This window comes from Arvicola amphibius, chromosome 8, assembly GCF_903992535.2.
Source record: "Arvicola amphibius chromosome 8, mArvAmp1.2, whole genome shotgun sequence".
NCBI classification, from domain to species: domain Eukaryota; kingdom Metazoa; phylum Chordata; class Mammalia; order Rodentia; family Cricetidae; genus Arvicola; species Arvicola amphibius.
The window spans coordinates 79198613-79308352 of record NC_052054.1 but is presented as its reverse complement, the minus strand read 5'-3'; the positions used below and the strand labels follow the sequence as shown (position 1 = coordinate 79308352).

Genomic DNA, 109740 nt, shown 5'->3' with positions numbered 1-109740 from the left:
TAGGTACTGAAATTCCTTAATAAAAGTGGTAGGGTTACAGGTGTAAGACCCAAGTAAGTTAGCCACGTGAGAGAGCTCGGACAATGAGAACGGAACATGAACCTTTACTAGACCATCTACCCCAGCAACCTCCTGCAGCGGCAGGATGGCCGCAGGCTTAATTTGATCCTGATCAGGATCTGGCCTTGTGACCACCCGCGCGTGTGTAAGAGGAGGGGTGAATGAGGGTGCTAGACCGCGGGAATGCGGAGAACGCCGCGATACCCTAAAAGACCGAGGAGGCGGAGTTGGGCGGGCGGGGCGATGGGGAGGATGAAGCACCTGAAGTCCCACATGATCTTCGCTGAGACCTAGAACGGGACGTCTGCGCAAAGGGGGAGGGGAGGGGGAGGAGCTGGTGGAGCCGGATGAGGACCTGCTGGGAGGAGAGCGGGAAGAAGAATGTTTAGGTGGAGTTTTGTTACGTCTGGACCTGGAGGAAGCAAGGTTAGGTGAAGATTCTTTAGCTTCGGGAGGTCGTTCCTTAGACCTAAAGGAGACCCTGGGGGATTTAAGTAGAGTGTCGTCCGCCTGGGCGGAACGAAGGGAGGCTGTTCTCCTGGGCCTGGAAGGTGGGGGTTCATCCGCAGGGTCCATTGCGGGAGTGGCTGGTCTTGAATTAGCAGCAGGTGGCATAGCTAGAAACGTGGGCAGACGAACAACGAGAAAGGGCAGAAGAATCTATCTTGAGAGCTAGGTAAAAGAAAGCAGAGACGTATATTAGTTCTTTATATCTGCCTGTGCGATAGCAGTGATTGGCTAACTCCCGTAAAATATCAGGTTCACAGGTACCGTTAGGTGGCCATTTGCAATTACCCTCTAAGGAATATGTGGGCCATTTTTTTGAGCATAGACGTATTAACTTTGTTTGACGAACGCTTGGCATTAGAGTGTGGGGCTTGAGTGTTTCTAAGAGCTGCCCCAGTGGGGAGGCGGGGGGGGGGGATTGGCTTGGACTGCTTGGCTCCCATAGCTAGACCGTGAACACGCCCGCAAAGAAAAACCGTAGCACTTCAAACCTTAAAGAACCGTTTCTGGCAGGTGAAATGCATGCAGATGGAACGAACATTCAGGCGCGTGACCCAGCGTCCCGGTGCCACACGCGGAATGTTATGCTTGGCTGGCTGAACACTCAAGTCTACAAGAGGACCGTTCCTCAGACAGGAGGGGTACAGCAAGGCCAAGCCTCCGTCCTGGACGGGAGATCACACCGTAGTGATCACGTGGAGAGTCAGAAGCAGGGAAGGAAGAAAGGAAAAGAAAGCCGGGAGCCCCGGGCCCTGGGTGCGAGCGGAGTGAGAGGCTTTTTTTGCCGTCTCAATCACGGTCAGAGCTGGGAACGCAAGCCGGATTGAAGGCTGGAGAAGGGGACCAGAAAAGTCCCCCCACCCGACCCTAGAAACAACCAACAGGCCGTCGAGTGCTCAGTGACGACCAGTGGGTGGGCCAGGGTCGTTTGACCAGCTGGAAGGGAACTAACTCATGATTGAAGCCGGTGTTGGATGAAGAGCCGCGCACAGGCAGGTGTTGAGATGTGAAGCAAGTGGTTTAGTCCATAGGGCCTCCGGTCCTCAGATCTCAGGTCTCCAGTTCTTCAGCCCGTCCAGGTCCAGCACGGTCCGGGGGAACCAGGCTGATGCCAAGCCCGGAGCCCCAGTCCCGAAATCCGGGGGACACAGCCGTCGGGTTCGGCACCAATGCTGTTCTTCTTTTGGCATGGGGTGTATCGAGGAGCCGGAGGAAGGGAGACCCAGGACACGACCACATGCGTGGGAGGATTGTTTATTAAGGGAAGGGGGGTGCTCCACAGTGCGGGTCAAGGGAGGGAGGAAAAAAGGGAAGGGGATGGATTTAACACTGGTATATATAAGAATCTGCATAGGCGTGGTTGTCCGTTGTGGTGTTTCTGGGAAATGTAGTCTTCCAGTCCGGCGGGGTGAAACTGATCCTTCTGGGAGGTGTGGTCCTCATCCCATGAGAATCACACCAGTGAGTACTGAAAACTCGCCTGTGTTTAATTTTCAACTGCTTAAAATACCCTTGATCCGAAAAGGTAAGACAAAAGACTACATTAACATGATACAAGGAAATGAACATATCAATTGAAAGTTGTGGGCTACATTCACAGTTATTGCTAGAACAAAACAAGTTGCTTACACCCTGAACCAAAACATTCTGTAGGCAAACCCCTCCCTGGGTGTAATCCCAGATTATCTCCATAAAGGGAAATGGAATTTAATTGGATCCTTAGACGTTTGCTTGAGGTGGGAACAGATCTACTTCTCTATTCCTGGAGCAGGAAGTCTGGCAATTAGCCACACCTGTAGACAATCACCTTGAGAGAGCAGAACTCTCTGATCAGTGTCTAGGTGAGGACTTTGTTTGAGGTAGAGGTGGAAGCATAACCTTGAAGGAGCTGGAGGAAAGTTCCAACTCTTGACCTTTGGTCAACGTGGAAACAGACTCACATTTTTGGGCCTCCACATAATCCCAGCACTCCAAGACAGAGACAGGTGGATTTCTGTGAGTCTACAGAGTGAGTTCTAGGACAGCCAGGGCTGCACAGAGAAGCCCTGTCTCAAAAATCAAAACAAAAAAAGAGAGGTAGAAAGCTGCTGAGGAAGACACCTGATGTCAGTCATCTCCAGATATGCTTCCACTCACACATAACAAAAGAAAAAATAAAGATAGCTCCAAAACACATCTAGAAAAGCTTCATATCTTAAAGCCATGTTCTTACTAGGTCTAAGTGAAGTGTGTTGGAATTTATTATAAGGGCTGTAGAGATGGCTCAGAGGTTAAGGGCATTGCCTGCTCTTTCAAAGGTCCTGAGTTCAATTCCCAGCAACCACATGGTGGCTCACAACCATCTGTAGTGAGGTCTGGTGCCCTCTTCTGGCCTGCAGACATACACACAGATGGAATATTGTATACATAATAAATAAATATTTTTTAAAAAGAATTTATTACAAAACTTGCCTCCTCACGCATGAAATGAGGGCATGATCACTCCATGGTAGATATGAGGGAGAGAATAGTCAGAGGAATCTGTAAGAGTCCAGAGCAGGGAGAGAAAGTAGTAGACTAGACACTCATGGATTGGGGCATGAGAGGGACATGGGGAGAGAGCGAGAGAGGCAGAAAAGGGAGAAAGCAGAGAGGGCCAAGAGGGCCCATGATGGAAATGGTAGGGTTATATAGGTATGAGAAGCTGGGGGGAGGGGAGTCCTTGAGCTGGAGTTTAGGGTAGGGGCAGGGTGAGAAGAGCTGAGGGGCCAGGATGCCAGCATGAACTCGGTGACAGGTACTTGTGATGCTCAGCCTGGAGGCCAGAGTGTGCTTTGGTGTGCTAATGGGCACCACAGATAGCCATTTACCCCAGGTTTATTTTGAACCTGACATTTTAGCCTTTTTGTTAATAAGGACCAACACCATCTCTTCTGTAACTACTTCTTGCTGAAATTAGGGTGTTGTGGTGAGAGCCCAGGAAGGCTGGGATGCTGAGACGAGTGCAGGTTGGGGAACACGTGCCTCACTAGCGTCCAGGTTCTGTAGGACCACCTGCGGCTGGTAAAGTGCAGGCCACTTTGGAGCAGTCTGGGTGCAGGTTCTGAAGAACCCCCTGGTGCTGTCATGTTGCAGGTAGTTTGGGAACAGTTTGCTGTGTGAGTTGAGTGGAAATCTGTTGGGACTGATGTAAACTAGGGATAGAAGGTGAAGTTAAGGAGCTTAGGGGAAAACCTTTGTCTTGGGTGTATACTTGAAACATCCTGGCTCGTGGTTCTGGTGGTTGTAGGTAGGGGAGGAGTCCCAAGATGGAGGAAAAGGGAGCCCACCCTTAGCGGTAGGCTACATAGGAGCAAAATTTCAGCTGTTGATTGACAGTGCTTACCTGAAGTCCGTTCGACCTGTGAGAGGTGGATCCATCACAACTCCCTGATGCTTAGTAAACTTTTTAGGTTCACAAGAAATAAATGTTTTGTTGTGCCCAGATTATGACCCCCAGGGAGACCACCAGAGACCAGAGAAGCCCAGAGTGTAATAAGCAAGGTTTATTTAGCATAATACAAACTAGTTCGGAACCCACCTCTAACACCCCGTTGTGAGGTAGAGAGGAATTAAGAGTTCTTTTGTGGGGTTAGCTTATTTTAAAGGCAAGAGTTACAAGCAGCCCTTCTGGGCGGTCTGGGGTGGGGAGGTCTGGCATGGGTGCAAGGTCTTTGCTTTCTCTCCCAGCTTGTTCTTTGTTCTTAGAGCAAGGCCACCCTGTTTCTGAGTCAGGCCATCTTTATCAGTCTATACCAGGTGGCTGGGTGTAATTTCTCAGGTATTGGGGGGGAAGGGCACTATATTTCTGGGAACAAGTTAGTCTGGGTTTCTATTTTTAAAACATTCTGCTGGGAAATTTCTTCTCGTCCCTTTGAGAACCTTTGAGAACAAGGGGTGGGGCCTCACAGTTTTAGATCTATTAGTATTACCATTACTTGTAATCCTCACTGAAATACTGTAAATAGCTGGAGTAGACTCATGCTCTGCAACCCCAAGGGCTGGGGTGATGGGCTCATGCCACCACATCCAGCTTTTTCCTTTCCTTTTTTTCAGATTTATTTTGGGGTGTATGTATGTGTGTGTGCGCACATGTGAGGTCAGAGGACAATTTTGAGAAGTTGGTTCTTTCCTTCTACCTTGTAGGTTGTGTGGATAGAATTCAGGTTTTCAGGGTTGGTGGTAGATGACATGCTCCCTGCTCCCTTTCTTACTGTGTAGCTCTGGGTCATAGGGATTGACACTTAGGTCATCAGTAATGTCAAGGGCCTTTACTCAGTGAGCCACCTCATCAGGCTATCTAAGGAACTTTATTCAGTAGGAACCTCAGGGTTGGTGTCCTGGCTAGTTTTATGTCAACTTGACACAAAGCTAAAGACATATGAGAGGAGGGAAGCTCAATTAAGAAAATGCCTCCATAAGAGTGTGTAAAGTGCTATGCCCGTATTGCGGAGCCTGCACGACAGGAAGGGTAGCGCTACTGTTACGGTTCGTGAGTCTCCAGGCCAGGGGCTGGAGATTGAAACACGCAGACGCAGAGACAAAGAGATGAGGACACAGGTCATCCTTGATACAAGAATGCCAACTTTATTGAGCTCAGGGGATCCTTAACTGAGAGCCACACCCCAGCTCTCGGGCTTTTCCAGCTGCAGACCCATCAGAACCCACTCCCCCGTTCTCCCCATCCCCTCATTCCCCAATCCCTCCACTCCCTCACCCCCCTCCCCACTATCAAGGTCTCCTGCTCAGAGCAGCTGCAGCCTGCTCAGAGCAGAGGAAAACAAATTATTTTGCTCAGAGTAACTGCAAGCACAGGAAAAACAAGCTGCTCACGAGGGGCCACAGCCCCCAATAGCTCCCAACAAGAGCGGGCTGTAGGCAAGCCTGTAGGGCATTTTCTTAATTAGCAATTGATGAGGGAGAGCCCAGCCCATGGTGGGTGGTACTTTCCTTGGGCTGGTGGTCCCAAGTTCTATAAGAAAGCAGGCTGAGCAAGCCAGTAAGCAGTACCCCTTCCATGGCCTTCCCATCAGCTCCTGCCTTCAGGTTCCTTTCCAATTTGAGCTTCTGTCTTGGCTTCCCTCGATGAATTATGATTTGGAATATACAAGTCAATAAACCCTTTCCTTCCCAACTTGCTTTTGGTCAAGATGTTTCATTACAGCATATCATCTTAACTAAGACAGACCGCATGGGCTTGTGTGGCTTTGCTGGTCCCTCCAGTGGGCCATGTCTTTCACAACGTAGGAGAGGTTCTGAAGGATCTGAGATACTTTGATTGGCATTTAAGCTCAGTTCATAATGTGCCAAACAATCAAGAGGGGACAGAGGAGGACAGAAAGAAGCCTACCTCACTCATGCGAAAGCAAATGTGGTCGGATTCAGGTCCAGCCAGGCTTCCCAAGGAAGGGGTAGACATTATGGGACAGCAATGATCATTTCTGTGTCAGCCACTGAGGAGGGAGGAGCTTTGGGGAGCACGATGCAACCGCTGCGTCCCTAAAAGTGGCCAAGGTTGCCCACAGGTGCGGACATGCAGGGTGACGAGAGGCCCCACATTGAACTGAGGATTTAATGGTACTCTGTGACTGTGCGGGATATTTGGGCTAGGGTGGAGTCAGGAGCCGGGTGTGCCTTGGCTCTAGGTGGCCACCAGGAGCGAAGAGCACCAGCAGATGGCCATGACACTTGGTGTAGGTCAAGAGACTGTGCCATGACTGGGCATTTGCCCCTGTCCCCAAGGGTATGTTGTATCCACTTCTCTCCTTGGAGGGTGAGGTGTATGGAGACGCGGCAGCCATGGATGCTGGCCTGGAGCCTGTCAGACCTGGGGAGTCTCCACAGAGGCTTCCTTGCTCGGCTGAGACCCAGCGGTTGGAGCTGGGAGGTACCCAGTAGCCTAGTGTGCTCAATATGTTCTTTTGAGGAAACCACTGGCAGGAGTGATGGGTATTTTCATGCTCTAGTGGGCCTTGCAAACTTAAAAACAGATGGCTTTTTGTTGCGTTGAATCCCAAGACCAATTGGATGGTGGTGGGCCCTGGGAGATCCCGCCCGTTCTCTGTAAGATTTCGTTGTACAATATTAGGCTTATTACGTGTCCTAGTGAGGGTTTCTGTTGCTGAGCTGAAACACCAAGACCAACACCAAGTGGGGAAGGAAAATATTTATTTGGCTTACGTTTCCATATTTCTTTTCATCAATGAAGGAACTCAAGAAGGCCAGGAACACGGAGGCAGGAGCTGATGCAGAAGTCATGCAGGGGTGCTGCCTACTGGCTTTCTTCCCATGACTTACTTAGCCTGCTTTCTTAGAGAATGCAGGACTACCAGCCCAGTAATGGCACCACCCACCATGGGCTGGACCATTCCATTAATCACTAATTAAGAAAATACTCCACAAGTTTGCCAGTAGCCAAATCTGATGTGGGAGAGTCTTCTGTTTGAGTTGATTTCATTGGCTAATAAAGAAACTGCCTGGCCCATTTGATAGACCGCCCCTTAGGTGGGTGGAGTAGACAGAACAGGAAGAGGAAGTGAGGTAGAAGGATCAGTAAGATGCCATGCCTCTCCTAAGTTAGGCAGACTGCCATGCCTCTCCTCAGTGAGACAGATGCGATGAAGCTAGCCACCAGGTCAGACATGCTGAATATTTCCCGGTAAGACACTGCTCGTGGTGTTACATAGATTATTAGATATGGGTTAGTCAAGATGTGAGTAAGAGGCTGAAAATAATGGGCCAGGCAGTATTTAAAAGAATACAATTTGTGTGTTGTTATTTCGGGGTATAAGCTAGCCGTGCGGGAGCCGGGCGGCGGGAAGCCAGCCCGCAGCTCCACACTACAGAATGGCGCCCACGTGGATAACCGAATCTGCAGAAAGCTTGAGAAAGCTTGGGAAAGAATAGAGTAAAGCTCTATTTTTTGGGTCTGGCAAGCAAGCACTCTCATCTAAGAGAGGCTTCCTGACTCAGCTTCAGCTGCAAAACATTGCAGCTCTTTTAAGAGGTTCGGCTACGAAACACTTAAATGGTGTTGATGAAAATTAACTGCATGCTTTTCGGTTTTCAGCCGTAGCAGGAAAAAAGCTGTGTCGTTTTAAAATGCCAGCTTTCTGGGCTGTTCTGCCAGGGCAAACTCTGACTCTTTCAAGCAGGGGGTCCTGACTATGGAGCTTTTGAGTGTTGTTTAACACTGTTGCAGCTTGCTTGCTGGCAGGGACCTTGAACAGCCACAGAGTTGTGGTGATAAACATGTCTACAGCCGGTACCTCTGCCATGAGGCTGGAAAGCTAAGGAATGGGCTGGATCTAGCTGTCAAAGCCACGGCTTTAATCCTACCTATATTGCTTGGTAAATTAAAGACTCATGTGGTCAGAAAAAGAGAGACATACAGTAAAGAGAGATTCAAAGACAAAGAAAACCTCTAAATGGTTTGCAGTGAGTTAAAAATACATGCAGGCTAAAAGTTAAAGTTCTTACAGTTAAAAAAAAAGAGAAAGAAAGAAAGAAAAAGCAAGTAGTTTGTTGTGGTGGTATACACCTTTAATCCCAACACTTGGGAGGCAGAGGTAGATTGACCTCTGTGACTTCAAGGTGTGGCAGGACACACCTTTAATCCAAATGCCTGGGAGGCAGAGACGGAAAGATCTCTGTGAGTTCAAGGTGTTGTAGCACACACCTTTAATCCCAGCACTGGGGAGGCAGAGACAGACGGATTTCTGAGAGTTCAAGGACAGCCTGGTCTACAGAGTTATTCCAGGACAAAGATATACAGAGAACCTGTCTCAAAAAATAAAAGTAAAAATAAACGAAATAGAGGTTAAAATGAAGTCGTATAAGATGGAAAATACACAGAGAATCTTGATACTGTATACTATTATGCTCTCTTTGAATTGTTTGAATGCTGAGGAAGAAGCAATAGCTGCTAAAAGATATTTGTTTATAAATGCTGCTGAACTAATCCAAGATAGATATTTTAAAAATACCTTGACTTTAAAATTTGGATCTAAGGATATGATACTTTGGAAAAGAGATTCTTCTTTTGTTTTTACAAAAAATGAGACCATGTGGATTGCTTCTATCCCAATATGGTATGATAGACCCCTCCCTCCTGAAAGGTTGCTGTGAACACCTTCAGAAAATTACTTCACCCAACTGATGACTGAGATGAACCTGGCACACAGGTTACACCATGAAAGATCTGATTAACAGCGCCTCCATTCAGCATGAAGCAGTTTGGAGAGAAATAAGTGCGCCCATATTCCCAAATATTGTTTATAAGTGTTTTTTTACATTTAAAGGGGGATATGATATAGATATGAATAATTTACATTGATATGGATTTTGCTTTAGTGATTTAAATTTAAGGTCAATTTTGTTTTATGTATATGTATTTCTGATACTGATTAAGGTATTGTGATTGTGTAGTTCATTTTAAAAATGTAATGTATATAGGTTGTTAATGGATAGTCAATAATAGTAAAGCTTATAGTCATGTTAGTTAGATTTTCTAGATATATAGAGATATATTTTAGTTAGATAGGCATTCCTAATATCTTTCAGAGACTACAGAATATTCCACTTAAATGTTTTAATAACTTAGGGCTTTTCATGACAATGAGACTTGCCTGCTCCTGGCAGCACCATCTATTTCAAGAAGATGATGGGCATCAAAGAGGCTCCTTATGGAGTTTGATAGCCATTGGGCAAGAAACTGCTCTTGCTTGGACTGTTGCATAAACTGGACACAGAGAACCCACAGAGAGGACTGCTGAACTTGCCTAAATGTGAGATGATTCTTTGGGGTTCCTGACTCATGAAAGAGTCTGTGAGACATTCTGCAGGACACGGTAGATACTGACTGAACTGCCTTTGAAATTTCCTGCTTCATGGAAATGTCTCTGGATACTATGGGCCTGAAGGCTGAAGATGGATGCCCCAACAGTACAAAGGAACTTTGGGTGACTGTCCAGGCAGCGAGATGTCTCTATCATTTCTAGAGTTTTGTAAGTTGCTTATTTCTTATTTACTTAGGTAATATTATATCCTTCTGGAGTCTTTGATGGAGTTGAAGAATGGATAGATAAAGTTTTCCTTTGTTATGATAAAAGATAAAATGGATATAATATTGTAACTAATTCTTACTTGATAACTATTTTGTTATATGTAATTTTACTATGTTAAAGTTAAAGCCTTTCTTTTATTGTTTAAACAGAAAAAGGGGAAATGATGTGGGAGAGTCTTCTGTTTGAGTTGATTTCATTGGCTAATAAAGAAACTGCCTGGCCCATTTGATAGACCGCCCCTTAGGTGGGTGGAGTAGACAGAACAGGAAGAGGAAGTGAGGTAGAAGGATCAGTAAGATGCCATGCCTCTCCTAAGTTAGGCAGACTGCCATGCCTCTCCTCAGTGAGACAGATGCGATGAAGCTAGCCACCAGGTCAGACATGCTGAATATTTCCCGGTAAGACACTGCTCGTGGTGTTACATAGATTATTAGATATGGGTTAGTCAAGATGTGAGTAAGAGGCTGAAAATAATGGGCCAGGCAGTGTTTTAAATGAATACAGTTTCCGTGTAATTATTTTGGGTAAAGCTAGCCGGGTGGCGGGACACAGCCCCTGCCGTTCCATCTACACAAATCATACAGAGATATTTTCTCAGCTGAGGCTCCTTCCTTGTGTCAAATTGACAACTAACCAGAACATTGAGAATCTAGACAGCGGAGTCAGGTTAGGCTGCCTGTGGTACCATTTTGAAAAAGCATCTGAATGCTAATGGTTTGAGGATGGGAAGCCCATTTGTTCAGGGTGCAGGGACCAGCACAGTTGCTAACTCTCGGGAGCAGTATGGCCAAGTAGGACACCCATGATACCCGAGAAGCTTAGTGGGAAAATCCTTACAACAGCGCGTGCCAGTGAATGCATGCAGCTGCAGGTACCTGGGTAGGAGGTTGGAATCTCAGGGAACTGATATAGATTCCCTGGTACAGTGTTCCATGTGAGAGCTCACAGCCCACTCATCCCCAGAAGTCTTTAATAAGATCTACTTCTGCCCTAGGTCCTCCTGGAGACTGCGTTCTGGGTTCACGTAGAGTCTGGACACAGCAGAGCTAACATATGTTAGAAGATGACTCAGGCCACCAGCATATCTGTGACATATTTTAATACTTTACATGCTATCTAGAGTCATAGGCGTCTTCTTGAATTATGGCCGTGGTGGATGGATGTTGTGATGGGGCAGAGCTCAAGAGATTGTTCAACAGTTAAGAGCATTTATTGCTCCTACAGAGGACCAGAATTCTGTTCCCAACACCCACGTCAGGTAGCTCACGACTGCCTGTAACTTCAGCTCAAGGGATCTGATTGCCCTTCACAGATACCTGCACTTATGTGCAAATCCCCATGCAGACACATAATTAAAAATAAAGGACTTGGGAAGCAGAGGCAGGTGGATCTCTACGAGTTCAAGGGTAGCCTGGTCTATAGAATGAGTTCCAGGACAGCCAGGGCTACCCGGAGAAACCCTGTCTCAAAACAACTGAAAAATAAAGCTCGCCAGGTGTGGTACCACATGCCTCTAATCCCAGTACACAGGAGGCAAAAGTAAGTGGGTCTCTGAGTTCCAAACCAGCAAGAGTGACTTAGACCCTGTCTCAAAAAAACCCACAAATAAATTTAAAAAGTAAATATTTTTAAAAATCTACTTGCTCTTGTGATCTTGGCAGGTATGCTAGGTAGGGCCTGTGACTGTCAGTAGGGATGTCATTGTGGCCTCACCTGTGTGCACACTGCCACAGGCCTCCTGCAAGCATCTCCACGCAGGGACCAACAGGTCAGTCTACCATCAAAGGTTTCTTAGCTCTGTGCTACGCATGGCTAACCCAGAGAATTGACTGTGACAGGAGTGCTTGTTCTACAAGCAAAGACTTTGGAACTGGCTGCAAGACAACCTAGGCCAATGCTGCCTCCACCTGTCTTTTTTTTGGGGGGGGGGTATAGAATTTAGTAAGTGGGTTATGGAGGGGAAAGAGAAGGGGAAGGGGAGAAGAGAGCAGAAGGGGAGAGCCCTTACAAGCAGGGCAATGGTAACTGAAAGAAAAACTAGGCTAACACATAACTTCAAGGATTTCCCTTGAGGGCAAAGTCACTCTCAGAAGCCATAGGTTATTAAACAAAATCCCAGTGCCAGAGATTGGCTACCTCCATATAAGTTTTACCCAGAAAGGTTCTTGAGCTCCATCCCCCCAAATTAGAAGACAATTGGCACCATTTTTGTTTGTATAGCAGAAAGATTTGATAAGTCAGCATTGATGGGCAGAAAGATATGGTAAGTTGGTGTTGGTGGGCAGAAAGATTTCATAAGTCGGTGTTGGTGGGCAGAAAGATTTGATAAGTCAGTGTTGGTGGGCAGAAAGATTTGATGTCAGTGTTGGTGGGCAGAAAGATTTGATGTCGGTGTTGGTGGGCAGAAAGATTTGATGTCGGTGTTGGTGGGCAGGCAGAGCACAGCACAGCTACCAGCAGCTTGAAGAGCTGAGATCTCCACTCAGCTAAAGTGGAATCCTCAAGTAGGGTGCAAAAAAAAAAAATTCATGGGCCAACGAGATGGCTCAGGGAATAAAGGCATTTGCTGACAAACCTGGCCACCTGAGTTCAATCCCTGGGACCAAATGGTGGCGTGAGAGAACTGACTCCCACAGTTGTCCCCAGATCTCCATGTGCTCACATGCACATACAATACATAGTAAAAATGAATAAAATAAAAATTTCAAGATGAGCCAAAGGGAAGTGTCTTAGTCAGTGTTCTACTACCGGGCTATTACTGTACTACTCTATTACTATGAGCACAGATAATCTTACAAAGAAAACATTTAACTGGGGCTGGCTTACCGTTTCAGAGGTTTATCCATCATCATCATGGCAGGAAACATGGCGGCACGCAGGCAGACATGTGCTGGAGAAGCAGCTGAGAGTTCTACATCCAGATTTGCAGTCATCAGGAAATCAGTGAGACACTGGGGCTGGCTTGGGTTTTTGAAAACCTCAAAGCCCACCTCCAGGGACCCACTTCCTCCAACAAGTAGTGCCACCCCGTGGTGACCAAGCGCTTGAATCTATGAGCCTATGGGGAGGTATCCTATTCAAATCATCACAGGATAAGGTTAGTTTATTAAGTATCTAGACAGAGAATCACATAGGAAAGGGGCAGGAGAGTCCCAAGACGTGGGTGTAAGCTTCATGAGACATCACCCCAAGATGCTTTATAGTGGCTGCAAACATGATCATAAGGCTTTCGCAGTTTCATCCCCCAAGAAAGTGGAAACTTTAAGTTGAAAAATAAGTCCAATGTGTGAGCTGGTTTATTTATTTTCCTTTAATTGAAAATTTAAAAACAATTTTAAAAAGTTTTATGTGCATTGGTGTTTTGCCTGCACGTATGTCTGTGTGAGGGTGTCAGGTCCCCTAAAACTGCAGTTACAGACAGTTGTGAGTGCCATATGGGTGCTGGGAATTTAAACCCAGTCCTCTGGAAAAGCAGCAGTGCTCTTAACCACTAAGTCATCTCTCCAGACATTAAGAAAATTCCATACACCGGGTGATGGTGGTGCACGCCTTTAATCCCAGCACTTGGGAGGCAGAGGCAGGCGGATCTCTGTGAGTTTGAAGCCAGCCTGGTCTACAAGAGCGAGTGCCAGGACAGGCTCCAAAGCTATACAAAGAAACCCTGTCTCAAAAAACCAAAAAAAGAAAACAAACAAACAAAAACAACCCCCCAAACCAATTTCATACGTGTATGCAATATACTGCAGTCACTTCCACCCCTACTACCCCACTCATCCCACCCCCACATCTGTAGGCTTCTTCTTTCCCAGCTTGACTTCTACCTTCATGTCTCCATGTTGAAATCTGACTTTCTCAGTACTGCTTGTTGCAGGTACTCTCTTCTCTTCTTCAGAACTCAGGTCACTGTGGTTGTCTGTACTTTATTTGGATCCTCAGTTCTATTCTGTTGATCTGTGCCTGTTTTCAAACCAGCATCGTGCTCTTTTATCCCCATGGCTCTATCGTGAAGTCGGGTATGGCGATCCTCCGGCAGTGTTTCATTACTCAGGACTGCTTTTGCCTGTTGTCGATCTGTTTTGGTTTTTTGAGACGGTTTCTTTGGAACCTGTCCTGGAACTAGCTCTTGTAGACCAGGATGGCTTTGAACTCACGACATCCACCTGCCTTTGCCTCCTGAGTGCTGAGATTAAAGGTGTACATCACCACCACCTGGGTTATTGTTGATTTTTAAAAACCTTTTATATAATTTGTAGAATGTGTTTTTTTGTGCCTATGAAGAATGGTCTTGGAATTTTTAAAATTGGGGTTGTAAGACACACTGGATTATAAAAGCTGCTATATTAAACTAACCTATATATTTTAAAAATATCTTGACCTCAAAATGGAAAAAGGTATGTTTCTTTGGGAGAGAGGTTATGCTTTCATTTCCATTGGAAATGAGAAGATTCATTTCAGGTTAAAGATTATCATGTTTGATTGAGGAGGGTCCCCTGAAAATTCTGACTACAAATATAAGAAATAAACCTAGAAAAACTATAAAACATGTGATATATATTTTACCTACTCAAACATTAAAAACAAAATATCATTTTTGGCTAACTTGTGTACAGCACATAGTCTATACTTGTACTACTACAGATATGTATGTTATCTTTAAAAGCTTATGTATTTTCAGAGTAAGGGGACCAGACACCAATGAAAATAGATGGACCAGGTGATCCAGCATCTCAGAATGCCTCTGTTGCAGTGTCTTTAGAGTTTTGCATCCAGGAGAGCTTTAAGGCTACTGGCTGGGGTAATCTGGCCTCGCAGACTGCGACAGTCAAAACTTAACCATTATCCCAAGTTTTCTCAGGGTCCAAAGATACTAGCTCTCCCAAACAACAGGAAGTAGTCTAGAGAATGATGTTCACATTTCCAAAAGATAGATTATGGATATTTATTACCATTTAAGGGGGTTTTGTTACAAGTTGTTATTGGTAATGATCAGGAAAAAAAGCTGAACAAAGGAAATTAGATTCAATTATCTTGTTCTCAAAAGAAAAAGGGTGGATAGAAATGATAGAAGAAAAGGGTTGAATCTACTTTTAAACTAAAAAAGCAACTACTAGTTTTAAATATTTTACATTGGTATGGACTTTGTTTCATTGATAAAATTTAAAGTTATTTTTGCTATACTGTGTGAATGTTTCTACACATTGGGGTACTGTGTTTATGCAACTCTTTTAAAAATATAATGTATAATTAAGAAACACAGGTTAGTAGTTATCTACAATAATCAAACTTGTAGTCATATTAGGTATGTTTTCAAAGTTAAACAGACATATTTAGATAGATGGTATTCAAACACTTCAAAGACCTATATAACATGGCATTTAGTATGTTTAATAACCTAAGACTTTTTATGACAGTGAGACACATCTGCTCCTGATAGCATCAATTTGCTTCAAAAGAAGGTATCAGGCATTGAAGATCCTCCATATGGAGTTTGCTTTCTTTAGGGCAAAAGCTAGCCATTTGGACAAAGAAACTACCCTTGCCTTAATTGCTGACAGTTACTGGACCAACAGGACACAAAAGATTGTGATTGCCAAACTTTGCCAAGAGAAGGTAGGAAAGTCCTTAAAAATGTCCTGCTTCTCAAAATTGTTTGTCAGATATTCTAGGACTGAGCCCAAAGATGGATGCCTCAGTGTTGTAGAACTTTGGATGACTGTCCAGGCAGCCAGATGTCCCTGTTGTTAGGTAACATTTACCCTTATGGGGTCTTTGATGGAACAGAAGACTAGATAGTCAAAATTAAAGTTTTCCTTACTTATAATAAAAAGTACATTAGGTATAAAACTTTAGACTCACAAAGATAAATTAGAGTGTTTTCTCTAATTTTGCCAAATACAAATAGTCTGGATATTATAACTGTAATTCTTACTTGATCACTGCTTTTGTTGCATATAATTTTACTATATTAAAGTTAGAACCTTCCTTTTTAGTTATACTAAAAGGGAGAAATGTAGAATATACCTTTACATTGTAGGAATATCTGTCGCTGGGGTTGATTAATAAAGAACTTGACTGGCCAATAGTTGGACAGGGTAAGGTTAGGCAGGGGACTAGTCTAGCACACTGGGAAGAAGGGCAAAGTCAGAGGGTTGCCAGCCAGATATGGAGAGGAAACAGGAGGTGCAATGTGAAAGAGAAATAATGCCATGTAGAGAATGTAGATTGATAGAAATGGGTTAAGCTGTAAGACCTAGTTAGTAATAAGCCTGAGCTATCAATTGAATATAATTAATATCAAGTCTCTGAATGGCTATTCTGGGAGTAGCTGGTGTGACAGGGTGGAATGGAGGTCTAGAAGGGAAACTCTGCTTATAGGGTTTCATTGAATCTGTAGATTGCCTTTGTTAAGAATGGCCATTTTCATAAGACTAAATTCCCCAAACCCATAAGCAAGGGTGATCTTTCTATTTGCTAGTATTTTCCTCAGCTTCCTTTTTCAGTGTCTTAAAGCTTTCATTTTAGAAGTCTTTTATTTCCTTGGTTCCATTTATTCCCAGGCATTTCATATTATTATTGTGGTTATTGTGAATTGCTTTCAGCATGTTGTTTGTTATTGGTGTGTGGGAAGATTTCTGACTCTGGTTTCTCAGCTTTAAGAGTTTTGTGGTTGAGTCTCTAGGATCATATCATCTTCAAAAGGGGATACTTTCTTTTTTCCTATCTTTACTCCTTTTATTTTCTTCTCTTGTTGATTGCTCTAGCTAAGACTTCACTACTACACTGACTAGAAGTAGATGGAGTGATACCCTTGTCTTGTTCTTGCCTTAGTAGTATTTGAATTCTTCTCCATTTATTATAATGCCAGCTATAGGCCTGTCATACATAGTCCTTTTAAAGATTTATGTATTTCCTAAATGATTTTACATGTATGTCTGCTTGTCTGTATGTGCACCATATGCATGCCTGTACCCCTGAGAAGGCCAGAACTGAGAGCTGCCATATGTGGGTCGTGGAAACCAACCTCTGGGCCCACTGAAAGAGCAGTGCATGAGTACATGCTCTCAACTGCTGAGCCATCTCTCAACCCTCACAATTAAGGGATGTCTTACTTGCATGTGTATGTATGTGTATGGGAATTCCCGGTGTCCGAGGAGGTCAGAAAAGGACACAAGTCTCCCTGGAACTGTAGTTATAGGCAGTTGTGAGCTGCCCATGGATGCTGAGAAACTCTCAAGAGGAAGTGCTCTTAAAAACTGAGTCATCTAATCCATCTTTAGCCTTTCTTACAATAGGCTATGCCCTTCCATCCCTGGCCCCTCTAATACTTTTATAATGAAGGGATGTTGGATTTTATCAAAGGTCTTTTCTGCCATCTATTGAGATGCTTGATTCCTGCCTTTCATTGCTTGTGTGATAAATTACACTTATTGACATACACATATGCTCCATTCTTGTACTGCTGGAAGAGAACCAACTTTGTCATGCTCTTTGAAAATATGACCCTTGCAGAAACACACACACACACAAAAGAAGCCAAAAAAAATGGTCACAAATTTATTTCATTAAAGAACCAAGTAAATAAAAAAAAAGAAAATATGACCCTGAGTTCAGTCTGAATGTTGAAATTTTTTGCACCTATGTTCGAGAGATTGATCTGTCATTTTCTTCATTTTTAAATTGATTTTTATTGAGCTCTACATTTTTCTCTGCTCCCTTCCCTGCCTCTCCTCTCCCCCAAGGTCCCCATGCTCCCAATTTACTAAGGAGATCTTGTCTTTTTCTACTTTCTACTTCCCATGTAGATTAGATCTATATCAGTCTCTCTTAGTGTCCTCATTGTTGTCTAAGTTCTCTGGGATTGTGGTTTGTAGGCTGGTTTTCTTTGCTTTATGTTTAAAAAACCACCTATGAGTGAGTACATGTGATAATTGTCTTTCTGTGTCTGGGTTACCTCACTCAAAATAATGTTTTCTAGCTCCATCCATTTTCCTGCAAAATTCAAGATGTCATTATTTTTTTCTGCTGTGTAGTACTCCATTGTGTAAATGTACCACATTTTCCTTATCCATTCTTCGGTCGAGGGGCATTTAGGTTGTTTCCAGGTTCTGGCTATGACAAACAAAGCTGCTATCAACATAGTTGAGCACATGTCCTTGTGGCATGATTGAGCATATTTTGGCTATATACCCAAAAGTGGTATTACTGGGTCTTGAGGAAGGTTGTTTCCTAATTTTCTGAGAAATCGCCACACTGACATCCAGAGGGAGTTGTACCAGCTTGCATTACCACCAGCAATGCAGAAGTGTTCCCTTTTCCCCACAATCACTCCAGCATAAATTGTCATCAGTGTTTTTGATCTTGGCCATTCTTTCAGGTGTAAGATGGCATCTCAGAGTTGTTTTGATTTGCATTTCTCTGATTACTAAGGATGTTGAGCATTTCCTTAAGTGTCTTTCAGCCATTTTAGATTCCTCTGTTGAGAGTTCTCTGTTTAGGTCTGTTCTCCATTTTTTTTTTTTATTGGATTATGTGTTCTTTGGTGACCAATTTCTTGAGTTCTTTGTATATTTTAGAGATCAGCCCTATGTTTGATGCGGGGTTGGTAAAGATCTTTTCCCATTCTGTAGGCTGTCGTTTTGTCTTGTTGACCGTGTCCTTTGCTTTACAGAAGCTTTTCAGTTTCAGGAGGCCCCATTTATTAATTGTTGCTCTCAATGTCTGTGCTGCTGGGGTTATATTTAGGAAGTGGTCTCCAGTGCCAATGTGTTCAAGTGTATTTCCCACTTTCTCTTCTATAGTGTTCAGTGTGGCTGGCTTTATGTTGAGGTCTTTGATCCATATGGACTTGAGTTTTGTGCATGGTGATAGATATGGGTCTATTTTCATTCTTCTACATGTTGATATCCAGTTATGCCAGCACCACTTGTAAATATGCTTTCTTTTTTCCTTTTGATATTTTTTGCTTGTCAAAAATCAGGTGTTTGAAGATGTTTGGATTGATAGCTTCGATTCGGTTCCATTGGTCCTCCTGTCCTTATGCCAATACCAGGCTGTTTTCAGTACTGTAGCTCTGTTTGAAGTCAGGGATTGTGATGCCTCCAGAAGTTCTTTTATTGTATAGGATTGTTTTGGCTATCCTGGGTTTTTGGCTTTTCCATATGAAGTTGAGTACCGTTCTTTTGAGGTCTTTGAAGAATTTTGCTGGGATCTTGATGGGCATTGTCATTTTTTTTAATGGTGTCTTTATCTTGTTTTGCTATCAGGATAATATCAGCTTCATATAAATAATTTAGAAATGTTACTTTTCTGTTTTAAGAAATAATTGAGTAATATTGTTGGTGGTTTTTGAGATTTTGGCAGAATTCTCAACAAATTTTATCTGGTCCTTGACTTTTTTTTAAATATTTATTTATTATATATACAATATTCTGTCTGTGCGTGTGCCTGCAGGCCAGAAGAGGGCACCAGACCTCATTACAGATGGTTGTGAGCCACCATGTGGTTGCTGGGAATTGAACTCAGGACCTTTGGAAGAGCAAGCAATGCTCTTAACCTCTGAGCCATCTCTCCAGCCCCCCTTGACTTTTTTTTTAATACAGAGATTTAAATATCTGTGTTTTGTGTTTTCTTTCTTCTATGTCCATAATTAGAAGATTTGATGTTTTCATGGTGTACGGTGTACAATAACTCTATGTTCTGTTTTTTTAAAAAATTGATTTTTTATTCTATGGCTATGGCTGCTTTGCTTACATGTATGTATATGTACCATTTGTGTGCCTGGTGTCCGCAGAGGCCAGAACACGACATTGACTCCCTGGAACCGGAAGTATCTTGAGCTACCATGGGGTTCTAACAATTGAACCCAAGTCCTCTGGAAGAGCAGCCTGTGCTTTTAACCATCAACGCCAGCCCTCTCTCCAGCCCCTTTTCACTTTTAAAAATTAACTAACCTTTACTGAGTGACCCCATTCCTCTACCTTGTCTTCTATCCCTGATACTATTTCCCATGTGACCCACTCTATTGCTAAGGGTTTCCAGTGGACCTTTAATTTGGCTGAGTTTTTCATTTTCAGAATAATTTGTTTGGTTTTTCTTAATTCTATCCCTTTATTGAATTCTATTCTATCTCAGATAGATTTCTTATTTTCTTTTTTTTTTTCTCTTGTAGTACATTCATGTCTTCTCTGAGTTATTTAAGAGTAATTTAACTGCTGCGGTCTGCAGGAGTCATGCAGTGAGATTTCAGCTGGTAGAGCAGAAGGCTGATCGCCCAGAACAAATGCGTTCTGATGGATAAACCCAGTTCATAAGGCGCTGGCCCTACCACCTTTTGCATATCAGTTGATTCTTTCAGTAGATGTCTTGTGAAGCCATAAGCATTCACCCTTGAGGCAAGATTCAGCAGAGTATGGATTATTGGGCACAATTTTTTCCCATGTACTGGTATACTGGGCCATCCCAACCACTTCGTGGGACCTCCTGTGGGAAATTTAGTCACACAGTCAATAACCTTGGTCCCCACAGTCTAATCTCTGCTTCATTCCCTGAGATACATTAGAAGCCACCTTGCCATTTGGCAGGAGATGTAGTCAGGAAAGGAGCCTTTTGTATAGATCGCATTTGGGACCTTCAAAGATAAAGGGACGTCCAAGCTCAGAGAATTGCCTTTGTTTTGTGTGTATATAAACTGGAAACTTTACAGAATAAGAAGAGAACGGCAGGAGAAAAAGATGCTGATGCAGAGAAGTACATTGTGGAGAGTTCATTTCGCCCTCAGCTCTAAGTCCCATGCTTGCTGAGTCTTCCTCTGGACCCTGAGGGGACACTGAGGCTGGATCTCAGAGGTCCCTGATATATAACTATATTCAGTTTTATCTTTTCTTTTTCCTGGAAGTTCTTCCAAATCATTTTCATTGGGAGCCATCAGTATGGTTTTAGTAATTTTTTGGGAAGACATGTATATTTTCTTTTGTGTCTGCCATGGGACTTGCACATTTGGAGTTTATGTTTTGCTTTTCCTTTTTTTCTAGAAATTCAAGTTTTGTTTTTTTTTTTTTATCCAGCGGAGTGTACAATATTCAGGACAGGACTTAGTCAAGGGGCTGAGGGGCTGTTTTCCTTTGTGGGGCTGATGTTTAGGGCTAGAGACTGGCCCTAGTGTGCCTCCTGCCTGGTGTGTAGCTAATGCTGAGGTGTGCAACTCCCCGGCCTAGACACCATCCTCTGGACTACTCAGGCTTCCTCTCTGGACCTGCAACTTCCACTGCGATTTCTGCAACTCCCTGTATGCCTTTTGTTGGGAGCAGTGAGACCCCAGATCCTGAATTTCTTGGAATCCCCTGATCTGAGCGCCTACAGCTGTTCTGAGCACGAGACCTTCAGGAGTTCCTGATGGCAGGAGAGTGGTTTCTGGTGGGTTTGGCTGGGGCGTGGCTATCTCTATATAATCTGCCCCTGAAAACAACAAAGGGGACATTCTTGGGGAATTCAAGGATGACCCACGTCGTTGTCTTTCTGTCTGTCTGTGTTTGTGTATTTTAACCTCCTGCCCCTTGCCCGAATCTCGCGAACTGGGTGCCAGCCCACCGAACGCAGACACGGGGGCGCGGTGCACGGCACCTTTAGTCATAAATAGTCACTTTTTACTGGGACTCCACTGCTTTTGGCAGATGCAACCTAGATTCTTCAGCTGGCACATACCGGTGCAGCAGACATTTTCCTCTTCAAGTGATCAGTGTTTAGACTCTCATCCTTCATCAATGGAGCAGAATTAGTGCAGCACTTCCTGACTTACGCAGTAGTACCTCAGGCCCACGGTACCTCAGGCCTATATCTTTTATACTTTCTTCCTAAGTTAAGCGAAAAATCTTTATTAAATGCCTCAGTGCTTAAAATATATAGATGTTATCTGCTTCTGTTGTTCTCTCAGTGACTATAATACATAAAAATGGGAAAAAAGCAGACACAGCAAGAATCAGGTCTGTCCCTGTCAATCCCCACACTGTCCATTACGGCAGGACCTTCCTCAGAAGTCTGGAAGGCGCGCACCACCCACGTGTGTACATCTGGTTTACAGAAGTCTGGACGGCGCGCACCACCCACGTGTGTACATCTGGTTTACAGACCCAGTGCACTAGGTTATTCCCTCTGCAGGCCCAGGAAATAGAGCTCCATGAAGGAAAAGCGAGACTTCATCATATTTTTCTGAAATGATTTATTTTATATAATTCCAACCAAAACTAAACAAACAAAAATCCATGCTTAAAAAATACTAGGCCATCATTACACATGCTAATGAGCCTCTCAATTTTTAGGAAAGAAGATTTAAGGCCATAAAATACAGAAAACTACTTGGCATAAAAGATAATTCAGAAACAAAACCAGTAAAACAGCATACAGACAAAAGCTATTTAAAATATGGGCGAGAAAACTACACCTACAGGCACAATCCACCAGCTGCCGCTTCTGTGAAGGTATGATTGACACAGTAGATCCAATTTGGCCAGAAAGGTAACTGACATCTTTGGAGAGCGACATCATTTTGCTTGGGGCTGTGCTGTGCATCACAAGAAACCGAGATCTCTGGCCTCTGCCCACGAGACTCAAGCAGCAATCATCTTTAAAGTGACAAACAAAACGCCTGTGGACATTGGCAGGTAGATGTCTACTGGGAATTTGGCAGAAGTGGCTGAGAACCGCTGGCTCAAACGGATGCATTTCCATGCTGCAAAGGGTGCATGGAAACAGGCTCCCAAAGCCTGAAATATTGTCTGGCCCTTCATAAAACAACATTTGGTAACTATTATTTTAATATAAACAAGGGCAAATGACATACGCTAGACTAAGACAATAAACTGCTAATGTGGTAATATGATCTAGCCATGTTTCTACAAAAACAAAGCAAAACAAAAAAACCCCCCAAAAACCAACCCCAAAACAAAACAACAACAACAAAAAAAGCCAAACAAAAACCAAACCCAACTTCGGTTTTTTGTTTGTTTTTTCGAGACAGGGTTTCTCTGTAACTTTGGAGCCTCTCCTGGAACTAGCTCTTGTAGACCAGGCTGGCCTTGGACTCACAGAGATCCACCTGCCTCTGCCTCCTGAGTGCTGGGATTAAAGGCGTGCACCACCACTGCCTGGCCCAACTCCAGTTTTACAAAGGGAGACTGACAGCAATGTGCAAGTCACAGAAACAAAGCTCAAATGTCCAAAGGCACAGGAGACGCTCAGCCTTGCTGGCAGTTAAGAAGTGCAAATGGAAGGCACATTTTCAGTCCTGGTTTACACTGCTGGGAAACACACACATTTCTGTTGAGATAATGGCGAGCTTCCCACAAAAATAAGGCACCAAGTACATTTTAAATCTACTATGTTAAGGCAAGGATTCAAATAGCAGGAGTACACCTGCTTTACAGAAGCAGAAGCTCCAACATATGGCAATATCTGGGTCCTGAACTCATCGTTGATGGTAAAATAACCTCAACACTCGCTAGTGAGGAACGGGCTGTGTGAGTATGTGAAGCTAGTTAGATCTGTGCTGACTGGAAAGAGGTTTATAGTAGATTACCATGTGAGGAAAGGCGGCTGCACTCCTGTGTGCATGCACAATTCCATTCAATACCCTTCCCACCCAGACCCTGTGAGAAAAGTGTGGGTGTGTCCCAGCCGGAGTGAGTGAGCACGGAGCACAGCATCCACTGACAACAGTGTATGCAACGTTGCTTCACTAAAGAAGTTACTCAGTATATTCTTGCTTTCAGGTGCATCATGATACATACATTTGGGAGAGGACATTCAAGTCTTGAAAAAAGTATGTACACATGAGCAGAAAAGTAAAGAGCTATCCTTCTAACACTGAAATTAGTACTAATATCACCTTTTAAAATCCTGCTTTTATTAATTTAATTCTTATAAAATGTGTGCAAGTTCTATTTTTAGAATAGTTAAAATTTTAGATTTATTAAGTTAATATACCAGTGCAGATTAAAATTCCCATTTAAAAAATACTTGATGGGCTGGAGAGATGCTCAGCCAGTAAAGTGCTTGCTGTACAAGCATGAGGACCTGAGTTCATCTCCCAAAATCCACATAAAAAAGTCAGGTGATGTGGCACTTGCTTTTAACTCCAATGCTAAGGCTAGAGCCAAGTGGGTCCCTGGGGTTCACTAGTCAGTCCCAGCTCACGAGGACCTGTATCAAAAAATCAAAGGTGGACGGCAGGCACGCCCTACCTGGACTCTGCCTGCACTGTCTGCAGTAGTCTGTCTAACCCTTAGCAGCGAGCCGGAAGGAATCACTAGAGGGCGCTGTTCCCAAGTGGAGCCTGCAGGCAGGGAGGTAAATTCCCTTCACAGCACCTGCTCTAAGTTTCTCTTTGCTCATCAGTGCACCTACAAACATCTGAACAAAGCACCTCGTTCCTTTTCCCTGGGCTTCCGACAAGACTTGCTGTCTAGTCAGAATACCCTCTACTCTAAGTAAAACGGATTTGTAGATAGCTGTTGATTTTAGATGCTGTGCTTTTCCAAATTTGGTAAAAAGGTTTGCTCCTGCATAGCTGTGAGTGCCTTGTGTCCTGAAGAGGTAGAAGATTTTTAGCTGCCAGATGACTCAGGTGTAGAGGAATTAGTGTAGTTCCTTAAGCAGGTTCTCTTTGGCTCTCACTTCATTCAGGAAAACAATACTTTTCCAGGATATAAAAAGACACCATCAAATGCTGTACGTAAACAGCCTATATCTTACTAAGTCAAAGCTGAGTATACATTTCGATAATATGGCTAAAAGTTCTTTAAAAGTACTGCTTCTCTATATCAGATACACTATAAAAGCTGAAATTTTATATAAACATCCTACCTTACTGAAACTGAATATTTATATAAATATATTTTAAATGGTAATTTCTAAGAGGTACAATGTAAAGAGCTGAATTTTCAATGTATGCATTTCTTATTCTGCAGTTCATGGTTTCCTGAAGCCACGTCAATGACCTCACATTGCCTAGGACAGTCTCAGCTTCTGGCCCTTTGGACTGCAACACAAATCAGGCGCCTCCTGGCGCACAGATGTGCTCCCTGCAGGTGGGAAGACCATTTCCCTGTCTTCTTACTAAAGCCCACGTGCACTTCTGCTCAGATCCTCTCGCACACGTGAGACCAAGTGTGCAGGAGGAGGACCAGACTGTGCGTGGCTGTGGCTGGTGACACAGCAGAGGGAAGTGGTAATGCCGCAGATAGGCAAGGCCTACACTTTGCTCATCCAACCGGCCTTAGCTCAGAAACTTTCATCTTCAGCCCACACACAACTCTGTGTCATCAAAATAACGGGAAAAATAACGGGTCTGCGATCAAACTGTGAGCCTCCTGACTAGGAGAAGGGCAAACGATGAATGGAAGCTTTCAGCTTTTCTTTAAAAGGAACCTGATTCTGTAACAGTCTAGGAGACAATGCAAAATGTCCCTCCAACCACCAGGCATGTAAGGCTTTCCTTTTATAAGATTGTAATATAAAAGTTCACAAGTTTGAAAGTAACAAGAAAGCAGCTATCTTTGGTATACTTTTTCCTTGGAATATCCTTCAAGCTAGCCTCAAACTTGTAATCCTCCTGCCTTTAGCTTCCAGGTGCTTAGATTACAGGTATGCACCACAATGCCCTGATGCATTTGGTACACTTTAAAAACTAGTTAGATGCTAGTATGCAAGCTATACACATACTCACAGTATAACTAGATATATGATTCTAACATTGCTAATTTATAAAAGAATTTTAAAGTCAGTAAGTAATTTACCCTGCTCTAACTCTTGAGTTAAAGGTAAACATGGTCAAGTCCTTTTCTACACTTCCTCAGTTCAAGCTCATTTTATAGAGTAAATCTGCAAATATTTCATAGAATGTGAGTGGGATGAAGGGAGAATGTGCTGCACTTTGAACGTAAGTGTGACCTTAAGTACGAAAGATCACATCTGTAGTGATTATGAATTTTCTCTTCAGGGCGAACCACTAACTCCTCTGGTGTATTTACTACCTCCTCAGTGTTTCTCTGGTGTGAATTCCCTGGGCCTACTTGGCTCTGGGCCACTGAGAGGGCATTCCTACTTTCTTTATATCCATGGGAATTTCCAGTTTTCCATTAGCTAAAGCTCACAATAAATTCTGGAATAATTAAGTCACTTCCAATTTCTGTAATTGTGAGGTTTCTTACTGGTGACAAATGTCCAGTCATTTCTGGCCCTAACTGGGTCTGCGTATGAATTCTAGTGCAGATGAGGAAGCCTGCAATGCTGCTGTCCCACATCTGTTAGCCATTGTAGGGGCTCTAACTGTAGGACTTTTTGATGGCAGCGTTTCCTCATTCACTCCTCTGCCCTGTATGAATTCTCTGATGTTGGGTAAGGTGAGAGCCACGAATGAAGGCTTTCCCACACTGTTTACACTTATAGGGCTTCTCCCCAGTATGGATTTTCAGGTGTCGACTAAGTTCTGAGCCGCGGCCAAAGGTCTTCCCGCACTCCTTACACTCATAGGGCTTTTCACCACTGTGGCTTCTTTCATGATGTGTTAGTTCTGATCTTCGGATGAAAGCCTTCCCACACTCCTTACATTTGTGGGGTCTCTCACCAGTGTGGACTTTCTGATGTCTAAGGAGTTCTGTGGTACAAGTAAAGGACTTTCCACATTCCTTACATTTATAGGGTTTATCACCAGCATGGGCTCTCTGATGTCGGGCAAGCTCTGTGCCACGACGAAAGCCCTTGCCGCACTCCTTACATTTATAGGGCTTCTCACCAGTGTGAACACTCTGATGTCGAAGAAGGTGTGAATCAGAGATAAAGCCTTTCCCACACTCTTTACACTTGTGGGGCTTCTCCCCGGTGTGAACCATCTGATGTAGAGTGAGCTGTGAGGCACAACTATACACCTTGTCACAGTCCTTACACTCATAGCGTCTCGCCCCGGCGTGAGTCAGCTGATGAAGACTAAGCTGAGTGTCGTAACGGAAGGCCTTCCCGCATTCCTTACACATATGTGGCTTCTCACCAGTGTGGATTCGCTGGTGACGAAGGAGATGTGAGGGGCGGGTAAAGGCTTTCCCACATTCCTTACACTCAAAGCACTTCTCATCAGTGTGAACTCTCTGGTGAAGACTAAGCTGTGCGACAGATGGAAATGCCTTCCCACACTCCTTACACTTGTAGGGCTTCTCACCTATATGCAACTTTTGATGGTGACTGAGCTGTGAGGTAGAATGGAAACCTTTCCCGCATTCCTTACACTTATGAGGTTTCTCACTACTGTGAGTACTCTGAGGTCTCAAAATGTCAGAACCACAATTAAGGGCACTTTTCTTATTTTCATTGCTTTTTTTGCTTTCATGAAGTCTTTGGTGCATAGTCAAGTCTGACCTACAGCTAAAGACTTTCCCACACTGTGTACACTTAATGCCTTTTTCCTTATTGTGCATTTGCTCGTGTTCAATGAGACACGACCGGCACATGAATGTTTTCTTACATTTCTTACATTCATAGGGTTTTTCTCCAGAGTGAGCTTCTTTATGGGCTGTGCACTGGAAGGAACTAGGCCTCCTGACAGAGGTCACCACAGCTTGTTTCAAATGTCCCTCCTGATGGTCCTGTTGCATCTCCAGCTGGCCTGTGATCTCTCTGTTACCTCTAGTTCTGTTGTTTTCAAGGCTGGACTGTGTACGCTTTTTTGCCACCTTTTGTTGCAATAATTTTGTTGATATAATTCTGTAGCCATCCTTTGGAAGTAAGTTCTTGCCTTCTCTTCTAGACGCCCAATCTGTAAGATAATAAGAGAACGAAGGTTATTTTTACATGCCAGAAGGGAATATTGCAGGAAGTGAGAGCTAAGGCAATGAAAACATAAACCACTCACAACACGACACTGAACTCTGAAGAGGGAGAGGGACGGGCGAGACACAATGAAGAGCTCAGAAAGGAAGGTGAAGGCCGCTCTTCCCACTCTGGTGGGCATCCAAATCAGACAGGAAACTTACCCCAAACATGCTATCCAGGAACTGCCTAAGAAAACTGAGAGAGAAGATAAACAGGCACAGGCAGCAACAGCTCCCACCTCTAGCCTCGGATCACGAGCAGATGGCTCCGTTTCCTTCCTGGATCGCAGCCATCTTGTTCAGAACCATTATTGCTAACGAGTCACACCATGCCATCCATACAGCATGCTATCTATCCTACTAGTTCACCGCCATTCCCTCATGTCCACTGTGCACCGTGGTTTAAATATTGCTGTTAAAAATAGTGAGATCAGCCGGGCGGCGGTGGCGCACACTTTTAATTCCAGCATTAGCGAGGCAGAGGCAAGTGAATCTCTGTAAGAGGCCAGCCTAGACTACAAAGTTCTAGGAAACTGGAACTGTTACACAGTGAAACCCTGCCTCAAAAATAAATAAAATAAAATCCTCAAAAATAAATAAAATAAAATAGGGAGATCATAGCACCTTCTATCAGAACCAACTCCTCCACAAGGTGGCTGGAAAGACAGCTCAGAGGTTACACGTACTTGTTGCTCTTGCAAAGGGGCCCAGGTTTGATTTCTAGAATCTACCCCAGGTAGCTCACAACCACCTGTAACTTCAGCTTCAGAAGATTTAATGCTTCTTTTGGCTTCAACACTTGTATGTGCATACACACACACAAAATTAAAAATCAATCTATTCCTGGAGAGATGGCTCAACAGTTAAGTATATTTGCTGCTCTTGTAGGTGACTTGGGTTCAACTCACATGACCTACAAGGTGGCTCACAACCACGCATGATTCCAGATCCAGGCATCCTATTGTCTTTTCTGATCTACACAGGCACCAAGGAGATAAGTAGTGCACATGTATGTGTTCAGGCAAAGACACTCAGACACAAAATGAATAAATCTCCAAAGCATCTTAGTGGAGCTGGAGAGAAGATGTCAGCAGTTAGGAATACGTGCAGCTCTTACACAGGACCCGGGTTTGGTTCTCAGCACTGGAACTCCAGGGACTCTCGCTTACTGGACTCCACGGCCACTGTATGCACATGGTGCCCAGAGAGACAGCAGGCAGCATGCACACACAAACACACACACAGACATACGCACATAAGAACCTTTTGAAAACCTGCCCTCTAGTACCTGTTTCTGACCTTAGCTAACTGCCGGTGGATGCTCTTTACGTTGTACAGCACAGCCTTCCTTTGGAGTCTGCTGGCAGACCCCTTCCCTAAGGTGTCACTACAGCCTACGCGGCTGCCTTCCTGGGGCCTTATGACCTTTACAGCGCAGGGTGCTCACCATTCTTCTACATACTCAGGTTTTGTAAAGCACAGTTATTACATGTCATTTTGTATTTCCCTCATGCTTGTAAGGACAAATTCTTTAAAAAAAAAAAAGTTTTCAAAAGTCAGAAAAGGAAAGAACATGTCCCAGTTAGCTCTGAGGTCAGTATTACCCGCAGTTTTCTTTGGGTGTTCTGCTTTGATACAAGAATTCTAAAACCATTTAACGACAAGGCTACACATACTAGTGCAGACGTGAAAACAACCTACACATCCAGCAGTAAGTGGAGAAACAAAATGCAGTATGTCCAACTATCAATACTATCCTATATTGTTATCCAACAGCACACAAGAATGATGGACCCTGAACATGTAGTGTGATGTGAAGAAGCCGGCCATGGAAGTCAATCAGAGGCTGTGCATGCTGGGTGTGGACAGACTGCTACCAGGTTCGCCTGTGGTAAAATCTCTGATGGCTGTTGATGGACACCCAAGTTCACAAATGCTAAAGCCTTGGCCACCGCACACTTTAAATGGATGAGTCTACAGCCCACGAGTTGTACCTCAATGGAGCTGCTTTAAGAAGCCAAGAGAAAACTAGACCAAAAATGCAGATAAAATGGTTGTCACAGGGTTCTTCTCTGGGACAAGAAGGAAGTATGACAGGAATGTGGTGAGACAGAGGGGAGAGTACGGACTCAGAGCCTCACTGGGCTGGGGCAGCGCACGCCTTTAATCCCAGCACTCAGGAGGCAGAGGCAGGTGGATCTCTGAGTTCGAGGCCAGCCTGGTCTACAGAGCGAGTTCCAGGACAGCCAGGGCTATAGAGAAACCCTCTTTTGGGAAACAAACAAAAACAAAACCCAAGAAAATCCAAAGCCTTGTGCTAACAGTGGTTCTCAACCTATGGGTCATGACCCCTTTGGCAAACCTCTACTTCCAAAACTATTTACAAGTCTTAACAGAGCAAAATACAACATGAGGAACGGTATTTATTGAAGGGTCGCAGCATTAGGAAGGCTGAGCACCGCAGCTCCAGAACATCCTTTCTCCCCGGCCCTTACACTGTGGTTGCCAGGGAGCTTTCCCAGCAGCATCTGGAGTGCTGCCTCTCACAGGCTGCCTGGGTGACAACCTGCCAGGCCTCCCCAGGTCCAGTACCAGCACTCACCCGAATGCCATTCTTTTGTCTCGTTCCTCATCACCATCCAGGGCTCTTTCCCCTGCTCTAAAAGGGAGATCACACTCGGCTTAGTGTCAGCAATACCTGCCCAGAGACAAAAAGGGAAGCTTATGTTGTGCATGTCAGCATCCACGTCAGTTCAGGAGGCAGAGGAAAGAGGACTCTGTGAGTTCAAGGCCAGCCAGGGCCACATAGTGAGACTATAGTAAAATAAGTCCATGACTGTCAAGAGAGAAAAACAGGGTCTCAGACCTGAGAGGGGAAGTGGAGAGAGGCCTCCCTCCTACCCAGAAGCTACTATCTCCAACTGATAACCATCAGCAAGGGAGAAATTAAGTTTTCTCCAGAGGGTCCTCCTTGGGGATAGGCCTCACCCCTTAGGGCAGGACCAGGCTCAGCAGTAGCTGGAACATGAGCTTGATGGGACTGTTGGAAGCTCCTGTCTCAAAATGCTGGGTTTGGGGTTTTGTTTTCCTTTCTTTCTTTTTAACCTTACAGATCTTTTACTTGTATATTATTGTTATGGTTGTCTCTGTGTGCATCTTCGTCTCTGCATGTGCTACTTGTGCTTTTGCGGTTTCTTTATTTTCCTGTTTATCTAGGTTTGTTTATCCTGGTTTGTTTTCTTTTCTTTTTTTTTTTTTAAGATTTATTTATTTATATGTATACAATGTTCTGATTGCATGTGTGCCTACACTCCAAAAGGGGGCACCAGATCTCATTACAGATGGTTGTGAGCCACCATGTGGTTTCTGGGAATTGAACTCAGGACCTCTGGAAGGAAAGTCAGTGCTCCTAACCTCTGAGCCATCTCTCCAGCCCCTGGTTTGTTTTCTAATGAGAGAAAGGAAGGGTATGGATTTGGGTGGGTAGGGAAGTGGAAAAAAATCTGGGCAGATTTGGGGGAAAGGGAAAAACAACCCAAATAAGATGTATTTAAAATGGGCAAAGGTACTTGCTATACAAGTCTGGCAACCTAAATTCAATCCTCAGACCCCATGTAGAGACAGATGGGGAGAACTGATTCCAGAGAGTTGTTCTCTGACCCCACCCCAACAACAGTAACAGTAAGGAAAAGTAAGTTAGGGATCAAAGTGAGTGAATACTGGAGGGCTGGGGAAGAGAAGACGTCTCCCTCCTCTCTATGTGCGTGCGTGTGTGTGTGTGTGTGTGTGTGTGCGCGCGCGTGTGTATACGTGTGTGTAAGAAACATCATTAGTTTAGCTCAGTACTTGAAAAGTGTTCATTAAAAATTCAACAAAAATTTTTGATGAAGGTCTATACCCTCAGCACCTGTAAAACCTCAGGATTGTCATGAATTTCAGACCATTCTGGGCTGCATAGCAGACTTTGTCTCAAATAAATCAACAGGGGCTGGAGAGATGGCTCAGCCGTTAAAGAGCACTGGCTGCTCTTCCAGAGGACCTGAGTTCAGTTCTCAGCACCACACGGTGGCTCACAACCATTTGTAACTCAAATTCTAGGGGATTTGGTCTCCTGTGGTTACTGCGGGCACCAGGCATGCACAGGCATACCTGCAGGCAAAACACCCATACACATAATAAGATTAAAAAAAAAATCAATGCTCATCATAAAGAACTTGAAAATTCTGAAGGGCAATTCTGAATTTTGGTGAGTGAATGAACTTACCTAGTGAAATCAGGTTGCTGTAAGTCTCCAACATTACATCCTGGTACAAATTCCTGTGGGAAGGGTGCAAGCACTTCCATTCCTCTCGAGAGAAGTAAATGACCACATCTTTGAAATTCAAGCCCTGAAATCACACACAAACATGCCATTTGTGAAATCAAGATTAAAAACTTCAACAGAAAGGACAGCAGACATGACAATTCCCTGGAGAACCTGGCTAGACCCTTCCATATGCACAGGCCAGTGTGGGGACAAAGGTGCACACATGTGGTCTGAGCACGCCTGCTCCTTGGCACTTCAAGTAAAGCCCATGTAAGTGGTGTTTCTCAACTGAATGGAACTGAACATGCAGGTACACAGCATCTTCTCATCACTGCCTCCACTCTTCCTTCTCTGCAGACGCGTGTCTGTGTGTGTCTGCTCTGTCAAACATTTTAATATTTTAACTGCTTTTTCTAACTGGTTACTCTTCTAAACCTAACTGTAATCCTGTGCTACAGTGTAATGCAGTCTTCCACAGTGTAATACTCAAGTGTAATGCAGTCTTCTATAGTAAAGGAAAGGCTAAACCTGCTGATAGACTATTGGGGTCACCGCTCCAATCTGTCCTCATAGTAGAAGGAAATGTGCTTCCTACTGAGGACATCATTTTTAGAAGGCCTCACAAAAAACGAAAAACAACAATAAAACAAAAACAAAACAAAAACTTGCCTGGAAAGAGTTAAAAAAATAAAAGAAAGACACATCCATCACCACAGATGTGCAAACTACAACAGAGAGACACACACGATTAGGAGACAATAAAGCTACCACAACAGGCGCCTGACCCCAACTCCTGGAGAAAAGAAGCCAGACTCCCGAGATGGGAAATGTCTGAGAAAAACTTTAGAGTCCTATGTTAAAAACAACAACACAGGAAAAGGGGATCATTGTTGTTAGCTGTGTACCCACTGGTACCCAACGGGCACCCGTGGGAAGTGCCAAGTCACAGCTTGGTGTGGTGGTGCACACATTTAGTTCTAGCATTGGGGAAGCAAAGGCAGGAGGATCTTTCTGAATTTGAATCCTGGTCTGCAAAGTAAGTTCCAGGCCAGCCAAGGCTACACAGTAAAACCTTGTCTCACAGCAAACAAACCAATCCATGGGTTACACAGAGAAACCCGGGTAAACTCTACAGGTCACACAACAAAACCAAAGGTCATGAATCTGGGAAAGGGACATGTGCAGATGGAAGTGTTGTCTGGCACGGGAGGAAGATAGGAGAGGGTCTATTCCAGTATGAAATTGTCAAATGAACAACATCAAAAAAGAAAGAGGGGCTTGGAGAGATGGCTCAGCAGTTAAGATCATTGGCTGCTCTTCCGGAAGACAAAGATTCAATTCCCAGCACCCACATGGCGGTCCATTATCATCTGTGGTTCCAGTTTCTGGGGATCCACCACCCCCTTCCAGCTTCCAAGTATGTCAGGCACACATGTAGTGCAAAGGCATACATACAGGCAAAATGCCCACACACATAAAATAAAACAAATCTTGAAAAATATAAAAGAATGAAATTCACCATACAAATGTGATCTCGAGGACGGGAGGAGGGCTGTGACACGGTCACTGCAGATCGGGAGCATTCCAACAGGCAGCACTAATCGGAAAGGAGGAGGAGGAGGAGAAGAGAGGAAGAGGAAGAGGCGACGATGCCATGAAGGCATGAACAAGGAGGGACACAGGGTATTAGGAAGAAGTATGTGGGAAAGCTGGGGACACGCATGTCAGTGTACTTTGCAGGTGTGAAACTGTCAAAGGAATAAAGATACCGTTTACAAAGACTACCCCAACACAACTAATGACGCAGCCACAGCTGTCGCACAGGGCTATGACAAGGACTCAATAAGGTGACATCTGGGAAGAACCTCAAACTACGGTGACTCAGAGTAAGAATCTGAGCCAGTTGTTTCTGTCAGTACCATCCTGCACCAAAAACAGAAACACAGGGCAAATCATATGCAAAATAATCTGAAAATGCTAACAGCTGAGTGTCTTCTGGGGAAAAATGAACGGAAGAGGCCAGGCAGACCCCACTGCTGTTATAATTTCTAAGCAAGAAGGTCATTATGGTGACTCTACCAGGGACAACAGAGATTAGCATAAAATAACCTAAAATTCCCTGCAATGACCAGGTTCGCTGACAAGATCTTGTTCCATACTGATTAAAAGCCTGGGGAACAGAAATTCTAGGTAATAGTTTGTATAAAACAGATGCCTAGGCTGCTTGGGGAAACTCCACAAACACGGCTTCCTCTTCTCCACAGCACTGGGGACTCTAGAGAAGACCCCTGAAGTACAGTAGCATTTAGAACCAAGGAGCTTTCATGACAAAAGTGGCAATTGAGGCTTACCTTGGCCATGTCTTTAGATGCAAACGTGTTCTTTCCTCCTCTTCTGGCTTCTTAGAGAAAGAAAAAGGTGTGCAAGGGTTAAAAAACTGCTCAGACAGTTCACCCCTGTATCATCCCCACCTCCAGCACTCAACAGAGACCCACACCTCACCACCTTCTCCAGTCCTTACTTAGTAAAAAGGTGACCTCACGATCCAGATTGGACTCCACCTCAGGTTTTGTGTTTTTTTTTTTTTTTTTTTTTTAAAGAAAAAGCACCAGGCAGTGGTGGTGCACGCCTTTAATTCCAACACCTGGGAGGCAGAGGCAGGTGGATCTCTGAGTCTGAGGGCAGCCTGTTTTACAGTGAGTTCCAGGGCAGCCAGAGCTACACAGAGAAACCCTGTCACAAAAACCCAAAACTGGAGCCTCCAGTGTTAACTAGTCAAATCTCGGCCATCTCAGTAGGCACGGCTGGGCCTGCCTGGTCGGTACTTGGATGAGGGAGAACCTTACTCCACTGTCTTCAGTCCCAGCATCTTACATAAGCCCAAGTTTGGCTGTAAACAGTGGATGCACTGCTGTCCTTCATCCTGTAGCATCAACAGAATAGGGAAGTGGGAATCTGAAGGGTTCTAGCACTCCCACCACCCTCAAACCTAGAGCTAGCCTGAGCAGAACAGCGTTTCCGGCTCTAGAGACCTGAGTGGGGAGGCTCAAGGAGTGAGGAATGGGAGCTGTGGTCCTTGATGCTGGAACTCAAAAATACACCAGGAGCTACAAAGGCTTTCTACACAGCTGGGATTGGACGTAGAAGCCAGGCAGAGTTCAGTCTGTGCAGCAGGCACCTCTCTCTGCCCAGCTCCTACACACAGGAGCCCACTGTGCTCGCAGAAGGAAAAGACTGCATGCCCTGGGGCACTGCTGATGCTGGGCAGCACTGAGTGTCCCACATAAACGTCTACTAATGGTCCTAATGGTCATAGAGCAAGAAAAGCAAAATGCAGCAGTTGCACCCTCTGCTGACGAAGCTTAACATCGCACTCACATTTCATACCAAGGATTAGAGGCTAAATTTTCAATCCACAGGCAATAAACTGTAATTGTCAGTTTTCCCTCTGGCTACTCAGTACCTACAGGCCATCTGTCATAACCAACAACAGGAGGATAAGAGCATATTAAATCATATTAACCAGGCCTCAGAACAGCCATGTCTAATAAAGCGATCCACCTGACACATGGCGACTCCTTAGGACAACACTGCAGCTATGCAAATGAGAAGATGCACGATCCTAAGAGCTGGCTATAAATACTAACTGTCCAGACTATATTAACTACTTTTCAAGTTTAGTTACACTACACTCAACAGTCTTTTATCTGGAGAGTAAGTTATGGCTGGGCATGTGGCACACACCTTTAGTCCCAGCAGGCAGAGGCATGAGGATCTCTGTGAGTTAAAGGCCAGCCTGGTCTACATAGCGAGTGCCAGGACAACCCTCCCCACAGTTCTAAAACTAGCTTCTAAAAGTATGTACATAAAGTATTTTTTTAAAATTAAAAAACATAGGTAATATATAAACACAAAACAAGAGAGAACATGCAGAGTTCCCAGCAGCCATTATGTTATAATCGGACAGGAGTTATACCCTAATGCAACAATGTATCCTGTACCACTTTACTAATTATCTTGCACACTCTGGGGTTCTCAGGACATTAACGGGCTATCCATGTCCTTAAGTTTACAAGTAGAGTGACCTAAACCTTCATTTAAAATCTGACTCCTTGATCACTCCCGTTCATTTCCCCCACTAAGGAGCACACAGACAAGCCAGAGAGCCTCCTGAGCTCTACAGCCCTACTGCAGCAATCCAGTTTTAGGACTCAGAATCAGTCCCTCCAAATAGTAAATTAATCTGTGTTTCTGCTAATCCCTTTTCTTTTTAATCTCCCCAAACCTGAGTTCAAATCCCAGTACCAACATGGCAGATCTAAGAACTGATACCCTTACAGACACACATGCAGACAGAACATCAATGCACATAAAACTAAAAACAAAAAAGAAAGTACCATTTTGGGAGGTTGGAGAGATGGCTCAGCATTAAGAGCACTGGCTGCTCTTCTAGAGGATGCAGGCTTGGTCCCCAGCACCCACATGATAGCTCACAGTTTCCTATAATTCCAGTTCCAAGGGATCTAAGACCCTCTTCTGATCTCTGTGGTCTCCTGAACACAAGTGGTGCACATACATACACCCAGAAACGTACACATGTACACATACACACACAATAAATATATTATAAAAAGAACTTTTTTAAAAAAAAGTAGCACTCCATAGTTGGGTGTAACGCCAGTACCTGGGAGGCTGAGACAGAAGCTCAAGGCTAGCCTAGTTTATACAGTGTGACCCTGTCCCCCAAACTCAGAACAAAACAAACCAAAAGTTAGCATTGGCAAATATTCAGAAGCTAATATACCTGTGTGAGAGTAGGGCTTCTCCTGGGTAAAATGTACCATCGGGCCTGAACTCTTCAGAGCCCTCGCTGTGCGGCTGTCTGTCCTCTCTGAGCATTAGTGACTTTTTACTGTTTGCTTTTTATAGAGACAGGGTTTCTCTGGGTATAGCCCTGACTGTCTTAGAACTCACTCTTTAGACCAGGTTGGCCTCCACCTCCTGAGTGCTGGGATAAAGGTGTGTGCACTAATCACTGCAGGGCCTTCTGGAAGTTGGTGGACTTTTCTGAAAACCCCAGTGCTGGGTCAGAACCTACTGCCTTTCATCTGAGGTCTCTTATTTTCCCTTGGTTTATCTTTGTGACATTTTTTCACACACCAGGAAGTGAGTTAGAGGATTCAACTGGATCTGATTAATTTGTCAAAATTTCTTACTGGGTTCAAACTATACACATGTGGATAACTTCACACAGTTCCTACATTGCAGCTTTTTCTGCCTTGAAAACTGCTTTCCCTCTGTCAATCTTGTTATAAACAAAAACAAAACAAAACGACACCTCCACCCAAACAAACAACACCCTCCACTCTAGCTGGCATCCGCTCCAGCTTTCCCTGGTGTGGAGTATCAGCTTCCTCTCCTGGCTCTCCTCCTTGCTGAGATCAGTCCCAGCTTCTCAGGGAACACCAGTTTTTCTTTCTTTGGAGACCCTCTCAGTTTCCATCTCCTTGCCCAAGCTGGGTGGATGTGAGCACTTGCTGCGCAGCCAGTGCCTGCCTCTAAAAACATAGGCTTAGGAACCAGTCGTTGCTTCTCAGTGAGAAACCCACCATACCTCCACTTGCGGGCCCCCTGGCCAGACTAAGATTAAACAAGTACCACGTCTCAGTCCCTCTGAACCGCCCATCTACACTCATGCGGTCCCGTGACTACTGTCTCATCTGTCTGGATCTCTTGGTTGGCCTGCAATGGCTGACAGCAAGAATGAAGATTAAACACATCTATGTTCCATTTTTAGCTGGAAGGGGAAAGGGTGACTCACTGTCCATTACAATAACTTAAATGATTTTATGGTCTTGACTCTTGAGGGGAAAATGTTAGGTAGCTAGATATTAGCAGGCTTGGAGGCCATTGGGAAGGACCCCTTCTCCTCCAGGATTTCCCATGCTAGAGACTGTCCCGAGGTTCCCCTGATGAGGATGTCACCTTTGCCCAGCAGGAAAGAACTGCTAAATCTTAAGCGTGCTCTCCTTTCAGCTGGCTAATAAAAACCCTCAAGAATGTTTCCCAGGGCATGCCAGCGCCTGAAGGTCCTCTATTCACTTGTTTTTCTAGAGTCTTGCTCTTCTCCCCTCCCAGGCAATGCCCACCTCCAGGAATCAATAGACTGCCTGCCTAAAAACACTGACTACCATCAAACATGTGGCATAGAACCCCCCCCCCTTCCTCTATGACCTGTAAGAAGGGACAGCTATGGGGCTGGAGAGATGGCTCAGCAGTTAGGAGCACTAACTGCTCTTGCAGAGGACGCTGGTTCAATTCCCAGCACCCACACGGCAGTTCACAACTGTCTGTAACTCCAGTTTCAGGAGACCAGACACCCTCATACAGACATTCACACCAATGCACATAAAAAAAAAATTATTAAAAAAAGAAAAGAGGGGCTGGAGAGATGGCTCAAAGGTTAAGAGCATTGCCTGCTCTTCCAAAGGTTCTGAGTTCAATTCCCAGCAACCACATGGTGGCTCACAACCATCTGTAATGAGGTCTTTTGCCCTCTTCTGGAATGCAGGCATACACACAGACAGAATATTGTACATATAATAAATAAATAAATATTTAAAAAAAAAAGAAAAGAAGGGGAAGTGTAGGAGCCCACTCCTACGAAGTCAGCTACGGTTCCTGGGTCGGGGGTCGTCAAGGCTGAGGAAATGTCAGATGAAAGGAACAGAGACAGAAAATACAGGATAGAATCGGGAGGTCTGTTTGGTTATGCTGAAACAGCCAAAGAACCCAGAGTTTATTTCAGAACTTGCTTATATACAAAAGCAGAACAAAGCAAGGCACAGATGGTCAGTCAGCATCTAACACACAAGACCATTCCTGTCCTTGAGTGAGCAGCCTCCTCTCCAACATGTGCTTGCTGCTCGGAAGCAGCCTTACTTTTTTGATGTTTCTTGATGTTCCTGAGGTTTGTTGTCAACAGTATACTTTCTTCTAGATAGAGTGTTCTTTTCTCACGGACTAAATCAGAAGTCTCTCACAGACCTCAAGGTTACTGGAAAAGCAGAGTAGGCAGGCCTGAACTGAAATGACGTATAAATCAGAATAGGCTCCAGATGGAAACTGAGTCACAAGTGGATTCTCACAGAAAGCTACTCTGCTCCATGGGCTGAACTCTCCTCAAAGCCCATACCATGTTACTATCTGTCTGTTCCTCTATAACATTAATAAGTTTTAATAAATCTTATACCTAAGAAGAAAAGAGCAGGGCATTGTGAATCATGGGGGACACTTCTAAAACAGGGAACCAGTCACTGCACAGCCCTCTGCCAAGCTCTATAACAGAGACTATATTAGGAATACTTTGTAAAATGGCTTTCAGTTGCCCAAAGTTGTTAAATTTAGTTGGAACAGCAGCAGCTGCTACGTTCCACGGGCACAAGCATCCGTTACGCTCCAGAAGCAGCTGCCGGACTCACCGTGGGCTTGGCACTGACTCTGCCCAAAGCCCAGTGCAGCTGGCACTCATCTGTTGTTTGCTGATGCCGTCATCAGTCAAAATTACTCTGTGACTCGCATTTCCACAGCTGGCCAAACTAAGAAAAAGTGAAACTATTAATGTGGAATTAGTAGCACTGAAAATTAAGACTTTTCATAAACACATGTCTCACATTAATTACCCAGCCGATCTCACCTCAGTGTTCATCCGCCCGAGAGAAATGAAGATGCTTATCTATGCAGTGTGTGTACACACCCACGGAGACTTCCCTCTGAGGGCCCCCAAACTGGACGCTGCCCAACTCTTCACTGACAGGTGATGGGATAAGCTAGTTGTGGGACATTACTAATAAAAGAAGCTACGGAGACAGCAATGTGGCCCAGCACACGGTATCTGAGCAGAAGCCATCTGCCACGGACGGTGACGGCTCCACTCATCTGTCACTCCAAAGTGTAAAACTAATCCCTGCAGATGGAAGCTGGAACTGGTGACTTTAGATGGGAACGGGGTCTTCTGAGGAAAGGAGCAGAGGACACTGGGGAAATGGATTAAATATTCCACTTTCTCTTTTAGGAGAAGAGACAGGTCTTTGAATATGTATCAAGATACATACTTAAGAATTAATACTCTATATAAAATGTTTCCATTTAAAAAATTTTAGTGTTAGAAGAAATAAAGAATTTTCAGAGACCAGGGTTAGTAAAGAACTGCAAGAAGGAACAGTAGGCAAACATCCTGACATGCGGACTACTTCCATATAGAGCAGCCAACCCTCTGGCTTCTAGTCCAGTGTGCACAAACCTTGAAGTCGTCACTCCCCTATCAAGTCAATCCCTGTGTAAGCCAGGTTTTAATTCTAGCAGTGAGGAGGCAGCAGGATCTCTGTGAGTTCGAGGCCAGCCTGGTCCACAGAGTGAGTTCCAGGACAGCTTTACACAGAGAAACTGTTTTGGAAATCCAAAAACCAAACCAAACCAAACAAAAAACCTATCTAAAAAAACCAACATTTTCTCAGCCCCATTCGAACAGTGAGGTCCCGGGACAAACTACGCCCCCCCCCATTCCGAGACACGGGCTAAATGAGAGTCACAACTGATGGGAGCAGGGACCACAGCAGACAAGAGAGGGGGAGGAAAGTCCAAACCACAGCTGTTAGCACGCAACTCTGAGCGCTAAAGTCCCGGTCCCAGGGTAAATGCTCCCACACACTCTTAAGAGTTTCTTTTTTTGATAAGAATAAAGTGGGTTTCATTTAAAATATAGGGAGTGGTATCCATTTTGGTTAATAAAATCGGTCTCAAGGACTTTAATGCCATCACACAGACTGGCATGCCAAGGGCATTCTGAATGCTAAATACAAGAGCAAACCGACTGCTTAGTTTGGGAAGTTGAAACACTACACTGAGCAATTTCCCTCCCTTTCTTTACAAATCCCTTGGGCAGTTAAAGTTTCAGCATCTCAAGAGTACGGTTGAGGGGAATGGGGGAAAAATAAGCTGTGGCACACCAGCGACTAGGCTGACGTCAACTCCTTCCCACTCGCCCTGGCATCTCCCCAGACTGTGGTCACTACAGTCTTGAGCAAATGTGCCCAAGACTCAGAATGGAGACGCCTGGACAGAGAACAGACAGAATTTACCTGTGTCAGTTCTCAGTTCCAAAGTGGTACAAATAACTAAGGCCAAACATGGAGATAATGGAAAAGCCCATGAACCAAGGCTAGTAGAAAAGAGGCAGCGTGAGCTCATGACAGGGCAGTCCGTTTCCACTTCTCCACTACAGCCATCAGCAACAGCACTTGCCAGCCTTCCCCTGCAACAAACACATGTGTGCAGTCTTGTGTCCATCTGCTTCTCAGCAGGTCTTGTCTGCTGTCTAGCTAAGCAGCGCACGCAGGACAGAAATGGGTAGCACTGAGGAATAATACATTATATTTATTATAGATCTGTTCTCTCTTCCTGAGCCTCAACCCAAGCCTGTCTAACATTAGGAATGGCTGGTGTATCTGAAAGAAACAACTGAGGCGCAAACAAGGCATCTGGGAGCAGGCCTATTCCAGGTGGTGGGCTTAGGAGCTTCTGCTTGCTCTATAGAGGGCTCAGCTGTGCGTCTGACAGGAGGCGGGGAAAGCTACCTTCTGAAACACACCCAGAGCACTCTCTGTTCTTCACAAAGTCCACCCCAGGAGCTTTAAGCAAGAGCCTAACCTAGTGGGGTTTCATACAGCACTAACTGGCCTGAGGATGGAGGTTCACTGGAGTCACCCCGCTCTACCTACTGGGTAAAAACTGAGAAGCACTGGTGAAGTTCACAGTTCACTGGGCGACTGAGACTAGACACACAACAATTCCCCCCCAACAAGTTCTAGAAGGGGGAAACTCACGTAAAGAGGGAAAGTAACTTGAGAATGGAGGTGCTAGGACAAGATGCCCAGAGTCTACTAGGACTCGGGCAGCTTGACCTCTGCCTACACGGACCACACCGCCAGAGGTCTGCTTGCTTGAGTTACTTTTGCCAAGAAAGGTCCAGTATTCAACAACAAAAACAAATTGCAAAGCACAGTAAAAATAAAACTGGAGTTTGAAAACCTGATTCAGGTATAACAAGATCACTGTAGTTAAACAGACACATTTAAAACAGAGTAGCCAGAGAAACCCTGTCTCGAAAAACCAAACCCAAACCAAACCAAACCAGTAGCATGCTAAAGACTTAGTGGTGAAATTTACCAAAAAACAAAACAAAACACCCTAGGTTAGAAACACTGTGAAACAAAGAAATATGTATGGGCACAGACCTAAAACTCACGTTTACTGAGGAAATCCCTGAGCTTGAGTATGCTTCAATACAAACTTCTAAAACCAATAATAAAAAGGACTGAAAAACAAGGAAAAGACAATCTAACTACAGAAAAGGTGTAAAAGGCTTAAAATAGGAGACACGAAATCAATGATCATTAACTTTAAAAACAGCACAAGGCCCAGAAATAGTCACTGATCAATTCTACCAAACAAGGAAGAAACTACATCAATCCTGAGGGATTGTTTCCTAAAGGCAATTACAAGAAAACAACTAACCACAGACTAATATATCTCTGAACATTAACATAAAGATCCTGAACAACGGGGCTGGAGAGATAGCTCAGTGGTTAAGAGCACTGACTGCTCTTCCAGAGATCCCGGGATCAATTTCCAGCACTCACATGGAAGCTCACAACTGTCTAAAAATCCAGTTCCAGGGGATCTGACACCTTCACACCAATGCACATAAAATAAAGTTAAATAAATCATAAAAAATTTAAAAAATATCCTGAACAAAATATTAGCAAATCAAAGTCCAAGAGGACATAAGAAAAATTATATACCTCAACCATGATCTGTAAGATTGTTCAACACCTCCAAGTCTATTAATGTAATCCAGCATATCAATAGGCTAAAGTAGCAAATCACATAATCATATCAAGATAGCCAAAAAATCCAAAACAAAATTCTATAATGAACACAATTTGTGTGGAAACCCATGTGTGCACATGTAGAGGTGAGAGGTTGATTTTGAGTCTTTAACTGCTCACCACATGATCTTTGAATCACAGTCTGTCCTCCTGAACATGTGGCTCACTTCAGCTACCGTGGCAGACTCTGCTCCCCAAGAAGGAAGGACTGAGGCTACAGGTTATGTGCCACTTCCCATGGCTTTTCTATGTTGGGCTAGGAGTCTGAATTCATGCCTTCAGGCCTGCACATCAAACCCTTACCAACTGAATCATCTCCCATAAACACACACACACCATCATCATCATCATCATCATCATCATCATCATCATCATCATCATCATCAAACAAACAAACCCTCTCAAGAGAACAGCAAGATGGTTTAGTGGGTAAAGATACTTGCCACCAAGCCTAAGAACCTGAGTTCAAACCTGGGACCCACATAATAAAAGGAGAGAGCCACCTCCCACAAGTCATTTTTTGAGCTGCACACATAGTCCAATAAACAATGGCAGTAGAGGCCAGAGAGATAAAGGTGCTTGCTCAAGTCTGACAAGCTGTTCAAGCCCAGGGACCCAAATGATAAAAAGACTTCTACAAACTGTCTGCTGACCACACACACACCTACATACACACAACAAATAGAGAAATGCAAATGGCAATAGATTAGAACAAGCCTTTCATACATGAAGCTGCTCAGGTAATGAGTAACATCAGAAAAAGGCAATCTAGGCGGTTGGAGAGATGGCTGAGCAGTTAAGAGTACTTCCTGTTCTTCCAGAGGGCCAGAGCTCTGCCAATTCACAACTGCCTGTAACTCCAGCTCCAGGGGATCCAATGCCCTCTTCTGGTCTCCATGGGCACTGCACACACACAGCACACATTCACACACTGCACACACACACAGCACACATTCTCACACACTCACACATTCTCCCCCCCACAAATAAAAAATAAACCTTCAAAAAAGGGGAAGTATATTTTTAATTAACCCCTTATTTTCAGAGTTTGGAGTTGGTACACTAGTCAGCAGCAAAAGATGAGTATTGATTTCTTGCCTTGTATTTTTCCAAGGTCATTTGATTTGTACATATTTACACGTTGGGGGCGGGGAGCGGTGGTTTGGAGACAGGGTTTCTCTCTCTAGCTTTGGAGGCTGTCCTGGAATTCACTCTGCAGACCAGGCTGGCATTGAACTCAAAGAGATTCAACTGCCTCTGCCTCCTGAGTGCTGGGATTAAAGGCGTGCGCTGCTACTGCCTGGTCATATTTTCATATTTTATACATTTAGATACTTTAAGCTGACATTAATTTGCAGTTATTAATATTATCATCAAAGGCATCTTCTTTTGAGTCACTAAGAGTCTCTTCAAGGGCTCTTCTCATCTTTCGAAGTCTTTGGTAATTTTCTTGCTTCTTGACACTTGAAGCCTCAGATTTTCATGATGGATGCCTAGTTTAACTGCCCTGTTGGAGACTGCAGCTTAACACTGGAAGCTAATCCTATTTGGCTTTCTTTTCAAGTGGCTACTTTCTACCTTCTCCTCCTTTTGTATTAAGGAATGTAATGTCTTGAATTTTCTGGTGCAGATCTTAGATATTATGCCCAATTTGTCAGTTTATTAGTTGAGCATTTGAGTTATTTTATGTGGATCTCAGGAACAAAATTCATGTTATCCTGTTTGGCACAAAGGCCTTTCCTGGCTGAGCATCTCAAGTCTTTAAGAAATGCCCGAGCCGTGCATATTTAGGGGAACTCCAAAAGAGCCCAGGGAAATGAACAGCTAGATGACTAAAGAAGGGGAAAAAAATTTCTGCTACTGCCTCCTTCAGGAGAGACAGATTGGGTTTTAAATTTAGTCAAGTTCTGCTTTTGAGGATAAAAAACCTACACTCAGAAGAGTGTAACAAAATCTAGCATCTTTCTGTATCCCACTGCATACCACCTGTGTCCCCTCTCAACCTCCCCTGCACCTGTGGTCCCCTTATACTTTCCTGCTGTCTGTGGTTGCTCCATGTCATATCTCACCTGAGGATTTGGAGTTACGAACTGCGATGACAGAGAAAATGTGGCATTTGTCTTTCTGGATCTGGGTTACCTCACTCACTATAAACTTTTCCAAGTCCATGATTTAATTGTTCTTTACAGCTGGACAGCACAACAGTGTTTATGCATCACATGTTCATTATCCATTCATCTGGTGAAGGACATTATATTGTTGCTATTTCCTGGCTATAATGAGTGCAGTGGCTATGCACACTGCTGGAGGAGGGACAACGGACAAATAACACCAAGGCTGTTTGATAAAGGCTCAAGGAATAATACCACTTTATATTTACCTAAAATTATATTATATGCGATACATATGTGTGTGTGTAAAACATATATATATATATATATAAAGAAGTTATGCCACTTGGGCTGACAATGCTCCCCACAATGATAGACTAACAAGCTCCCCATTACTGGGCATGAGAAACCTTTTAAAGGATTGGTCAGGATAGTCCAAGTGACTCCCCAAACAACAGAGACTATCAGCATAGTCTATGTTGACTCTTGGGGTTGAGGGTTGGTCCCAAGTACTAAAGACCCTGCACACTTAAGACACAGGTCTTGGATAACTCAGATTGGATCTGACCTGAAAGCCTTCCTTTGGATCTAATTTCTATGTTTCCAAAAAATACTATGCAAGCTGCCAAGGAAAGGAAGCAATTAAACAGTCCTACCCAACTGTAACACCCATGAACCACGACAATGACTATCACAGGAAGATTTCTGTAAAGATGTAATAAACGGCACTCACATGGCAGTACCTGGACTTAAGGCATACTCAACAAGAGGGAAATCGTGACTGGTACTGGAAACCTAGCCAGCTTTCCAGGGTTAGTGAGGTCATGGACCTTAGAAAACATTAGAAATCTATGACCACCACTTTGCTGCATCAACATAATTCCCTGCTACATTATAAATCTTAACCTCAGTCCCACAGATAACTGTAGCTACCACCCCTCATTAAAGAAGCCTTTCTTTGCAGCAAATGGAGACCATCACAGAAAACCACAACTAGGCACAGTACAGGGATCAACTCACTATAGGGAACCCAGCTCCAAAGGTACACCTGTACTGCACTGCACTGCACTGCACTGCACTGTACTGCTCCTGCAGCTATTGCTCTGGGAGCACCAAGGAAGAGGGGATGCAGAGATTGTGAGAGTTAGAATATCAAGAAGTCAGCTGGGAAACAGCCTCTTCTAGAAATGGATACATAAACAAGACTAGAACAATGGCAGAATCAATGAATGTAACTAATGTGGAAGAGACCATTTTTGAAGGGTCCCACCCCTAGATGAAGAACTACAGGCAACTAACAACTGCTGGGAGAATTAGCTTCTCCCAGGGATAAACCACCTCTGTGGGTTGTCCAATCACTCCCAAACAATAAAAACAGACCCAACAGGTTGTACTTAATTATTTGTGCATATATATGATGTGCGCATTTACACTGTGTATGTAAAAAGGGCTATCAACTTGAGAGTGGGGGGGCGTGGGAGGATTGGAAGGAGGAACGGGAAGGCAGAAAATGGTATAATTCTACTTCAGTTAAAATATTTTTTTAAAAAAAATATTTTATTTATTTATTATGTATACAACATTCCTTCCATGTATGCTTGCATGCCAGAAGAGGGCACCAGATCTCATTAAAGATGGCTGTGAGCCACCATGTGGTTGCTGGGAATTGAACTCAGGACCTCTGGAAGAACAGTCAGTGCTCTTAACCTCTGAGCCATCTCTCCAGCCCCCAGTTAAAATATTTTTAAAAATATGAAAAACGTCTAGCATCTTGACAATGTATTAGTCACCATGTCCACTACACAAACAAAAGTACTAGACGTCAAGGATATAGTGGAAGAAAACAAGAAAATACATCAAAGAAAATGACTTTTTTAAAAATTGTTTTTTTACAATTTCCCTGTATAGCTCTGGCTGTCCTGGAATTCACTCTATAGAGCACACTGGCCTCGAACTCAGAGATCTGCCTGCCTCTGCCTCCTGAGTGCTTGGATTAAATGTGTGTGCCAAAAGCACCTGGTAAGAAAAAGACTCCAGGGCTGGAGAGATGGCTCAGAGGTTAAGAGCACTGCCTGCTCTTCCAAAGGTCCTGAGTTCAATTCCCAGCAACCACATGGTGGCTCACAACCATCTATACTGAGATCTGGCGCCCTCCTCTGCCATGCGGGCATACATCGAGGCAGAATGTTGTATATATAAATAAATAAATCTAAAAAAAAAAAAAGAAAAAGACTCCAAAGACAATATACTGAAATTATGAGAGGAATTTTTGAACTTGAGTGGGAAGATTTATCATTTTATCCATTTTTCCTGTATATTTTCATTATTATGCAGTCATGACCACGATCTCCAGACAATTCTCACCATTTGTTTTATCCACTAAACATCACTCCATTTCTCCCTGTTCCCATTTCTGGTAGCCTCTATGCCAACTTCTGAATTCTCGTATTAGCCTTTTGTGTTTAACGGCTTACTTCACTTAGCATAATGTTTTCAAAGAACCTTCACGTTACAGCATGTTCCAGGATTTCATTTCTTATTGTTAAATAATATTCCATTGTTATGTACAGACACTGATGGGCTCACGTCAAGAGGACCTCACCTTTTACCACTCAGATTTTCAATAAAGCTTCTGTGTGTCGCCATTAATTCTCTAATGAGATAAGCTAGAGAAAGATGACATGGCTAAGTGTCCCTTCCTCGAATAGAGACGACCTGTTGATTAATTCCCTTTTATTACTTTATCGAGAGGGTTCTGTTCTCTTTTCCTAGACTCACCCTTGCACTCCTGACCCTCCCATCTTCGCTAACCAACTTCTAGGATTGTAATTATGCACAACAGCCAGACTTTCAATTTCTAAAAGAAATGGCTTGAATTGTCAATTCTCCCCTTTAAGATCAGCTGACTGATGGTGTCTTTGGTACATCAATGTGGCAACTGGCTTCATTTATTGATTCTTATATGAAGAGCCATTTTTACATTTCTGAAGTATCATTTTATTATGGTGATTCTTTTAAACATATATTTAAATTGTTTTCTAGTGTTTTTAAATCAATATTTTAAATTAATTAATTTATCATATGGGTGGTGTCTTGCCTGGCTGTATGTCTGTGCACTGCACGTGAACAGTGCCCACAGAGGCAGAAGAGGATGCTAGAACCTCTAGGACTGAAGTTACAGCCGTGAACTGCCATGGGGGTGCCAGGAACTAAACCCAGGCCCTCTCAAGAACAGACAGTGTTCTTAACACGGAGACACCTCCCCAGCCGTCAGGAGTATTTATAAGGATGCACTAGTCTGTATTATTGTTTGCCTGGCTTTTCTGCCATGGTAATGCTGATTTCACAGGAGTTAAGTGTTTCTTCCCCTTTAGGTTTCTGGGAAAGGTTTGAGAAAGTGGTGTTCCTGTTCCTAACTACATGTTTTGAGTACCAAGTGTGCTAACTCTTCTCACTTCTCAAAGACTGGTGAATCTCAAACTTTAAAGGATGGGACCCTGCTTCTGCAGTGCCTTCTGTTAAGGTATGGGTTCTCTGGGTACAGCCTCAGAGGCCTTGTCCTCAGGAAACCAGGACAGGTTTCCTTCGGTGTCTAGCTCTCAGACAGTTTTAACATGTTTTTCCATCTTAATCACTTCACTATAGAATTCAAACTTTAAAAACACATTAAATACTATACTTGTATACATGGTTTCTGAAAAGAAACCTAATGCTTCTTAACCCTTCTTCTATGGAACAGTAACAATACAAAATGAAACCATAATAAGACATCACAGCAGGAGGGTCTGTGAAAAGCCCTCCCCACTGACTTCTTTCAAGGTTTGCTTCGTTTTTTGTTTTTTTGCAGTTTTAGTATGGTACACACGGGTAGTTTTCATATTTAATCTGCTTGGTGTTCCTTTGAACCTACTGGATCTGCGATTTTTATGATTATCATTATCGATTTTGAAAAGTCTCAGCCATTAGTTGTCAACGTATTTCTTTTCCTTCTGACACTCCAGTGACAATTACATCTTTTTAATTAATCTTCAGTTCAGTTACTATGAGTTGCATTTTAGCTTGAGAAATTTCAGCTGAAAATTTCAACTTCCTGCATCTTCCTTGGCTGTGTTCAGTACACATCAGAGGTGTCTTTCCTATTGTTTCCTCCTGAGCCTTTTGAATGTATCCATTTCTTTGCTTACATTACTTATCTGCTTGCATATTTGACTATGCTTTCCACAACACTCCTTAACATTTCAACCATACTTAAACTTCTTACTTATAAATTTGTGCCAAATTTGAGCCTGGTTTTATGCTTGTCTTCGTGTACTCAGTCTATTTTTCTTGCCTTTTTTGTTTTTTAACATGCCTTCCGATGTTAAAAAATACATACTGAAAGAATGTAGTGCAAACTAAAGTAACTATGCTTGACTATTTTAATGTTTGGCAGCTGGTTTGAGTTTCCTCTACATCTTGCGGGTCCTCTCATCTACTAAGATCTCTTAGTCTATCTCATAATTCTGCTCCCCCCAGACAGGGTTTTTCTGGGTAGTAGCCCTGGTTGTCTTGGAACTGACTCTGGAGACCAGGTTGACCTTGAATTCAGATATCTACCTGCCTCTGCCTCTCAAGGGCTGGCATTAAAGGTGTGCACCACCACTGCCCCGCTTCATAATTCTGTTTTGTATAGCAGCCCCACAGCTATGGTGCTTCAGTGTGCAGGAGAGGAAGCACTCTCTATAATTTTATTCAGTCTCACATTGCACTGCCATGAGTCCTAGCATGCAGCCTTCAGAAGCACAACTATCTCTTTTACTGTCTTTGGCAAGACAGGGTGTTTAGTGGACACATGCTCTTTTCTCCTATAGATAAAATTGAAAGTCTTCTGCATAGAGAGTAGAGCTTGGTTATAGACAACACTCCCCACGGTACTTCAAAAGGGCTGACATCTAAGTACACCCCACATGGTCACCAAGAAAGCACATGAGCTTTATGTTTTTCTCATCTTTCACATGAGCAGATCCTAGTGAATTCACTTCTACTGGTATATCTCTGGTCCTAACACCTAAGGCAGAGGAAGCGGGTGTGAATTTACAGAGGACAGATCATTTGCTCCCTGGTAAACAATCACAATCAGTGAAATCCCCCCTTAGATCCCATATTCAGTTTATAATCAGGCACTTAACCTTATTGATCGAGTTTAGTCAGTCTTACTGGGGGAGGGGAGGCCCAAAGAGGACCCTAAGAAAGTCCTTCCAATCTGCAGTTGAAAAATAACTGTTTACTTCAAATCCATGTAAAATGGAAGAGGTAGCAGAGGCTTGTATTTCATACACCTTACACAACTGTATACAGCGTATGAAATACAGACCCAATGTAAAAAAGAAAAACACAAGGATAGAAAAATGGGAGAAAAAAAAGAATAGTCAAAAAAACAACAAACAAAAGAAAAAAACCCAAACAAAAACAAATGCATTACAACTGAGAATATTTACATAGGGTTCTTATGTTGTCAATGTGTAAATTTGAAAATTATTTTTTTTTATTTTTTTTATTTTTTTTTGGTTTTTCGAGACAGGGTTTCTCTGCGGCTTTAGAGCCTGACCTGGAGCTAGCTCTTGTAGACCAGGCTGGTCTCGAACTCAGAGATCTGCCTGCCTCTGCCTCCCAAGTGCTGGGATTAAAGGCGTGCGCCACCACCGCCCGGCTGAAAATTATTTTTACATCTATAAATATTAAGTATGCTCACAAAACTTGACTTAGCATGAAGCCTATCAAAGAACAAAATATATAGAATGACAATAATTCTTTATTAATACTTTAGTAAAACATTGTTCCCATTAAAATTAATCCCTGCTATTTATGACAAGCTACTGTCCTTCATTCAAAGTACCATAACAGTACAAACTGTTATAGTTATGTTTAATAATTTTTATCCAAAAGAGATTTTTACTTATGTGACGTCAACTTCAAACAAACTAGTGTTCAAATATAAAATCTAAAGACCCCTTTGACCAACACCCTTAATTCTTGTTTTTAAAAAAATGCATTAGTGGTTTTTTGCTCATCAAATAATACTGTAAAGATGACAAAAATTTTAAAAATTATCTTAAAGATTGTCTCATATGTTAGGAGAATGAGGAACTTTTAGAGAACATTGTTCAGAATTTGGGGTCTTCACTGCTTTCAACCAAAACTAGATAAGCCTGTAAGTCAATGGTTTTGAAAGGATTTAAATGGGTTGCAGGTTAAGACTGAACAAATAAATTGTGTATAGCCACCTAAGAGAAAAAGACTTCTCATTTCAAAATATATTAACAATGAAATTAATGTTTATGTTAACCATATGCAAAAATCACAGAGTTAGAAGACCAATATCACAAAGCAAATTCCCTAGAACATCTTATTATTTCTGTAAGATGCTAAAGACATTAGTTATTAGTTAAAAGCCTAGCAAATCCTTTGTGGAATAATGAGAGACTGAGAGAGGGGTATGTACTAGATGATGATACCCTAAAATAGTAAATAAAACACGTTTTCAGCTGGGCATAGCAGCAATGCCTATGAGCTCAATACTTTGGGAGGCTGAGGGAGAAGGACCAGAGCTCAATGCCAGTGCTGAGCTGCATGTGAGAACCAAGGGTGAGGGCGCAGTGAAAAGGAGCAGCGTTTCAACTCCTAGTAAACACACATACATACAAAAGCATCACAAAGAAATAAAAAACAACATTGTTTATTACACTAACTTCAGATTTTCAAACTTAGGATAATTTGGATTAAGGATGTGGCTCAGTTAAAACCCTGGGTTTAAGAATCAGCAATTCATAAGCAAGGCAGGGTGGTGCATATTCTCAGCCACTTGGGAGGTGTCAAGGAAGGAGGATCACAAGTTCAAACTGATCCTTAGCTACAAAGCAAGTTGAAGACAGACTGGGAAACATGAGACCTGGTCGCAAATGAATAAGTAAATAACTTATGGTAAAGATTTCCTTAACCTAAGACATCACTGCCTCAAAGATGAACTTAATAAAGGATTGGATGGATATATACGGCTCAGGGGCGAGCAGCTGTCCAAATAAACAATCACTTTGTCAAAGGAAATAACAATCGTACATCTATTAATGTTGAGTTTATATTTCCAATGCCACAATAAAAACTTACTTGGATTTAATACGTCACTGGTTGAAAGATGAATCCAAATACCAAAGATGTTAAATGTGAAACAAAATATCAACGAATAAAACACTAACTTCAAATTTTTAGTATATAGTACCATTCTAAGGATTGTGTGGGTATGTGTATTTGTGTGTATTCAGTGTGTGCACATCTGTATTGAGGTCAGAGAGGTTACAGGACACCTTAGGTGTTACTCCTCAGGAGCCATTCATTTTGGGGAAGCAGGGGCAAAGGATTTCTAACTGGCTTAGAATTTGCCATATAGGCTAGGCTAAATGGCTAGCAGGGCTCAGGGATCTGACTGTCTCTCCCCAAGACTGGAATTACAATTGTGAACCACTAAGCCTTATCTTTTTTGGGGGTGGAGAGAGGGGGGAAGAGGGATCAAACTCAGGTACTCATGTTTGGAAGAGATGGGCTTTACCAACTAATTTGTTCCCTCAAGACAAAGTTCATTTTTTTTTTTTTCCCACAAGACGCGGCGTGGATATACACACGCGCGCGCAAGGTCAGCACAAGCAGCACACGACACACAGACGCGGGATTCGAACTCGCGGACACGCGCCCTACACACTGAGCCACCGCGCGGCTCACAAAGTTCGTTTTTTGAGTCAGGGTCTCACTATGGAGGCAGAATGATTTCAAAATCTTAATCCCTCTGTGTTGGCTCTGGGATGTTGGGAGGCATATGGAAATATTTCAGATAAAATGGTTCAGCATCTGAAAGGACATGTGAATCCTATATTTATAGATTTTTTTTTTTTTTAACGGGCACAAGTTTCTCTTAGCAAGTTGATATGAGAATAACTAGGAAACACCACCATCACCTGGGAGGAAAAAAGGAATCACTGCATGTCATGGCTTCTTTGCTTAAAGGGAGTCTCTACTCAGGTGTCTTGCATGAATTGTTCTATTTTGATATTATTAAAAAAAAAGACAAGTCATTTTACTACCATGTGTCACTAACTTTTAAGATTTATTTTGTGTTCTACTAGTCTCTTTAAAGACAAAAAAGGCCCCTTCCCAAGAACACCCTCCCCACACTCAGTCCCAATGTCTTGTGATAGACAAAACAAAAAAGGTCTTAGCATGAATCTTTCTAACCAATTTTAAATAACTATATACATACATACATACATACATACATACATACATATATAAAAATTTCATTAAAACCAGTTTCTAGTCAATAAGTTTCAAGAACCCAGTTCTATTCTTTGAAATGGTTTCACTGAGCTGCCATGGATACAATAAACAGTGTTGCACAGCCTCTTATTCTTCCCTCCCCACTGTCTTAGGTAACTACCTCCCTCTGCACACCATTCCACCCTTGGGACAGGGTGTATTTTATTCATCCATTAGCCCACTGCTGGGCATCCAGGTTTTTAATTCATATGTATGTATTTCCTTTTCATTATTTACAAGTTTCTAGAGCCTCTGATAGAAATGAAAATAATCTGAACTAGAACTGTATCTTTTTACTTTTTCAAAACTGACTCTTTTGACTTCGAGTTATAGATAAATAGTCTGCGGTTTTTTCTTTTCTTTTCAAGATAGTCTTATGTAGTTCAGGCTTACCTCAGTTTGCTTTGAAATCAAAGCTGGCCTTGAACTCCTCATCCTCCTGCCTCTGCCTCCCAAGCACTAGGATACATGCACCATCATATTCATCAGCCTCCAATGGTTTCAAGGTCAAATTCTTTGGAAGTGTTTATATTGCAGTAATGTTCATACTTTAATTTTCTCCAATAGTCAAACATTCCAGAAACAAATGACTAGATTGTTCTTTCTCTGCCAACTCATAATTTCATGTATGACAAACACCAAGTTCACATATTTCCACAGCTCTGTATCTGAGCACTCTATAGCCTGTTCACCCACCTAATTATGTTCCTATACTATACCTTTTAAGTGGCTATAAATTTACCATACATTATAAACAATGCTAGTCTAAGTACTATTAGGATTATACTTTTGTTTTGAGATAGGATCTCACTATATACACAAGCTGACCTCAAACTCTAGATTCCCGTGACTCGATCTTCACGGTATAAAGATTACAATAAGTATGTTTATACTATTCTTTTTCTAAAATCGTCTCAGCAATTCATGGACTTTTATTTATTTATTGAAACACAGTCTATGTAGACCAGGCTGCCTCAATCTTGTGGCAATCTTCCTGTCATCCAAATGCTGGAATTATAGACAAGCATCACTATGCCTGGTTTACACTTTTATTTCATGTGAATTTTAGTATCATCTTGTAAATATTATAGAAAAATATTATGAGATTATTTGGAACTGTATTATCTACAGATTCTTAGAATTGAAAATTTTATGATGCTGTATTTATCTATATACATATTTCTCTGCATTTGCTCATAAACTCCAAAGTTTTATTATTTTTCCAAAGAGATCTTGGTTTTGCACTTACATCAGATATTTCAAGTAAATAAGGCACTGCATAGATAAGGCATTGCCTCATTTAGTACACTGAGTGTTTCTTGCCTGTATGACCTATCTTATGAATGGAAAGGGATGCTCTCTGAGAAAAGGCCTTCCCACATGCATTACATTCAAAGGGCTTCTCACCTGTGTGACTTCTCATATGTATAGTAAGTAATGAACATCGAGCAAAGGCTTTTCCACACTTATCACATTCATAAGGTTTCTCCCCTGTGTGACTTCTCACATGAAGAGTAAGGGATGAGGCTCGAGAAAAGGCCTTACTGCACTCATTACATTTAAATGGTTTCTCTCCAGTATGGATTTTTTCATGTTCAAGGAGATTTTGTCTCTGACTAAAGGCTTTTCCACACTGACTACAAAGATAAGGTTTCTCTCCAGTATGAATTTTCTCATGCTCAGTAAGATTGGATTTCTGGCTAAAGGCTTTCCCACATATAGTACATGCATAGGGTTTTTCACCAGTATGAATTCGCTGATGTCTAATGAGGTTTGACATCTGAATAAAAGCTTTCCCACACTCATTACATTCATAAGGTTTCTCTCCAGTATGAATTTTCTGATGTGTAATAAGATTCTCTTTTCGGCTGAAGGTTTTCCCACACTCATTACACCCGTAGGGCTTCTCAGCAATATGATTTCGCATATGTACAGTAAGGGAAGAACTTTGTGAGAAGGCCTTTCCACACTCATTACATACAAAAGGCTTCTCACCTGTGTGGCTTCTCATATGTGTAATAAATACTGAGCACTGAGAGAAAGCTTTTCCGCATTTATTACATTTATAGGGCTTTTCCCCTGTGTGACTTCTCATGTGCAGAGTAACAGATGACATTCGAGAGAAAGCTCTACCACACTCATTACATGCATAAGGTTTCTCCCCAGTGTGAATTTTCTCATGTTCAATAAGATTTTGCTTCTGGCTGAAGGATTTCCCACATTCCTTACATTCATAGGGCTTTTCTCCAGTGTGAATCCTCTCGTGTTCAAGGAGATTTGACTTCTGACTGAAAGTTTTCCAACAATCCTTACAAGCGTAAGGTTTCTCCCCAGTGTGAATTCTTTGGTGTCTAATGAGGTTAGACATCTGAATGAAAGCTTTTCCACATTCTTTACACATATATGGCTTTTCCCCAGAATGGATTTTCTGATGCGTAATGAGATTTTCCTTCCTGCTAAAGGACTTTCCACACTCTTTACATCCATAAAGTTTTTCTCCAGCATGATTTCTCTCATGTCTGAGGAGGTCAAGTTTATGAGTGAAGTCTTGTCCACACTGATTACATTTAAAGGGAGCTATGGCACAGGGTGAGCAATGATAAAATGGAGCCCCATACTTACTACATTCAAAGTCATTGTCTCTTACACAAACCTTATTATAACTAAGAATATCTAAGTTTTGTTCCAAACACTTATTAAGTGAGTCACAATCATAGAGGCTTTGTCTTGAAGTAACAACATCTGAGCTCAGAAGAAAGATTTTTGCAACCTTTTTACAGTCAATGACATTTTCCTTAATCAGAGATTTCTTGGAGGTGGATGTGACTTTCCTCACAAGTGTTTCCTGTTGTTTCTCCATCTGTTCATCAACTTCCCAAACTTCTAAAATGGAGGACCAAAAATCATTACTTGTGAAATTTTCTATCACTAAACTATTCATAACAATTTAGAAATTTGCTAATGTGGTGTTGAATCTTTATAGTTGGGTTTAGTCACCAATAAAAAAGAAACTAAACTGCAAATGCTCCCTAGTTCTTAGACATGAAGTTAACACCTACAAACAATATTATGGGAAAACAACAACCTGACATTTGTAGATCTAAGTAGCACTGATTATATACAAGGATATACAATAATGAAGAAATCATCACAGTGAATGGAATGAAAATGAAAGGGTAAACACATAAAGGACATAGATAAGGGGTCAAGTAGCAATAAGATAAAATTAGTATTTGTGGTTAAACACAGTGGGCCAGACTAAATATGTAAGTTTACTTCTCCTTTCCAAAAATAGGTCAAAGCTTAAAGGTAGGAGAAATAGGAAAGAATATACAACAGACAAAAGATATCAAGACAATTGTACACGATGAACGTAGGCCGAGGACTGTTAGCTGGAGAGCACATGTAAGATGCTACAGCAAAAGCATCATGAGGATGAGATGACAAGACCACGAACTCAACGGGAATATGGTATGGCTGCTCCTTTTTACCACCTTTCTACATCACACTGAGCTTCTTGGCTAATACAGTTAGATAAGAACAGGAAATAAAAGATGTACAAATTGGAGGGACAGAAAAAGCAGTATTAATACTGTTCAAAGACAACGAGGTCATCCATGCAGAAAATCTAAGAGAATCAACAACTAAAACCTGTTGTGACCAATCATTATTAAAAAGGTGGCAGGACACAAGGTAACATGCAAAACTAAATTGCTTATCAGTAACAAACAAACAGAATCTGGAATTAAGAATACATCACTATTTATATTAGTATTCCTCAAAACAAAAGAAATACAAATCTAATAACAGATGTACAAGATCTATAAAGGGAAAACCACAAAACTCTACTAAACTTAAAGAATAAATGGATGCTAAATACTGATGGATAGGAAGATTCAGCATTCAGCATGTTAGCTCTTAATTTGATTCACAGGTTCAAAGTAATCTCATTTTGCACTTTCCTCTGTTCACATACAGAGACAAACTGATTCTAAAGCTCACATGAAGGTAAAACACCCAGAAGAGAGAACACAGTATTAGAGGAGACAGTGAGATAGATACCACCTGACTTCAAGACTTAAGTTCTAACAGTCATATAGTCTGGAAGCAGTGGAAGAGACAAACAGAACAATGGAACAGGGTAAAGAACACAGAAAACAGACTCAAATAAATATCGTCAATTAATCTTTGACAAAGGAGCAAAGGAAATAGTCACAGACAGCCTTTTCAACAGAGTCACTATAACTAAACATCTGCATCAAATAAAACAGTCTAGAAACAAACCTTACAGTTTTCACAAAAACTAACTCAAACCAGAGAGCTAAGTGTAGAGCACAAAGTTATAAAACTAATAGAAGATAACACAGGACAAGTCTGGGTTGCAGTGGTGGGCTGGGGAGAGCGGGACAAGGAAAGGCCTGATCAATGAAAAAGAAGGCTCAACTTCGGAAAAATTTAAAAACTCCCTCTGTACAAAAGACACCATCAAGCAAGTGAGAAGATAAGGCTAGAATAGCAAATACTTGAAGAACTATGTGATAAGATCACTGACATATGCAGAGAACACATAAACTTTAGCATTAAAAACAAAAACAAAACCTTGTCAGGTGTGGCTGTACATGCCTGTGATTTCAGCACTTGGAGGGAAAAGCAGGAAGACTGGAAAATCAAGGTCAGCCAGGGTTATATGGTGAGCTCACGGTGTACCCAATACAAAGAAATTCCCCTACCCCCACGACAAAGCATCCAGTAAAACAAACAGGAACCTGGACAAAAGCCTTACTTAAAGAAATATAAAGACGTGGTCGCTAAGCATATGCAACCATGTTCAACACTGTATGCCATTGGGAGGTTCCTGCAAATTAAAACATCAAAGGCATACACTAAGCAGCTAGTACAGGAATCTTAAACACGGACATCTCCGGAGGCTGACAAGGATGCACAGTAGGTACTCACAGACACTGTTGCTGGGAATCAAGATGTTAAATTCACTTTAAAGATAATCCAGAAGTTTCTTTCAAAATTAAATATATTTTAAAATAATTTTTTGCTAGTTTTTATTTACTTATTTATTTATTTGAGGAAGGGGGAATGAGGAAGTCAGAGGACAACTTGCAGGAGTCAGTTTTTTACTTCCATAATGTGGATCCCAGGAATTGGGCCCAGGTTGTCAGGCTTGACAGGCAAGTACCTTAACGCCCTGAGCCATCTCACTAGGCAGCAAAATTAAATAATACTTTTACATATGATTCAGTGATCACACTCCTTGATATCTGCCCCAGTGAATTAAAAAAAATCTAAGTTTATTATTAAAGAAATAGAGCAAAACTTGCACTAAAAACAAGAGATTTTAAAATCTGAATAGAGAGCAATTAGATCCCCTGAGACAGACAATACAGATTTGCTTAAGTATAATAACATTTCTTCCAACCACAAGATGCTTTTCAATCTTCCAAAAAGGATGAAGCAGTTCAAACCACCTTTCCTAAGCACAACTGCATGTAGGGTTCACATGCGGTTGACAGAATTGCCACCTGCACACATGAACATTAGATTCAGCACTAAGTGAGGAGATGGACATTTTTTAGGAGACCAACACAGGCAGCAAGCACTCACAGTGGAAAGCATTTCTTCAGTTCAACTGCAAGCACTTCCTTGATTATTTTCCAAGAAGAACGCCTTCAGCAGTTCACTCCTATAGACACCCATGTGACTCACTCCTAGAAATGTACAAACTACAACCCCTTTAGTCCTTCTCAATCTGTGAGCCATCTAATATCCTCACACATCCTTAAATAGCAGCTATTACATTTCCTTTGCTATAACTGGACTTGACTATACTACTTAACAACTATCTATACAAGAAAATGGTTGGTTCTTTACAACCCAGGCAAGAAAAGGGCTTCTTTATAGAGAAAATGAACCAAAGATACTCTAGACTTAGAAGCAAGCAGACATAGAAGGATACATCTTAACAAAAAAAAGTAGGAATTATATGAACGTTTATATACTGAATTGTGAGACCTCCAACCCTTAAGTGTCCTAACGGCTGTACCTCCAGGTAGGACATGAGAAAGTTTAGAAGTAAAAGACTTATAGATACTGATGTTTGGGACAATTAACATAGCTTCTGGGTTCTGATCTAACCAGTACAGTCTAGTACTCGAAAACGCAAGAAAATCTTCATTACCTTTTTAAAAAATTATTTCACCAAAGGAGGTGAAAGATAAGGCTAGAATTGGATACCACTATAAAATTTGTCTGTTTTTTGTTTGTTTGTTTTTTTCTGAGACAGGATTTCTCTATGTAGTCCTGGCTGTTGTGGAACTCACTCTATAGACCAGGCTAGCAAGATCTGTATTTCTATTGACTTTCTTAAAACAACTGCAAGTATTACTTTGGAGAAAACTAAAAATGCTTATTAAAATACAGGCCAAGAAGATAGCTTAGTTGGTAAAGTGCCTGCCTTGCAAGCAGGAGGACCCTAGTTCAATTCCCATCAATCACATGGAAACAGGAGGATCCTTTTAGCTCAATGGCCAGCCAGTTTAGCCTTACTGGCAAGTTCCAGGCCAATGACACTCTGTCTTAAATGAAGTGGCAGCAATTCTGAGGATGATACTGTCCTCTGTCCCTCACACTCGTGCACAAACACATACACACACTGAAATAAACTATATAAATGGAAAACAACATCTCCATTAGATCAAGAAACATGAAACCACAAGTTCTCATTACTTTTGCCTACACGAATAGAATCCTGGTAAATCTGTTCATTCTATATACCCAAAGTCTATTAGTTTCATAAAGTAATAATTATGAAAGCATCTGAAGATTTAGGTTGTCCAAACTAAATTCCAATCCAAAACTTTTGGTAAATATGAAGAGAATGTCAACTATCTAGTTATATTTTTATATATGCTTAATGAATAAGCCACATTTCCAATTAAAGTATAAAGCAATCAAGAGCCAACCATCTCCACTCACTGGTTTTCTGGCTGCAGCTGCTAACAGCTCATCCTATGGTTTCCACACCTCTGCAGTGCCGTCAACTCCGCGTCACTTGAAATTCAGACCTGCTTTAAACCTCAACTGTGGTGTCAAGGGGGAAAAGCAGGAATGAGAACATAAAGAGGACAAAAAGCTGGGGTCAGGAGGCTCATGCCAGGACGTTTAGTAAGCAGTGGAGCATCTTATATATGGATGCAGGGGAAACGGGACAAAGCCAGCAGAAAGCTGTCATACAGCGGGAAGAGGTCAGCAGGAAGCTTACCAAGCAATGCTGCACAAGGGAACACAGGGTATTTCAAGTATGTCACAGGCCAAGCACAAAATGGCCTTGGGATTGATAAACACAGGCCTTCCCAGGCTTTTGGTGGTTTTTAAACACCTGTCTCCACTACCCTACAGAGTACAGAATAATAAATACATCTTCAATGAAACTTTAACTCCAGAATATAAGGAAAAAACAGAAAATGGGTTGGTCAAGGTAGAGAAGAATCCCATAAGTCAAGACCGATTTCTTATTCTGGATGAGATATACAGGGAAGAGAGTCCTGCAAAAAGTAGACGTGTCATGCAACTCTGAGATCCAGGTGTGTTGACACTGGTAGAAGGAACCTAGTGGACATCACTTGGTCCCAACAAATGGCAAGGAAGGCACAATTGAGTACGCAGATGCAGATAAACCTTATTCTAGTTTAATAGACTACTGGCACAGGAGGGTGAGCGGGACTTTGAACACCAAAGGAAGCATGAAAATGATAATCCTTGCAGCTTGGGACAATGGATAACCCAACTCTGAACCTGATTGCATGGTCACTACGAAGCACAAAGATTTCCTATTATTAGCTCAGTACATTTTTTTTTCCTTTTTGTAGTGGGTCCAGTGGAAAATACCTCCACTTAAGGATGAACAATGATGATCAAAAAAGGACCACTATCAATCTATATAACAGTATAAAAAGCAAAACCATGAATCTTTGGGTTGGGGGAGCTGTTTGGTGTTTTGTGCTTAGAATACACAAGGGGAAGCTGACTCCTAACACTAGAAACAAAGCAAACAAATGGACAAAGGACGGAAGAATCACAAGTCAAAAGGAAACACTGATCATAATTGGCAAGACTTCTAAAGCCTTAAAGAAAATACAACAAAGCAGCCTTCACCTGTAAACCCTGGTTTACTTGTATGGGCAAACAGAACAAGTGATTTATGACACAAAGCAACCAAGCTTCTTTTCCAACAATATTTAAAAGTAGAAAATAACACAGAATTGCCTAAAGCTCACAGAAAATACAAGAGAGCATGACTGAAAATTTTTAGATACAGCCAATCTTGTCAAATGTAATAGTTTAAAAGGTATTTTCCTGATATCTTTAATATTTTTATGTGCATTGGAATGTATGTATGTGTACCACATGCATGTAGGTACCCAACAAACTAGAAAAGGGTTTCAGAACCCCTGGGGCTGGAGTTACAGATGGCTGTGAGCTGCCACGTGGGTGCTGAGAACCAAACTCAGGTCCTCTGTAACTGCTGAGTCATTTCTCTAGTTGGGCTGGGGATGTGGCTCAGTTGGTAGAGTGTTTGCCCAGCATGGTCAAAGCCCTGGGTTTGATCCCCAGCACCCCAAAAACAGCACTTGAATGGGAGAGGCAGAAGAATCACAACTTCAAGGGATTTCAATGGCAGCATGGGGTTCTCTAGAGATTCACCCTTAAAACAAAGAAACCAAAAAACTCATCCAAACAAAAGAAAACAAACAAACAAAAATCCTCTAAATTCTAAGCTCCATGTAGATTTTGTTTTGTGCAGTTACATGTCCATGCTCCAAACAGTATTTTAGCTTTACCGCTATTACTATAATGTCCTTTCTTTCATTTATATCCACTCAGTTGTGAAATATTTAGGAAAGCTGGTTTGTATGTGTTACAGACATTCCTAGCACCTCAATGGACTCTCGTACAATGTGGCATACTTTTTCACAGATACAGTGTCTGTAAATTCAAATGTGGAACGACCACCCAGCATCCCTCTTTAGTTCTAAAAGAACTTGTTTTTCTTTCTTGTCAAAAGCTTAGGTAAACCTAACAAACAATTTACATGATCTACAAAAGAAAATTTAGAAAGTTCCATTTCTCAAAGTAGATAGGAAGAAAACAAAGTAAGAACGTGACAAACTGCTACAGTTAACTCCTAGTCCAGCACAGTCCCAGGAAAAGTCAGTATGGTTTCCTCAAATAAGACAGTCAAATCTTCAACATAGACGCAACATAAACAAGAGCGCTGAAGACAAAAGTGAATGCAACTGCAGAAACAAAGGCACCCACCCCAGAAGGATCAAAGGGCACTGTTTAAATCTATCTTCTGGATGGTTCCATTTTAACCAAGTAGGCAAATGCTCTATTTTCAAAACATTCAAGGGAAGAAGTGAGGAAGCAGGAAGAGGCCACCACAGCATTCCTAAGCTAGGAACTTAAGTTTCTAAACCATGGGGCTAGTGAAGCTAAAAATTAAAAGAAACCCAAGTATAAAATAAAGCTGATTTTAAAATATCACACTCCATGAAATGCTGAATATGTAAGAAAATAAACTATGAACATGAGGAAGGGGGTGAAGAGCAAACATAGGTACAATAATCATAAAGGTAAGCTGTAAATACACCAGAACGCCTGTATCCTGAAATCACATAGGTTACTGCCCCTCAAAAACTAAAGAACATAACTCCAATAGGGCAGAGTCATTCCTAGAATAGAAATGTCACACAACCTAACAAGCAGTATGTCACACATAGCCTCTGTCATTTACAGACTTAACACAGTCTTGGGAAATGTGAAATGGAAGCAACTCCTTACTGAACAACTGTCATGTGGCTTTCTCACTCAGAGCAACTTCTCACTTACTCACCTGCAGAGCGTCTCCAGAACATCTCTTCTTCCACCACCCAGGGCTCCTCTTCTTGCTCTAATTTGAAGATCACATCTGGTTTGGGGACTGGACCACCTATTACAGAAACAGGAAAGACCTTGCATGTTAGTGCTGGAGACAATTATACAGATCTGGGGTTGAGTCCTGGGGTCCTGAGGACGTAGGAAGGAGGAGAATCAAGAAACTTGCACAAGGACACAAGTCATCAGTATCAACCCTCAGGGTCAGAGCACAGGCGAGGCTCATCCACACACTGCAGAGGGAGGAAGTCCACGGTAACTAGAAAGCTCCCTTACCTACGGTTACAAGGTTGCTGTAGGTCTCTAGCATCACATCTCGGTACAAACTCCTCTGGGCAGGTTTCATTTGCTGCCATTCCTCCTGGGTGAGGTCCACAGCCACATCCTTGAATGTCACTGCTTTCTATAAAAACATAATCTTAATTAATCTGAAGTCATCAAAATTAGGGCCTGTGATCAAAATAAGTAAGAATTCATTAGCTAGTAAACAGGGGTCAAAGCTTGTTAAAAATTGGTTTTGAAGTCTTCACCCTTACCAAGTTTCAGAGTACCGGGGTAACACACCACAGTGACAATACCTCTAAGAGTATGTGACCACTGACTCAGCGAGCGAGCACTCTCCATCCTCCATTATTAGCTGACAGCAGCACCCAGTGACTCTTTACTGTGACAGGGATGAGTAAGTAGTTCAGACCTGACAGGTGGTTAGGTTCTAGTGAGAAAGGGAACGGGGCACAGTAAGGGTGAGAGGAAGAAGCAGGCAGAAGAAAGGGCATGAATACTAGTAGACTTCCAGATAAAACGTGCAGCATGCAGTAAGACACAGGACGGGAGGAGAGAACGTGTGAGTCATCAACCTAGAACTGGAAGCTAACTCCATGGCCAGTGAGTGTGAATGGCTAAAGAAACATGTAGTATTGTGCTAACAGGACTACAAAGAACCAAATTCAAGAAAGAGACTCAAGTTTTAATTTACAATCAACATATTAGAAATAATACTATGATAATAGCATAATGGAAATAAAAAACAAATGAAGTATTTCTGGAAAAGAAATCAACTTGATGACTAGTTCTTGATTTTAAATTGTTTAAGATGTCTAATACCCAAGTAAAAAGGGAAAATATTTTGTTTGAGAAATCTGTAAGAAAGAAAAGCATCCACACAGCCAATCTTTGGGAAGAATTTATTCAGCAGTAACATGTGATGACATAAAATGACAACTACAAAAGGACTGGGCTTCAAAAAACGCTTCTAGGAGTTAGATGGTTCCTATCACCAATACTGCACTGCCATTACTATCATCTACAGAACATTTAAGATATGTGAGGAAATGTTGTAATTTCTCTTGGCATATTAACTTTATTTGGTTTTGAGACAGTTTTGCTGTGTAAGTCTGGTTGGCCTGGAATTCAGAAATCCACCTGCCTCTGCCTGAGAGCTGGGATTAAAGGCGATCAGTACCACACCCAGGTGCATATTAACTTTTAAAAATTTCCTAACAAGGCTATGCATAGGTATTAACACTATTTAAAATGCAAGAGTACCGTAGCTAAAAGTAATGCACCCATCACAAGGCTATATCGTAGGGGAGAGCCAGGATTCTAGCTTAAGTGATGTGGCTGCAAGTTACAGGTTTTTACCCATCATGCAATGGTTTCTCTCTATATCAGAGGGAAGGGTCTCTGAACGCCACAAATAATGCAATTTAAGGTGTCAATTGGACACTCAAGAACTCCTGGACCTGAAAACCTTTCTACAGTTGGGGCTTCACGGAAAACGTGGACTCATTCATGAAAGCTGAGTATTGCAGCACACAGTCTGAACTGGGCAGAGACTAATAAACCAGACGTGGAAAACTCTGGTGCAGTAGTCACTGCATCACAAATGCACGCATAAAACATTCTTGCGGCCGCCGACCAAAATTGGACCAACCAAACTCATTAAATGCTCACAAGACTACTGGAGATTTTGACCTATCTCTGTAATTACACGTGAAGCCAAGATAAAGACCAACTTGGACAATGTAGGGAAAGCTGATCTCAAAATGAAAACTAAAAGATTTTAGACAGAGGGAATGAAGGAATGATTAAAATCAATCAAACAAACAAATAAACAAAAACAAAACCCTTCAGCCGGGACTGAAGAGATGGCTCAGCAGTTAAGAACACTGGCTGTGCCTCTGAGGCCTACGACTTCCCAGCACCCACATGGGACTCGGAGCCCTCTTCAACTCCAGATCCAGGACACCACACACAGGTGACACACATGTAGAAGAAACACAGATATAAAACAGTAAGTAAAATGCTCAAAGGAGGAAAACCTTTAGTGCAAATACTTGGTATTTAAGAACTGATGATGTAAAAATAAATTAATCTTACACTTTAAAAGGCTGTAAGTGTACTTACATATATCTGTATTCTTATGTATTTTATTTGTAAAAACTTAATACCTTAATACTTTCAATAAATTAAACAAACACTTGTCAAACCTAAATCAAGAATAAGATACAATCAATAATTTTAGAGTTTAAAGAGAGCATGTAACAAGTATAGTGAGTCATTCTTATTGTTTTAGAAAGGGTCTCCTGGCTGGGCGGTGGTGGCGCACGCCTTTAATCCCAGCACTCGGGAGGCAGAGGCAGGCGGATCTCTGTGAGTTTGAGGCCAGCCTGGTCTACAAGAGCTAGTTCCAGGACAGGCTCTAAAAAAGCTGCAGAGAAACCCTGTCTCAGAAAAAAAAAAAAAAACAAAAAAAAAAAAAAAGAAAGGGTCTCCTGTAGTCCAGGCTGACCTCAAATCTGCTACATACCAGATGACAGCTGGGAGGGTCCAAACCCTGCTTTGTATTTTCCTGTTAATTTGCATAATGAAGGTAAATACCTCCCCTTTAAACCCCAACATATTTTTTAAAACATCACAAAAAACAAAATAAAACAAAACAAACCAACAAAAAGACTATAGATGAAGCAAGCAAGACTGTTCAAAAAAACCAGTAGGTGACTAAATTTTTGTTAATACAAACAGACATTTTTATTACTCTGTAGGGAATCTATGTAAGTGCAAAGACTTTAATTTAAGAAGGCACTATATAAAAGGCATTACATGCAAAACATGTTGCCAAATTCCATGGGTTTCAAGAACTGTGTTCTGGGCTGAGAACAGTAGCATGGAAAACAGACCATCTTTTCAACATTTATTTTTAAATTATAACTTTGGGCTGGGAAAATGACTCTTTTTTTTTTTTGAAGTCGTTGTTCTGTTTTGGTCATACAAACCTAATCACCAAAGTTCAAGCCCCCACAGTAGGAAGGGAAAAATCAGCTCCCAAAAGTTGTCCTCGGTGCGCACTAATAAATAATGTTCAAGTTCTATCCCGGATTCTACTGTAAAAGCTAATTAGTTACATGGCAGCACACCTAATAACAAAGACAGACAATTTACTAAGGGTGAGTTCATTAGGCAACATGGGGCGACTTTTGCTCTGGCCTGAAGAAAGGGGTATTTCTAAAGTCAATCTGTCTTGTCAGACTACACCAGGTGAATGAAGACACTGGCACGCCTATCAAAACAAGCCTGGAGAGCAGAGCGGCTAGTCTGAAGCTGTAGGTGGCAGGGCTGATCCTACCCATGTGGCTCTATGATGAAATACCGGAGACAATGATGAAAACAAAACTATAATGTAACTAAAGAAATGGCTTTTGTTTTTATAATTTTATTTTCAATTTATTTTATGTTCATCAATGTTTTGTCTGCACACAGTACATGCAGCAGCACATGCATGCCTGCTGGATCCCTCGGAACTGAAATTAATGATGTCAGAGTTACCATGTGGGTGCTAGGAATTAAAACTTGTCCCCTGTAAGAGTAACAAGTACTCTTAGCTGCTTTCTCCAGCTTCTGAGAAACTACTTTCAAGAATGAAGCACACTAAGAGAAATATTAGAACCAAAATATCTGATGAACACTTTGAGACCTTCAACGATACCCATCAAAGCAGAGAGTGCTGTGTTAGCTCCTCAGTGTTAGTAACCCAGGAGTTTTAAGTCAGTCACCCTTTCTCCTTTTACACTGATAATAAAAAGCACACCCTGTCACTGAAGTTTTATTTCTTATAGATATTTAACACAAGTGGACCTGCTTGGTGATTTTAACAGTCTTTGAGTGGGGCACCAAATAATTAAGACTATGTGAGCACTACTTTTTGCTGTCTATCTATGGTGGAGAACATATGAGCATTTGACACTAAGTTCCACTATGTGGGTTTCAGGGATAGAGACAGGAGAGCTGCTGTGGAATGATCTTGTACAATGTAAAGATTTGTCACTCGAATTGGTTTAATAAAATGCTGACTGGCCAGTAGCCAGGTAAGAAGTAAAGGCAGAGCAACCAAACTAAGGATGATGGGAAGGAGAAGGACAGAGTAAGGAGATATCAGGCAGACACAGAGCAAGCAAGATGGGCATGCAGTAATGAGAAAGGTACCATAACGTGGCAGAGCATAAATAAGGAATATGCATTAACTTAAAATGTAGGAGCTAGTTAATAGTAAGCCTGAGCTACTAGTTGAGAATTTCTAAGTAATATTAAGCCTCTGTGTGGTAATTTGGGAAGCTGCTTTTGGCACCCAAAAGTTAGGCAAGAATCTCCACATAAAGCCTCAAAAAGCTTTAAAAAATGATTCTAAACACACACACACACACACAAAAATGGAGTCAAACTTGGCTTCTGAGTAACTGCTTTTTCTAGGATAGGCGCTGTTTGCTAGCATCAAGCAGAGGCACGGCTTCCTGATTTAGCATTAGCAGCAAAAATGGCATGGCTCTTTTAAGAGGCCCTGCCACCAAACAATTCCATGGGGTTTATGAGCAGTGGGTGGCACACTACCTATAAGCAGTGTGGACTCAGAAAATTCCCAGAGTTGGAGTGGTAAACGTGACTCCAGCCAGCATCCAACATGAAATTAGACTCTCAGGAAGCTAAGGAATGGGGCAGAGCCAGCAGCAAGTCACTGCAGCCACACCCACTCCTTTAATAAGACTGATCTATTGGTCGAGCATTTATAAGTAATACTAAGTCTCTGTGTGCTAATTTGGGAAACGACTTAGAGACAGGACACTTCCACCTACAGAGAGTACTCTATTGAGACATACCCCAAGCTATAAAGACAGCAAACACTTCTGTCTGCTGAGTCTTTTCATCTGCCCTATACATGGTTTTAATACATTTTTATTAGTGTTTGTGTGTTTAATGTGTGGTCCAAGATAATTCTTCATTCAATGGAGCCTAGAGAAACCAAGAGGTCAGGTTAGGTCATGTTTTCTTGGACATGATATATATAAAAAAAAAAAAAAAAAAAAAAAAACTCTTGCAAATTTAATAAAAGACAAATCAATTTAGGGCTGGGGAGATGGCTGAGCAAGCCTGATCACCTGAGTTTGTATGATAACCTGAGTTTTGTATGGGATCTCTGGATCCCATACAAAAAGCTGGATGTGGTAGTACACACCTGTAATGATGTAGGAGGGTCTTCTGTCTATGTGTTACTTTCATTGGTCAAATAAAGAAACTGCCTTGGTTTTTTGATAGGGCAGAATTTAGATAGGTGGAGTAGACCAAACAGAATTCTGGGAAGAAGAAAGCAGAGACAGGCAAACGCCATGGCTCTATGGCTCGAAACGGACGTAGGCTAGAATCTTGCCAGTAAGCCACAGTCATGTGGTGATACATAGATTAGAAATGGGTTAATTAAGATGTGAGAGTTAGCCAAGAAGAGGCTAGAGATAATGGGCCAGGCAGTGCTTTAAATGAATACAGTTCCTGTGTAATTATTTCAGGTAAAGCTAGCCGGGCGGCGGGACACGGCCTGCTTGCCTCATCACTACATGTAATCCAACACTACTAAGGTGAGATGGGAGGCAGACGTAAGAGAACCTGTGGGAAACTTGTGGGACTGCTATCCTGGAGTACACACCACAGCCCAGAAAAAAGAGACTTTGCTCAACGCATGGAAGCCAAGAACTAATGCCTAAAGTTGTCCTGACACCTCTGCGTGCTCCCTGTGGCATATAGACATTCATCCACCTACACCACATACACACACACTCCACACAGTAAATTTACAAAAGACTAACTGAGGGCTGGAAAGATGGCTCAGAGGTTAAGACTTCTGACTGCACCTTTAATCCCAGCACTCGGGAGGCAGAGGCAGGTGGATCTCTGTGAGTTCAAGGCCAGCCTGGTCTACAAGAGATAGTTCCAGGACAGGCTCCAAAGCCACAGAGAAACCCTGTCTCGGAAAAAAAAAAAAAAAAAAAAAAAAAAAAAAAAAAAAAAAAAAAAAAAAAAAAAAAAAAAGACTTCTGACTGCTCTTCCAGAGGTCCTGAGTTCAATTTCAGCAAGCACAGGGTGGCCCACAGCCATCCGTAAATGAGATCTGATGCCCTCTTCTGGTGTGCAAGCATACTTGCAGATAGACACTATATACATAATAAATAAATTATAAAAAACCAAAAAAGACAAACTGGCCTGGTTGCAGTGGCACATGCCTTTAATTCCAGCTCTCAGGAGGCATAGGCAGGCAGAACTCTGTGAGTTGGAGGCCAGCCTAGTCTACATTCCAGGAGAGGCTGTATAAGATGTACAATCAGTGCATTACAACTTAGTCCATTTTCTTAATTTGTTAACTCCCTTTATATACATATATAAAAATCCATATTAACAGCAAGTAACAGGGGTTTTAACTTAATAAAACACAGACTCATTAAGGCACAAATAAAAAGGACAAATGATAAGGATAGGCCAAATGGCAAACCTGTGTAATTCTTTACTCAGGGCCACACCAGAGTGAAAGTTAAGGGTTTGAACCTGAGTTTATTACACACTGGTACCTGATTGTATAAACTTCTTAACCCTATTTTTACTTCCTTTATCTATAAAACTTAAAATAACATCTGCCACAACGTTCTGATAATGGCTACGTGAATTAAGCTATACATAGCTTATAGTGGGATAACCTGAAACACAAGAGTCACAAGGCTATGACACAGTACTGAAGAGGATTCTTCTAAGTGGCATGTAATCTAGTCACACACAGTTAAGAGTTGCCATGGACAACATCTATGTCCTAATTCTCTGAGTCTGAAACTGGTTACTGTTCATTAATTGGAAATATACCTAAAAACAGCTTCTATTAAATTGTCTTGTTTGATTTTGGTTTTTTTGTTTTGTTTTGTTTTTCAAGACAGGGTTTAGGGTTTCTCTATGTAGCCCTGGCTGTCCTGAAATTTGCTCTGTAGACCAGGCTGGCTTCAAACTCAAGAGATTATCTGTCCATGCCTTCCAAGTGCTACAATTAAAGGTGTGTACCACCACTGCCCAGCCTAAATTGTCTTTTTATAACATAATTTTAAGTATTTATTGGCCACCTGTATTTCCTCTAATTCTTGATCCATTTTTTTCTTTGTCCATTTTTTCTTAATTATTGATTTTTGAGAATTAGTGTGTTTGTGATATGTATGTACATACATGCATATACATAGATATGAAGAAAACATCCCTAGCTTTGCCTTCTCATAGCAGGTATGGTGGTTTTACTGAAGAAGTAAATCTATGTATGAACCCAATCAGTCAAACTTCTCCTCTATCTTCTAGGTTAGACTGAAGTACTGAACAGAGTCAAGACCTCTAAAGGGCAGCCCAGGAAGGAGACTGCACAGCTGAGGAGAGTGAGTGATGGCAATCGACTCTGGAGCACTGGTGCCCTTGACTCCCTGGATGCTTATGGGATGCCTTCCATTACTATTCCCATTCTGGGTCATGAAACTGAGCACAAAGAAATTAAGAGACATCTCCATCCACTGTCATGCACTTTACAGTTACCGGTCAAAATCTCAACTTTAACTCTGTTTGGGGCTAGAGAAACACTATGCCAACAAGAGAAAAATGTCTCATGATCCTTTAGATCAATGGTTCTCAACCTGCGAGCTGTGAACCTTTTGGGGTTGAACGACTGTTTCACAGGGGTCACTTAAGGCCATTGGAAAACAAAGATATTTACATTATGATTCATAACAGTAGCAAAATTAGTTATGCGGTAGCAACAAAAATATTTTTATGGTTGGGGGTCACCACAACATGAGGAACTGTATTAAAGGGTCACATCAGGAAGGTTGAGAACCTCTGCTCTAGATCATATAGCAAAAGGAGTGTGTGTCTGCTTCACAATGATGAGAGCTGAAGAAAAATGCAGCCAAGAAAAAAATGTTCAAACTACAGGAATGAACAACTTCAAACACAGAAAGAATCAAGAGTAGAGGTAAGACGGGGCGGTGGTGGCGCACGCCTTTAATCCCAGCACTCGGGAGGCAGAGGGAGGCGGATCTCTGATTTCAAGGCCAGCCTGGTCTACAAGAGCTAGTTCCAGGACAGGCTCTAGAAACTACAGGGAAACCCTGTCTCGAAAAACAAAACAAAACAAAACAAACAAACAAAAAAGAGTGGAGGTAAATAGATAATACTGTAAGACAGGACCACTGCACTGACCCAGTGAGTAATGGCACTGCCACCCGTCCTGATGATCTGAGTTCAGTCCCGGGGACCATACAGTGAAGGAGAACTAACTCTAACAAGTCGTCCTCTGAGCTGCGCACTTACACAGCAGCATACATACTGCTGCCCACCCTCCACACACAAATATAGGAAAAAAATGTTTAAAATTATTCTGGCAGGATATAGCAGCACATGCTTTTAATCCTAGCACTTGAGCGGCAGAGGCAGGTGGCAGAGCACCGTTAAGTTTGAGGCCAGCCTGTTCTACAAAGCAAGCTCCAGACAAACCAAGGCTTCATAGTAAGACCTTATCTCAAAAAACAAAAACAAACAAAAAACCCAAATAAAAGACTATCGCATTTTCTAAGACCATTAAGAGAAAGGGGAGAGGGGAGTGAGAGAGGGGAGAGAGAAATAGAGTTAAAAGGCTACAAACAACAGAACTGCAAGGATGCCACAAAATATCCATATAATTTAGTTTAACTTGCTATCAAAAGTTCAAACTGAGAAGCAAGCAAAAAACATATGAGTAGGATTATTCTAAAGTGGTATATATGTTTTACATACTATTCTATATTAATTTTTCTCTAGCCAAGACTTACTTGTAAAAATTGAGCTTAAAGTAACAAAAATCATGGAACTATTTTAGAATGTATTTTTTGGTTTCAGTGTCAACAAAAAGCTTTTGCTTTCCTTAAGTAGTTTTGTTCCTCATAACTACAAATTATGGAACAGATTTTATGTCTGTTCACTTCAAGTCTCTCCATAATATCTGACTTTGAATCCAACCCGAGTAACTCTGCAGCACTCAGATCTCCACAGCTGTACTCTCCCCCCACCCCTCTCCTGGCTCTCAGTTATTCACTCTGTATTTTTCTTCACTTCCACTCATTTCGTTTCTCCCAGCTTAGTGGTAGATTATAGTAACCCACAACAATGTACTGCAAAACAATGCAGGGGAATTATGTTCAGAACATACAAAAGATCTGGTCATGTCCTCTTCTTCCTGGCAAAGTGCAGAGTCCTGGGAACACCAAGCTGAGGAAAGAGAAGCAAAACAGATTTGCTCAGAGTTCCAGACAAAGGAATGTGGAGAGCTTTATGACCAGATGCTATAAGATCCTCGAGAAACTTGATCCGCAGCATCACGAGAACTGTTAGGTATCACATCAATCTCCAGAGACTCCGAAACATACGCATAACACTAAAGTTATGCATGAGGTCTGATGAAATTTTCAGGAGGTTAACTGTCCAATAATCCTACTGACTACACAGCAATACAGTATTTCTCGAAGAAAGAGAAAAAGTCCTGATGTGAATTATAGAAGATGTAAATATTTGATAAATCAAAAATTAGTAATATACAGATGTTATTCAGAAAAATGGCAATGAGTACCCAGATAAAAATGTTCAAGTGGCTGTTGTTGAGAAGTAGGAACAGGGATAAGAAGGGATGAAACAGGAAAGGCCTATTTCTAGTTTCTAGCACCACTTTTAAAGCATACTAAAATATATTCTCTATGAAAGGATGGAGCCAGGAAGACAGCTCGGCAGGTGAAGGTACCTGTCTTCAAGTCTGACAACTTGAGTTCCATCCCCAGGAGAGAAGCAATATCTACAAGTCATCCTCTGGTTTCCACACATGTTCTACGGCATGCGTGAGCCTACACACATGCACATGTATAGATATAAACACACACACACACCCAGTCAAGCTAACAAAATAAAATGTCTATCCTGTACAGTCAGTAATACCCACGTGAACGTCCATGACAGGAGCATCAAGCTTTCCAAGCTCTCCCAAGGAACCCACTCTGTTCTTTCTGCCACCTCACCTCTTCTAGGCATCGTCTGTGCCAGCTGCTCCATGCTGCACAGCTGTGACTGGTATTTCAAGGTTGAGATGTCATTTGGTTCTTGCTGGCTCTGGGAAGGACTGGTCGGGATAGCCTGCAGGTGCAGAGCCCACCCCTGGCCAGGACTCTTCGAGATTTGGTGTGGGTCTCAGGTCAGAAGCTCTCCTCCCATGGCAGACACCTGTTCTCAGGCTTCAAACTCATACCACAGATCTGTCTCAGTGTGGGGGGAGGTAGGACCTGTAGGCTCAGACCAGAAATCACATTGCCTCATGCATTCTCACAGGCTCTCTGTCAAAGCCAGCTTCAGACAGCCCCCAGGGTCAGTATTTTCCAGTAGATTACTGCTGTTTAAAAGCGTGACGTTTTCAAACAATGGGACACAAAGCAAGAGATAACTAGCACTACCCCCAACACTTACTTCCTTGCCTGCAACTCAAACCCAGTACTGGCTGGGGTTACTGGATGAAAAACCAGGTGGGCTCAAAGATAAAAGCCAGACTCAGTGCCTCAGGCTACATGAAGTGCTCAACAGAGACCACTAGAGTCTAGAAACACAGTGATGCTCAAACATCTCTGAATACAGGGACAGAGAGAATGCTGAGTCAGACAACTCAGGGCTGCAAAGATGCATCACTGGGAAACAAAACTTATTGCTTGAGTTTGACGACCTGAATTCTCTCCCTGGAACTCATTAAAAGAGGAAGGGAGAATTGGCTCCAAAGATGTCCTCTTACATCCACACGCATGCTGTGACGTGTGCATCTCACAAGCATATGATAACGCAGTTTTGGTAATACTTAGTCACAGAAATCCCATGCTGGAGTAAAGGAAACTGCATTAAAAATCCAGCTCTTACCATTCTCTATCTGAACTGCCTTGGTAATTTCTTCTTTTTTTTTTTTTTTTTTGTTTTTCGCGACAGGGTTTCTCTGGCTTTGGAGCCTGTCCTGGAACTAGCGCTTGTAGACCAGGCTGGTCTCGAACTCACAGAGATCCACCTGCCTCTGCCTCCCGAGTGCTGGGATTAAAAGCGTGCGCCACCACCGCCCGGCTTTTTTTGTTTTTTTTGTTTTTTGTTTTTTTGTTTTTTCTGAGACAGGGTTTCCCTGTAGTTTCTAGAGCCTGTCCTGGATCTAGCTCTTGTAGACCAGGCTGGCCTCGAACTCAGAGATCTGCCTGCCTCTGCCTCCCGAGTGCTGGGATTAAAGGCGTGCACCACCACCGCCCGGCCTTGGTAATTTCTATAATTTATAATTTAGGTAAAAAGAGCACTGGAATTTAGAATTTCAAAGCTTTTCATTTGAAATAAAAATTATAACCTTGTTAATGATATTAGATATAAATAAATGAAATGGCTATTAAAATATATTAGTCAACCATCTATGAGCCTTTAATAACACTATGCTGTGGGTGGGGAGGGATGATGAAACATAATATGTATACTCCATGTCACTGAATTATATGATTAAACACTAATACAATCAATTTTATATTGTGTATTATCTGCTGATATGGGCTATCCCCCTGGGGTTCTGAGACAGTGTCTGTCTCACTGTACCTTGGATTAGCTGCAAGCAGCCTTGAACGTAACTCCTCCTTTAGCCTCATGGGTGCTAGGATTATAGACGTGTCACCACACACAGCTTGAGAATTTTAAAGGAGGAGAATGTGATTTACTACCCAAGAATAACAGAAAAAGATGGCTAGCTGGCTTAGTAGTCAAGTATTTAAATGTCTTATTTAAGTTTGGGTTTTGTTAAATATACACGGACAGGAACACAAACCAAGCCAGTGAGGGAAAAAAAGGGGGTATGGTAAATATAAATACATTTTTTCAGTAATTATGATAAATAAAACAGAATTAAACTCACCTATTAACAGTCCAGCCAGATAAATGAATTAAAAGGTTCAGCTGATACTATTCTCATGAGAAACCTGAAACATAAAGACAAAGGGTTTAGAATATAGGATTCTCGACAAATGCAATTTTAAAGAGAGAAAAAGCAGTATTATCAAACAAGAACACTTGGACTAAAAGGTAAGCCCCCCAGAATTAAGAGTGGAAAACGGTGACTTTGGTAACACTGCACCCACCGTCTTCAGACTGTAAGTGGGTTACAAGCTTAGCCACACTTTTCTTTGGCTCATGTAAGTAATACACACACACTTGGAAGCAGGGGTTTTTAGAGCCCTTGAATGATCCAGTAACCCACTGAGAAAAGAAAATGTTTTCAGAACCAGTTCTTTTTTTTTTTAAGATTTATTTATTTAATTATTTATTTATTATGTTTACAACATTCTGTCTTGATGTATGCCTGCATGCCCGAGGAGGGTGTCAGATCTCAGTACAGATGGTTGTGAGCCACCATGTGGTTGCTGGGAATTGAACTCAGGACCTCTGGAAGAGCAGCCAGTGCTCTTAACCTCTGAGCCATCTCTCCAGCCCAGAACCAGTTCTTTTTAACCAGTGTCCCAGAAAAGACAAATGGAGGGCAGATCTGAATTCATCCTGCCTCTCTGTGTTTCACCCAAATGCAGCCAGGATCAGCTGAGAGCAGTGAACCTGCTAACAACGGTGATTGGAGAAAGAATCCCAGCTAATGTTTGCTACTGAGCTTAGAGATAGTTTTCTTTCTTTTTTTTTCTTTCTTTCTTTCCTTTTCTTTTAAAAAACCATTATTAAACTAATCTCAGGGCTAGGAATGTAGCTCAGAGCTACATTTAGACTGCAGCGCTAGATTTAACCCCAACGCTGCAAGATTAAACAAATAATAAGTAAATAAATAAGCCAAGCAAACCATTAGATAATAATGAACTTATAAAGTTATAAAAAGAAAAACTGAAAAGTTAGAGAACAAAGTGTTGGGGCGGGGAAAGATCAAGGCGGAGCGGCAATGAAGGAGGAATCCTTTAAAAAAAAAAAAAAAAAAGGATGTTTTCGTTGGTTACTAGTTATGACAAATACTACAAACCCCAGAGAGCCTGAACCAGTACACGGTACACAACCCTCACACTCACCACCACCCCCCTCAAAACCACCAGAGTGTCTCTGTCTCTCTCTGTCTCTGTCTCTCTCTCTCTCTCTCTCTCTCACACACACACACACACTCACCAGTTTTTTGGCTGCAATTCCAAACATTCACAGGGCAGTTCCGCTGGCCGAGAGCACCCCGGAGGCACGGCTCTTACTCGGGGTGCTCCGAGTCCCCCGAGAGCCCGCAGCCCGCGCAAACCGGATCACTCGGGCTGCTCCCTCGCTTCCCGCGGAGGGTTCCCGGCAGCGCCACGAGCCCCAAGCCCCTGAAATGCAGTTTCCTTTCCGAGACGCTACACGCAGCAGCCGCACAGACAGATCCATAGACCCCAGCGGCAGCGCACGACCGTTAAGTCCCAGAGCGCAGGTGCTCCCAGAAGGCCTCGCGGCCCGACCCAACTTCCGGTCAACGCTCTGGCAGCGTGTCCTATGTGAGGGACGGGAAAGCGGGCCGAAAGCGCCCTGGTGGTCGAGCCCGTCAGCGCCGCGATCTGGTGACGCTGGCTGCGAGGCTGCACTAGCCGTGAGCAGCTGCGGGGGCAGCCAGAGGGCGCTGGGGCACTTGGCTGAGGTATCTTTGTGGACTACACTTCCCAGAAAGCCAAGCGGCCGGTCACGCCTCTCGCCGGAACTCGGGCGTTTCCACTCTTCTGGCGGGACCGTTTAGACGGGTGAGGCAGAAAGCCCCGCGCTGTGCAGTACCTAGGTTTCTGGCCTGTGCTACAGGTTCCGATCTCAGACGACTGGAAGGGCTTCCGGTGAGGACAGGCGAAGCCTGTGCGGGCACAGTGCCCTGAATGGTTTTTGTGGGTCGTCTGTAATACATTCTGATAGGCTTTCTCTGAGAACATGAAACGTCTGGTCCCTGTGGAGTTGTGGCTGAAGTAATAAGACTGTGCCCAGATGTATGTGGCATCTTGCGTGTTACCATGGGATTCCTGTCACCCGTCAGGTGGTGACTTCGGAGCTCTGTCCCCGGGAACCCTCTCTGAGATGAGGTCTGGTTCTAACCCGGGGCCGCAGTAAAGGAAACCTTTCCTGTAGAGTCTAGACACTCAAATCGGGCAGGATGCCCGTTCTCCCCTGGTCACCATTCCCTATGCATGATGGATAACGGGGATAAGACCGGTAACGATCCCTGGCCTGACCAACGAAAACGTGGCGTGTCACAATTGTTTTTTTCTACTCCCTGTTTTAGCCTTTGCCAGGTGAGTGGTCCAGAAAAGGGACAGAGTGCACAATGAACTACAAATAATAGTCAGGGTATGGCGGGCTTTCCTTTTCGTATGCCTTCTGGAAATGCTTGCTTAGTGACGACTTGTCAGTTGGGTATAGATCTTTATATTGTCTCCACTGAGAAAAGAATAGCAATGCCTACGATTAGTTCCTAATACTCAACCTACCCCTAATGTTCACTTGTTGGAAAACTGACTCTTTCGCTTGTTGAACATTCATCTTTTTAAGTATGAAATTTGTTATTTTTTGTTTTTTATAGATTTTTTAAAATTATGTATACAGTGTTCTGTCTGCATGTATGCCTACACGACAGACAGAAGAGGGCACCAGATCTCATTACAGATGGTTGTGAGCCACCATGTGGTTGCTGGGAAGTGAACGCAGGACCTCTGGAATATCAGCCAGTGCTTTTAACCTCTGGGCCATCTCTCCAGCCCGAAATTTGTTATTATTTATTCTTTTAATAAAACTTTATTGAATCTTTTGGGTTTTCACATCATGCACCCCAATTCTATTCACCTCCCAGTCCCCCCATATTCCTCTCCTCATCCCTGTTACATCCCTCCCACACAAAAGAAAACAAAACAATGTAAGCAAGCAAGTAAGTGAACAAAGACAAGAACAACAACAAACCCCCTCAATAAACCAAAACAGGACAAAAAAATCCCTGCTTCTCCTTCTCTTCCAACGCTCTGTCTCTCTGTCACCTCCTCGTCTGTCCTGATGGCATTGGAGGCTTCCATGTGTCATATAGTATATCCCTTTGTCCAATCAGCTTGACTGGCAACTGTTCATTGCAGTGAGCCATTGGTCTGGTTCAAGGCCTTTGGTTTTTGGTTCACCATCCTCTCTGGATCCCCACCAGAGCTCTCCTGAGGTGTCCTGTGTTTTGGAGATCTTGCAGGTATTGTTCCACAGGACCAGTCCCTTCACAAGCTACAGCAGGACCACGGTTGCCATGATGCACGCCAACTGCCAAAGTTTGTTATTTTAAATAAATGATTATTTTAGAAATTTCAAAAACCCAGAAATTACCAAGAACAATTGACCAAGTGACTAATATTAATATTTCAATGAGTTTCATTATTGTGCCAATATCAGATTATGCTTCATGTATCATCTGTAGCTTACAATTTCACTAAAAATATCATGAATCTTCTGTTAGCAAATGGTTTTGCTAAGTTCCATTTTAAAACACACACATTTCTTTGCATGAGAGAGCCAGAGTTTATACTTTTCTTCAGGTCACTTGCGTCGAGCTTTAAATATTAAACATCTGTCAGAGGTTGGCGTGGAGGCTCAGAGGTTAAGAACATCCATTGCTCTTGCAGAGGACCCTGGTTTGATTCCCAGCACCCACATGTGGCCACAGCTATGTGTAACAACTTCAGTCTCAGGAGATTCAACACCCTCTTCTGACTACAGCCAGCACCAGGCATGTGCAGGGTACACATATATGCAAGCAAAATGTTTCTGTTTCATACACAGTTTAAAATTTAAATTTTTTTAAAAAGAAGACCTCTGTGTCTCAAGATCATGCAACTATTGTCTATTGATTCCCAAAGCGATGAGTTTCAACTTCCCATTTAGATGATCTACTTATACCTGATTTTTGTATATGCTAGAAAGTAAGGTCAGATCTCCCCATCTTATTCCCCTTTTTTCAAATCAGATATTGCAAAATCCTTTGGGTTCTCATTAATCTGAAAATACATGAAGTATTTCTATATGCATGAGTATAATTCAGAGCCTGTTATTCCATGCCATCAATCTAAGCACTGGGGTAGAGCTCAGTGATGACGCACTTGCCTTGCCTACCCAAGGCTCTAGTTCGAGCTCCAGCACCGAACAACTGAAGAAACAGTTTCCATTGGTTTATTTGTATGTTCTTGTACCAGTCTTGATTATGTTAGCTCCTCTTTAGAATGTAATCTGTCTTCGATTCCTCTTGCCGTCTTAAGAACTTTCTCTTATTTTCTGTAGTTTTACTGATAGGTGCCTACTGTTGATACAGGAAAATCCTCAGTTACTATCTCTTTAGACTGCCCCTGTGCAGGGGTCTCGTTGGCCTTCACAGGCAGCAGAGAGATGAGCCATGAGAGGGAAGAAGGCAATTTGGTGTAACACAGCTCAGAAGCCAGTGTTGGCTCGAACTTCAGGAGTATGACACTGAGTTGTTTATTTTAGGTGTATGTAAACACACCACAACCTGGTGAAAACTGTTCTTGTGATTTTTTTAACTCAATCCCACGAGTGCAAAACCTCTTTGAGGAACAAAGTAAGCTAAGTACACATCATACATGACTGCATTAAACTTTTTGTAGAGTCCTCACTACACCTTCCATAAACATAGTTGTATAAATTGCCTGAAAAAAAAATCAAGTTTTAGAGAAGGGTCTGGTGTGGTTTTTGACCACACAGATTTCAAAATTTACCAAGCTAAACAGCACATCACTCCAGCCTTCTGGGCAGAAAACAAGTTTCTGACTTCTTTCCTTGAAGGAACAACTGTGTGTATTTAAAATTCCAGGTTCCCTAGCCAGGTGCTACACGCCTTTAATCCCAGCACTTGGAGGGAGAGGAAGGCGGATCTCTGTGAATCCAAGGCCAGCCTGGTCTACAAAGCCAAGGCTACCCAGAGAAACCCTGTCTCGGAAAAAAAAATTCCAGGTTCCCCTCCTGCGAGCCTGTGAACACAAAGACCCCCTACCTTGTTTTCTATCCTTTTCCCTCAAGTTATAAATAAACATAGGTTAAAATTTCATGTGTGTGTGTGTGTGTTTGTGTGTGTGTGGAGAGAGAGAGAGAGAGAAAGAGAGAGAGAGAGAGAGAGAGAGAGAGAGAGAGAGAGAGAGAGAGAGAGAGAGACAGCACATGTGAAGGGCAGAGGTTGACTTCTGAGTGTCTTTCTCTATTTTCTTTCTCCCTTATTTTTTGAGATAGAATCTCTCACAGAATCTAGATCTTTCTATATTGGCTAGGCTGGTTGGCAGGAAGTCCTGGGAATCTGCTTATCTTCACCCTCACTCTAATGCTTAAGTTATAGGGTACACTGCCACACTCAACTTTTTCTTTAAATATGGGTGCTGTAGTGTCCGGTCTCCTATAGATAATTACTTAACATTGTTTTAGAGTTATTAACAAAGCACTTTGATAACAAAATAAACAAGGTTAAAGGTTAGAAAAGAAGAGGCTGGAGAGATGGGTCAGCGGTTAAGAGCACTGGCTCCTCTAACAGAGGACCCTGGGTTTGGCTTTCAGTACCCATATGGTAGATCACAACTGTCTGTGTAACTCCAATTCCAGAAAGATTCAGTGCCCTCTTCTGGTCCTTTGCCTGTAATACAGGCACATGGTGCACAGACATACATCCAGGCAAAACACCCATACACATAAAATAAAAAAATAAAATCTCAAATTTTTTTTAATTAGAAAAGAAGTTGTAGGCAGGCAGTGGTGGTGCATGACATTAATCCTAGCACTCAGGAGGCAGAGGCAGGCAGATCTCTGTAAGTTTGAGGCCAGCCTGGTCTACAGAGTTAGTTCCAGGACAGCCAGGGCTACACAGAGAAACCCTGTCTCAACTCTGTCTCCACCAAAAAACAAACAAACAAACAAACAAACAAACAAACAAAACAGTACATTGCCACTTGGGTTCCTGAAAGTTTCTATGTGACTTTCATTTTCTTCTTTAGAGCATTTTAGATCTGTTTCCCCCTCACATTCTAAAACTTGTAGTGAATGGGAGCGGCGGGCCGCTTCCCACCACCCGGCTCTCGGCCGCCTGGCTAGTTTATGCCCCGAAATAACAACACACAAACTATATTCATTTAAACACTGCCTGGCCCATTAGTTCCAGCCTCTTATTATCTAATTCTCACATCTTTATTAACCCATTTCTAATGATCTGTGTAGCACCACGAAGTGGTGTCTTACCAGGAAAGATTCAGCATGTCTGACCTGGTGGATGGCTTCATGGCGAGTGTCCCAGAGAGGAGAGGCATGGCAATTGTCCGAGGCATCTGCCTCACTCCCAGCATCCTGTTCTGTCTACTCCACCCACCTAAGTTCTGACCTATCAGGCCAAGCATTTTCTTTATTAATTAACCAATAAAACAGCAGGTAGATAGAAACACTCCTACATCAAAAACTTTATTAAAAATATACTATATTTTTGAAGCCCATTGTATTTTCCCTTTCTTGTGGCTCAATGAAAAAGTAAAAGAAGAGAAGCAGCTCACTGAAATGGCTGTTTCTATTTCATATCATTGGCAAAGTGCAGTCCATTGCCCACACATAGACACACCCTTTGCTCACAGAAGACATGTCCTCTAATAATGACATCCCAGCCCTTCACTAGCTCCATCCTTTCCTGCAGAGCCTCTGCTCCATCTTGTCTCTTTCCCACTGTGAAAGCATGCTTAGAGTTTCAGGGAAATCACTGCTCTTTAGGGACGTGTCCATACACTTCCCTCAGGGGGATGGGAGCACCTGGACTCTGCTCAGATGACTTTGTAGAAAGCAGTGATGTTGGAATTTCAGCCTCCCAGTTTCAGTGGGCAAGGACAACTACCCTCTGAAATTAGAGGCTGGGCTTGGGAAATCTCCTTTCTCTGCTGAAGACTGTTAAAAATAACGAGCTGAATTTCTGCTCCCTCAAGGAATGGCTTGCACTGAATGTAGTGGAATAAACAGCTTCATCTTCTCCATTTTTTTCTCTGTTCCTTTAGTGGTGTCTTTTCCTTGATTACCAGGAGACTGAATCTGATTTCTGGGACACCCATAGCATAATCATGTCTCATGTCTTTTCTTGTGTGTAGGACTTTCCAATTCTAAACCAGCTGTGATCTCCTTATGGGAAGAGCACTGGGATGGTTGACAGAGAGCTGACCAGAAGCCTCTATTTAAGTAAGCAGGGATGTTGAGTCTGTAAGCTTCTTCCTGGAACAAATGCCACATTTTTAATTATGTAACACTGACTATTCCCACCCTAAGAAGTGTGTGTGTGTCCTTTCCTTGTGCTATTTTTCATTTCATATTATTACAATTTAAATATTTTTTATTCGCGTGTCTATATTTAGCAGTTCATGTTTTGACTACTTTAAACAGTAGAAATCTACTTAAAATCTACTTTAAAAAGTAGAAATCAGGGCTGGGGTAAGGTGATTGCTAGGAAGGCATGTGAACCTGAGTTGGAACTTCATAATTCACAAACAAATGTGGGCATGGTGGTACAAACTTGTAATCCCAGCACTGGAGAAGCAGAGACTGGTAGATGCCTGGGATTTGATCCTAGCCAGCCTAGCCTAACAGTTGAACTCCAAGGCTAAAGAGAGACTCTTCCTCAAGAATAAGGTAGATAATAAGCTTGAGAAATGATACCTGAGGCTGACCTCTGGCCTCCATGCATGCATGTGCATACACACACACACACACACACACACACCCCTAAATAACCATATATATACACACAAAGTAAAAACCATTTTTACTTTAAAAGTTTAGGCTAGACATAGAAGTACATGCCTTTAATCCCAGCACTCAGGAGTAGATAGGCAGGTACAAGGGATCAACTGCTGAGGGAGTAGGCCTGAGTCAAAGACCTCTGTGGGTCCATGCACAAGTTGGGGACTTCCAAGGGAGAGGACCTGAGCTAAAGATCTCTGTGGAACCTCCATGGGAGCAGGCCCAGGCAAGGGACATCTACTGAAACAGGCCTAAGCCAGCAACCTCCCTCGAAGCAGGCCTGAACCAGCAATCTCTGCGGGAGCAGGCCTGAAGCAGCAACTTCCACAGGAGCAGGCACAGGAGAGTGACTGCTGAGGGATCAGGCCAGAGCCAGAGACCACTGTGGGACCAAGTGCTAGTCAGGGACCTCTGAGCCAGCAACCTCTGCCAGAGCAGGCCTGAGCCAGAGACCTCAGCTGAAGCACATCTAAGTCAGCAACCTCAGCATAAGCAGCCCCAAGCAAGCAACCTCCCAGGGAATAGGCCAGATTGACCGACTGCTGGTATTGCCGAGTGACCCCTGGGAGTGCTGTACAACCTCCAGGAACACCGAGTAACCTCTGGTGACTGGAATCGTGGCCCTTACTTTACCATGAGGAGCAACCATCTGAGCCTTGGATCCACTGGCATCTGGAAGATTGATCACCAGAAACACAGACAGCTGCAGCTACACCAATCAGAGGAAAAGATGGATAGACAGGGTAAGAACACATTCAACACCACAAAGAGCAAAATGACATCAATAAAAACTAGTGGCCTTACAAGAGCAAGACTTGAACAACCAAATATACATGAAGCAGAAGAAAATGACTTAAAAATAACTTTAGGAGAATGTTTGAGGCCCTTAAAGAGGAAATGAAAAAATTCCTCAAAGAAATGGAGGTGAAGACAAACAAAAAATTGGAAGAAATCACAAATCTCTTAAAGAAAACCAAGAAAAACAAACAGGTGAAACAAATGATTCAAGGCTTGAAAACCAAAATAGAAACAATAAAGAAAACAGAAACTGAGGGAATTATAGAAATGGAAATTAGTACAAAATGATCAGGAACCAAAAATGCAAACATATGAAATACCTCCGGAACGGGGAGACTCTCGACTCAAGTCTCCGGATAACATGACCCCCCAGGAACTCACAAGAGACCGTCCTTGCTGCACTCACACGAGGTTTATTGACAGGACAGGGACCAGTGCACTGGGGCTGAAACTCATTTCCCTCTCAGGGGTAGAGAGTTCAACCCTGAGTAGCTGGGAGAAGGGGTATTTAAGGGAAAAAAAACCCACAACCCAGTAATCCAAAGGGGGTAAAGAGGGCGTCATTGGAAAATTCCCAAAATACCAGTGATCATTGAAAAATTCTGAAAATACCAGTGATAATCATGAGGGGGTATTCCTTGTTTCTCAAGATTATTCTCAAGATTATAATCTAACTTTATCTTCAGCTAGTTCCTAGAACAGAGTCACTGAACCGGCTAACCTAGATTTTTGGCTTTTCTCTTCCTGCTTAGATTTTTGGCTCTATTTTTTTCTGCTAGAGGGGTCTGGATTTATTCAGGTCTTTCACATAAACAGCAGAATACAGAAGATGGGAGTGAGAATCTCAAGCGCTGAAGATACAATAGAAGAAATGGACTCATCAGTCAAAGGAAACATTAAATTTAACAAAAGCTTAACACACAAATTCAGGAAATATGGGACACCATTAAAAGATCAAACCTAAGAATAATAGGGATAGAAGAAGAAGAAATCCAGTTCAAAGGCACAGAAAGTATATTCAACAAAATCATAGAAGAAAACTTGCTCAACCTAAAGAAAGATATGTATATGAAGAATCAAGAAGCTTACAGTACACCATATAGACAGGATCCAAAAAAGAGTCCTCTTGCCACATAATAATCAAAACTAAACATACAGAATAAAGAAAGAATATTAAGAGCTACAAAGGTAAAACGCCAAGTAACATATAAAGGCAGACGTATCAGAATTACACCTGACTTCTCAATGGAAATAACGAAATCCAGAAGGTCCTGGTCAAGTGTTATGCAGAAATTAAGAGATCAGGGATGCCAGCCCAGACTAATATACCCAGCAAAACTTTCATTCACCATAGACAGACAAAACAAGATATTCCATGACAGAACCAGATTTAACAAATATCTAGTCACAAAACCAGCCCTACACAAAGTACTAGAAGGAAAACTCCAACCCAAGGAAGTTGGCTACATTCACAAAAACACAATTGACAGGGACCAGCCTCAACAAAAATACCTCTAGCCAGGGTAAGGCCATGGGGATTTAGAAATATAGTAAAGAATATAAAGACATGAATGAAAATAATAAAATGGAGAAACATACAGGATAGTATCGGGAGGGAATTTCCATGAGTACTGAAAATTTGCCTGCTGTTTAAAATAAAATGGAGAAACATACAGGATAGTATCGGGAGGGAATTTCCATGAGTACTGAAAATTTGCCTGCTGTTTAATTTTCAACTGCTTAAAATACCCTTAACCCCAAAAGGTAAGAGTAAGACAAAAGACTGCATTAACATGAGACAAGGAAATGAACATACCAATAGAAAGTCTACATTCATAGTTGTATTCTGTTGCTAGAACAAAACAAGTTGCCAAGTCACACTCATGCCCTAGACCAAAACACTCTGCAGGCAAACAAACCACTCCCTGGGTAGAATCCCAAATTATCTCCATAAAGGGGACTGGAACTTAGTTGATCCTTAGACTTCTGTTTGAGGTCAGAACAATCTACTTTTCTATTCTAGGAGCACAAGGTCTTGCAATTAGTCACACCTGTTGACAATTACCTTGAGAGAGAACCCTCTGATTTACAACTAGGTGGGACCTTTGTAGAGGTAGAAGCACACTAACTTTGAAGGAACTAGAGGTAAGTCCCAACTGTCTGACCTTTGGTCAATGTGGAAATAGGCAATTTTGGGCCTCCACAGACAATAGATGATCTCACAGCAGCAAATCTCAAAAAAGGGAAAAAACACACACAATAAAATCAACAATGAAAACTAAAATAACAGGAGCTAGCAATCACTGGTCATTAATATCCCTTAATATAAATGGACTCAATTCACCTATAAAAAGAGACAGGCTAACAGATTGGATATGAAAACAGAATCCATCCTTCTGCTGCATACAAGAAACACACCTCAACATCAAAGACAGATATTGCCTCAGAGTAAAGGGTTGGCAAAGAATTTTCCAGTCAAATGGGCATAAGAAACAAGCTGCTATACCTATCCTAATATTTAACAAAATAGGCTTAAAGTTAAAATCAATCAAAAGAGACAGAGAAGGACATTTCATATTAGTCACAGGAAAAATACATCAAGAGGAAATCTGAATACTGAACATCTGTGCCCCAAATACAGTTTTCAGTACTGTAAAAGAAACACTTCTCAAGCTTAAATCACACATTAAGCCCCACACACTAATAGTGGGAGACTTCAATACCCGACTGTCACCACCAGACAAATCTGTCAGACAAAATTTGAACAGAGAAATAAGGGAATTAACAGATATTATGACTCAAATGGACTTAACAGACATCTATAGAACATTCCATCCAAACACAAAAGAATTTACCTTCTCAGCATCACATGGAACCTTCTCAAAAATTGACCACATACTCGGTAACAAAGCAAACCTCAACAGATACAAATAAAAATTGGAATAACCCCATGTATCTTATCAGATTACTATGGCTCGAAGCTAGAATTTAATAGCAACACTAATTCCAGAATGCCCACAAACACATTGAAATTAAACAATGTTCATCTGAATCATCAATGGGTCAAGGAAGAAATAAAGAAATTAAGGACTTCCTAAATTTCAATAAAAATGACCAGAAAACATACCCAAATTTATGGGACACAGTGAAAGCAGTATTAAGAGGAAAGTTCATAGCATTAAATGCCTACATAAAGAAGCTGGAAAACCCCACAATAGTGAGTTAACAGAACATTTGAAAACTCTAGAACAAAAAGAAGCAAATGTACCCATGAGGACTAGATGGCAGGAAATAATCAAATTGAGAGCTGAAATCAACAAAATAGAAACAAAGAAAACAATACAAAGAAACAATGAGACTAAGAGTTGGTTCATTGAGAAAATAAACAAAATAGACAACCTTTATCCAAACTACCAAAAGGCGGAGAGAGAATATCCAAATTAACAGAATCAGAAATGAAAAGGGGGACATAACAACCGACAGGAAGGAAATCCAAAAAATCATAAAATCATATTTTGAAAGCTTGTATTCAACAAAATTGGAAAACTTAAAGGAAATGGACAACTTTCTGGAAAAATATCACCAAAATTAAATCAAGACAAGAAAAGAAATTAAGATCTACAACTGCTGAAGAAATAGAAACAGTCATCAAAAGGATATCAACCAAAGCAAGCCAAAGACCAGATGGTTTCAGCAAGATTCTCAAAGAAGAACTAATACCAATACTCCTCAAATAATTCCACACAATAGAAACAGAAGCAACATTGCCAAACTCTCTTTATGAGGCTACAATTACCCTGATACCCAGACCACATAAAGACATTACTAAAAAAGAGAATTACAGACCAATCTCCCTCATGAACATTGATGCAAAAATACTCAATAAAATATTGGCAAACTGAATCCAAAAACACATCAGGAAAATCATCCACCATGGCCAAGTTGACTTCATCCCAGAGATGCAGAGATGATTCAACATATGAAAATCTATCAGTGTAATCCACCATATAAACAAACTGAAAAAAATGATCATCTCCTTAGATGCTGAAAAAGCCTTTAATAAAATACAAATCTCCTCATGATAAAGGTCTTGGAGAGAGCAGGGATACAAGAAACATACCTAACATAATAAAGGCAATATACAGCAAGCCAATAGCAAACATCAAACTAAATGGAGAGAAACTCAAACGATCAGGTATCAGATATCAGGAACAAGACAAGGCTGTCCATTCTCTTCGTATCTATTCAATATACTACTTGAAGTTCTAGCTAGAGCAATAAGACAACAAAAAGAGATCAAAGAGATACAAATTGGAAAAGAAGTCAAACTCTCACTATTTGCTGATGATATATAGTTTATATAACCAACCCTAAAAATTCTACCAAGGAACTTTTCAACTCATAAACACCATCAGTAATATAGCAGGACACAAGATTAACTAAAAAAAAATCAGTAGCCCTCCTTTACACAGATGATAAATGGGCTGAGAAAAAAAAATCAGAGAAACATCACCCTTCATAATAGCCACAAATAGCATAAAATATCTTTGAGTAACTCTAACCAAACAAGTGGAAGACTTGTATGACAAGACTTTAAATCTTTGAGGAAAGAAATTGAGAAGATATCAGAAAATGGAAAGATCTCCTATGCTCTTGGGTAGGTAGAATTAGCCTAGTAAAAATGGCAATCTTACCAAAAGCAATCTACAGATTCAATGCAATGTCCAGCAAAATTCTTCACAGACCTCGAATGAACAATACTCAACTTCATATGGAAAAGCAAAAACCCAGGATAGCCAAAACAATCCTGTATATACAATAAAGGAACTTCTGGAGGCATCACAATCCCTGACTTCAAACTCTACTACAGAGCTACAGTACTGAAAACAGCCTGGTATTGGCATAAGAACAGACAGGAGGACCAATGGAACTGAATTGAAGATATTAATCCACACACTGAAAATCATCTGATCTTTGACAAAGAAGCAAAAGACATAAAATGGAAAAAAGGAAGTATATTCAACAAATGGTGCTGGCATAACTGGATAGCAACATGTAGAAGAATGAAAATAGATCCATATCTATCACCATGCACAAAACTCAAGTCTAAACAGATTAAAGACCTCAACATAAAGCCAGCCACACTAAACCTAATAGAAGAGAAAGTGGGAAATACTTTGAATGCATTGGCATATGAGATCACTTTTAAAATATAACCCTGGTAGCACAGACATTGAGAGCAACAATTAATAAATGGGACCTCCTAAAACTGAGAAGCTTCTGTAAAGCAAAAAGGACATGGTCAACAAGACAAAACCGCTGCCTACAGAATGGGAAAAGATTTTGACCAACCCCATATCAAACAGAGGGCTGATCTCTAAAATATACAAAGAACTCAAGAAATTGGTCATCAAAAGTCCAAGTAATCCAATAAAAAAAGTGGAGTACAGACCTAAACAAAGAACTCTCAAAAGAGAAATCTCAAATGGCTGAACAACACTTAAGGAAATGTTCAACATCCTTAGTCATCAGAGAAATGCAAATCAAAACAACTCTGAGATTCCATCTTACACCTGTAAGAATAGCCAATATCAAAAACACTGATGACAACTTATGCTGGAGAGGATGTGAGGTAAAGGGAACTCTTCCACTGCTGGTGGGAGTGTAAGCTGGTACAGCCCCTTTGAATATCAGTATGCTGATTTCTCAGAAAATTAAGGAACAACTTTTCTCAAGATCCAGCAATACCACTTTTGGGTATATACCCAAAGGATACTCAATCATACTACAAGGACATGTAATCAACTATGTTCAAAGCAGCTTTGTTTGTCATAGCCAGAACCTGGAAACAAACCTAAATGCCTCTCAACCAAAGAACGGATAAGGAAAATGTGGTACATTTACACAATGGAATACTACACAGCAGACAAAAATAATGACATCTTGAAATTTGCAGGCAAATGGATGGATCTAGAAAACATCATATTGAGTGAGGTAACCCAGACTCAGACAGACAAATATCATATGTACTCATTCATAAGTGGCTTTTAGACATAAAGCAAAGAAAAATCAGCCTACAATTCACAATTCCAGAGAACCTAGACAACAATGAGGACACTGAGAGAGACATACATGGATCTAAACTACATGTAACATAGAAAACAACAAGATCTCCTGAGTGAATTGGGAACATGGGGACCATGAGAGAGGGTAGAAGGGGGGGATAAAAAGGGATGGGAGCAGAGAAAAAGTATGTAACTCAGTAACAACAATAAAAAAGAAAAAAGTAGTATAAAAGAGTAAGACAGTCATAGATTAATGGAGTAAAGAAAAATAAACTATGTAAAGATGGAATGTACACAGAGAGTTTGGATTATGTATATTATTATGTTTTCTTTTAATGTTTTTACTGCAGAGAGACATTTCATTGTATGGGCTGCTAAGCTAAATAAACATATACTTTAACAGTATCTTGACCTCAAAATTTGGGTATAAGGATATGTTACTTTGGAAAAGAGGTTTTGCTTTTGTTTCCACAGAGGATGAGAACATATGGATTCCTTCCAGACCAATGTGGGTCAATGGACCAAGATCTCCTGAAAGGTCTCTGTGAACCCACAAAGAAATTCTTTGCCCAACAAAAAGTAGGAAGCAGTTTGATGAGAACTACACCAAATTCCCAAATATTGTTTATAAACGTTTGTTTACATTTAAAGGATGATATGCTATAATAGAGATGAATATATTGTATTGGTATGGATCTTGATCTATTGGTACAAATTTAGGTAGATTTGTTATACTGTGTATATGTTTTCTTCATTAGATCTTCTATTATAGTTTTTATACTGTAACCACTTCCCAAGTCCATACCATCATCTTTTTTTGCATAGTTTCTCTCAAAACCCATCAAGTTTAAATCATGGTTTCAACTTTCTTCACAATGATTCCAGTTATTGGGGTTTTGAATTGAAGGAAAAGGATCAGTACTCAGAAATGATATTGTCTCAAACATTACATTCCCGAACTTTTCCCCTTGGATGATGTTTTCCTTCTGGTAAAGTCATCTTGTCTGGAAAGCATGTCTTGCTGTCCTTTCCTCTAGACATCAACCTGCTGCCTGTCTTCTGAAGAAAGTTACAATGATCTCTTATGAGTCTTTATGATTATGATAATCTGGAATGAAGCGATTTAAGAAACAATTTCAAGATTTAAAGTGCGCACAGTACATGAATAAAGGTGATGCACCATAGCCAAAAGCAAGAGTCAGAAGAGAGTGTTCTATAAGTAGAGAAGACCCAGAACACTGGCATAAATGGAATGAATTAGATCACAGGGCTCATGGAGAGAAAGAATTTGAAAGAAGATGAGATGACACTAAAGAACGGGAGCTGGCAAACTTGTTCTTAAGAGTGTGGAAGACTAAATAGTTTATGTTTTATGAACCATGTGGTTACTATTGCAGTTATTCAGCTTTCCCATTGTAGAAGGAAAACCTAGACAATACAGAACTATAAGAATGTAGTTATGGGCTGGTTGTGGTGGTTTATGCCTTTAAACCCAGCACCCAAAAGGAAAGGCAAGTAGATCTTTGTGAATTAGTGGCCAGCCTGGGCTACACAGTAAGTTGCACGCCAGTCTGTGCTACATAGAACAGTTTTCAAATACAACAATAAAAAATGGTTGGCCAACTAAGGCTGCGACTTGCTGATCCTTGTTACTCTAACAAAGAATACTCTAAACAAATACAATACAGCACCTAGGTATTCAATGTGAAATGCCTTTAAGGAACAACTTTGGCCTTATTTGGAAGCTTTTGAGATATACTGAATGACAGAACTCACTTGAAATCTACGGAATCAGAACCTGTATTTTAGGAAGATATCCAGGTGATTCAGGGTGTTATAGCACGACAAGCTCTGATTTAGTATTACTTAAAACTATGTCTCCCTGGGCTAGTTGTAAATGTAAAAGTACATACAAAGAGCCTACAAAGCTAACTAGGATTTCAAAGAGAAGTTCTGGCTGGGCATGGTTGCTCATGCCTTTAATTCCAACATTTGGGAAGCAGAGGCAGGTAGATCTTTATGAGTTCAAGACCAGTGTGGTCTATATATAGAGTTCCAGGCCAGCCATACTACATTGTGACACTCTGTTTCAAAAAACAGTGGCTATATGTGCATTCTATTTTAACCTTTAAGATAGAATGCTGCCTTTTGAGGCTAGCCTTGTCTACACAGCAAGTTCTGGGGCAACTAGGGCTGTATGGTGACATCTTATCTCAAAAATTAATGATGATGATAGATAATTTTAAAAACAATGCACTCTTTTATTAGAAGAATGGTTAGCATATTTTTTAATCTTGTCTCAACCACCTTTTCATTTTACTCTGAGACAAGGCTCACTGTGTGACTCTTTTTGGTTTGTAACTATATACTTCCTGAGTCCTAAGATTAAAGGTGTGTGCCAGCATGCCTAGCACTTGCCTCTTCATATTCAGATTTCATGAATGCAAGCCTGAAGATTTAGTAATACAAGTTTGAAGATCGATCTATCTATCTATCTATCTATCTATCTATCTATCTATCTATCTATCTATCTATCTATCTATCTATCTATCATCTGTCTGTCTGTGTCTGTCTGTCTGTCTGTCTATCTATCTATTTATCTATCTACCTATCTACCTACCTACCTATCTGAACATTTTGCCTCCATGTGCATATGCTGCCCACAGAGGTCAGCAGAGTGCATCAATGTAATGAGCATGGAAACAGATTCCTCTGAATGAATAAATAAAGGGGAATCTGTAGTGTAGATAGAGCAGGAAATTTATAGAGTAAGAATAAATGCAACTTGGTGTAATGTAAAAGCATTTCTTCTTGTGTGTGGTGTGGAAAATTACTAAGGTGAAATATTAAGAGAACATTTGCCCGCTTGAAGGCTGCCACACCCATCTGGCCCTGCCAGATGAGGGGGCTGCACCCAGCAACCATGGTAACGAAATAATCTTGCCACACAAGAGGGACCCCCACCCTTCTGTGGTCAGTCGATACTGATAACCCAGGACATCTGGTTATCGGAAGGATCAAACGAGGAGCAGTTTCAAACTGACTTAAAAGAGAGGGCTGAAGCAGGATGGTCATCTCACTTCTCACAATGGCTCTGACATCAGGCCTTCATGGAAAGAGAGATCCTCCTAGCCTGCCTCCCGAAAAGCAGAAATATTAAAACGCCTTGCCTAAACATTTAATGCTCTGTCTCCTGAGTACAGAGCTTCACCTCCTGAAAACAGACATTTAATGCCTTGTCTCTTGAATGCAAAGCCTCATTTCCTGAGAGTGGACATTGAAGGTCTGTCTCCCGAGAACAGACAAGATATTCTGCCTTTCAGAACGCTTTGCCGTCCCGAGAGCAAAGCTTCGTTTTCTGAGTAGACAGAACGCTTTGCCATCCTGAGAGCAGAGCTTCGTCGAGAATAGTGAGCTAAGAGCCTTGTCTCCCGAGACTCGGTCACTCTGAAAAGCCGAGTTCAAGGCCCTACATTCTGAGACAGACTAGCACCAGGCTATAGACGACCCGATACCAGCCTGGAACACGACATCGGAACCTTATCTCCCGAGTGCAGACTATGGGGTCAAGAGTCGATCTACGCTACCCAGCCTCCAGTGCGGACAAGAGCCCAGCCTGAAGAAATTCAAAAAGCCCTTTTTAAGCCAGGGAATACCAGGTTGTATGATGCTATTTCATGTGTGTATGAGATGTTAAGAGAAGAGCATATACGTATTAATACATAGGTTTAGTGTGTGAAATGTTAAGAGATATCTTATGGATAATTAATAAGATTAGGAAATGTTAATAGATAAGGTTAAGAAGTGTTTTCTAGATAAGTAATGGATAAGTCGTATTAAGGTTAAGAAGTGTTTTATGAATAAGTGGTAAGTTAGATTAAGGTTATGAATTGGTTTTATGTATTAGGATTAATAGGATTAATAATTGTGATATTGAATTGCCTGTGTGTTGCCCATTATCAAACCCCATGCCTACTAAGATTGTAAACCCCATTGATACATTGGATATTGAAGTTGCTAGTAAAGAATCATTATAAAAACAATTCTCTTGCTTGGTCTGGTCACTAATCGCTCTCTGGGGAGAAGGGCACAGAGTCCTCATAGATATTACTCGAAAAGAACCTGGAGCTGAAGTCCCCCAGCTCGTAACAATCAGCCACTGCCGTCCAGGAACTGGAGCAACTGATGGTTGGGAGCTGCCATGTGGGTTCTAGAAACTGAACCTGGGTCCTCTGCAAGAGCAGCTGCTGCTCTTAACTGCTGATTCATTGCTCCAGCTCCTAGTTCAACTTTAATTTCAAAAAAAAAAAGTTCCCATGAGTGCTTTTGGTTTTTATTTTGTGTGTTCATTATGAAAATTTTAGCTTCAGTGAAGTATTTTATTGGAATTTCATAAGGAACTGATTCATGAAGGTCCAACATGCCACACATTAAAAAAAAAAAACCACCACAAAATGATTCGTAATACACTGGAAAGCCCAGTTTGGTTTACTCCATTCTCTTTAGAAACTTGATAAAACACTAATAATCAATTATTGTTTACTACCTGTGTCTATAATGATTATTCGCCAAGAGGATGAAAGCTCCCATTTATGTTCTAAAATGTTTAAGTTTTTTCAGTTCTGATCGGGTGCTTCCCAAAGAGGTTCAGTGAACCTTTTCTCAGCTGTGAGAAGTAAATGGATTAAAGTATGCTAACTGTACTGAACAGTGCCCGGTGCCTAGCATGCACCTATTTACTGAGGCTCTGCTATAGTTGATGTCCTTTGTTAAGTGCTCTGCATGCAAATTTCTCATCTCAGTATGGATTACTTTTCAACAGATACTTTGTAATACATTTCCACAATACAGTAGCCTTTAATATCCCTATTTTAAGATTAAAACCATGAGGTTTAGACAAATTAAATGAGTTGTTCAAAGTCACACAGTGTCATAGTAATGGCAGAGCTACGGTTTCCCAGAACTAAGCTCACTGTGTTAAGACAAGTCTAGTGCCTAAAGCAGGCAGAGAGAAAATAAAGCTGAATGATATGTTTGGATCATACAAAAAAGAGTCTCATATACAATTTTAAGGGTGTTGATTAGTCTAAAAACAATAGCAGGAAAGGGCAGCTACAGGGGGAGATGGTGATGTGTTAATCTTTATGCCTTAAAAAAACTGCTGGGTATGGTACCACACTTCTGTAATCTCGGCACTTGCCCTTGAGGGGCAGAGACAGGAGGGTAATGAATTGAGGCCAACCTTGGCTACATAGTGAGTCTAAGGCCAGCTTTTTTTTTCCCCACAAGATTCCACTTCAAAATAAAATCATTTTGGGTACATTATTGGAAAATCACTTGGAGATAGTAATAATAGATACTGGAAAACCCATTAGAACGATATAGCAGTGACCAGCACTAAAGACAGAAAAGAACACAGATTTCAGAAATATTTAGGAGCTGGGATTTACAGGACTTGGTGATTGCCTGGATTGGGGGGTAAGAGTGACTTCCCAATGTGAACTCTCTGGTGATGAGCAAGATGTGCGTGCTGCCTGAAGGTTTTCTTACACTCCTTACACTCATAGGGTCTCTCTCCTGTATGGATTCTCTGATGCTGGGCAAGGGATCCACAGTAACTGAAGGCCTTCCCACAAACATTACATTCATAAGGCTTCTCTCCAGTATGCACTCTCTGGTGCTGAGTAAGGGACGAGTCATTGCTAAAAGCCTTCCCACACTTAATACATTCATAAGGTTTCTCCCCTGTGTGAACTCTTTGATGTTGAGCAAGATAGGCGATCTGGCTGAAGGCCTTCCTACATTCCTGGCATTTATAAGGCTTTTCACCCGTATGGATTCTCTGATGCTGAGCAAGGTGGGAATTTTGGCTGAAGGCTTTCCCACATTCCTTGCATTTGTAGGGTCTCTCCCCCGTGTGTATTCTCTGGTGCACAGTAAGGTATGCGCGAAGGCTGAAGGCTTTCCTACACACCCTGCACTCAAAAGGTTTCTCTCCGGTGTGAACTCTCTGGTGTTGAGCAATAGATGATCTATTGCTAAAGGCTTTTCCACACTCGATACATTCATAGGGTTTCTCTCCCGTATGGACCCTCTGATGCTGAGCAAGGTAGGCAAACTGGCTGAAGGCCTTCCTGCACACCTTACACTCATACGGCTTTTCTCCGGTATGAACTCGCAGGTGTTGAACTAGATGTGCATTCTGGCTGAACGCTTTCCGGCATTCTTTACATTCATAGGGCTTCTCTCCAGTATGAATCCTGTGATGCTGAACGAGGTTTGACCTCTGGCTGAAGGCTTTTCCACACTCAACGCATGCATAGGGCTTCTCTCCAGTGTGGATTCTCTGGTGCAGAGTGAGGGAGGAGCTCTGGTTGAAGACTTTCTCACAATTGCTGCACTTCAGAAGTTTCTTCTCTGTGTAGATGCTCTCGGGCTTGACAGTCTTCCAGCTTTTCTTGCATGTGCCTTGTTTAAATGCACTCTCCTCTCTGGGGGTTGTCTGTCGTGTTTGAAGCAGTGTGTTCTGATAGAAACCTCCCCAGGATCTGTTATCAATCAGAGCTTCAAGAGCAATGGTCTCTTCCTTGAAATATGCTTTTAGATTCTCAGATTGTCTCTCAAAATGATGCTCATGGTCCCATTCTCCCATCAAACTGGGACAATGAAGGCCGATACTTCTAAGTTCTTCAATTATCTTTCTGGATGACTGTTCTTCATAAAGTTCCTGCTTTGGGATTAATCCTTCAGTCACATACATAGACTCCCAATCTAAAAGTAATAAAAAAGTGTCTTCTTTATTTTATATCAAGAAAATATGATCATGAAAGAACATTTGTAAAGTGAAGTGTGTAAACTTAGTATCAAATAAAACCCCCAACGAACACTTATTCTCACAGTTCTGAAGTATATAACAAACTGAAAATTGGCCATAAGGATCTATGAGGAGTGACTGGAACCTCAAGAACAGCAGCACGGCAAGCCACAGGGTGAGAAGGAATGGCTATGACCGGACTTGGCTGTAATTATGGACACTAAAATAGTCTGCATTCCCATAATTGCTTCATCGAAGGACATTCATTGAAAAATAATTATCTGATTTGAGACGCTCTTGTGGATGCTTTCAGTATCATGACCACTGCCTTCATTGATCTTATTTCCTTATCAGAGACAAAAAGCAATCAGGGAACTTTAATTGCATGTTAAATGTATTAAGTGCTACAGAAAAAGGAAGGGAAGGCAGCCATGTATCTGTAGAGAGTTCATCAAGTCCTAAAATGATATTGACAATTGTCTGTTTTATGTTTTACTTCATTATAACTTAAATTTGTACAAAATAATCAACAGATAAAATTTTCTCTTACCTTGTTTAAAATTTTTATTACATTGTTAAACTTATTTTGCTGGGCAGTGATGGCACATGTGTTTAATCCCAGAACTCAAGAGGCGGAGGCAGGCAGATCTATGAGTTCAAGGCCAGCCCGGTCTACAGAGCAAGTTATAGGACAACCAGGCCTACACAAAGAAACCCTGTCTCAAAAAACAAAAAAAATATTTTGTGTTTGTGTTTGTGTGTGTGTGTGCACATGCACACACACACACACATATGCACATGCATGCCCATGCCACTCACCATGTGGATGTCAGAGGACAACTTGCTAGAGTTAGTTCTCTCTGCCCACCATTTGGGTTCTAGGGATGGAACTCAGATTGTAAGGCTTGAAAGTAAGTGTTGCTCCCCACGGAGACATCTCAGCAGCCCCAGTTATCCATTTCTTAAGCTAAGAAGTAACTAAATGGGTTTTGTTTTATTTAAACTTCATATAGGGGATGGGGAGATGGCTCAAGTGAGTAAGAGCACTAACTGTTCTTCCAGAGGACCCAAAACCGGCTGCAAGCACCAGGCTTACAACTGCCTGCAACTCCAGATGATCACGGTGTCCCTTCACAGCAAGAGGAAAGTCACTAAGGCATGCACACACGTGTGCACACAACACACACGCCACACTTTAAAATGAAATACTTTCTAGACTCCATATATGTGATGTCTCTTTATGTGAGTGATTCTTTAATAATACACATAAATTTAATTCTGTATCATTTGATACTACAGTTACCCATCAAAATGTCTTCTCAGAAAATAGACTGCGGACATAAAACACTGGCTGAGGCGGTGTGGGATGTGGGGTTGAGAGAGGGATTTACAATGACAGAATACTTGTCCTTCATGTTTCCTCAGTGTTTTCTGTTTGTCTGTAAACCCTTCCCACACCACAAACCCAAGATCTTGTTTCTTGGTTCCCCAAATATTCTCCAGCTGCTTATCTTTGTTGTTGTTAAAGACTGTCGTCTTCCCAGCTACCAGAATCCCCTCTCACCCTTTCTCTGGGTTTCCTTTTCGTCTATGCCACCTGTAGCTCTATCACATCTTTACTGCCGCCCGGCACTTGCTGAGTTATTAGTGCACACATGCAGCACTCTAGGACCCCGGGGTGGGGGGCGGGGAGGAGGCTGCTGAAGATAACCATGTCTGAAGGGCAAGCTGAGCAATGTTGGCGTTGATTAGCGGAATGAGAATGCATGAACTGGTAGAGAAGATGAGGCACTTGGGGAGACACCACTACCTCTGGTCGAGGTCACTCCACACAGCAGAAAACTCCACGGTACTTCAAACGTATTATTATAGCTGTGACAAAACAAAGAGGTGAAGTGACTGTCCTAAATTTCACCACATGTGAGAACCAGAATTTGAACCTGGTGCCTCATTTACTCTCGGTATGGCATCCATCAAATCAGGAAAAGACTATTTAAAAGCTTGACATGAACTATGAAATGAGAAGTAACAGAAGTCGGAAAACAGATGGAATAAGTCATTAGGAAGAAGGGAAGCATGAGGGAGGAGAGAGCAAGGTTGGCCAGTGGGGAGACTATCCGGGAAAGCCCCAGGTTTCTTTTAGTCCTAAGACATTTAGGAACATGCCACAAAAAAGAACCCAGGGATACTTTCCTGAGTCAGGTTGAGCTGTCACCTTCAAAGGTCTCTGCCTTTCTAGTCCCGCCCCCCCCCCCCACTCACCTGTGGACAAACTGTCTGTCAGTTCTGTCTTCACCGTCCACGGCTCTTTTCCTTGTTCCAACAAGAATATCACACTTGGCTTGGAAAAGCAAAGGCCTGAGCAGGTGGAAAGAAATGACTTGGTTATGTCGAGGGCAGCCCACAGCGTACACCTGGTACCAGCCACACCGCAGGGCAGGCCCCATGCCCAGGAGTAGCCACCCACAAAATAAATGCAATAGCAGTTTTCTTTCCTTTTGTTTGCTTTTGCTTTTTTTCTTACTGGTATTTTGTCTGTTCATTTTGATTTTTGTTTTTGTGGCTTTTTTGTTGTTGCTGTTGGTAGGTTCTTGATTTGTTTCTTTCTTTTTTTGAATTCTCAGCTACTTCTCCAGGACCATTTCTGCCTGTGTCACCATGCATCCTGCCATGATGTCAATGGACTAAACCTCTGAAACTGTAAGCAGTCACCAGTTAAACGCTTAGCTTTATAATAGCTGACATGGACAGAGTGTCTCTTCACAGCAACAGAACAGTGACTGAAGCAGAGGGAAAGGTTTATTAGGCTTACATTTCTACATCATAGTCCATCACTGAAGGAAGTCAGGGCAGAGACTCAAACAGAGCAGGATCCTGGAGGCAGGAGCTGATGCAGAGGCCATGGAGGGGTGCTGCTTACTGGCTTACTCCACATGGCTTGCTTAGCCTGCTTTCTTATAGAACTCAGGACCATCAGCTCAGGGATGGTTCCACCCACAATGGGATGCTCCTTCCCCCATCAATCACTAATTAAGAAAATGCCCTGCAGCCTGATCTTATGGAGACATTTCTTTTCTTTTTTTTTTTTTTTCCGAGACAGGTGTTTCCCTGTAGTTTCTAGGCCTGTCCTGGAACTAGCTCTTGTAGACCAGGCTGGCCTTGAAATCAGAGATCTTCCTGCCTCTGCCTCCCGAGTGCTGGGATTAAAGGCGTGCGCCACCACTGCCCGGCTGGAGACATTTTCTTTTTTTTTTTTTTCTTTTTTTTTTAAATATTTATTTATTTATTATATATACAATATTCGGTCTGTGTGTATGTCTGAAGGCCAGAAGAGGGCACCAGACCTCATTACAGATGGTGTGAGCCACCATGTGGTTGCTGGGAATTGAACTCAGGACCTTTGGAAGAGCAGGCAATGCTCTTAACCGCTGAGCCATTTCTCCAGCCCCTGGAGACATTTTCTTAATTGAAGTTCCCTCCTTTCAGATAACTTTAGATTGTGTCAAGCTGACATAAACTATTGCGCATACTTACCCAGAGATACCAGGATCCTGTAGTTCTCCAACATCACATGGCTGTACAAATGCCTTTGAGAAGAATTCAGAGAATCCCATTCTTCCTGGGAGAAGTCTACCGCTACATCTCTGAAGGTCACCATCTCCTGAAGTGAAAGAAATGAGAGGCAATGACCTCCTCCCTCACCACGTTCACCTCGCTTACCCAGCACTGGGACAGTGGGCTCTCCCTGAGATGACACCCCCAAAGACATCAGCCACATTCCCTCTCAGGGCCCCTGTATTTCTCAGATCATTCCGAATAGTGCTCCGATGTAGTGGGGACCTAGCAGAGTCATTGCGTCACGGCTGAACATTAGAATGAAATCGTCCTTTCTCACTAACAACATTAGGATATGATAGTTGGAGGTGCTTAGACCTGGAAGAAATCACAGTAGAGAACAGCGATCGCTTTTCATGATTTACAGGGTTGTTTTTCTAAGGGTGCTTCCCGTCTGTTGAATGACTGCGGTCACAAGAGTCACCTGGCACCCTTGGAGGACCTTGAATCATTGGGTACTGCAAACAGTGCACAGCAAGGGCAAACAGTGCACAGCAAGGGCAAACAGCACACAATAAGGGGTGTGATTTTCTTCAGAGAACGAACAGATCAAAGGGACTTTGGTGGGAGGAACTTGTTTGACACATAAAATGACCTTTGTGTAGCAATCAATAATATGCTCTGAATGGCAGTTGGTGGTTCAATCCATCAGAGGCTGGGCTTGCTTGTTGCCAGAGAGCCTAGATTGTACCCTGGAGTGAGTCTCCTTTCTTGATCCTCTTGAGCAACACAGAACAACATGCCCACCTCAATTCCCTACTCCTCCAGCTATGCATATATATGTATATATAAAATAAAATATATACATATATAAATATATGTATATATGCATACATGTATATATGTGTGTGCATATATATATGTATATATGCATATGTGTACATGCATATATATTTGCTTATAAGTTATGTGTGGGAGGGCTTTGCCTGCATGTATGTCTGCACATCACGTGAATGCAGTGTCCTCAGAGGCCAGAAGAGGGTGTTGGATATCCTGGAACCAGAGTTACAGATGGTTGTGAGCAGCAATATGGGTGCTGTCAGTCTCTGCAAGAGCAGCCAGTGCTCCTAACCACTGAGCCATCTCTCCAGCCCCAGATCAGAGGTGCTGAGTTTGAACCCAGGACTTTGCATGTGCTAAGCAAAGTTCTTCAGGAAGCTACATCCTCAGCTCTGTACTTTATTTTTTGTAACATAGTTTAATGTATCCCAGACTGGTCTCCAATTCTGTGTAGCTGAGGATGACCTGGAACTCCTGATCCTCCTGCCCCCACCTCTCAAGTGCTGGGATTACAAGTGTGCACTATCACACCTGGTTTTTGAGGTCCTGGATTTAAGCTCAGGGCTTAGTCCATGCTAGGCAGACACTGAGCTACAACTCAGGCCTCTGCTTGCTTCATTTATTTCCTGTCCCCTTCCCTGATGACTGAAATGTAAGTAGCACGAGTTCAGTGTGCTTTGCTCATGATCCATTCCCAGGGATGGGATCCTGGGGGCTGCAGACCCCTGTCCCCTTGACTTGCTTTGCCTGCCTCAGACCCCTTGCCTGCTGGAGTGAACTGAGCAAAAACAACCTGTTTACCTGTGCCTGCAGCTCCCCTGATGGCAGGGGAGTGGGTTCTGGTGAGGCCTGCAGCTGAAAGATCCCGAGAGCTGGGGCATGGCTATCAATTAAGGATCCCTATGTAGGCTTCCCTGGAGCACAATAAGTTGGCATTGTTGTTTTAAGGGGTGACCCATGTCCCCGTGTCTCTGTCTGTGTGCGTGTGTTTTTAAAACTCTCTAGCCTGGTTCCCTGGTTCACATACCGTAGAGTGTAGAACAGATGCTGTGTTTTACAATGGAACAGAACTGGTACTCATGAGACATTCAAATACTCAATAGTCCAACCAGACACATGCCTGTAATCCCAGTGATTGGGAGGCAGAGCAGGCAGCTCTGTGAGTCTGAGGCCAGCCTGGTCTACAGAGGGAGTTCCAGGACAGGCTCTAAAAGCTACACAAAGAAACCTCGAAGAAAAAAAAAAAACAAACCAACCAAACAAAAATACTCACTGGACCATTTGGATGAAGAAGGAAGGGTTGAACATTTCAAGAAGGGGATAAAAGATGGCCCACAGTTACGTGCTACAGCTCTGAGAATTGTGCTAGTCTGGGCAGAGTAAATAGTTTTTGTGTAGAGAAATAGAAGTTTCATTCATAATTTTGCTTCTGTCTCCGGAGCAGGGCAAAGTTTTTAAAAATCTGGAGCTAAGCTATGATTCATTTACACTGCAGTTTTCTTTATGTGACTGCTGCTGATGAACCGAATAAACGTTCCGTGTGTGTGTGTGTGTGTGTGTGTGTGTGTGTGTGTGTAACATAGAATCAAACTAAGGGCTTTGTGAATTATAAGCAGTATTCCACCACCACCTTCTTCAAATTTGATTAAATTTTGTCCCCATAAAAACAAAACAAATTGGATATGGTGGCGCATACTTTTAATCCCATCACTCAGGTGGTAGAGTTCCTGTGATTCTGAGGGCCAGTTTTGATCTACAACAGCCAGTTTCAAGACAACAAAAAAAGACCCTGTCTCAAAAACCAGTGAAACCCAAGAAAACAACAACAACAGACCTGTCTCAAACAGGCAGAGCAGCACAGGCCTGTAATCATCACACTCCAGGGGCAAAACAGGACAGAAAGTTTATGGCCAGCCTGGGTACACAGAAAGGCCTTATGTCAACACACCAAGGACAGAAAATGCAGCTCAAGTGGTACAGGACCCGCCCAGCACAGGAAGAGGCACTGGCTGTGATGCCCAGCACAGGAAAGGCACTGGCTTGTGATGCCCAGCACAGGAAAGGCTCTGGCGTGTGATGCTCAGTCCAGCATAGGAAAGGCACTGGCTGTGATGCTCAGGATTAACAGTGGTACAGGACCCGCCTGGCATAGGAAAGGCACTGGCTGTGATGCTCAATATTTAGGAGGCTGACGCAGGAAACTCTGAGTTCTAGGCTAGCCTGGGACACATAAAAAAAACAAGTTTTTTGTTGTTGTTTAGGAAGAGAGGAAAAGAAACGGTCTCAGGAAGGAAAGGATTCTAGAGGCCCCAACACGCAGTAACGGTCTTTCTCTTATTTAAATACACGAGGTTGTAAGGGAACTGCTCCCGTTTGCTTCTGCCAACAGTTGGGTTGGTGAGGACATATGCTCCCCAAGAAGAGGATATAAAACCATATAATGAGAAAGAAAGGGATGCAGGGGGGTGCCTCAGCAGTTAGGAGCCCTTGTTGCTCAAACCAGGTTTGGTTCCCTGCACCTCCATGGAGCTCAGAGCTGTGAGTAAGTCCTGTTCTGGGGATCCAACACCTTCTTCTGACACCAGGGACACCACATGCACATGGCACAATACATACATGCAGGCAAAAGATGTATGTACATAAAATAAAGTCATATCTAATAAGCATATATGACATCCATAGTTCTTCAATTAGTTTTTTAAGGATTTAATTGTGTGTTTACATCTTGTGTGTATACAAGTGCAGGTGCCTATGGAGGCCAGGAGGAGGCTGTCAGAAGTCTCTTAGAGCGGGAGTACTGGCAGTTGTGAGCTGCCTGGCATAGATACTGGAGACCAGATTTAGGTCCTTAGCAAGAGAAGTATATGCTCTTAACGTCTGAGCCATCCCTCCAGCCCTCACCCTCTTTTTTGAGGTTGTTCATCTATATAATCAACAAAAATAATCGCAAGGTCAACTGCAGGCATAGCTCAGTGCTAAAGAGTGCTTGCCTCCCGTGTACAAGGGCCTGGGTTTGAGCGACGGCATTGAAGTTTCAAAGAGGGCTTAAATCCAAATGAAAATTAATTTGACCCCTAACAAATGATGACAGTGTACTTGGCCTCTGTGTTTCCATGGTCTACACACGTAGAGTCAACCAACTGTGATCAAAATATCAGGAGAAGCTGGGCATGGAGTGGAACATCTGTAATCACTGCACTAGGGAGGCTGAGGCAGGAGAATTTCAAGTTTAAGGAGCCAAGCACGGTCAGAGAGAGGGGGTGAAACACAAAAGGAGCAGGAAGAATGGAAGTAGAGACCCAAGCCAGGAGAATATAGCAGCTATCCACGTGAGAGATGTCAGTTCAGAACAGAACAGAAGCAGTGGCGGCAGAGGGAAAGCTGGCTAATTCTAGCTATGCTTCAAAAGCTGAACAAACCGCTCCACGATGGAAGAGCAAGAGCTCCCGAGTTCACATCCCCATTTTATCGGCAACCCATTCGGTTTATCATCAACAGCGGGAGAGTGGCCTTACTAAACCACTAAACACTAACAGTGTCAGACCGTGACACTCTCCCGCTCGTGGATTTTACTCGATTTGAGAGATGCTTGCATCTGAGGTGGTGATTATGCAACCACGCGAACACATTCAGTGGGCGGTCAGAGATGAACGTCGGTTTCAGGGATGCGATCTAGTCAGGTGTGGCGGTGCACACTTTCAGTCACAGCCCTCAGAAGGCAGAGGCCAGTGGACCTCTTCGAATTCAAAGCCTGCCTGGTCTATGCAGTGCGGCCCCTTATGAAAATAAAAAGGTTTAGATGTACAGTCTGGCAGGCATACATGTACACATACTCATACACAAGCCGTGAGACAAGATGACATTACCAAATCAGTGAGTGTGGATGAAGGAGGAGGTGGCCCGAGACTACATCCTGTGGTACCCAATGTCAACAGAAACTTAAAATTTGTTGATCCGTGAATGCTTGGAAGTAAATAGAATTAATCTGGCCTTTATCTTGTATGTGGGGAATAGCATGCTAGGAGGGAATGTATGTGTAAGAGCACACATTTAAAATGTATATAGCACTACACGCCTTTGATCCCAGCACTCGGGAAGCAGAGGCAGGCGGATCTCTATCGTGATTTCCTTTACCATTTGCTATATAATAAAACTCAGGGACGAATATAAGAATAACCCTGAGACAAACACGACACACACCATCACTGTTCCTCCTGCCCCAGGCTCAAAAAGGTCCACTTCACTGGAGGCCTTTCTCCCCACTGGGGGACTCTCTGTGAACCCTGCCTCTTGAATCAATGTCTGACTTCACTGAACGTCAGACTACAACACTGACAAAATTACCACAACAGATCTCCATGAGTTCGAGGCCAGCCTGGTCTACAGAGTGCATTCCAGGACAGCTAGGGCTACACAGAGAACCCTGCCTCATCTCCCCCACCCCATGTATATACAGGTGGGGAGGTGGGCCATAGTTAAGAGCATTGCTAAGCTCTTCCAGAGGATCCAAATTCAGTTTCCAGCATCCAGGTCAGGTGCCTCCCAGTGCCTGTAACGCCAGCACCAGAGGATCAGACTCCCTCTTCTGGGCTCTGCAGGCAGTGCCACACACTTGGCACACACGGATAAACACACATACACTTAACAAAAAAACTATTGAAAAGGTCAAAAAAATTAAATTAAAAATTTTAAGGACGAGTGAGCTGACAGAAAGAATTTCCCTCAGAGTGAAAGAAATTAGATGCGGTCAAATGAGCTAGTCAGGGATTGGAGTATTGGGGAATCCCACCCAAGGGCTGTGATGCCACCTGCTGTGGGTTTCAGGAAGAAAGTTGATGGTCTATTCACTTTGAAAGCAGGAAGGTAGGGAGAACACACCACCTCACCTAACACGCGATCTTAAGAAGCCGAGAGCTATTCTTTTTTCCTCTCAACTCTTAAGAACTGGCAAGTCCTGATAGCTGAGATGGGGAAAGAATGTGAATAATTAGGTGTTCCTCTCAGCATCCCGAATTACCTACCATTTTAGGAGTTTTTTTCCCTCCTGTTGCAACCTTCCCTCCAATAACAGCATTGATGGAGACCTAGCAATTTATTTGCATACAATATAATTCATGTCTAAGTCATTTCCAATTTGTTACTTGGGCAGCAAATATGAAGAGATTACAAACAAAGAGAAATGCGACTGATTAAAGATACAGCTCGAATAAATAAGCCATTAAGATTAAATGAAGTTGCTGAACTTCATCGACCATTCTTCTGCACAATAAGAGAGTGATTCAGAAACTTGGTAGCATGCTGTCACCACTTGGCTAGCTTGACAAAAAGACACTGGGTGACAGTCTCAAGACCCTCACATACCCAATCTCAAAGACGACATTGTCAGCCACTGTCACACATATGCCACGGTTAAAGGCCCTGTGTGTAAACAGTATCAAATGTCCACCCTCTCCTACACTCCCAATTCTCGAACATTCGGGTACCACAGGCTGGCATCACGAACAACGGTCTCACGCTCTAGTCACAAAGAAGCGGCACGTCCGTGCACAAGGGGGTAAAGAGAAAAGTACCAGATGTGGATTCACTCGCACCCCGTCACAGAGTGGACTCGCACATCAGGTGACAGTGTCGCCGTACCGTAGCCAAAACTGTCCTGTTCCAAGGGCCACCCAGAGTGCCTGATGACCGGTGTCCGAGAGACGCGCGCTGGCCACTCCCCGGCCCACTTCTCACCAGCAGAACCAACTGCGGGAAGATTCCGTTTCGGCCCGGAAGGCTCTGGAATCTCCTCCAAACCCTCCGACCTTAGGTTGAGGGAATCTAGGCTCAGGGGGAAAGGGACGGAAAAGAAGAGCCTCGGTTGCCTGGGCTCCTGGAGGACACAAAGGGGCGACGGCCCAGCTCTCGCTGGGGCCATTGGGAAATGTAGTTCGGACCGAAAGTGCAGCGGCCCCAAGGTGTTTCGCTGCACTGACAGGTTCAGTCCCAATGTCTCTATCACTGGCTTTCCACGGTCAAACCACATGTATGCAGACATCTATGCAAGCAGAACACCCGCGAAAGCAGAACACCAATGCACATAAAATAAATTGAAGTATTTATTTATTTTTACTTTGTATGTGTTTTTGCCTACATTTATGACTGTTCGCCAGGAACACGCCTGGTGCCAGGAGAGGCCAGAAGAGGGCGTCGGTCCCCAGAGTGCTCTGAATTGCTGAGCCATTTCTCTAGTCCTTTCATAGATCTTTCTGCGGGACGGAGCCCAGGTCCTCAAGCACGCACGCCAGCGAGCACTTTGCCACTCAGCCACTCCCTCAGTATCTTTTTGATCTGACTCTACACTTCATTTGAACACATAGCATTTTTCTTTAGGAAAAAATTCTTTCACAACTGGGATTTTGAGAATAAATACCAGACCCTCTGTGTGTGTGTGTGTGTGTTTCTCCGAGTGTAACTGGAAAACATGATGTGCTAGGTTAGGCATACATTTCTGTGATCACTGTGTGACTGTGTTCACAGTATAATACTCGTGACGTTTAAATGTGCTGCTATAGGAACAGATCTGTGGGGAGCGCAACATGACGAGTGTGGCAGATGTTGAAGGTTTAAAATGATGGATATATTTTTGTGTATGGGATTTTCCTCCGTAGTGTCTGGTTAGAAGCCAGAAAACAAAACAAAAACAACAACAAAATAATAAGGAGTAGGGCTGGGCATTGTGATATACACCTTTAATATCAGTACCTGGAAAACAGAAGCAGGCTGATTTATGTGAGCTTGAAGCCAGTCTGGTCCACAAAGCAAGCAACGGCAAATTCAAGAAGCTTCTATTAGGCAAGGAAAAAAGAAGTAAACTATTGCTTAGAGTTCTATGCTCTATGTGAAGCAAAATAATGTTGCTTAATAAAGGAAATATGTCCACTGTAATACCTAAAGTAAGCCCTGGAGAGATGACTTTGTAGTTAAGAGTACTTGCTGCTCTTGAAGAGGACCTGTCTTCAATTCCCAGCAATCAATCACCTGGAGTGACTTCCAACCACTTGTCACTCCAGTGCCAGGGAATCCCATGCCCTCTTCTGGTCTCTCCATGAACTGCATGCACTTGGTGTGGAGGTACCTGGAAGCAAAATACACAGAAAATAGAAATAAATAAAGCTGGCTGACAGTGGTGGCACAGGCCTTTAATCTCTGCACTCGGGCAGTGGAGGCAGAAGGATCTCTGTGAGTTTGAGGCTGTCCTGGTCTAGAGAGCAAATTCCAGGAGAGCTAGGGTTACAAAGAGAGACCCTGTCTCAAAAACCCAGAGGGGTTAGGGCTAAAACAAAAAAAACTTGTGCATCAAAGGGTATATCAATAAATGAAATGTGGTAGAAGTTTATTTTAACTGGCCCGAGATGTGTTACATTTGTTTATGCTTTGGAATATTATGTAAACTATGTGAAGGTGTTTTACTTTTATTTCTGCTGCATTTAACAATGTAAGGTTGTGTTACATTTGTTTATACTGCATTTGTTAAATTATGAAAACATGTGTTGCTGTTTCTACCTTGCTTTCCTAAGGCACCTGATTATTGGTCTAATAAGAAGCCGAATGGCCAATAGCTAGGCCGAAAAGGGATAGGTGGGGCTGGTGGGCAGAAAGAATAAGTAGGTGGAGAAATGTAGGCTCGAGAAGAGAGGACAGAATGAGGGAGAGAGGGACTGGACGGGGCGGAAGTCAGGCAGCCACCAGCCAGACTTGGAGACAGTAGGAAAGGAAGATATACAGAAAGAATAAAAGGTAAAAAGCCAGGAGGCAAAAGGTAGACAAAGAGAAACAAGTTAAAAGAGCTAGCCAGAAACGAGCCTAAGGTAGGCCAAGCATTTATAATGAATAATAAGTCTCCGAGTCATGATTGGGAGCAGGTTGGTCGCCTAAAAGTAAAAGCCTGCTACAATGAAAAGACAACTCACTCCTACAGCGTGGGTGAGTGTTTGAGAAGCACGTATCTTATAAGGGTTTTTGTTTGTTTGTTTGTTTTGTTTTGTTTCTCCCAAGGTGCTTGTTTTGTGGTACTGGAGATGGATCCCGGGGTCTTCTGTACACAAGGGAAAGTCTCTACCACCTGAATGACACTCCCCTCCTGTTAAGGGTTTAAATAAATATATAAAACATATGAAAACCTCCAGCCAATAAGACAATTACAACCATCTTAAAGAAAGCCGTAAATTTGAATGTACGTTTCTCCAAAGAAGATATGCACTGCCCAGCAAGCAGCTGGAAAGTTGCCGGATCTGATTTGTAATTAGATTACTAGAGAATAAAAGGTGTGGAGAGCAAGGGGGAAGATGGAGAGAGGATGGTGAAGTTGTTATGAGGGTCTA

At 42.3% G+C, this 109740-nt stretch overlaps 1 protein-coding gene across 8 annotated transcripts; it reads right to left on the bottom strand.

Annotated features, from left to right (window-relative positions):
* Positions 1-22675: 22675 nt before the first annotated feature.
* On the bottom strand, positions 22676-107272 carry LOC119821588 (zinc finger protein 568). Of its 8 annotated transcripts, none has more exons than XM_038340698.1 (10): positions 76682-76972; positions 75441-75504; positions 73546-73813; positions 72690-72748; positions 63439-63565; positions 63122-63217; positions 34163-34212; positions 31770-31893; positions 30108-30203; positions 22676-27450 (listed from the first exon to the last, which is right to left on the bottom strand). In XM_038340698.1, exons 3-10 carry the CDS (start codon positions 73577-73579, stop codon positions 26000-26002), a joined length of 2037 nt encoding a protein of 678 aa, XP_038196626.1. In that variant the 5' UTR covers positions 73580-73813; positions 75441-75504; positions 76682-76972; the 3' UTR covers positions 22676-25999. The 8 variants fall into 8 exon arrangements, with proteins under 8 accessions (XP_038196626.1, XP_038196623.1, XP_038196627.1 ...); XM_038340695.1 differs by having other exon boundaries at positions 73546-73806; XM_038340699.1 differs by having other exon boundaries at positions 34163-34209; positions 73546-73806.
* Positions 107273-109740: the final 2468 nt, after the last annotated feature.

Excerpts from the sequence above, each read along its gene's own strand:
- LOC119821588 (XM_038340698.1), bottom strand. The coding sequence starts at position 73,579 with ATGGAGCAGCTGGCACAGACGATGCCTAGAAGAG. Across the intron at positions 63,566-72,689 it reads AGGACATGACCAGATCTTTT|AAAGCAGTGACATTCAAGGA; the intron begins GTATGTTCTGAA and ends ATGTTTTTATAG. Across the intron at positions 34,213-63,121 it reads GTTCTGGAGACGCTCTGCAG|AAGCCAGAAGAGGAGGAAAG; the intron begins GTGAGTAAGTGA and ends TCTTTCTCTAAG.